The sequence below is a fragment of the Cynocephalus volans genome, chromosome 4 (assembly GCF_027409185.1).
Source record: "Cynocephalus volans isolate mCynVol1 chromosome 4, mCynVol1.pri, whole genome shotgun sequence".
NCBI lineage: Eukaryota > Metazoa > Chordata > Mammalia > Dermoptera > Cynocephalidae > Cynocephalus > Cynocephalus volans.
The window spans coordinates 165,683,830-165,825,818 of record NC_084463.1 but is presented as its reverse complement, the minus strand read 5'-3'; the positions used below and the strand labels follow the sequence as shown (position 1 = coordinate 165,825,818).

Here is a 141,989-nt window from a genome sequence, read left to right as displayed (position 1 = left end):
GAACCCCATCACTGTCCTTAGAACACTGACCTCACAGCTTCTGGACACTATCCCCATCCTAAATCAGCACAGGACCAGGTGCCTGACAACTAGGAACGGCCCTATAGTCTAGAGCCTGCTAAAATTTTTCAGACTGTCCAGTCCTGTGTTCCTTCCTGTGCTTCCATAGCAGAACAGTGTTCATCAGAAAACGATGACTTTTTATGCTGCCCGGATTTCTGAACCCGGAGGCACCGTACATTACAGGCTCATTCAAACGAATGTTCCGTCGCAGTATATTTGAGACTGCCGCTGTCCTTGATTAATGAAACTATGGATTTTTAAGTGGATTAAAGCAAATGACACCAAGAATTATAATACCTTCTAAAAAGATGAAGTAAAACATGAAATAAAGAGTGTTTTAATTATTCCAGTCCCAGTTTTGTCTAATATCAGCTGTGTTACTTTGGTCTGGTCTCCAGCGCCACAGTTTCTTCTGGAAATGAGAGAGTCAGCGTGGTCACCTGAAAGTCTCCTGTGCCCATCCCTGGTGCACACAGAGTCCCAGTTAGTCACCTCAGCACGTGTGCCCCCTCCCAGCCTGCTGGGTCCCACTTGCCTCCCCCTTCACACCCAACTGCACACGCAGGGACAGCACGTGGGGCCTGAGAAAATGGTGTCCTTTCCGTGCACGGGTCAGACCTGTGCTCGGGAGTCCCACCGCCAGCATCTCACACGCTCTGCGCCAGCCGCGGCCGTGGCCCCCTCTCCTTTCCGCTCTCCACCATGCGACCCCAGCCCAAGCTGTCCTGGTGATTAACTGCTCGATTTCCACTCAGCCTTCTCCTTTCTCTCTTTTTTTAAATTCCTTCTTCCATTCGCTCCTTTCCTCCCCATTTGCATCTGTTACCAGGCACAGGTCCAATTGCCTGCACCTTTTCAAAAACAAACCACTCAAAAATCAAACGTCAGTGGGGGGAGGTCAGCTCTTATCCAGGAATCCCGGCGACCTGAGGAGAGATGTCAGGCTCACCCATCGCTCTGGTAAACCTGACGGAGAATGGCCAGACTGAAGCCATCTCCAAGACTTAGATTTACTGTGGGGTTTTTAAAGAGGGGGCTGAGGGAGTGGAACATTGAAAATGAAAAGCAGAAGGGAGGGGGACATGCAAGGGGCCAGCTGCAAATTCTCCCCAAGGCTCCTTCTGGTGTCTGCCCTGTCCTTGCTGCTATCTCAGGCCCTGCTGGAGGGTGGGATCAGCAGTTTTACTGTGTTCCTTGTTTCCCAGGGTCTGCAAGTCTGTAGCTTCAGGCTGGCTGGAAAACAGCTTTACATTCATGTAAATGATGTCATCTTGCCCCATAACCAAGGTTCAAAATATCAAATAACCATAGGAAAAGAGGGAACTCAGAGAAATGAGTGCCAAGAAAAAAACTGTGTGCTTTTAAAATCTTTTAGAGTCCAGGCAGTTTTAGGTCCCAACATTGCTTCAGTCCTGCTCACTCAACAAGTCAACATTCCCTTCGTTTCTATGGAACAGGACAGACAACTCATCTCACTGCTCTTTGAGCTGGAACAAGGTGATGAAAGGGTTAATTTGGAGTGGAACTATTTGACATGATGGAGGACACAGCTTTTGGCACCTGGCTGCAGTGGTAGAGGTTAGGTCCCCCCAGAGCCACTTACAGACACGGGTTGCAGAACCACGTACACACTGTGTGATGGTTTCTGTTTGTTCTTACGGGTTCTGTGCTCCTGATTCGAGAGCGTGCTCTGAAGGCATGGGGCTTGTCTTCCTCATTACTGTGCCTCTGACAGAGCAGCACAGAACAGAGATTCCACCCACATCTGTTGAATGAATGATGTAGTTTCTAAAGAGAGAGAAAATATGAGGGTACTTCAAAAAGTTTGTGGAAAAACAGAATCTTTCCAGGAACTTTTTGAAGACCCCTCAAAACCTGGGCAAAGGCTCGCCCTGTCCCTGGAACTGACAGAGAGGATGGCTCCACTTCGGTCCTTTGGGGGCCCTCCCTGATGTCCCCATAACCCCATACATCAGAGCCAGTGATGGGCTGTGGAGCCCAAGGAGCTTTCTTACTAGTGATCGATCCAGAGTGAGGTCCAGTGACACCCAGGAGAGCAGGGTAAGCCTCAGGAAGAGCTCTCCCACGCCCTGGTACAGCTCCTTCTGCTCAGGTTGCATCTCCACACTCCTCCTTCCCTGGGGCCTTAAGGCCCTACGGAGCCAAAGCTCCCCTCCACCTGGCCCCAGCCCTGCACACTAGCTGCAGCCCGGCCTGTCCCCATGAACTTTGCCGCTGCCCCACTGACCGGTGTGGACCGCAGTCTCTGCGTGTGACCTGGCTGCGAACTGAAGACTTGCTTTGTTCCTGCCTTTCCTCTTCAGACAACAATATACACGACACCTGCTCTTCCCCTGCCCTGTGAACACTCTTGCCTGGCCCAGGCCACCCAGACTCACGACCAGGGCTTTGCTTCCTCTGGGTCCTCCTGGTCAGTTTATCTGTCTGGATGGGAGATGAGTCTCCCACTCAGTCCCAAAGGAGGGATGTCCTGGACAGAGCTGGGAGTCCTGACCTGTGAGAGTTAGAGGAGCTTCTCCCAGGTCACTGAATTTCTCCCATCGCAGGATCTTGCAGTGCCAGGGGCAGGGGCATCCCCAAGTTCCTCAGGACATGCACCTGTGACACTCTGTCATGTGTGACAAGGCACTCCACAAACACCGTGTTTCACTTGAAAGCCTTTCCTCTCAAGGTCATTGGGAAGTCACAGAGAGAATGCTTTGTCATCCATGTACTGCTGTCCCCCACCATTCACAAGGATCTCTGGCTGTCTGTCTCACAGCATCTCAGGGGGGCTTTTGTCTGCCCTCTGTCTCCCTCGCTGTTACTGTGTGGAGTCTTCCCACGGCACCAGAGCCTGGCGCTACTCCCGGGAAGAGGCGACACAAAGCCGGCAAGTGCCTCGGCAGCTGTGAGCTTCCACGCCCTCCCCACGTCCTGCGCCTTCTCCTCATGCAGACCTACTCTGAGGTTCCATCTGTCATCACCTCCTTTGGGGAGGAAGAACGTCCCTCACATTTCTTACCCTGTCAGACTGCTGGTGACATGTTCCCTCGGATTTTGTTTCTCTCCTTTCACTTCCCTTTATTTCTGAAAGACATTGTCCCTGGATAAAGAATTCTGGGTCAACGTTATTTTTTCTTTGAGCACTCTAAAGATGGTTTTCCTTTATATTCTGGGATTCTGAGTTTCTGATTCAAAGACAGCTGTCATATGAAACATTTTTTTTTTCTTGAATTTAATGTGGCTTTTTCTCTGGATATTTCCAAATTCTTTCTTTTCTCTTGATGTTTGGTAATTTTACTATAATATTACTAAGTTTTCTTTTTAAAAATGTATCCTGGTTGTGGTTTCCTGAGCTCCTTAGGTCTGTGCTGTGGACTGGTTGAATTGTGTCCATATATTAGAAGCTTAATTCCCGCTGTAACTGTTGAGGGTGGGAAATCCCATTATGGTAACTAAAAGGTGGGTTTTGAAGAGGTGATTAGATTGTAGGACCGTGCAGTAGTGAATGGATTTATAATGCTGGTCAGGGGCGTGGTTCTGAGGGCTTTAAAAGAAGAGCACATGGGCCGGCCACGTGGTGCACATGGGAGAACACAGCGCTTGGGAGTGCAGCTGCGCTCCTGCCGCGGGTTCAGATCCTATATAGGAATGGCCGGTGCGCTCACTGGCTGAGCGCGGTGCCGGCAACACCAAGCCAAGGGTTGCGATCCCCTTACTGCTCACAAAAAGACACACACAAAAAAATAATAAAAAATAAAAAAAGAAGAGCACATGAGAGGTTAGTCTCCACTGCCATTTTCTGCTACGTGAGACACCTGCATTGCTGTAAAGCCACCACCAGGAAGACCCTCACCATGTGTTCCCCGGAATGTGGACTTCCCAGCTTCTGAAACTGTAAGCAATAAATTTCACTTTCTTACAGGTAACCCAGTTCCATGTATTTTGTTATAAGTAACAGAAATGGACCAATGCGGTCTGCAAGTTAAGATTCCTCAATTTAAGAAAAAAAAAATTGGCCATTATTTAAAAAATATTTTATGCCCTATTTTCCCTCTGCCCTCCTATGGGTCTCTAATTATATATATGTTAGATTATTTTTTCTCTCAGATCACTTAGACCTTCTTCTGTTTAAAAATAATTTTTCTCTCTGTTCTTTATATTGGATAATTTTGACTCATCTGTCCCCTTTTGGCCATCTCCAACCTGCTTTTATGTAGAGTGACTTTATTTTAGATATGACAATGTTTATTTCAAGGGTTTCCTTCTTTATAGTATCTACCTCTCTGCTGGGATCCTCCATGTGTTCACTCATTGGGACTATTTCTTTTTGTAGTTGTTGATGGGCAACTTTAACCAAGCTGCTTCGGCACCCTTGTCTGCTAATCCTGACATCTAAGTGACGCTGGGTTTGGCTTCTGCTGCGAACTTTTTCTTGCCTGTACACCCCACACTCCTGTGTCTTCAGATGTCTAGTGATTTTGGATGGTCCGGGCACTGCGTGTGACAAGTGGGAAGCTCTGTGTTCTGTTTCTGCCATTTGAAGAAAGTGCTTGTTGTTATTGTCATATGGGCAGTCAAATTACTAATTTATTTGACCATGTGGAGTCTGGGTTTCTTGCTGTACTTGAAGAGACCTAGTTTAATTTTGCCCTTACTCTTAGGGATAACCTCCTAGTCCGGGGCTAAGTCATGGCATTTTGGGGGTTTCTGTGTAAAGCTCAATGTGCTCACCCAACTCTAACATGGAGGACTCTCCTGTGGTGGGCACATCCTGAAATAGCTCTTCCATTTTCCCAGCTTTCCAGCTGTTGCTTTTTACTGGGCTCCCCGGAGTATGACTTCAACAAGTACATTCAGGAGCCATCCAAGGACTGAGGTGAGTTAATGTACACGTCTCGAGAACCCTCTGTGTCTCTCTGCTTCTGGGCTCCATCCCCCAACTCCAGCCCTTCTGTCAGCCTGCAAGGCCATCCTAGGACACCTCAAGCCAAGAGAGGCCATGGAATCGCATACAAGTTGGTACACAATAGTTTGGAAGTATATTTGCATTAAACAAATTTTTTATTCATTTATAAAATAAATCACTTTATTTTTAAAAGTTATCTATGAAAATTCCTTGATGTCTTCCATAGTTCCATGTTCTGTGTGCTTAAGTCTATGGTTTCTCCCTGGATGCTATGCCCACATGAAATATATTTTGCAGAACATACAGAAATACCCCCAAACTTCTGGATGATTAATGATCTACATTTTTGCTTTTACTTCTGAACTTTTATTATTTGGTAGATAAAGTTTCTATTGTAGTTAATAATTGAGTTATTAATTTTTGCCAGTTACAAGTCTAAGCACATTACATTCATTAACTTACTGAACCTTTGCAGTGCTCCTGTGAGGAAGGAGATACGACTATCCCATTTTAAAGGTGAAGAGAGTGAAGCTACTTCAAGAAACTATTGAAAGACGCGAGCCTCTCATGGCCGCACGTGTAGTATATGCCAGCCCTGTCCTCCATGCAGGGCACACAGTGGTGGGTAACACATGCCAGGAGCCTATTTCACATAGTTCTTATTCTAGAGGAGAGTAGCAGAATGCCAACAAGTAATCAAGAAAATATTGTTTTATAGTGATTAGTGATATGTAGAAAGTTAAAATAGGCTCATATAAAGCAGCTGTGTATCTTTAATTTACATCTAGTCTCCTAGGACATCTCTCTGAAGAGGTGACATTTTAGACAAGGTATAAATATGAAGACAAGTCCAGCTACATGAAGGTAAGAGGCAAGAATATATTCCAAGCAAAAACAAGAAACTAGCATCTGCGAAAGACCTCACCTCAGATTAGTTACCGTGTCTAGGCCCAGGGAAACTGTAGGAGATGTTTCAGGAAGACAAGAGGATCAGTACTGGATTGTTAACCAAGGGTGAGCTGACTAGATGAGTTCTATGTGAAACGGGAAGCACACCCACCTGGCTAACAATTACCGATCACCTGTCACCCATCAGGCGCTGTGGGCAGCAGAAGCAGTGACGACTAAAACAAGCAAAGGCCCTCCTTTCATGGGCCTTACATTCCTGTGCAGAGAGAGACAAATTCACAAAAATACACGAATGCATTAGAGCAAATGAGTAAACACTCTGGATACAAAGTTATCAAGGTTTGGGCAATATGGTGGGAGACATTATTTCACACAGAGTGATAAGAAAGCCCTTGCCGAGGTGACATTGGAAAGAGACCAGAAGGAAGTGAATTAAAGTGGCTCTGGCATCTGGAGGAAGAGTGTCCCTGACAGAGGAGACACGTGCAGATGTCCTGAGGCAGGATAAAGCTCCAGGTGAGCACAGGATTCAAGGACGCTGCAGAGGCTGGAGACGTCAGGGACCACAGCAGGTCTTCCCAGCTACAGGAGCTGCAGGTGATCTTCACTTGCTAATTCTAATAGGGTGAAGGTTGGGAGTGAGAAGAGACAAGGTTAGAGGTGTCATTAGGGGAAAATGACGTAGGGCCTTGAGGTGTTCTCTCTGAATGATACTGGATGTTTCCAGCTGATGTGACATGACTGGGCTCACTTTTGGTTTTATAGAGTCACTCTGTGTGATGTGTTGAGAAAAGACAGTTGGGCATTAACAGTGGAAAAGAGGATGTTGGTTAAGAGCCATTTATAATGATCCTGGTTAGAGCTGACGACTCAGACCAGTTTGGGAGTGGTAAGAACAGACTAGGTCCAGACGTGTTTCTGAGAGAAGAGTTTGTGGTATTTGCTGATAGGGTGGCTACAGGTCATGAGAGAAAGCAAAGCATCAAGGATTACTCCAGTGATTTGGTCTGATGCACCTGAAAGACTGCACAGTGATTCAGGGAAGGCTGAAGGTGGAGGTGGCTTGGCAGGACTGGGAATCTGGTTTTGGACATTTGAGATGCCTGCCAGACATCCAGGTGGGCATGCAAATTAGGCAATTGGCTACACAGGTCTGGAGTTCAGGGAACCATGTCTAAATTATTTTTCCAAGACAGACTTTGGCTGCTGTGTTTACCAACATGTTGTAGGGTAGAAATAACGACTGCCTGTTAGAAATTAGCATTTTACTCCAATTATAGCAGCTCATACTGACATGCTCAGGATTGTGGAACCCGCTGTCCCTCCAGCCAAAGATGAAGGCTGGATAGCACAGAGGCTGCTTTGGAGTCAAATACATCATTCTTATCCCCAAACCCAAAACAATCCTGCTTGGCCACTGTTATGCCTTAAGCTGATTCACTGGCCAGAGGTAGTGAAGATTTAAGTGGGATGCAGCAGTCATGAGATTTCTTCTTTCCTATAGAGAACTGGGTATCTTCATGGCCTGCAAACACTTCCAGGAGGCTGATCCTAGAACTCTGGTCTCTAAGCCTTGCTCTGCTTCTCAGTCCCAAAGCAGCCATCAAGGGCCCTTCACACTCTGCAGGTGGGCACCATTGGTCCTGCTGTGGCAGGCGTGTGACTCTCTTGGGTCCATGGGGACAACGTGCCTAGAAATCCTCAGGCAACAGCCCAACCCTGGCCAGGGGCAGGGACCCCAGAGAACTTGCAGGTGGCCCCTAGGCCTGCTCCCTTTGTCCTGGGTGTGGTGGAAGAGTGAGACTCTGCTGGCCGGCATGTGGGAGCCTGATGGGAGCAGTTGGATGTGTTCTCAGAAGCTCTCAGGTGCAGTGTCATCTTTGGATTATTTTGATTGCAGGTCAAACATGAAGGACGGGGAGACCTTGTTGGCCCAGGAGCGACTGGACATCATTGTCAAGTGTGAGCAGGTACAGGTCAGGCTGATTCCTAGAGTCATGTGAGTCCTGGCCTCTTCTGCTGTGCCTGTGGTCAGAGGGTCTTGGGCTCCCTCAGGGTACAGGGGAAGGACAGGCCACCCACAATCCTGTGCCCCCAATCTGTCACCACAGCCCCCTCACTCTGGGACCCCTCTGGGTTGCAGGACCACCGAGCCAGGGCACAAGGGAAAACTTGGGTTAAAGAGTTATCCATGGGGGCCAGTCCCATGGCTCGCTCGGGAGTGCAGCGACGCTCCCACCGCGGGTTCGGGTTCGGATCCTATATAGGAATGGCCGGTGCACTCATTGGCTGAGTGCCGGTCACGAAAAAGACAAAAAAAATAAAAATAAAAATAAAAAAGAGTTATCCATCTGTTATGGAAAGAACTTGGCAAGGAAAACTTCAGACACTCGGAAGGTTGGAGAGCCAGAAAGTTTATTATGTTAGCGGGACCCAGGTGAACTCACATTCCTAAATCCTGGAACCCTGAACGCAGGGAGAGTTATGGTTTTACACTTTTCTTGAACAGGCAGGCAAGCTTTTCATTGGCCCTGCCTGTCTCCAGGCAGGGTCACACAAACTGGGGGTCTAATCAAGCAGATGTACAGAAGTCGGAAGTGTGGTTAGGGGAACTTTGTAAATTTAGCAGGCAGCTTCTCCAAAACAGGCAGGCTGCAGGGTTACAGAGGCTGAAGATGCAAACAATGGATTACCCACTAAATCAACTCTCAGGGGCTTTCTGCACATAAGCACATTCCAGCTGCAAGGTTACATAAACAAAGGGCCTTAGTTAAAATCACTTTTTAGACACCAACATTGCCCCCTTTTATGCACTCTCTAAATTTTCGAGGGAGCATAACCTTCAGAATTTTCATCCCTTATTGGCATGTAAGCATATTCTGAGGGCAACAGGACCATCTGTAGTTTGACTGATTACAAGAGGTCTGAAACAAACTTAACAATGCAATTTAAGACACATGGGGCAAACAAGAGAACTAGGAATATTATTATTATTGGTCCAGTAAATGGCATAAGCCAGGATAACCATTTCCAGATGCCTGTCCAAGAAAACCAAGACCTTTTAAATTTTCTCTTTTCTTGGTTATATGTTCTTTTAGTTGCTGAACCATGTTTTTTTTGTTTTGTTTTGTTTTTACTATTTTTGAGTTGTTGGCATAGAAGCAGCACTCTTCTTTGAGAAATAAGCAGACTCCCCCCTTTTCTGCAATAAGTCAGTCTAGTCCTTGCCTGTTTTTGGAGGACCACTTTTGTCAGGGAGTTTACCTGGTCTTGTAATGCTGCCAGCGAGGTGGCTACGTGTTTTATGTCATAGGAGAAATTTTTGGACAGTTTATTATAGGAAGTTGTGGAGTGGGCTATCCCTCCAACTCCTGCACCTACTCTGGAGAAGGGGCTCCAGGCATACCAACAAGAAAAAGAAAAGGTTAGTTTAAAAGACACATTTCCACCATGAAATGCCTAAGAAACACCCTGTTAACAGAAGGTGAAGGAGTGCCAAGCCAAATTTTTCTATACTATTCCAGTCCTTTGGGGTGACTGCTGTTAGAAATACAGTAAGTGCCAAAGCAAGCAGTATAATGAAAACTAATGGCAAGGGGTGACAAATACTTATCATGTCCCGCAATGGCAAAATCCTCAGGCTTTGGCTGTGCATGGGTCAGCCAGCCTCCGGAGTGACTGAGGCAGGGCTCATCGATCCTCAGGCTTCAGCCGTGTGTGGACTGGTCAGCTTCTGGTGTGACTAGTGCAGGGCAGTGACGATTAGTGGTGAATGTTTCTGGAACTGAACACTGAGCGGGTTGGAGGGATCAGCCTTCACAGACCATGAGGTGGTGTCCTCTGAGGAGGCTGCCTGCTTTACCCATGTGTGATGGATTCAGGGAGTTAGTTCTACAACTTTAACTGCAGTGGGGGTAGTTAGTACAATTACATATGGCCCCACCCAGGTTGGCTATAATGGAGTATTTTTCCAGTCCTTTATCCACACTGAGTTTCCAGGCTGAAACTGATGGGCCCAACTTCCTAAAGGCATATGTGTTCATTCTAAAACTGTTTTAGTTATCTGTTAGAAGGTTTTGTCCATTGACTGCAAATATTGTGACATTTCTATCTTTCCCAGCTGGTGGGAGTTCTCCTGCAATTTAGCTATAAGTGGGGGTGGCCTTTCATACATAATCTTAAAAGGGGAATATTTTCTCGATCCTGTCATATATCACACATGTAACAAGGCTAAGGGAAGCATATCTCTCCAGGGGAGCCCTGTACTCTGACAGAGCTTAGCCAATGTGGTTTTTAGGGTCCAGTTCATGTGCTCCACTTTCCCTGAATTTTGTGGCCTGTATGCTGTATGAAGTTTCCATTTTATCCCCAGCATTCTGGCCAGTGCTTGGACAATTTCTACAACAAAAGCCGGTTCACTGTTAGTCCCTATGGTTAAAGTTTGCCCGGTCTTTCCTAGTCTGAGTCCAGCCCTGCAAAGCCAATGAGGTTCTGGACCTCTTGTCTCTCCAGTTCAGGTTTGTATTTTCTTCTTCCACAGTGTGTCTTGTCTTGTGTTGTGGTTTGGGATTTTCCCCCCATTTTGGGGCACTTGTTTTTCCAATGGCCCAAATGTTTGCAGAGTGCACAATGATTAGGCAGACAGTGTGCCCGTCCTCTTTGACAGGGGCCCTTCTTTTTTTTTTTTTTTTTTTTTTTTGGTGCAGTGCTCTGATCTTGGTTGAGTGCTACTGCCAGAGTGTTGCTTTTTGTTTCACACATTTATCTGCCTCCTTTTGGGACTCTTGGTCTCAGTTGATGAATACCTTGTTGGCCACCTCTAGGAGCTGCGTGCCAAAGCCTTCCAGATTCTGAAGTTTTCAGTGGATGTTGGTACAGGACTCGGCCACAAAGACTGCACTGACCACATGTTGATTCTCGGCCGTTTGGGGATCAAATGGTGTGTAGATTCAGAAGGCCTCACATAACCTCTCATAGAACTCTGTGGGCGGCCTGTCCGGCTTTTGGGTTATGGTGGTTGTTTTGGACATAAAGGTAGGTTTCCCAGCCCCCACTCTTAGCCCTTGAAGCAGTGCTTCCTGGTATTGGCGGAGTTGGTCTCTCCCCTCCTCTTCATTGAAGTCCCAATTTGAGGTGGCATTTGGTGCCGCGTCTCTTGCCCAAGCCTTGGGATCTATCACAGCTCCATGTGCTTGTTGCTGCAACCATTGCCCGGCCCCAGTTAGAATGCATCACCTTCTGTACTAATGAGAATGAAGCGTAGCTGGTGGCTGTCTTCCCAGGTGGGCTGGTGAGTGAGGAAGATCAATTCCAGTAGGTCGATGAATGCCTGAGCCTTCTCTGAATATGCAGGGGTGTGGTGCTTCCAGTTTAAAAGATCTGTGGTTGTGAAGGGTTGGTAGTAAAAGAGGGGGTGACCTGGCTGCACAGTGACCTCTGGGTTGATTTGCTGGGGGCCATGAGCTCCCCACAGAGGCATCTGAAGGGCCATGACCTGTTGGGCTGAGCAGAGTTGCCTCCCACTAGTTCAGTACTTTCTGGACTTTCCAGTGGTGATGCCGGTGGGGCCAATGGGACTGAAGCTAGGGGGCTATCTGGCAGGTGAAGCCCCAAGATTTGAGCCCCTGCAGGGTCAGCATATGGTAGTGGCAGGAGCTCTTCCTCTGGGGGTCCTTGATATATAGCCCTCTTTGTTTTTCTCGTTTGTCCTCTGACATTTGCATTGTTCGTGCAACAAGGACCTTACTTTTTCCCTTATGAACACAGAACCGGACCCAGGGTGGCAAAGTTACGGATATAGTTAACCAGGAATCAAGGTACGGGAATTGGTTGAGATGGCATGGCTCTCCAGGAGTGATGTCCTAAACTGCCCAGAACTTTGGGAGGCTTGGCGTCCCCTCTGAGGGCCATCCCACACCAAAACTGGGCCATCCTACTTCACACAGGGTTTGGAGCTTTTCAGGGGTTATTTTGACTCCATATTCCTGAGTATCCCTTCGAAAAGTTTTTTAACATACATTCAAGGACAGTAGGCTTACAATTGCTTGCTTCCATGTTTAACTTTAGCCTCTCTTACTTATTTTAAATGTTTGTGTCAACTTAGCAAATGACAAAGTTTTCAGGCAAAAAGAAGCAGTAGCTTAAAAGAGGTGTACTAGTACGTTATTTGGATCCCTCTCCTGATGGTAAAGTGTACACTGAGTTTTAAATATTAAACACTACTAACCATTAAGCCATTAAAGATTAGGCACTATCGGACATTAGAGGGTATTCAAATATCAATAATCAGACAGGTACAAAAGCTTTGTTTATGTATGTTTCTCTTCCTGGATCCCTCTCTGGAGCGGAGGTACAAGACAAACAAGGGAAGGGATCCCTCCTTCTCCCGGAGGAGGAGGAAGACCACACAGGTGTCTGCCTAGTCACGCCCCTCGTGGAGACTGTTGGGCTCGTCTTGGCTAAAGGTGTACCCGTATAAACCCTGGGCCTGGTTCAGTCTGTCTTCAGACTGGAATCACTGTTGTGCCGTATGACGTAGCCATGAAACCACAGATTAGGACCCACTTGGACACCACGTTTATCACTTGGTGTCACAAATATTCCACATTCATTCACACACTCACACAGAAGTTAAGATACCTTTTTCCTTTCCCTTTACTGACCTCATCTCTTACTCCTCAGACGCATAGACCTCAAGCACCAGTCCTAAGTTACTCAGCTCAGTTGGACATCTCAGTTGGCCCTTCTTAGGAAACCCTCAGGAGGTGATCAGGCTCCCCTTTCCACCCGAAGGTGAGCCTATTGGCCAGAGATGGGCCTATACTAAACTAAACTAGAGGACTGGGCGGGGGCAGCCTACCTGATCTTCTGAAGGCTGAGAGGCCTGGCTGGTCCTTCTCTCCATTGAGTCCAGTCTGACATGCACTCCCAAGAATCGGCGAGGTCCCAATGGAACCAAAGCCCTGAACAAATAGCTGGGCGGCGCCTCCCTCAGTACTCCAGGGCCCCGCCAACTCAGCAGGCAGCCCTGACCAGACCAGTGACACAAAGGGCCAGTCTGGAGTTTCCTGCCATCTCGTTTCATCTCCCAGCCAACACACCAAAATGTTTCGAAAAGAACTTGGCAAGGAAAACTCCAGACACCTGGAATGTTGGAGAGCCAGAAAGTTTATTACACTAGTGGGACCCAGGTGAACTCACATTCCAAAATTCTGGGACCCTGAATGCAGGGAGAGCTATAGTTTTATACTTTTCTTGAGCAGGCAGACAAGCTTTTCATTGGCCCTGCCTGTCTCCAGGCAGGGTCACACAAACTGGGGGTCTAATCAAGCAGCTGTACAGAAGCAGGAAGTATGGTTAGGGGAACTTTGTAAATTTAGCAGGCAGCTTCTCCAAAACAGGTAGGCCGCAGGGTTACAGAGGCTGAAGATGCAAACAACTAATTAACCACTAAACCAACTCTCAGGGGCCTTCTGTAAATAAGCACATTCCAGCTTTTCTAAAAAGTCACTTTTTAGACCCCAACACATCTACAAAGTTACTAACCACCTCCAGTTTCTGCAGTGAGTTCTGTCACCCCCAGTCTCATCTCAGGGTGAGATTCCATTTTGGGGAATGCCTGTATGAGGCAGGACATGTCTTCCAGACTCGAGCCACCCTCCTTCCCAGGCTCAGGACTTGTGAGCACCTCCCTTACAAGTCGAGCCCCTGGTTAGCATTACACCAGAGCTGTGGGACCTCTGGGCAATGGGTGGGGATGGAGCTAGAGCTGGGCCAGGCCCTTGGGCACTCAGCAGTGTGGTCTCCAAGTATGCACAGGGTACAGGGCAGCCTGTGGCTCGGGTCTGTCCCCAAAGAAGCCTGTCCCGGCTGCTTGCAGAGTGGGGCCACAGGGCAAGGAAGCATGTGGCCCACCCTGTGGGCAGCTGTCCAGCAGGCCTCCCAGGGCTCAGGGTGCTCAGCTGAACAGCACCACAAAGAGTACAAGGGTCAGCAAGAGGCCAGGCCCCAACCTGGGGACCTCAGGGGAAGCCATAGGGGGAAGTTGAGGCCGCAGCTAAAGGCCACCTGACCCCTTGCCTGGTACTGGGAGGGGATCTGGGGCCTGGTGGGGAGGAACCCAGCATGGAGTCTGTCCCCACAGTGATCACAGGATGGAGAGGGGAGGACGCTGGGGCAGGTGACCAGATGGCACAAGACACTCAGGGATGTATGTGGGTGGAGCAGGCCTTGGCGGGGGTGAAGGGGCAAGGGGAGCACAACCTAGATGTGGCAGGGCCAAGGCAGTAGCTCCCCTGGGACCCCTGAGCCTCGGGGGACTTCAGTCAGTCCCAAGGCCTTTGTAGTGCCCTCCAGTGACTCTGTTCCTGACTCGCTTAGTCAACACCACAGGTGCAAGGCGGATGGGAGATGCTGAGTTGGGGCAGGACAGTGTGAGATGGAGCCATGTGCCTGTGTTGTGTCCACTGTAGTGAGAAAGAGGAGGCTGGGGGCTGATGGCCCTGAGTGTAGCTGTGACTGGGGATGCAGCCATGGGCGATCCTGGAGCCTGCAGGACTCTTGGTCACTGCTCACCACCACTGGCATCTCCCCAGTGGTGTTCAGCAGCCTGGTTAGAAACTTGACATGGGGGTCTGCTCCGGGGTTCTGACAGGACAGGGATAGAAAAAGGGCCAGCGTGGCTGAGGAAACGGCACAGGATCTGGGATGGGGTGATGTCGGATGAAGAGGCGGTCTTGGCAGCCGGGGTGCAGGGAGAGGCAGGTGGATGGTCAGGGGACAGGGTACCAGGTGGGACAGCTCCCAGGTACACCCTTGCTGCACCGGGAAGTTCTCAGGACAGGCCCCTGAACCCCATCTGGGTGAGGACTCACTTTCTGGGGGGCTACTGTCAGGTCCCAGCCCACCCACCTTGGGCAGCACCACCCCCTCAGGACTGGACTTTCTAGCTCCCACAGACGGCACTGCCTGGAGCCCAGGAGAAGAAGCTGGGTTGTGCAGCCCGAGCCCCCCATGGACCCCAAGCAGCCCTGCCCAGCCCTGCTCTCCCTCTTCTCCTGTGTCCTACGCCTTCCTGGGTGTCAGCCAGCAGGAAGGCCCCATCTGCCCCTCCCCTGTGGTCTCCCGGGCTAAGACTTGTGGGGACAGGAAGGTGGCTGGCCCTTCCCTGGGGACTGCTCAGGGAGGGGGACAGCTGCTGGCCTGGCACAGCCCTCAATTCTGCCTCTGCTGCCTTCCAGTGACATGGAGCTGCCCCATGTTAGTGCCCTGGAGGCAAATAAGAGCTTGTCCCTGCTGTGAGGAGGCTGGTAAGTAGATGAGGGACTTGGCAGGTAGTCTGTGATGCAGACAGGACTGGTCTGTGAGCAGAGGTGGTGATCCTTGGGAGCCACACACAGTCACCAGGAGAAGCTAAGAGTCCTGCAGGAGCTGACCCAGAGTTTGAGACCAAACTCACAGGCCCCAGAACCACGCCTGCAGCTCAGGGTGGCTGGCCGCTGGCTGTCAGGACCCACCTGAGCCTGGGGGTCTATGGCCTGAGAATGTATGTCCCAGGGTCATGAGGCCAGGCCTCTGGTACTGTCTGGTCAGAGGGTCTCAGCCCTGGGTCTAAGCCTTTTCTGGCTCCTCCCAGTTCAGTCACATCAGGGCCCCCAAGCATGACAGCAATGGAGCCTCCGAGGGCTGCTCTAGAAAGGCCAGCAGCTCAGCTATGTCCATCGTCTCTCATTTTCAGCAGAAGTGTCAGTCCAGATGATGCAATGAGTGGTCAAGATGCTTAAGAACTGGGGGAAGCACAGAAACAGCAGGAAGGTCGAGTGCAGAGCCGAGGGTCTCCATGACCACGGTCTGCAGTCAGTGTGGATGGAGCCATACCTGTCACCTGGTGCTGCCTGCCTCTCAGGTGGTGGGACGCACGTGGTTCTGACCCCGAAGGGCAATAGGCCTGTGTCCCAAGCTCTCCTGCCTGACCCTGCAAGGGCCACCTGATGCCAGGGCTTGGACCACCCTGAGGTCAGGGGTAGGCAGGCCTCCTGGTGGCCACAAAGGAAGAACTAAGTGCAGACCCCAGTTCACAACCCTGAGCCCTTGTCCACTCTTGGTTCATGGGAGATGAGGTCCAATTCCAGGGAGACCTGGCCTCTCCCGAGGAACCACAGAGACCAAGTAAGGCCACTGGAGCGGAAGGTGGGGGTCCCACGGGAGAAGGGGAATCTGGAAGGATTGAGTCCCAGGAATAAGGAGGGGTGATGCAGGGACAGGGGTTAGGAAGTGAGCCACTTCACTACAGCCTGAGCAGTGCAGGAGGTGGCTACTGTGGTGAGGCTGGGCGCCAGGCCTGAGTGGCTGGGAGAACCCCTGCCTTTAGCAGACCCCTGGAGGGGGAGGAGGGGAGAGGGCGAAGCCTAGAAAGGGTGCATTTCACTATCAGCATTTGTAGGATAAGATCTTCCAGCATCGGCATGAAACCAACGAAATCCTCCATTCTCCCTTTTCTAGGCAGCAGGATTTAGTCCACGTCCCTCTGGCCTATTCCATGTACACACAGCGAATGTTCCTGCGCACAGGCCAGATTCCCACATTCGCCAGATTGGAAGTCCTGTGGGGAGTGGTTACTTCTTTAAAATTCAGTGTTTGTGACCACCCAGGACACACCAGTTAGGAGGCAAGCTCACTACAGTCAACAGGGGACCAAGTGAGGAGAGGAGGATCTCTAGCCTAAAACAGACAGAGCAGGTGGGAGTGCAGGCTCCTGCTCTACCTGCACCCGACCACCAGTTTTCAGAACAAGGCACATGCTTTCCTCGGGTTGCCCCAAATCCCCATGAGACTGGCAGTATAGCAGGATGCTTCTCTCAGGAGATACAGTTTACAAGTTACCTAAGTGTCTAATGGGCATTGCTGCTGTCATAAAAACAGGTTTGGATCCTGAAAATGCTGTATTATTCAGCAGAAACATGGCAGGAATAGAAATTCTCATTCACCTGACCCCACAAGCCAGCAGCAGATTGGGAGGTGATTCTCGAGGTGGCTGTTCCCAGCACTGCCCCACTTGCCAGACCATTCCTTCCAGGGAAAACAGCAGAAAGGGCTCCTGGGGCTGCCCACAGTGGGGTCTGAACCCAGCCATCCTCCAGTTCCGGCAGCTGTGGGTCATCCCAGGACCCTGTGTGAGTGGTGGTCAGCACCCCCTAGCCAGCTCTGGGGGGTCCCAGACCATAGATGCTGCCCTGAGCCAGGCACAGCAGCCTCCCAGCAGGAATCAAGGGAGGGGGGCCCATGCCGGTCGTTGATCAGTCATTTCTGATCGCATGAGCTTGGACATGGCATCAGTCTTTTCTTGTAAACCAAGATGTGCTCAACTGTCTCAGGACTCTCACCCAATGTTAGGGGAGGGGCATAGAGACCGCACCCCAAATCACCTGGCAGGTGTGGCAGGTCTCTCAGGTGACCTCAGCCCTTCCAGGTGACATTATTCTTCCCAAGTGACCTCAGCCCTCTCAGGTGATGTCTTTCATGGTGGACTTTGGCTCTTGCAGGAGGTGGGCTTCAGCCAGGGCAAGAGCCATGTCACCACTGTCCTGCTTGTGTTTCTCAGTGAGAAAGACGCCTTCTGGGCAATGGCCCAACTGATGACTAATGAGTACCACACCATGCATGGTAGGTGGACTGCTGCCCATAAGCCTCACACAGCCAAGCCAGACAATGGGCACATGGCCTGTGATGGCAACTTACAGCCACAAATGGTTATGAGACACCAGGATAGTTCCCTGTGGAGGGTCCTGCAGCAGGCAAGGGCTGGCTAGGGACCCCCATACCCTGATTTTTTTTTATCAGAGAAGGGCCCGACAGCCTCCCTGTGGCCACTCTTGGTGTCCTGTGCCCATAGCCTTCTGGCACCATCCTTATCTGGGCCACTCTTACCTCCTTGCTGGTCATTTTCACGTCTGGCTGCCCTCCCAGCCATCCACCAGGCTTTACACCAGCTGGCTTCCCGAGTGTTCCACAGGTGAGGTAAGACGCGCAGGGGCAGCCCAGGCCTGGGACCCTTCTGCCCACAGTGCCTGGCCCCCCAGCCCAGGGGTCTGGCCTCCACCGGTGGATCCAGCTCATCCCCACCCTGCAGGAGGCACAGCAGGTCCCTGCCTGCCAGACAAGCCAGGCCCTGCATGAGAGGGGGCTTCCCATGGCAGAGGCCAGGGCTTGGGGCCAGCATTGTGGGCAGACTCGGCCAGGACCCATCCTGGGAGAGCCCAGGGAAGCCCCGAGTCCTACAGAAGCCCCTTTTTCTGGGATCCACACCCCTACTGAGGTGAGTTTGCCCCATGAGGAGCGGCAGAACCTGTGGGACGTAGCCTCCTGGCGGTCTCCTCACTACAGATAGAGGCCCTGTGGGCCAAGCTAAGGCCACCGGCCCCCAGCTTGGTCAGGCTGGGTACCCCCATACGTGCTGCTCTATGGACCCACTTCGAGCTCACCCTGAGGCTCTGGGATGTGTGCGGTCGGAGGGTGAGCATCTGCTCATGGCTGTGGCCCACACCACTGGAAAGGTGCACAGATGTCAGTTCACATGTGCCTGGGGGTCAGGCAGGACAGACCCTGGCCAGCCAAGGGCAGCGCTCACACTGAACACACACACAGCCCACTGCTCTGGCCCCGAGGGAGCCAGTCATGGAGGGGGGCAGCCAGGCCAGGCACAGTGGCCTGGGTCAGTGTGGGTCCCCCCAGGGCCCGCCCCTGACACAACACAGATAAAAGGCAGGAGGGGGTGGGCGCTTGCCTGGCCGGGCCTCCCTCCTTCCTGGCTTCCTGTACACAGCAGCAACCCAGGTATTGCTCAGGGAGGTCCCCACAGATGCCCAGAGAAAGGTGACCCAGGTAGGAGCAGGGTGTAGGCACTGACCCCTTCCCAGGGCCCCTCCTGACCTGATTCCAACCCCTGTACCTAGAGCTGCTCCTGAAGCTGCCCCAGGATGACACGCTTGAGTTGCTCCATGACACGCTGTCCCTGGACTGGGCCCAGAGGATGACATGGTGCACAGGCACCTTCAGGCCTCCATGAGACCTTCGAAGGCTAAACTGCCACCTACCCCACCAGGCTGGCTCCAGCAGGAGGTCCCCTCCTGATTTACCCTCTGGGGCAGTAAACAATGGAGACTGCCTGGGCCACTGCCAGCTTTGCTCTCTGGGCTTCCCTCCTCCTTTTCTGCTCTAAAAAGCTTCTGAAGGCAAGGCTAGGCTGGGCCCAGACAGCTGCTGACCACAGATGCCTCAGAGATGGGGAGGGGGATGCGGGCCATCTGCTGTGGAGCCCCTCCCCGCACCCTCCAGTTCTTGCCCTCGAAGCCCCCCTGGAAGGCTCAGGAGACATCTGACCCATCTGCTTGAGCCGAAACACCCTCCTGGGAGCAGCAGGGGCCCCTCCCTCCTCAGCACCCACACAAGGGCATTAGGGCAACAAGCTGGCAGAGAGTGGGGAGATGCAGCATCCCAGACCCAGAGAGGATGCGGGGAGAGCGAGGGCTGGGCCTGCAAGCCCCTAGCAGCATCTCAGTTCAGCTGAGGGTAGAAAGGGTCCAGTCCTGGTGTGGAGTGGACAGCTCCGGAGGGCAGAGGGGGCCCAGTGCCCAGGGGCGTCACACCCACTGTAGAGAGAGGCCCCCATGTTAAGTGGCAAGTGGGATGGTGACAGTTAAGGCCCCTCCCACTGAGTCAGGGCTGAAGCCTAGCTGCACATGCTCTTCTCTCTGGGGTCAGCAGTCTGCAGGGGTCTCCTCAGTGCAGACCAGGGGCACCATGCAGGGACAGTAGGACTCCAGGTTTGTGGGGCCCATCCCCCAGGAGGGCCACATGGGCTTGGGTGATAAGTGGACCCAGTCTGCTTTCCTTCCAGTAACACCCGAGGAGTTCCTCAAGAAGGCCCTGGGCTTAGAGTGAGGGTCCCAGCACTCAGGCCTCTGTTGGCCTCCCTCAGCATGGAGACTCTTCCCAAGGACAATGGGCTGGCCCTCCCTGGCCCACCAACCCAGGTCCAACAGCCCATAGGGGCAACCCCCTGAAAACAGGAGCATGGTCTTGAACTGCCCCAGGCCAGCGGCATGAGCAGGTCTCAGCAGAGCCCGGGACTGCAGGCCTCTCTCTGGGGGCTCCAAGGGGCTCAGGGTCTGGCCAGCCTATCCCTGGCCCAAGACAGACCATGGGTATTCTAGAAGCTCCCTCAGTGGAGTTCCCTGTAAACCTCCCCACGGACCTGGACATCGGGGGCCGTGTTTCCCCCACTGATGCTTTGAGCAGGAATGCTGGGCCCTGCCCCTTCGACATCTGTCCTGACCACCCCCGGGACCACAGGACAGCCTGGCCTTGCAGTACCACTGGGCCCTGCCTAGCCCACAGAGGACTCAGAGACAAGGCCAAGGACACACCCTCTGCACAGAGGGCCCCAAATCTGAGCCCCCTCAGGGGGCAATGACGGACACAGCACTTAGTAGCTGGGGCATTATATGGCAAGCTGTCCTGCAACCCCAGATAGCTCCTTAACTGCCTAAAATCAGTTCAGATGGGGACGCTGGACATTTGGAAGCCACTGAAGGGTAGGGTGGGCAAGGTGTCCCCCCAGCCCTGGACAGCCAGCAGCATGCCCTACATCCTCATGCCGGCTGGTTTACCTGGTGAATAGAGCCCTCCTTACAGGGCATAGGCCCATACCTTGTGGAGGCTGTGGCTCCAGCTGTGGGGGGCTGCAGCTCCAGCTGTGGGGGCTGTGGTTCCAGCTGCTGTGTGCCTGTCTGTTGCTACAAGCCTGTGTGCTGCTGTGTGCCAGTCTGTTCCTGCTCTGGCTGTGGCAAGCCAAGCCCTCCTGCTCCCAGTCCAGCTGCTGCAAGCCCCACTGCTCCCACTCCAGCTGCTGCATCCCGGTGTGCTCCCAGTGCAGCCGCTGCAAGCCCCACTGCTCGCAGTCCAGCTGCTGCATCCCCGTGTGCTCCCAGTCCAGCTACTGTGTCCCCATGTGCTGCCAGTGCATGATCTGAGGCTCTGGACCCAGGCCATCAGGTGTCTCCTGCAGTTTCCCTGAATCAGCTCCTTCCACACGTCCTCCCTGAGGATCTACATTTTCCTACTTTTCATCCATGCACTATCTCCTTCCATGGCTCAGCTCTCTGTCTGCACCCTGTCTTTTTCCTCCTCACTCAGGAGAAGCGTGTTTCCTGGATGCTGGAGAAGCATGTTTCCACGGACAGCGTGTCATGGAGAAACTTGAGCATGTCATCCTGAGGCAGCTTAGAAGCAGGTGCCCAGCTGAATGCCACGGTGGCCCTGACTTGGCTGTGGATCACCTCCTGCCTCTCCCTGGGCTGAATGAGATGCAAGGGCTGACCCCACAAGGCCAGGCTGATGTTTCTGAGTGATCAGTCGAGGACTGCTTGAACCAGCTTCTCAACTGTTGGAACCTTGGGTCCTCTTGCGTCACTCTGTAGTCCCCTATGACTCACCTCGCCAAGAGGCTTTCTTCTTTCCTGTTGCCTCCAACTTCATCTGTTTTATTTAGAAAAAGCAAAATAACAAATAAATTTCCTTTTAATAAAGCCTCCCATCTCTGTAAACCAATTGCATATTTTGGTGCAAATCTTTCTTTGCAGCCCCTTCCCTGTATGGTAACTAACCCGTAGTCCCCCACATGTGTACTTGGGATCTGTCAGCTCAGCTGGGAAATCCCTGCCAGAATGCCCGGCACACCCACAGAGAACCACGCCATTTACTTCTGTCTTCCCAGTGGCCACCATGTGTCTTCACTCTTTCTGCTTGCAGGATGAGAGGGCTCAGCCCAGGGAGGAGTCGGCACTTGGTGCCCACCACAGGAGGTCCTGCGCACTGACAACCAACCAGGCAGGGCTCCCCTCTTCCCATTCTCCTCCCAGGTCCTTGCAAGGATGGAACCCTTGGAAGAATCCCAAAGCAGGCCAAGGTCAGAGGAGGGGAGGAGTAAAATGCCAGACCCCCACCTCCCTCCCCACCGAGCCACTCACCCTCCTTTGATTCAATACAAAATCAGTGTTTTATATTCACTGTATATCCAATACAAAATTGGAATTATAAGCTGAACAGGCTTTTAATAAATAAATGTAACCAGAAAGCTACAGAACTACATGTGGCGTCATTCATGGATTGGTGTGCCAGCGAGAAAGGGAAGATTAAGGTGGTGCACGTAGGGGACCCTGAGCAAAGCAAAACTGTCCCATGATGATGTGCTGCCAAGCGGAGACTACCCTCTGAACAGGGCAAGTAGGCGACGTTCTAGAAATTGCACCATTTCTGGGGAGGAGAAGACAAAAGTTATCTGAGGACATTCTCCAGCCAAATAAACACTAAATGAAAAGAAAGAAAATTACAATATGCAGCAAACACTGGAGACCAATGAATTCCAATAAAACATGTAGCAAAATCTCAATAACTGTTGGTAAAGCAGTAAGAAAAATGTTAATTTTGAAGAGTTCCTGAGACAAAAGAGATACAATGCAAGAAAAAAATAAAATAATCTAGAAATAACAATTTAGAGTATTTCAACTACATCTAGGAGAGAGAATAAGAGTGTGCCAAAGGTGTCATCTTACTAAGGAACGTGGATATTGTTTGTTACCTGATACTTTTTCGGTCAGAAATTCAAATGTGGGACTCAGGAGAGGGCAGCAGCAGCAGCGGGGGAAGCCCAAGTTCACTGTGGCCAAGTGTTGTGTGCTCCTGCACCCCACGTAAAACCAGACAAAGCAACTAGAGAGCAAAAGCAAAACTTCACAGTTGAAACTTGCAACAAAACCAGGTGAACCCCAAAAGTACAAACAAATGGGGACAAAGGTCCAAGAGCCACTGTCCTCCATGGTATCAGTCTGTGCAGGAGAAAGCTAAGAGAGGCAAAGGGATATCCGACAGACCTGGAAACAGGAGAACCTCAAGATGGCCACAGGTACTCACTGGACAAGCACAGCAGGCATTCTGGACTCAGCACTGCAGCAGGGAGGCTGTCCTCACTCCAGTGGTGAGGGGGTGCAAGGGCCCTTGTCAAGTCCCTGCAGGCAATAAAGAAACACAAGCAAGACATGCCAGAGAACAGATGAACAGGTCAGCCTACTGTTTCCGAACAAGCTAATACACAACAGAAATAAATGGTACGAGACATATGGCAGCAACAGAAATAGAAAAACTACTAGAAGAAGTGACAGCACTAAAGCGAAAATGACAGACGGAAGAAAAAGTCATTTCAGAAATAAAAGTCTAAAATGGAAACAGCACAAGACCAAACAAGCACAAGTTTTAAAAGCCAGAAAGAAATGAAGAGATAAAAAGGATTCAAGAGAAAATGACAAAACTTGAAAATAGGCAAAGAGGATCCAACATAACACCTAGTAGGAGTCTTTCTTAGAGAAGAAACCTAGAAGAGCTGTGTATGACAGTCAAACTATTACAGGAAGAAAACAGAATAAGAAAAAGTCATTAACTGGGCCGAGCCCGTGGCGCACTCGGGAGAGTGTGGCGCTGGGAGCACGGCGACACTCCGGTCGCAGGTTCGGATCCTATATAGGACTGGCTGGTGCACTCACTGGCTGAGTGCCGGTCACGAAAAAGACAAAAAAAAAAAAAAAAAAGAAAGAAAGAAAGAAAAAAGAAAAAGTCAACTAAAAAAAATAAAATAAAATAAAATATACAGATCAGATGATGCAATAGAAAATACAAACTAACATAGTAGATTTAAACCCAAATATTTCAGTAATTATATAATAAACAAAATGCTCTAATTTAAATATAAAGATGGCCAGACTAGATTTTTTAAAAAGTCCAAGTACATGCAAATTCAAAAGCTGCATTTAAAATATAAGAATACGAAAAGATTAAAAACAAAAGGATGGAAAAAGATACAATGTGCACAGAAAGCTATACTAATCATAGGCACAACAGAAAGGCAGGCCACAAAACTACAAAGAAACAAAGAGTATCACTTCAATACACCAGGAAGTGCTAACCATGTAAAATTTGTATGTACACAATAAAATAGCCTCAAAATATATAAAGCAACATTTGACAAACTACAGGGTGAAAAAGACAAAACCAAGATCATAGTGGAAGATTTTAACATTCCTGTCTCAGTAATTTACACACAAACAGACTAAAATTATCAGGGCAGATTTGGAGTATTTGAGCCTCACAATTAACAAACTGATCCAAAATGACTGACAAAGAGGATTGCACCACCAACTACAGAATACTTATTCTCTTGGGCCGAGCCCGTGGCGCACTTGGTAGAGTGCTGCGCTGGGAGCGCAGCAACGCTCCCGCCGCGGGTTCGGATCCTATATAAGAATGACTGGTGCACTCACTGGCTGAGTGCCGGTCACGAAAAAAAAAAAAAAAAAAAAGAATACTTATTCTCTTAAAGAACTCAAAGAACATTTACAGAAATTAACGAAGGCTGGCCATGAAGTGACTCAACAGAGGGCTGACGCCACACAGGGCATGCAGTATCTCTGCAACAGAAATAAGCCAGACACTAAGAAAAGTAACTGGAACAAACAAGTTAAAAAACAAAAGAGCTTTGACCGATATAGCATCTTACTATGACCAGCAGCTTCATAAGAATGAGGTAAAAGTGGATGAAAATAAGCAAATTACACAAGATATGTCTCTTCAAACTGTTAACGGTGGCTACTTCCTTCATATTGCACAAGGTGAGAAGGATAAAGGCAAGATTTTTACTTTTTTCTTTACATATGGTTTTTAACCTTTTATACTGAGAACATAGCCTACCTTTGTAGTTTTTCATACTACAAAATTAACATACGCATCTATAAAACATCCACATATATATACTTATGCATCACATATGTGCTGAGAATTGCGTAGATTGTAACTCTGTTAATGAATCCTACAGACATTGTTTTTATCAAACTTTTTCTCCGTTGCCATCATCTCCAATCCCATTATCTCCCACCCATAGGTGCCCATCCTTGTTCGTATCTTTCCAACCATCTTCCATAAGTTTATTTACATATGTGCATAGAGACACAACAAATATGTATTTACCAGTGTATTTAACAGTGTGACTGTTATAAATCTTGCTCTGTTTCTCATTTTTTTAAGCAAATCTGGTGTTTTTGAGATTTATTTGCATTGCTACATGAAAATACAGTGCACTACTTCTGGCCACTGAAGAATGTTCTACTAGATTCAGACCCCACACTTCCCATATCGAGTGCCCTGTTGGGGGCTCCGTGCTACCGCACAAGACCCCATGATGGATAGTCTTGTTCCTCAGCGTCTGTATGAGAGTTTCTCTGGGGTATGTACCCGGGGGCAGAATGCATATGTCAAAGGTAAGCACATACTAACGTCACTAGGTACTGACAGATTGCTCTGCAGACTGAAAGGGTTTCCACTCTCTTCAACAATAAAGTAGTTTGTTTTCATTTGCTTTACTCGGGCTAAGAACAAGGTTGGAGATCCTTTCATGTTCTCATTAGCCATTTGTGAGTGGCCTATTGTTATTCTTTGACCATTTTTCCACTGGGATTCCTGTCCTTTTTTGTGGATTTGCAGGAGTTCCTAGTACAGCCTAGACATGAACCTCTTAGTGGTTATAAACATAGCAAATACATCCTCCCAGTTTATCAATCATCTCTTAATGGTTTTATGTGGTGACCACCAGACATAAATCTGTAGCTACGATGTGGTTAAACCCAGCATTTCCCTAATTATTGTTTTTACTCTGGGGATATTTAGAAATTCCTTTCCTGACTCCAGGATAATAAACACAACCTCTACATTATCTTCTACTCGTTACATTTTTTCTTTCATTTTTACAAATACTTCTAGATCTTAAATCCATCTGGATTTCAGAGGGTGGAAGGTAAGCATCTAATTATAATTTTCTGCATAGAGTGGGCCTATTCCCTATCTGATTTATTAAAAACTAAAGTTCCCAATACATAGGTCTTTTCTGGGCTCCTATTCTGTGTCTTATTCTATTTATTTGTATGCTGCTAGTGGTGTTTTAATAGCTGAGACTTTATTATGCCTTAATATCTAGCAGAGACCCCCTTCTGCGTATTATTCGTAATTATCTCAGTTATTCACAAACTTCACACATAAATTTCATATCATGGGAAAAACTCCAAAATCAAGTTCATCTGGAACTGGAATTAAATCCATTGAATATATGCATTAATATGAGGAAAATTCTTTTTATGACATTAAGACTTTCCATCCGTGAACATGGTATATTTCTCCATTTATCCAGTTCTTCCAGGTTCTTTTTTTTTACAAACAATTTTTACATTTCCTCCATAGAAGTCTCAGGCACTCTTTACAGATTAATTCTTAGATGCACAAGATTTTGTTGATATTTTAAATGATACATTATTTTCCATTAGATTTTCTACGTTATTTACAGTGAAGAGAAACGCTCTATTTTTGTTGGTTGATCTGGCAAACTTAAGAACATTAATTTTATTTTGTTACCTATTGATTCTGTGAGGCATTTAATATAAATTATCATACTCTCTGCAAGAATATAATGATTTTCTCTCTTCCCCCATCCTGTGTTCAACAGTGGTCAGCCCTGTCTTGTTCTCAATCTTAAAGAGAATATTTCTAAAACTTCTTCACTGAGTGTCATTTCTGCTGCAAGCTTTTGTTAGCCTTCCCCTAGTACAGAAAGTCTTCTATTTCCTCCTTGTCCTAGTCTTCTAAGAGCCATCATCACAGACATGTGCTGAACTTTGTCTTTTCGGCTCCTGTTGAAGGGACTAGATAACTTTTGTCCTTTAATTCATTAATGTGGTGGGTTTACTGATGGATTTTCTGATGTTGAACCAGTTTTGCATTCTTGGGATAAACCTTCCTTGATTTTTATATATGATTTTTAATACTCTGCAAGTTTTGGTAAGCTAATATCTGAGTTAGAATTTTTTTTCATCTTATTTTCATAGGAGAAATTGGTTTATTCTGTTTTCCTCATATTAGCCTTATCTAGTTTTGCTATTAAGGCTACATAAAACAAGCTAAGCAGCTTTCATTCTTTTTTTATTATCTGGAATTAGGAATAACTTGTATACAGTAGGAGTTATGTGTTTCTTGAAATAACTCACCTGTAAAACCACATGGGTCTGGTATTTTGAAAGGCAGGAAGAATTTCAATGAACATTTCAATTCCTTTAATAGTTGTTAGTTATTCAATTTTTCTATTTCTTCTTGTATCACATCTAAAATTTTGTGTTTTCCAGAAATATCCAGTTCTCAGTGTTCATGGGTCAAGAGACTTGTCTCTAGGACATATTTTTTAAATCTTGCAAATAACTAACAAAAAGACAACACCATCAAAAACAGGCCAATGATTTAGATAGATACTTCACATACATAAATACAGGAATGACCAATAAGCACATAAAAAATGCTCATTATCATTAGTCATCAGAGAAATTAAAACCATAAGATCTCACTAGACACCTATTAGAATTACTAAAATTAAAAACAATCATAATACCAAATGTCATCAAGGATATGGAGCAATTAGAACTCTCATGTACTTTGAGTGGGTATGTCAAATGGCACAACCCACTGGAACACTGGAAATTATAATCTGGCCATTCCACTCACAGATATTTACCCAAGAGAAATGAAAACAAATGTTCAGAAAGTCAGATGTTCATAGTGATTTTATTCATAAGAAAAGAAATGAAAACCACCTGAATGTCCGTCAAGAGGTAAATGAAGAAATGCACTGCGGGACAGTCACACAATGGAATGCTATTCAGTAATACAAAGTAACAGATTACATGCACCAACACGAATTCATCTCAAAATGACTATGCTGAGTGAAATGGTCGACACACAAAAGAATTCATACTATATGGTTTCATTTATATAAATTATAGGAAATTCAAGGTAATCTATAATGACAGAAAGCCAACCAACAGAGCCAGTGGCAGAGGGAGCAAAGAATTGCAAAGAGGCATAAGCAAACTGTGAGGGCTGGTGAAAATCACCCGTGCCTTGTTGACACTGCTGGCTTCACAGAGACATACATTTGCTGAAACTCATCCGACTGTACACTTCAAATAGGCACAGTTTATTGTATGTAAATGATATCTAAGTAAAGCTGATAAAAGATAAATGTTAAGATGCATAAGGATACAGTGAAAAAATTGGATGATCAGAACTGCAGAAACAAAAACAAATGCAGTGACAGACGCAAGGGTAAATTTAAATGAACATTGACTAAAACAACAATAATAATGTCTTGTGGGGTTTAACAATAGACAGACATACAGATAGATGTGAATGAATAATAATTTTTAATACATTACAGTGAAATCACATTTGAAGGGTAAATGGAGATAAAGAGTTCTATGAATTGTATAATACAGTGCAATGATATTGGTAATATTTTGACTTATTAAGAATTTTATGAATGCATGATATCAACAATAAGGTAACAGAAGCAGCCTTAATAGTTTCCAAATGAATAGATGGAAAAAATGAAATGATCAAAAATATTTAATCCAAATAAAGCAGCAAAAGGTAAGAAAAAAAACATAGACATAGAACAAACTGAACGTCTATAAGCATAAAATAAGATGGACATTTAAACCTAAGCACATCAGTAATAACGTTCATAAATGTTATTTTTAGTATGTTATTTAAAAAACACAGATTGTCAGATGGTAATAAAATCCAAGTACATGCATCTTACAAGAGATCCACTTAAACCTTAAAAACATAGAAAAGTTCAAGGTAAAAGCATTAAAAAATATATGCCATGCAAATATTAACCAAAAGAAAGCTGGTACAGCCATGTTAATAACAAAGTAGATGTCAAGGCAAAAAGTATTGCTAGAGATTAAGAGGGTCACTTCATCCTGATTTAAAAAACTCCAAAAGATAGCACTTCTAAAGTTGTATGCTACTAATAACACGGCCTCAAACATATGAAGCAAAAGTTGACAGAACTACTAGGAAAAATATGCAAATCCACAATCAGAGAGAGGGACTGGGAAACACCCCCTTCAGCAGGTGACAGAGCAAGCACCCAGAGAGTCAGTGAGGGGAAGAAAACTCCATAACATGTCTGCTAACTTGGCCCATCAGCAGATCGGGAGAGCCACATGCATCCGCTGGAGAAAACTTTTTTTTCAAGTACCCATGGTAGGATACTTGAACATCGACAAACTTGGCCATTCACCAGGCCAAAAAGCAAGTGTCAATACATTCCAACAGGTGCAACTGGGCACGCAGCCATACATCTGATCTCCCTGGGACAAAAAGGAAGGTCTCAGTAAATTTCCAAGGACTGCAATCGTGCAGAATATATCTGACCTCCCTGCAATTATGCCTGAAATCACTAAAAATTTTGTACCTGGAAAGTATTCTCACACTTTTAGAAATTAAGAAACACACTGGTAAATAATCCATGGGTCAAAAATAATGAAAGGAAATGAGAAAATGTTTTTAACTAAAGCATACTCAAAACACTACATATGAAAACCAGACATGGAGTATGAGGTATGCATAAAACAAATGTACTTCACAGGGCCTGGTTTTCCAAAGCCTTGCAGTTTCAAATATTGACCTTGCAAAGGACAGCAAAATTTCCCCAGGCTATATAGTGTCTGTTGTAAGATAAAAAATTGTAACACAGCAAGGTTGCTGGCTCAAAGACAGACACATCACTAACTGATATGTAAAGATACTGGCAAATTGCTGTAAGAAGAGAACATTTGCTAAAATCAAGCTTTTGTTAGTGGATCGACTTAACTGCATTATAGAATGTCACCTTGCTTTTCTTACTGAATGTTACCAGCGTCTATGGTTATGTAGAGAATTCTTAAAACAAATATACCTCACAGGGCCTGGTTTTCCAAAGTCTTGCAGTTTCAAATACTGACCTTGCAAGGACAGGAATATTTCCCCAGGCTATTGAGTCTCTGTTGCAAGATAAGAATTGTGGCACAGCAAGGTTGCTGGCTCAAAGACAGATTAGTTACTGATTGATATCTAAGTTGCTGGAAAACTGCTGGAAGGAAAAGGAATGTTTGCTAAGATCAAGCTTTTGTTGATAGGACCACTTAATTGCCTTACTGGAATGTCACCTGGCTTGTTTCACTCAAAGTTACCAGCCTATATTGTTAAACTATAACTCCACCTATGTTCTCTTCCTGTAACTTCCTGGCCTGGAAAATAAATGCAGGAAGAGAACCCCAATTCGGGGTTAATTTACCAAGGAAGGGATGCCTCTCACTGGAGGGTTCTGGGAAAGTTAACCACTTTGGGGCTTCTCACTGCTCAGAAGAGATGGGCTTTGAGTAATCCTTTGTGGCTCTGTCACCCAGAGGAAGTGGGGTGACAAATCCATGGGGGGCAAAGCAACATTGTTAAACTATGCTTTTAAAAAAAACCCACCTATGTTCTCTTCCTGTAACTTCCTGGTCTGGAGAATAAATGTGGGAAGAGAACCCCAATTTGTGGTTAATTTTGCAAATGGAAGGAATGCCTCGATCTTGAAGGTTCTGGGAGATTAACCCCTTTTGGGGGTTTATCACTGTTCAGAAAAGATGGGCTTTGAGTAATCTTTGGTGGCTCCATCACCCAGGGGAAAAGGGGTGACAAATCCATGGGAGGCAAAGCAACAAATGGTGACCCTGATGTGATAAATTCTGGGTCCACAGATCGGAGACCAACCTGCTAAGCCTTGGAAAGGAAAAGAAAGAGTACGTCCACCACTCATCCTGACAAAAGGAAGGTCCTGACAAAAGGGAGGTCCTGACAAAAGGGAGGTCCCAACAAAAGGGGTGAAAGAGGACGTCTGCCACTCATCCCGACTAAGGGCAGGCCCCGACAAAAGTGGTGGGGGAGAAAAAAGACGCCCAGAAAAAGGAAGAGGACGTCTACTCATCCCATCAAGAGGGAAATCCCGGTAAGGGGGACTCACCCCAGCAAAGGGGATCACAGAGGTGGCTTTCAATTAAGTGACTGCATGTCTGCTGCAGTGTCTAGCTAGAGCTTCGCCTGGAAGTTTTGCTTTCTTACTCTCAATTTTTCTATCTATTCTTGCGATTATGGGTAGTTTACTGTCTAAGAGGGAAGTTCAACATAGTTCAGTCCTTCTATGTCTCCTTAAGGAAGTAGATTATAAAGTAATTAACTGTCATCTAACTAAATTATTACTGATTATAGTGGTTTGGAAATTTTGTCAAATTGCTTTAAAAATTATTCAGAACCTTAACAAAAGGAAAAAACATGTTTATGGCATTAAAGAAGATGAAAACAATCCTCGCCTCCTCCTCCTCCTCCTCTCCCCCACCTCCATCTTTGGAGGCAAACAATTCATTTGTTCCCTTGCTGGAGTCCTGTCTTAAAGAAGGACGTAACATGGGAATTGATGCTCATCATGTCTTTCCTGTTGTAAGAACTGGGACTCAGTTGAGACATGAAAACCTCCCATTCTCTTTGTTTGAAAGATTTAAAAAGAGCATAACAGAAAATTGCTTACATAGTACTTTTACTAAGGAATACTTAGAATCAATTGCTAATGGGTATAATATGACCACTTAGGATTGGAAAACACTTGGAAAAACTGTTTTAACTCCTGCTCAATATACTGTATGGCTACAAGAATATCAGAAGCCTTACATGTTATTTCACTCAAAAATTTATGAAATGAGGCGTAAATTAGCATGGACATGTAACTTGATCAAACAACTAGAGTGGTCATAAAGGTTTGGAACAAAATTCCTGAAACAAAATCTAAACTTCAACCTCTTGCTTCCCCTGATGCATTTTGGATACAAAGATTAGATAACACTCAGCCACTGTTGACATTATCTGTTGAACAAAAATTAATTACAGATTTGGGGTCTGATCTTACCATAATTGCTAAAAACGACTGGACTCCATTATGGAAAATAACTTCTTCACCAGTTACACTTACTGGATTAGGTGGGTTCAAAATCCCTTATCAAAGTAAAAATCCTTTGTTGTGTACTGGCCCCAAGGGACAAACTGCCTCCTTTATGCCTTATGTTCCAGATCTACCTCAAACTCTATGGGGCCGAGACTTCCCTGCTCAATGGGATGTTTATATTGGGACATCTCCTTCAAAATTTATCATAATGGCCATGGCCACAGTCCCACCAGTCAAATTACAATGGACCCCTGGTCCTCTGGCTTGGGTGGAGCAGTGGCCTCTTAAAGGGGAGAAATTAAATCAAGCTACTGTACTTGTTAAACAACAGTCACAAATGGGACATTTAGAGCCACTGCATAGTCCTTGGAATACTCCCACTAAATCTTTTGCTACTCTTAGACAGGGAACCATTGAGCCTTAATACAGATTTTATTAATCATCTTCAAGATGCTATTACTAGACAAATTGACAATGCTCATAACAATCCAGAACTGCTATCACAGGTTTATTTACATTTAATCAAACAAGTTAATAATGCTGGTTTACAAATAGCTCCAGACAGAATTCAAAAAGAGGAGCCTTGGAAATACCTTGGTTTTTTAATCACTCAGAGAAGTATATGGCCACAAAATACACCTTTGCATATTCAGGAGCCTTTTACTCTAAATGACTTACAAAAATTACTTGGCCACATTAACTGGCTCTGCCCTTCTATGGGTGTTCCAACTTATCAATTACAACATTTGTTTAATACTCTAAAGGGAGACCCTCCCCTCATTACTTATCTGAAGAAGCAAAATTAGAATTAAAACAGATTGAATCCTTTTTACATTCCAGACAATTAACACATATTGTTAAATCTCAAGTCATTCATTTCATTATTTTAAACACCCCACATAGTCCCACAGGTTTGCTTTGCCAATTTCTTCCTCAAATAGGCTTTATTAAATGGATTTTCTTAGCCCATCAACAGAAAAGGAAATTATATACTAAATTATAACAATGTATTCATTTACTCACTAGGGGAAGACACCGTTGTCAAGTACTTACTGGGTATGATCCTGATATTATTAATCCTGGTCTTTCTAAAACTGATTTTTATGCTGCCCTTGAACAATCAGAGTCTTTACTGATAACTATGGCTAATTTTGTTGGTAAGATACAATTCTCATTACCCCATGATAAAATTTTACGAGGACTCCAAATACTACCCATACAATTAAAATCCTATTTATCCTCTATTCCCCTCCCTCAAGCACTAACTGTGTTTATCAATGGTTCTGACAGATCAGGAAGGGGATCTATAACATGGGAGGAACAGGGAATCTGGAAACATTTTGTTACTATCCACCATAAGTTCACTCAAAGGGCTGAACTGGCAGCTGCCATTGCAGCTTTACAACATTTTTACAATCATCCACTTAATTTAGTAGCTGACTCTGCCTACATAGTTGGAGTCTTACAGGTAATTCAAGATGCATCTATCCATCTATCCACCTATCCACATTTACAAAAACTTATTCAAAAAAAGGCATCATCCTTGCTGTGTAACTCACATGCATTCTCATTCTGGTCTTCCTGGCCCTTTATAAATTGAAAATAATATGGCTGATCACTTGGTTATGTATAATAATGTTTTACAGAAAGCTGTTGATTCTCATCAGTTTTTTCATCAGGGTGCACGAGCTTTGGCTCACATGCATCAGATCTCTTACAGGCAATCTCAAGATATTGTTCGTTCTTGTTCCAATTGTCAGAGATTTCTAAATCTAATTTCCCTGGAGGAGTTAATCCTCCAAGAATAAAAGGTAATTAAATTTGGTGAATGAAAATCACTCATTATTCCATTTTCGGATGTCTTAAATATTTACATGTTACCATTGATGCCACTGCCCAAACAAGAGAAACCGCTAAACATGTTAAAAAACATTGTCTTTCTGCCTTTGCTGCCATCGGGATTCCAAACCAAATTAAAACAGATAATGGACCAGCATACACTTCCAAAGTCTTTCAAGTATTCTGTGACAACTGGAACATTAAATATGTCACAGGAATCCCATTTAACCCCACTGGCCAGGCAATTGTCGAAAGAGCTAATGGCCTTCTTAAATCTCAAATAAGTAAACAAAGGAGGGGTAATATAGATATAGGACTGGCTCCTCATGAACAGGTCTTTAAAGCTCTGTTTATGCTAAATTTTTAAAACTGTAATTCCCAAAACAAAATGACACTTTCTATCTCCTAAAAAGAGACCTAGACCCTTGGTTTTATTCCACCATCTGCCAATGGACACACAATTGTTGGGACCTGTCGAATTGTTAACATGGGGGAGAGGGCATGCATCTATGGACTGCTATGGATTCCTGCTAAGGCAGTTAAACCTTATGTGAAACCCCAAACCAGATGAGGAATTGAATCTGATCCCCAAATCTCAAAACGTTGCTATCACAACTCAATCCATCTCACTGGGGATGGTACACATCAGACCACCAGTGATGATGGTGCCAACAACCACTTCCACTCTGACCTACATCAGACCACCAGTAATAAAAATAATGACAACAAGCTCCAAATTAACCCAGGGTAAATTTAAAAACTTCAACAGTCAAATAGCTTTCAATAGCTTAGCCCTTAAGCTCAGTAACTCATTTGAGAAACAAAAAATAACCTAAAATCTACCTGTTTAACTAGATGGTCTCAAATTTTCTGGCATTCACTTGGTTATCTTAAACAGACTTCTAAATTCTCTTCTAGACTCATCTATGTATTTCTTCACAAAATCCTATGGTGGAATTCTATGCTATTTTCTTAAAAGGAAGAAAATCTTCTCTGCATCTTCTTGAAAAGGCTTGCATACTTTGCTTTACAATGTAAATTTGTTATCTTGCTTTAAGGCAGGGTGAGGCCTCACCAATAAGCCTTTTTAAAAAAACATAATCTAAACCTGATTGTCCTTTTTACTAGTGAGCCTTTTTTACATCTTGAACAAAACCTATAAGATCCTTGTTTGTTCTTGTTGTTTATGTCTGCATATATGCGTGTGTAAGCTGTATGTTATGTCTATATGTTCATGTCTGTATGTGTAATTGTGTTGTTTGCAAGGTACCAAGTTGGCTTCTAATTAATGTGCACTCATGAAATAAGTATACTTTTCAAGTTCATGTGACTTAAATTTTCTAAAGTTTTGATGAATATATTTTCAAAACCTTTTACCTAAATTTGTCTCCAGGTCAATATGTCTCCTTGTTATCTCAGCTCTGCCTCCTGACCATGCTGGGAGAAACAATATCTTTTAGACATTATCTTTGTGAATACTGCTCTCTGCCTCTCTGGATTCCACATGGCTCTAAATGCCACGTGGAAACCTGGGACCCAAAATGGCTAGTGAAAGGAGACCTATGCCCAATATTGCATAGGCCCTAGTAACATTAACTGATAAGGGTACAGATCTAATACACCAAGTATTTGGCTGGGAAACCATATATATGTGTTTGGTAAAAATAGCTAAAACTCAAACTGGGCTTTGTATAATTTACTCTAATAAATGGACACCTATTTACTAACCTGAATGTATAAAAATGTTCTTATCAGCACACATCATTGCCTGGGTTTATTAATCAAACAGGATTACTAAAGGTCTTTTTACTTGACTGCTCTTAAAATAAAATTTTAAAAGGTTTTCTTTGTCCCTTAGATAACTGGCTTAAAAAAACTTATTTCATGATAATTTCTTTTACTCTCTGCCTTTGAAAACCCTTTGTCACTTTGGTTTTATTTTAATAATAATTTGTGATTTTATTCAACTAAGTGTTTTAAGCCTTTTGTTATTTAACAAAGCTAAATTCTGAAAGCCCATCCTTTTGGCTTAAACTAACTTTGAGGAGTTCCAAGGACCCTGGAACTTCTCAAAGGATATATAAAAAATGTATCAAAACTAATTGGCTTATTTAATAAATTAGACTATAGAATAGATCACATGTTAGGTCACAAATCAAGTCTCAACAAATTCAAAAAAATTGGAATTATCCCATGTATTTTTTCAGACCACAATGGGTTAAAATTAGAAATCAATAACAAATGAAATTCTGGAAACTATACAAACACATGGAAATTAAACAGCATTCTACTTAATGACATATGGGTCCAACAAGAAATCAAAGAGGAAATCAAAAAATTTATTGAAACTAATGAAAACAATAAGACATCATACCAAAACCTGTGGGATACTGCAAAAGCAGTACTAAGGGGGAAATTTATTGCATTAAATGCTTACTTCAGAAGAATGGAAAGATGGCAAGTGAACAACCTAATACTTCACCTTAAAGAACTAGAAAAACAAGAACAATCCAAACCCAAAGTTAGCAGACAGAAAGAAATCATTAAGATCAGAGCAGAACTGAATGAAATTGAAACCCAAAAAACAATACAAAAGATCAACGAATCAAAAAGTTGGTTTTTTGAAAAGATAAATAAAATTGACAAACCATTAGCATGGCTAACAAAAAAAAGAAGAGAGAAGATCCAAATAACAAAAATTAGAAATGAAAAAGGTGATATTACAACTGATACACATGAAATACAAGGAATCATTCGACACTACTATAAACAATTATATGCCCACAAATTTGAAAATCTGGAGGAAATGGATAAACTTCTGGACACACACAAGCTACCAAAACTAAGCCAAGAAGATGTAGAAAATCTGAACAGACCAATAACAATAAAAGAGATTGAAGCTGTTATCAGAATGCTCCCAACAAAGAAAAGCCCAGGACCAGATGGATTCACAGCAGAATTTTACCAAATATTCAAAGAGGAATTGACACCAATTCTCTACAAACTAGTCCAAAAGATTTAAACAGAGGCAATTCTCCCAAACTCATTCTATGAAGCAAACATCACCCTGATACCAAAACCAGGTAAAGATACAACTAAAAAAGAAAACTACAGGCCGACATCCTTGATGAATATAGACGCAAAAATCCTCAATAAAATACTAGCTAACAGAATACAGCAACACATATGCAAAATAATACACCATGATCAAGTGGGATTTATCCCAGGGATGCAAGGTTGGTTCAACATACGCAAATCAATAAATGTGATACACCATATCAATAAAATCAAACATGAGGACCATATGATCATCTCTATAGATGCTGAAAAAGCATTTGATAAAATTCAACACTCATTAATGATAAAGACTCTCTACAAGTTAGGTATAGATGGAAAGTATCTCAACATAATTAAAGCCATATATGATAAACCCACTGCCAATATCACCTTGAATGGGGAAAAGCTGAAAGCTTTTCCTTTAAGAACAGGAACTAGACAAGGGTGCCCACTCTCACCACTCCTATTCATCATAGTGTTGGAAGTAATAGCCTGAGCAATCAGAGAAGAGAAGGGAATAAAGGGCATCCAGATTGGAAAAGACAAAGTCAAACTGTCCCTGTTTGCAGATGACGTGATCCTATATATTGAACCTCTACAAAAAACGCTTGGAGTTGATAAATGATTTCAGCAAAGTAGCAGGAAACAAAATTGACATACAAAAATTAGTAGCATTTCTATTCTCCAATAGTGAACATGAAGAAAGAGGAATCAAGAAAGCTTGCCCATTTACAATAGCCACCAAAAAAATAAAATACTTAGGAATTTCGTTAACCAAGGATGTGAAAAATCTCTACAATGAGAACTACAAACCATTGCTGAGAGAAATTAGAGAGGACACAAGAAGATGGAAAGATATCCCATGCTCTTGGATTGGAAGAATCAACATTGTGAAAATGTCCATACTACCCAAAGTGATATACAAATTCAATGCAATCCCCATCAAAATTCCAAAGACAAAAATGTCTTTGGAAATGGAATAACAAAAGACCATGCATAGCCGAAGCAATTCTGACCAAAAAATAAAAATAAAAATAAAGCTGGAGGCATAACACTACCTGACTTTAAACTATACTACAAAGCTATAATAATCAACATGGAATGGTACTGGCATAAAAACATAGACACTGATCAATGGAGTAGAATAGAGAATCCAGAAATCAACCCACACACCAACAGCCATCTGATCTTTGACAAAGGCACCAAGCCTATACACTGGGGAAGAGACTGCCTCTTCAGCAAATGGTGCTGGGAGAACTGGATATCCATATGCAGGAGAATGAAACTAGACCCATACCTTTCACCATATACTAAAATCAACTCAAAATGGATTAAAGAATTAAATATACTCCCTGAAACAATAAAACTTCTTAAAGAAAACATAGAAGAAACACTTCAGGAAGTAGGGCTGGGCACAGAGTTCATGAATACGACCCCAAAAGCACAGGCAACCAAAGAAAAAATAAACAAATGGGATTATATCAAACTAAAAAGCTTCTGCACAGCAAAAGAAACAATTAACAGAATTAAAAGACAACCAACAGAGTGGGAGAAAATATTTGCAAAATATACATGTGACAAAGGATTAATATCCAGAATATACAAGGAACTTTACAACTTTACAACAAAAATTGGGTTACAACAAGTAACCCAATTAAAAAATGGGCAAAAGAGCTAAATAGGCATTTCAGAAAGGAAGATATACAAATGGCCAACAGGCACATGAAAAAATGCTCAACATCACTCAGCATTCGGGAAACACAAATCGAAACCACACTGAGATACCATCTTACCCCAGTGAGGATGGCTAATATCCAAAAGACTCTGAACGATAAATGCTGGCGAGGTTGTGGACAAAAAGAAACTCTCATACATTGTTGGTGGGACTGCAAAATGGTGCAGCCTCTATGGAAAATGGTATGGAGGTTCCTCAAACAATTGCAGATAGATCTACCATATGACCCAGCTATCCCACTGCTGGGAATATACCCAGAGGAATGGAAATCATCAAGTCGAAGGTATACCTGTTCCCCAATGTTCATCGCAGCACCCTTTACAATAGCTATGAGCTGGAACCAGCCCAAATGTCCATCATCAGAAGAGTGGATACAAAAAAATGTGGTATATCTGTACAATGGAATACTACTCTGCTATAAAAAGGAATGAAATACTGCCATTTGCAACAACATGGATGGACCTAGAGAGAATTATATTAAGTGAAACAAGTAAGGCACAGAAAGAGAAATATCACATGTTCTCACTCATTTGTGGGAGCTAAAAATAAATAAATAAACACACAAACAACCTGGGTGGGGGAGGGAAGAAGACACAACAATTACAATTCTTTGAAGTTGATATGACAAGCAAACAGAGATTGTTGGGAGGGAGGGGGGAAAGGGAGGAGGAAGGGAGGTTTCGGTAATGGGCCACAATAATCAACCACATTGTATATTGACAAAATGAAATAAAATTAAAAATAAAATAAAATAAATTAGACTATATGGGAAAGCATTGTCAGGACTGAAGGTCTTATGGATATGTGTTCAAAATCTTGTAAGGTTCTTAAATATCTGTCTTGATATAAATGCTACTGGTCATAATCTTGGTTTATAACTTTTAAAATGTTAATATCTTCAAATATTTCATGAAAAAAGTCTGCTAGGTACAGTTTCCTGACAAACTTTGAGTTCATAGCTTTAAACTAAAGTTCCAGAATTCTAATAAAGAAACTGATGGGTTTGTGAAATTGTTCACAAAGGTCAAAACAACAAAAGTTAATTAGTGAACTAATTAAATTATGGATTTTTACAATTTCCTTATTTTAAAACATTGCTGGTTCTCTTAATGTTTTGTTTTCCAAATGTAAAAAACTCTCTCTCTTAAGCTATCTATAACAACAGTTTGGTAAAATATCATTTAAAACAGAGATAAAAGTAGTTGTTTTCTCCCTATTAAATCCCCCCCCCCAAATTTAATAACTTTAAGTATCCTTATGATTATTATGGCACTGTGGTTATTTTTATAAATTCAATGAAAATTAACTCTCTCTCTTTATAACAGGATATAATTTAGAACTTTGGATATAAGCTAGCATGTCTCACTTCTAAGTTGCTGACTCCTCTTTTATGTTGCCTTAATTTCGCCTAACTGCTGCTTAATCCTGCTGTTCATCTTTCCCCCTGATGTGAGACAGATCACCATCTGGGGATGAGCCTTCCCAGCAGCGTGGGATTTATACAAAGAAAAGTAAAACCTTTTCAGTCAAGATATTAATCATCAATGCTTTTTATGAGGAATGCCTTGATCATAAAGGGAGAAATAACGTCTTCTCTACAAAAGCAGTTCTCTAAATTTTCCTGGCCTTAAAAAGGGTGTTTGTTACTTGGATGAGACATCCTGTTCCTCAACAAAAGACTTGTAATTGATCAAAAATTTTACAAAAGACTAGATGCTTTAAAAACAGTAATGTCTTGGACAGGTGAACATTAACAAACTCTCTGGAGGCAGAATCAACTATTATATGAAGCAGAATCCCTTTCTAGAGTTTCAACAATTGCCATGCTAAACAATACCAACTTTGCTTTAAATGCTTTTGTCTTAACTGTGAAAACCTAATTTATAGCTTTTGCTTTTTCCTTTAAGTATGCATAAAACAAATGTACTTCACAGGGCCTGGTTTTCCAAAGCCTTGCAGTTTCAGATAGTGACTTTGCAAAAAACTGGAAATTTTCCCCAGGCTATACAGTCTCTGTTGTAAGACAGAAAATTGTAACATAGCAAGGTTGCTGGTTCAAAGACAGACAAGTTACTAATTGATATGTAAAGATCTTGGGAAATTGCTGTAAGAAGAGAATGTTTGCTAAAATCAAGCTTTTGTTAGTGGATCGACTTAATTGCATTATAGAATGTCACATTGCTTTTCTTACTGAATGTTACTAGCTTCTATTGTTAAACTTGTTAAACTGTACTTAAAAAAAAAACCCTACCTATCTTCTCTTCCTGTAACTTCCTGGTCTGGAGAATAAATGTGGGAAGAAAACCCCAATTTCTGGTTAATTTCCCAGATGGAAGGAATGCCTCTATCTTGAGGGTTCTGGGAGATTAATCCTTTTTTGGGGTTTCTAACTGCTCAGAAGAGATGGGCTTTGAGTAATCCTTTGTGGCTCTGTCACCCAGGGGAAAAGGGGTGACAAATCCATGGGAGGCAAAGGAACAGTGGAGGAACTATTAGAGATTTACATGTGTAGATGAGAAGACTGAACACAAAGGGACTAATCATCATCTAAAGGAGGTGTAAAAAACCAGAAAAATAAACAGCCAAACCAGAAAAAAGGAAATAATAAGAGCAGAATTAATGAAGTAAAAACAAAACACAAGAGATGGAAACAAGTCATACTGCTTCTTCAAAAGGGCTGATAAAATTGACAAGCCTCTCGCAAGACCAATAGAGAGAGGAGGAAAAGAAGACATGTCCAGCTGATATCAGAAATGAAGAAAGACATGGCAGTGGTTCTTAGAGACGTTCAGAAGATGATCAGAAGACACTGTGAACAACTTCACGCCTCCAAATTAGAAAATTTAATACAATACACAAACTCTCCAAAAATACATGTACTTAACAAAACAGACTTGGAAATAATTAGAAAACCTGAATACCTGTATAACCATCAAAGAAATTCAATCTGTAATAACACATCTCCCACTTTGCTGACAAGCTCAACCAAACACGCAACGAAGGAATAATTTGAGTTTTGCAGAAACAATCCAAAAAATGGAAAAATGCATATAACCACTAGCTCATTTTTGAGATTAACTAAATTATAACACACAGACCAGGACAATTTGAGAAAGAACAACTGTAGACCAAACCACTTCTACATATAGATGCAAATATCCCAAACACAACATCCGCCAATCAAATGCATCCTACATTAGCAAGGATTTGCGGCGGAGGCATGGACTTACACCAGGAACACAAGACGCCCTTCATACCCCAGTATCAGTCAAAATAACTCACCATGTCACAACATGTAAGAGATGATGTCAATGGATTCAGGGAAAAGCCGTTTAATAAAACTTAGCATCCAATCATCATTGAAAAAATCTTAAGCGAATTATCAACAGAAGGAAACCTCTAGAACCTGATCAAAGGTTTCCTCCAAAACCCTACAGGAAGCATCATACTTAATGTGATGCAATGAAAACTGTCCCTTAGATGAGAAACAGTTAATGGAGACTCCCCAGCACCGGCTCTGTTCAGTATTGTACTCAATATTGTACCAAAGGTTGTAGCCGGGGCAAGGAGCCAGCAACTAGATACATTTTAAAATAGAAGGACTGAAATTTCAAGAAATTTAGCTGCTAATTTCTTGTTATCTTGTGGGGCTGACTTTGCTTCCCAGCTTCAGGACTGGGCTGGTGACCCGGCCAAGCCAACCAGGGACCTCGAAGGAGGTTTCCTGGGACCGTCAGAATCACTCCCCTTCTTCCTCTGAGATCCCGAGCATCAGAGCCATGTCAATCAGGGGAAGCTGGTAGCTGCCTTACCACTGCAGGGAGAATGCATGCCTGCGGACGGCGACAGAGAAGTAAGAAAGAGACACAAACCACTGACAATACAACTTGAGCTCCTGGATCCAGCCGTTCCTGACACCGTGTACTCACCTGGAACTTGCAGTCAGGTGAGCCGATGCTTCCCCCTTTGCTTAAGCCAGTTGGAACTGTCTATCTGGAAACTGAATCCCAAACCCCCTCCTAATACAGTGTAGAGACGACGTGAGCCAGATCCCCTGAATCCGTCAGTCAGTAGTCAGTGCTGATCCACCAGGAACCAAACCAGCGCTCCACTTTCACCAAAGACTCCCAAACACCCACATTGTTACTGTGTTCTCTTGCCCCACCCACCCATGACCTCCTCCCAGGGAGGGCCCTGCATTTTTCATGACCCTCCAGGAGGAGAGGCCACTGAGCCCCGCACTCCTACTCACGTGGGGTACATCCACTCAGCCTGCACAGAGGACAGACTGGACCAGCCCAGCCACCTGTCACCCAGCCATCTGAGACCTGCCAGCCTGCACATCCTCTGTCTGCACTCAGACCCTCAGCTTACTTGACCCCTTGGCACCCCATCAGGCGACAGGCCTCTCTTCCTTGAAGCCCGTTTGCTGCCCTCCTGATACAAGAGGTGCTCAGTTACCCTGGGCTTGGGTTTCAGGACAGGCCTCTGGGTTTCCAGCCACTCCCTGAGGTCTCAGACCCCCTCCTTGGGGCTCTCCCCTGGAGGAAAGTTACTGTTGCCAGTTAGACCTATTTTTAGCACCAACATGGGGAAAATGAGAACACAAGGGGCTGGCTGATGCAAATCCAGTGGCTGGATGCGCTCAATAGAGAACGCAGAATATTCTTGAATATGCCTAATGCATGTGAGAAAGTCTGACCAATGAACATTCTCCAGGAAGAGACCCACTGAGCATGTACAAGACTACATGTAACTGGGAGCCACCCCCTTAACTGAATATTCACTAGATAGAAAAGCTATAAAAGCCAAATCTCAGCCAAAGGCAGGGTTGGAGGACTCCTGGAGGCAGCCCGCACTTCCCTGGCTGAGGCGTATATACTTTATCTTGTACCAAACTTACTTTTAGCAAATGACTGCTCACTCTCTTGAGCCAGCCTGCCCTCTGTACTGAGCTTTAAATGTGTTTTTCTTGCTTTTGTGTTAGACTTCATATCTGTACTGAACTTCTGTGTTACACTTAGTGTGGGCCCTGCTCAGTCTCCACAGTATGCCACACTCTCTGTGGAACCTGTATTTCTTATCTATTTTATTAAACCTGTTCTCACTATCTACTGTGACTCTGCCCTTGAATTCTTTACTGTGGTCGAGTCAAGAACCTTGTAAGAGGATGGGGTGGTTTGAGACCGACTATCGGGCCCCGTGGACCCTACCTCTGACATCACTCCTGGACCCCTCCCCACCTTTTTGACTCATTCCTGCTGGCTGCTCCTTCAAGGCTGCAGGTCCCTCCTCACCTGCCCACCTGCCTCACCAAAGCGCCCAGGGTTAGTCCTGATGCCCCATCCCCTCTGCCTCCCTGCCACCTGGACCTCCTCCAAGCCCAGGTTGTGGATGCCCCATGCCCACGAGGCTTCTGCCCTGTCCTGTCTGGGAGGCTTTCTGAATTGAATACACCCAAACCTGCAGGCCACCAGTGGGCTCCCTGCACCCTCCCACAGGGACACATGGCTTTGCCCTCTAGCTGCACAGATCCTGGGGCTGCTGCTGACCACGCACTTTCGTCACGCACTGCCAGTGCTGCCCCCAGCCCCAGGGCCACCTGCTGCACATCAACTGGGCCCTTCACCTGCCCTCTCAATTCTGCTTTCGCCCCAGACAGTCTTGTCTTTTGCAGCACAGCAGCCAGAGGACATCATGAAAACCTGCACCGGGCCCATCCCTCCTCTGCTGAGACCTCTTCTGTGGCTGCAGCTGACACAAGTAGGGGCCATGTCTCAGCAGCAACCACGGGCTGTGCTGTGTGTTAGCTCCTGTGGCTGCTGTGACCAACTGCCACAGCTGCAGTGGCCTACACCCTGCGTACTCATCCTCATACGGTTCTGAAGGCCGGAGTGCCAAGGTGGCCTCACGGGGTCGACACTGAGACATCAGCAGGATGGCTCCTCTGGAGGCTCCTGAGGACATCTGACCCCTGCCTTGTCCAGCTCCAGAGGCCACCCATTGTCCTGGGCTGTGGCCCTTCCTTACCCTCCAGATCCAGCAGCACTGCGTCTCTCAAACCCTCTGTATCCTCATCTCCAACAGCCAGAAAAGGGTTTCTGCACTTCCGGATTCTTGTGCTGAAGAGGAACCAGCCGCATAATCGAGGGACCTCTCCTTTAATCCCATTTGCAAAGTCCCTTTTGCCACGTAAGGTGCCATGTCAACAGGTTCCAGAGAACAGGACACGGACATCTTTGGGGGCTGTTATTCTCCCCTCCACCAGACGCCACTCACCCCCACCCAAGCTTCTGGCACTGTCCTGCCTGTCCCTGGGCACAGCCTTGCTGGTGTCCTCACTGCTCCCTGCACAGTCCCCCTCTGCCCTGCTCTCTCTTCTACGAGATGCTTTTTCCCCAGAAGCCACATCTTGAAGTCCCCACCCCCTGTACCGAAAATGTGACTGCAACTGGATTTAGGGTCTTTACAGAGACAATTAAGTTAAAACGGGTGAATTAGTCTGTTTATGTTGCTCATAACAAAATACCTGAAACTGGGTGATATATAAAGAAAATGAAATTTATCGCTTACAGTTTCTGAGGCTGGGAAATCCAAAGTCCATCTGGTGGTGGCAACAGTGACCCAGAAGCCTCACATTGCAAGATGGTGGAAGCAGAAAGAGAGCAGAGAGAGAAGACTCCTCTTCTTTTAAAGCCCTCAGAACCACACCCCTGACCACCATTTTTACTCCATTCACTACTACATGGTCCTACAATCCAATCACCTCTTTAAGGCTCCACTCTTCAATTACCAGAATAGGACTTCCCACCCTCTTAACAGTCACAATAGGGGCTAAGTTTCTAATACATAAAACTTGGAGACACAATTTAAGCTTCATTGAGTTTTGGGGGGACATAATTCAATCCACTACAATGGGTCATTCAGGTGGGCCCTAATCCAACAGGACTGGTGTCCTTATAAAAGGAGATTAGGACACAGACGTGGAGAGTGACAACCATTTGAGGACACAGGGAGATGACGCTGTCTCCTAGCCAAGGAGAGAGGCTTCAAGGAACCATCCCTGTGGTACCGTCTCCGAGATGTCCAGCCTTCAGGACTGTGAGAAAATCAACTTGTGCTGTTTGAGCCACTCAGTCTGGGGTCCTTTGTAATGGCAGCCCAGGCAAACTCACACACTCTTTCAGGTCTCGGCTCAAAGGTCAGCTTCTCAGGACAGCCACACACACTGCCCTGCGCCCTCCCTACTTCCTCTCTGCTCCATATTGGGCCTATCACATCTGAGACTTCACACACTTTGCATGTCTGTTGATCATGTGTGTACATGTCACCTTGCAAGGGCAGAGACTGGCCTGCTATGTTGATGGCTGTTTCCTAGGAGTCTAGGATTGTGCCCACCACACAACAGGCTCTCAAAACACATGTGATGAATTGGGGTACAAAAAACTGCTGAACTTTAGAAGGAAGCAAGAATGTCCAAAAGGCCGGTGTCCAGGCCGGCCCGTGGCTCACTCGGTAGAGTGCGGTGCTGATAACACCAAGGCCACGGGTTCGGATCCTATATAGGGATGGCCGGTTTGCTCACTGGCTGAGCGTGGTGCTGACAAAAGGCCGGTGTCCAAGAGAAGAGGCTATGTTCACATAAAAGCTTCTAACAAAGCTGTGGTCAGCACAGTGACCCCCAGGACACTGGAGGAGAGAGGACCCTCTCCCCAACTACCTAGCAGGCTGGCAAGTTGAAGAGAGGTACCCACCCACCTTTCTCCACTCAGATGCTCGAAGCCTTGGCCACAGTTTAGGCTAAGTTAGAGGTTCTGGGGACATGAGTTTCCCGGAAAACTTGCTCTCAGGTCTGGAGATTCACTGCCTTCTAAATTTCAGGGATACAGGCCAAGGATATTTGTCTGTTTTATATTAAAAACTTCTAAATTATGAAATACATATAAAGAGACTATAAATGAGGCATAGCCACAAATAAAATCAAACCAACACCAGAGTAGCTACCCCCCAGCTTCAGAAGTAGAACATTACCAAGGTCTGATGTCGCTCAGTCTGCTTCCCACCCCAAGATCCCTCTCTATATCCTGAATTCTTCATTTATCATCCTCTTGCTCCTCTCTACACCAGGCAATCCTGTGCTTTAACACAGGAGGGGGCACTAAAAACTACCTGAAAGCTAACTCACCTCTGTGACCCTGAAGGAACCACATGTGCTCAAATGCAAGACCACCCCGTTGCTGACCAGGAAAGCCAGCACCCCAGTGCTGTGCAGCTGTGGCTCAGGCTCAGCAGAGTGGACTCTGGGACAGGTCAACAGTGGCCTCCGACTCCTCCAGACTTTGACTTGTCAGAGGAATCACATGGGGCTCTATCTTCTTCCTGAGAACTAGGTCATGGAGCAGGGGTGCCTTCAAATGGAGGCATCTCCATTTTTTAGTCAGGAATCTTGCTAAGGACCTTTTGGTGAGCTTTACAGGATAATGTCACTAGACAAAACCTGCTGGAGGATACCAAGTACAGAATGACTTTTCAGCAGAGGGAGCACAGAGGCCTTAGAGAGAGTGTGATGAATGAGCTGTTGTGACACAATACAGAGCTTTCTGGGACAAAACCTCCACCTCCCCTGACAGTGAACCTGTTATAGCGAACAGGATGGAAGCCATGTTGGGACCAAAAACTGCATGAGCTGTAGGCAAATTTTAAAAAGACAGAGGTATTTTCCTTGGCATGCATTTCTCTGAGTTCCCTCTATTTCCATGGTTATTGATATTTTTAACGGCGGTTATGGGGCAAGATGACATTATTTACATGAATGTAAAGCTGTTTTCCAGCCAGCCTGAAGCTACAGACTTGCAGACCCTGGGAACAAGGAACACAGTAAAACTGCTGATCCCACCCTCCAGCAGGGCCTGAGATAGCAGCAAGGACAGGGCAGACACCAGAAGGAGCCTTGGGGAGAATTTGCAGCTGGCCCCTTGCATGTCCCCCTTCCCTCCTGCTTTTCATTCCCCATGTTCTGTTCCCTCAGCCCCCTCTTTAAAATCCCCTCAGTAAATCTGAGTCTTGGAGATGGCTTTGGTCTGGCCATTCTCCTTCAGGTTTACCAGGAGATGAGTTAGCCTAACTCTCTCCTCAGGTCACCAGCATTCCTGAATAAGAGCTGACTTCCATTTTCACCAACATTTGACTTTTGAGTGTTTTTAAAAGGGGGTAGGCAGCCAAAACTGTGTGCCTGGTAGCAAACCCAGGAGCATACAAGTATCAGGATTGTCTGGGGGAGCAGCTTTGGAGGAGGGAAGAGGGTCTCAACAACACACTGCTGGTTTCCTCCCCAGGCATGGCACACATATGGTAGACCAGATGGCCCCGGGTTAAAACCTGAGGGTCAGGAGAATAAACAGCAGGGTTAGGGTGGGGGACACATACGCCCCACTGCTCACTTTTCCACATGGCAGGAGCTCTGGTGTGCCCAATCCCAACACACTGACCCGGGGGCTCCCTGCAGACAAGGCAGCAAACGAGCCCTGAGCACTTTCAGCTCAGCATGCTCTTCTTTCTCCCCGGTCTGTCTGGCCACAGTAAACCATATTCTCCACTTCTCCATATGCCAAGGGTTCACAAGGCAGGTCCCAAAAGATTGAGGTCCCCCAGGGAGCAGCAGGGGCCCTTCCCTCCTGAGCACCCACACAAGGGCATCAGAACAGACCTGCAGCCAGAGAGTGAAGTGAATCAGTGTCCCAGACCCAGAGAGGATTTCGAGAGAGGGCGTGGGCTGAGGGTGGGAAGGGTGCAGTCCTGGCATGGAGTGGATGGCCCCCAAGGGCAGAACGGGCCCAGTGCTGGGGGGAGGTGTCACACCCACTGTAGAGAGAGGTCCCCCATGTTAGATGGCAAGTGGATCAGGTGACACGTAAGTCCTCTCCCATCTGTTCTGGGTCAGAACTAAAGCTCAGGCCCAGTAGCCCTAGTGTGAGGGTGTGAGGCAGGGAATCCCCAGGGAGGCCAAACCCTGTGGGCATGTACCTGGGGCAGCGTGAGGTGCCCACCAACTCCCAAGTGTCAGGCTGACAACATCCTTTGCTTTGAGATCAGCAGTCTGCAGGGGTGTCCTCAGTGTATACCAGGGGGATTATGCAAGGACCATGAGGACTCCAGGTACCCAGATCCATGGGCAGACCCTGCTGGGATCAGACATACTCAGAAGAAAAGCTGACCATGTCTGCTTTCCTTCCAGCAACACCAGGAGTTCCCCAGGAAGGTCCTAGGCCTGGAGTTAGGGTCCCCAGCACCCAGGCCTCTGCTGGCCTCCCTCAGCATGGAGACCCTCCCCAAGGACAATGGCTGGCTTAGTAAAGTCAGAGTGGACGCAGCAACTCATTTAGCCAGTTGGGGGCTGCTGGCCAAGGAGAAGACTAAGACAGTGCAAGTGTGTATGTACTTGCGTGTGTTCATGTGCATGCATGCTTGTGTGTGTGCACACGTGTGCTTGTGTGTCTCCCGTGTGTTTGCAATTTTCCATATTTAGAAAACTAAAACACAAAACATTTAAAAGCTAAATAAAATCTCTGGACTTTCCTTTTTAAAATTGTGTGTGCACACACCAAAAGCAAACATTGGAAAAATGTAATATTCAGAATGATCCCACTCATAATAGCATCAAAAAACATGTTTTTATTTTTGTTAAAACAAATTTAAGTAAAGATATGTAAGATCTTTATGGAGAAAATTATAAGACTTTATCGAAAGACACTGAAGACCTAAAAAATATAAAGATGTAATGTGTTCATGGATTGGAAGACTCAGAATGATAAAGATGTCAGTTCTCACCACATTACTCCAGTGGATATAGAGCAAATCTAATCAAAACTCCTATGGTTTGCAGGGTGATTCTAAAGTTTATGTTTAACAACAAAGAGCCAAAAATACCCAAGAAAGCTGCAGAAACATAATAAAGCCACTTGCCCTAAGAAATATCTAGAATTACAACAAAGCTATAGAGATTGGGATGGATTTTGGCTCAGGAATAGAAAAACTGACCAGGAAAACATGTATATAAACTCTATCATGCAGCTGCTGCTCAGGTCTGTAGAAAAGGGCAGAATGAACAGTCCAGACAGCTTGATGTTCACATAGAGAAAAATGACATTGGCATTTTCCCTCCACCCTCCCCCACCTCACACCACAAACAAACATCAACTCCAGGTGAATTATACTCACATAGGAAACAAAAAGTATGTAATCTGTAGAGAAAAATGAAGGATAATATCATTATCTTGTGAAAGGATTTATTAAACTAAATAGAATACAAACCATAACAGAAACGATCAATAAATTCAATGTATCACAGCTGAGAACTTGTGTTCATCAGCAGGCACCGTAACGAACAGGAAGCCCAAACCGGACCAGGATATATACACTGCATCTGACAGAAGCTTCATTTCCAGAATATACAAGGAAATCTTGCAAATTGATAAGTGCAAGACAAATGCCAAGAAAACAAACAAAAAGAGTTAACTAAAGGGAAGACCCAAATGCCCAGTAAACATACAGAAAGATCAATCTCTTGAGTTACCAGAGAAATATGAATTCAAACCAGAAGAAACTTTCACATCCACCAGCTTCTCAGACAGTCGCTGTCTGACACATCTGGTGCTGACAAGGACGTGTGGCCAAGGGCACAGGCACTGCTGTGGCAGGAGCTCCGTCCAGGACCACGACTAGCCCATGTGCCTGCAAAGGTGCTGGACACTGCACACAGGTGCCCAGCCACGTGGCTGTGATGGCACAAGACAGGAACCACCTAGGTGCCCCCAGACACGGACCAGGCGTTGATGCCATGGTGTCCTTGTGTAACCGGATACAGTGCAGCAGGAGAAATAAAAGATGACAGCAGCACGCAATGCCAAGAGTCCGGGGAGCAAGATGCAGAAAAGCAGCAAATCCCATAAGAACGCACATGGCACGATCCCACTCGGGAAAGCTCAAAGCCACGCAAAACTCTGTGACATACCATCTAGGGACATAAACACATAGAAGTAAAGCAATGAAGTAAAGGAAGTCGTGACAAATGCACAAGTCAGGGCAAGGAGGGAAGGGGACAAGAGGGGAAAGGGTGGATGGCTGGGATGGCCGTGTCACCAATCTCTAAAACAGTATATATGAATTCTGCATATGTGAACCACATGCACACGTGCACTGCATACATTCAACATCCCTGAAAACACACTTCTAAACATTAAGTTGATAAAGCAGCTCACACCATCCCTGTGTAAGGCCCCTGATGGCCGCCTGTGTACACGGAAGGGGAAGGAAGCAAGTGTGTGATAGGACCACCCGCCCACTCGGCCTGGCCACTTCGGGACAAGCTCATCCAGATCTCCCTGGCTGTCTCCTGGGGCTCCTTCTTTCAGCCCCACTAAATGTCACCTCTCCAAGAGGCCCTCCTTCACCTCCCTGGCTCCAACAGCCCATCCCTCCTGGGCCCAGTCAGTCCTAGTCTGTCTCCTCATTTCCTTGCCAGCAGGTAAGGAAGAAGATCTCAGAAACATCTCACTGACAGAATGTGAGTCCGCTGAAGGCTCAGGGCTGTTTTCTCCACACTGTGCCCCCGAAACCAAGAACGTTGCCTGGCACACAGGGGAGGCTGGGTAAGTGTTCCCAGCAGGAAGAAGAAGAAGGTGGTCAGAGTGGGAGATCAGGCCAGCCAGGCACACCCAGTGGGAAGGACAGATGGGGACAGGGGACCGTCCTAGAGGACAGCGCCTGGCCCCCAGCAACATCCCCTCCCTGGGCCTGGCCTGGGAGGAGCTAGTGGCGATAGCATGGTGAAGAAAGTGGAGTGCTATGATTGTCTTGCTGTGACCATCTGGTCCCACATCCTCCCTGCCACCACCATATGTCAGCACAGGTAAGGGAGTCACTGCTGAGGGGTGGGAGACAAGCCTATAGCGCTGGGGCCTGCCAAGGGCCAGTGATGGCCTTTTCACCAGCCTTGTTCTGTGAACAGCAGCACTGGGGAACCAGCCCTGGCCAAGAGCCAGGAAGAATGGCAAGTGAAGAAGCTGGGCCCAAGACTCAGGGGAGTGGCAGAGGTAGAGTCCCTGCCTGCAGCATCTGCTAGCCTGAGCCAGAGGCCCAGCCCGGGGCAGAGAGAAGCAAGCAAAAAGCTTGGGGACCACAAATTCAATCCCCTTCCCCACTCCCAGGCTGCCCTGACCTAGATGCTGGGAGCCAGATGACAGAACTGGTGGCAGAGACGCCACCTCAAGGGCTTGGCCAACTGGAGCCTAGGATGCCTTCTGGGGCCGGATCCGCAGCCCAAGCTGACAGCAGAGGGGAGAGCAGGAAAGGGGCTGGGCAGGAGACCATGGCAGTCAGATGGCCAGGAAGGCCAAAGGGGGGACACCTGCAGATGGCGGCAGGTGGGTGAGGAAGCTCAGTAAAGTGGAAAGAGCAGAGGCTTGGCACTCAGCAGTACCTAGATGTACACCTCAGCTCTGTCCTGCCCCATGGAAGAGCCATGAAGGCTCGTTTATCACCCCTGCAGTCCTAATTTCCTCCTCTGCATACTGCACAAAGTGCCACCTGCTGCACACTGTCATTCAGCAGGCCAGATGAGATGAGTCATTCACTCAGCCTTTCCCCAACACCCCAAGCGTCACTGAACAGGGGCTCGGTACTCTGAGCACCAGCTCCATGCCTAGTGCGAACTCAGACACATAGGTCTGCCCCTGCCACCGGGTGTCCTCCTGATCCTTCCTCAACTGGGACCAGAATCACCTCCAGCTCAGGGCTCAGCAGTCATCTGTGGTGGTCTTGGGTCACAGGCAATGTTCTCAGAGGAACAGAACCAGTCTACCCTCCACCAGCACAACACAGCAAAGACCTCACTCACTGCCATCCTTCCCACCTCCCCCGCCCCCGTGGCCAGCTGCTGTCTTTACCTAGGGGCTGACAGCCTTGTCTGGTGAGTCCTCAAAAGAGCCACGGCTCCCCAGGCCACCTCTGCAATGATGGATCCATGACATCTTCTTACAGAGGCAGGGCCAGCAGCCACCCCGCTGAGCTATAGAAAACAAGAAATCGGGGAGGGGAAAAGAGCAGGGTCAGCTCAGATTCAGGGTGCCCTGGGGCCCCGTGCCCACCCCAGGCCCCATGAGCCTGGCTCCGCTGCACCTGTTCCCAAGACTACCCCAGGCTCCTTGCCAGTCCTGAGGCAGTGACCCCCACCCAGCCCCTTCTAGGTGGCCTCCTGCTTGACAGCTCCCAGTGGGGGGACAGGGATACACAGCCCTGAAGAAGGTGTGCCCTGCCCCAGCCTGCAGGGGCCCCCAGCCCTCTGGCAATTTGGAGCCCCAAACTCTCTGGCTCTCCAACCTTCCTGCAAGCTTACGCCCAATTGGCTTCTGTGCATACAGGATCCCCGCAGCTCCACCCACATGCATGCATGCATCTACCACAGGGCATGACCAGGTGCTGCACCACCAGGCGCTGTACTAGTAGGAGCTGAGACCATAGAGCTCAGGCCACCTGCCACAGCTCTGTCTCTAGCTCTGTCTTCCTGAGCCATACCTGACAAGCAGCAGAGCTGGGGTCAGGCTGCCTGGGGTTGAATCTGCCCCAGCCATTTATTACCTATGCAGTCTGACACAAACCACTGGACCACTCTGGACCTTGGTTTCCTCATCTGTACAATGAGAGGACAAAATGGCCTACCCTTCAGCGTTGCTGTGAGAGCTACATGTATACACATTCAGTGCTCAGAACAGGAATGACAACAGTAAGTACTCAATACATAATTTACCATACTGGCATCATCCTCAGCATGACTCCAGCTATTCCTGACACGAGGACAGTGGGGACACCTCCAGCCTGGACACTGCCAGGACTGCCGCCCATGGGCTCGTCTGTCCTCTGCAGCATTGTCCCTGTGCATGTGATTCCCCGTGGGGACGTCCACATCCTACAACCTATCACTCATGGAGCCATACTTCACAGCAACTACGCAACTCGCCGCACAGAAGCCTGAAATGAGAAGGTGGGTGTGAGAGCAAAGTGAGCTTCTCAGAGGGTGAGAGGCAGGCCCGGGTCCCAGGGTCAGGAGGGCGAGGTCAGCATGGCCGTGTCCCATCTGAGCAGTGCCCAGCCTGGGTGCAGCTCTGGGCGTGCCTGTACTATCCAGCCCTGACCAGGCCAGGGCAGCACCAGGACACCATCTAGTGCAACAGGCCCACGCACTTCGGTCCCAGAACCCCACATACTGCTCAGGATTATCGAGGACCCCAAAGAACTTTAGTTTATGTGGATGACATCTACCAATATCTCCACCACTCAAAATTAAAACAGAATCTTTGTAAAAATATTAATACATTCTGAAATAATAATAAATCCATTGCTGTTAACATAAATAACATGTTTCTATAAAAAATAACATTGTTTTCCAAAACATGCAGCTCAGTGGACAATGGTACTGCCTGCACTCATGCTGGTCCCCAGGCAGGCTCTAGGGATGGCCAGATTCTGCCCTTCCTCTGGTGCGAGATGCCGCAGCACACTGCTCTGGGGCATATGCAGAAATCCAGGCCCGCACAGGGATGCAGTTGACACAAGGAAGACCTCGGGAACCCATGAAAGGAACTCAGGGACCACACTTTCCGTGGGTCTCTCAGGCCTCACATTCCAGGTGCCTGCCCAAAGTCGCCACTGGGTCTCCCTCTGCATTCTTGATGCCATCAAAAAGCACAAGACACAGGAGAACACGAGAAAAAGCAAATCACTGTCAAGTAACAAGACAATCAACAGAGCAAGATTAACATATCAGAACTATCAGGGACTTCAGAATAACTATGACTGATACGTGAAAGGATCCAGTGCAAAAAATACACAAAATGCACAGTGGGGAACTTCAGCAGAAAAATGAAAACTACCAGAAAGAGGAAAATGGAAATGCACAGCTAAAGGCACTGTCTGTGAACCAGGAAACAGGCTCTCACAAGACCCGAAGCTGCTGGCACCTTTATCTGAGACTCCCTAGCCTGCAGAAGTGTCACAAATTACTTTCTCTTGTTCAGGAGCCACCCAGGCTCCTGCCCCACCCCACTGCTTCCTCCTGGCAGATTTCCCTGCTCTCATCCCTTCCCACCTTCTCTAGGCCATCTCCCATCCTGCTCCCCAGCACCTCCCAGGTCTTCTCTCCCTCACCTTTCTGCATCTGAGTGCCTCCCTCCTTCTTTGGGTGTCAGGGGAAGAAGAGGGTGAGGACAGGCCTCCCAGGACTAGGATGCAGGCATAGCACCATGCTCTAACCAACTGTGCTAACCAGCCAGCCCATGTGGTCAAGATTTGTGTTTTCTTCCCACCTGGAATATAAGTCCCCTACTCCCTGCCTCAAGCTTCCCCGCATCTTTAACTTCCACACCTGCATCGTTTACCGTGTTCTCACTGCCTTGGGTGTCCCGTTTAATCATTCATCAAAACCTGCTGGGTGCCCACCTTGTTCTAGATGCTGGGCTGGGCACTCAGGACACAAGGGTAACCAAGGCAGAAATGCCTATGCCGCAGGGAGACATAGGTGTGTGTGGGAGACAAACACAAGAGTACAAGGGCATTCCAAGCAGAAGGCTCAGCATCAACACACACGCAGGTGAGAAAAGGCATGGCGTGTGCAGGAAAGAAGGACTTTGGCACTACTGGGGCACGTGAAGCAAGGACTGGAAGATGCGGCTGGAACTAGATCCGGGCTTTCACCCTGGGGGTATGGTAAGTTCGAATCCCAGTCTCTGCCTCACAGACTGTAAAGACAGAATGAAAAACCAGCAGGTAAGTGGCAATGACAAAACAGGAAGCACTGGGAAGGAAACGAGAGGAACCTGAGACAGGAAATACTGGGAGAGAGCGGTCAGGAAGCTGAGCGAGTGACAGGGAGCTGAGACCTGCCAGAGGATCACCAGCTGCCATCCAGGCCAGGAGCTAAGAGAAGGGCAGGCAAGCCTGCAGACCAGGAAGGAAGGGGCGCCAGCTGTGGCTGCGATGGCGCCTGGCACGAGAAGGGGGCGAAGGAGCGGGCCATGCCCATCCAGTCCAGCAGCCTGGCCCACGGAACATCCCGCCATGACCGCGAAGTTCCATGCCTGCGCCGTCCAACACAGCAGCCACCGGCCACGCGCGGCCACTGAGAGCTCGAGATGCGGCTACCAGGACCGAGGAACGGAGAGCTTCAGATTTCAGTAGCCACAGCTGGTAGTGACCAGCGTACCAGACACCGCAGATAGAGCTTCAGGACGGGGAGGACTGAGACGCGAGTCCAGCAACAAGAGGAGGCCCCTGGAGGCTCTCCGCGGGGGGCGGCACAGACCAGGCTCTCCTGGAAGCTCCCGGGGGGCCTTCCCCGGTCCCCAGTACCCAGGAAGCGGCTTTGCACGACTTGGACCACGGGAGGAAAAGGCGGAAGAGAGCGCCCAAAGTCGGGGTCCCCAGGACCAGGGTGGCGGGGGACGGTCCCGGCACCCCGAGAGAGGGCGCTGGGGAGCTCCCCGGGTCAGCGCGGTCCTCCAGGCGTGGGAACCGGGGCGCACGGGCCAGCACCAGCCCCGGGACCTGGAGCGCTCCGGGCACCCGCCGCGAGTGGGCCTGGAAACGCCCGAACGGCTGGGCTGTGGACCCTGGCGCCTGACGCCCGTGGGTCCACACCGCGTCCTGTACAGCCCCGGCACCTCCGGCTCACCACGCCCCGCACAGGCCGGGCCCTCCCGCTCACCACGCCCCGCACAGGCCGGGCCCCTCCCGCTCACCACGCCCCGCACAGCCCCGGGCCCTCCCGCTCACCACGCCCCGCACAGCCCCGGCCCCTCCCGCTCACCACGCCCCGCACAGGCCGGGCCCCTCCCGCTCACCACGCCCCGCACAGCCCCGGCCCCTCCCGCTCACCACGCCCCGCACAGGCCGGGCCCTCCCGCTCACCACGCCCCGCACAGCCCCGGGCCCTCCCGCTCACCACGCCCCGCACAGGCCGGGCCCTCCCGCTCGCCACGCCCCGCAGCCCCATCGGTCCGTCACCGCCACCACCTCCCTCCCGGCCCGTTTCACCGACGCCGCCGCCTCACCTGGGCCCGGCTAGTAACGGTCGCGCTGTGGAGACTTACGGCTAGTGGGCGGCACGGGGGCGGCCAACGGCCCCAACCGTTACGTCACCGCCCCTCAGGCCTCCGCAGCCGCCAACGGCCGCCGAACCCCGCACGCACCGGCGTCATCCGGGACTCCACGCCGCAGCGCGGCCCGCGCGGCCGGAAACGACCAGGACGGCGGCCGGCTGGGCCAAAAGACCCTGCGGCGGTCCCGGGAGACGCGGGATGCTCCGAGCGGGCGGAGCCGGCTGTCCAGTGCTTCCGGAGCGGGCTCCGCCTCCTCCCCGACCCGCTCCTCCGAGCCCGGACCCCACGTGGAGTCTGAGTGGTTGGGCCGTAGTCGAGCCCGGGCTGCTGGGGCGCCGGCCGCAGCCCATCGGCGACCGGAGCCGAGGTCACCCCGGCGGGCTCCGTGCGGGGACGTGCGCGGGCTGGGAGCTGCCTGGCCGCTTGGGGACTCGGGGCGTTCCCGGCGTCCTACCTCGACGACCGCCTTGGAGAAGGTCACGCACCAGACCCCGCAGCTGGCTCCTGAAATGGACTGTGCCCCAAATTTGGGAAAGAGTTTTCGGTTTATGTCTTCTTTCCTGTACTTGGGTAGGGGACCAGTGTCCTGCAATGAATGATGACTTTGTCCGCCGAACACCTAACTGGGCTCGGAGGCACCGTGCATTATTACACTCATTAAAACGAATGTGCAGTCACTGTATTTACACTGTCCTTGATTCATAAAACTATGGATTTCTAAATGGATTAAAACCAATGACACCAAAAATCATAATACCTTCTAAAAAGATGAAATTAAACATGAAATAAAGGGTGTTTTGGTTATTCCAGTGTCAGTTTTGTCTAACATTAGTGATGTTGCTTTGGTCAGGTCATCTCAGTTTTCTGAACTCCGGTGACTCATTTATCCAGCAGAGTATATAAAATATCAACCGAAATGTGTTCATATATGTACACAACCCAGTGATAAGAAGGTTTAAATGAACCAGAGAGTAAATATGTCTCCACTGTTGTGGACTTTCCTTTGGAAATGATGAACGTGGGTCCATCGACAAGGATTGTGTGTTGCTGCTGAAACAGAAAACCTTACAATCAACATTAAACGTTTTCACGACTGAAAACCATCCACCTGTGACTTTATTTAACCAAGTGAAAAATTTGGGGGATGCCGGAACCAGCCCCTGAACAACACTGGTGATCAGTGCCATGACATCACTCTGTCCTGGAGCCGAGGCAGGTGCCGGGCCCTCTCCTAGAAACACAAGCGCCCCGTGCAGCTCCTGCCTCAGTCACAGCAGGACATGGCTGCTCCAGAGTCCCTGAGGCGACACCTGCACACCTTGCTGCAGGTTCAGCCCATAACTGGAATATATTTGACTTGCGTGTCAATTGACATTTTTCTTCAAAGAATCTAAAGGTAGTGAGGTGATCTGCCCGTTTATACGGCTGTTTGTCCTTGCAGCCTGGGCCCAGCATTTCAAGAAGCTAGAACATACTTACAAAAATGTAGAACAGAAACCTGAACATAAACAGTATGCGAAAACTATACTCAAAAGTCTAACTTCCAAATACAGTTTGGAAATATATTTTTGAACATTTTGATTAAAAAGTGAGAAAGTACAAGCTCGTGGATTGCACATAAATAAAGCAAATCTTCTTTTACCACCTCTTACGTGTGGAACATAAAAAAGTCAAACTCACTGACTCACAGAGTAAAGTGGTGGTGACCAGGGGCTGGGGGCTGCGGAGAGGGGTCTGGGGAGTTGTTGGTCAAAGGATGCAAAACTTCAGTTCCACAGGAAGAGGGAGTTAAAGAGATCTATCGTACGACGTGGGGACGATAGTGAACAACTGCATTGTATGCTTGGAAATTGCTAAGAGTAGATCTTCAGTGTTCTCACTACAAAAAATGATACACATGTGAAGTAATGTATATTTTAACTAGCTTAATTTAGCCAGTCCATAATGTCTACATATATCAAAATATCATGCTGTATACCAGAAATATATATTTTTAATTGTCGATAAAAATATCCATATAATTTTATTTGTTGATAAAAATATCTACATAATTTAAACTTTATAGTTATCAAAAAATTAAGACATAAAATTAATAAAATATAAAATAAACATAAGAAAATTAACTATAAATTCAATAGAAATTATTCTGACATTGAGATGCAATTTGCAGCAAAATCTTGAAATCACACCAATAGAATTCATTAAGAAAAGAAGATACATTTTACATAGAAGTAATGAAGGGTCATGAATTATTTGATTATCCAATTAATGCATAATACCGAATCCTATAAATATTTTGGAAAATTTTAATTTTCTGCTGATTTAACATGAAATACTGACACAGCTATAGATGACATCAAACACGTAACAAGCCACTATAACAAGAATGTCAGTCACTATCAGGTTGATAAATATAATTAGTTAAAAGAGAATGTAAGATCAGACACTTTGCGAAAAAGAAACGTTGATGCTCTGAAGTTTTGCAGTATGCGTGTGAAAACTTTTGATTGGGATTGTCCCAGATTTGACAAAAACATAAAAATTGACATGATGATTCCATGAGGCATTTTCTAAGCCACAATAAACAAATTTCCAGCAGCCATGATAGAGAAAAAAACTAAAACATCTGTCTCTTTTTATAAAAAACAAAATTATAAATTTACTGTCACATGAAGAAGTGATCAGAGAGTATGGCCAAAAAACATAGTGATAAACCAGCTATGGGGGCTAAGTCCAGACAATTAATTCAATAAAATAATATAATTTTCCAGATTTGATCATGGTTATGGTATTTGTCAACTTCTTTAAATCTCTAATTTATTGTGATTCCTTTTCTCACTCTAATTACTAACTACGACACGCATATCCTTCCTGAAATTGGGCCTTCCAAATCAGAGGAAGCATACAGATCTTAAAATTTAAGGAGTTTATGCTTGAAGTGAGACCAGATTCTATGTAAGCAAGAGCTGCAAGTAGGCGCTCAAAGCCATGGACAACATGGTGCTCCCTGGCGGCGAACGGAGCAAAATCCGAGCGCCCTGGGGCCAGGTGGCCGGGTCCTTGGGAACGGGGGCAAGATTTGCTTCTTCCTCCTAAGACATTGGAAACAGACTCCTGGCGTCCTGTAGGATAAACTGTTAGGGACAAATCAAACAGGTAAGATCGTAACAGTCTGTATCTTGTTCTCTTAACAAATACCAGGCCCAGACATTTTACAAGCAAGTTCTACAAAACATTCCAGAAATGTAATGCCCGCGGTACATGAACTGATCCGCAGACGAAGAAAATATGGCAAGTTCTGGGCTTCAATGACAGCACCCGGCAGGGGTTCGGCCAGGTTGCAAACACGGGATGGAGGCGTGAAAAATAAATATGTCCCCACCCGGATGACGGAAGGCATTGGACATGGACATGGATGGCAGGCTTTTCTCAAGCTGGGGCTCCAGGGTTTATTCCTTTTTTACCTTCCTCTCTACTTTTCCATATTTTTTGAGGCGTGGTGGTTTCCCCTCCCCACTCCTCCCAGTTTCTTCCTGGGGATGGTGTGTGATGAGCTGTTTCCCCACTCCCCACCCCCACAGCAGGACTGGACACTAAGGCACCTGGGTTTACATTTGATCTTTATTTCTTGCCATTTGTATCCTCTGGGGCAAGTTGCTTCAAACCCTGAGCCTCAGTTTCCTGTGATGATCAGCTCTGCCGTCGCGGACAGTGCATGCAATCTGCCCAGCTCCTCCAGGGACAGAGACAAGTGCTCAGTAACCAGTTCTCAACTAATATTCTCCTGACTGGGGGCCAGAAAGAAGGCTTGGAGGTAACATTTCCTGGCATGTTGTCGGTGTCAATAGGGTGGATTCTGGGATAGAGGCCTGGCAGTGTTTTGCAAAGCTGAGGTTGTAAGAACCCAAATGCCCCAAGGGATCACACCCTGATCCAATCAGCCTTCCCTAAAAGCCCTATATATATGTGTGTGTGCTGCCTAATAAACGAACTCTTTCCAGTGGATGGTCAACTGCTGTCCACTTGTCCTTTCATTTGGTGCCGAAACCCGGGACAGAGCTTCTCTTGAGTGGTGACACTTTTCGGATCGCAGCGGCAACATCTTCCAAGTCGCCCCTCAGGGCTCCCTTGAGCTGTAACACTTTTCGAATCGCAGCGGCAGCACTTTCCAAGTCACCCCTCGGGAACTCCGTCCCGCCAGGACCGGCCTCCCTTCCACCGCTCACCATTGACGGTCCACCCTCGTCCATTCTTTTCGACGCTGGCTCCTTCCACTCACCACCGGCTCATCATTAGGTAAGCCCCGTTTCCTAAAGGGCACCAGCCCTTTTTCAGGCTACCACAGGGAGTCTAGATCGTCCGGTGGCCCCTAACGCCCATACCCCACCCCACCACGTTCTTCACGACCACCACAAATTCCCAAACTATAACAGGTTCCAAAGCCCCGGTAAACTTTTACTTTCATTTTTGGAGGTTAAAAGCCCCATTCTGTTCTCTCCTTCACCCTCCTGTCCACCACTCTCTTCTCTCCACCTCCCGGGTCCGGGACCCGACCAGAAAATCCTGGCGCTAGGTTCCTTCAGGTACTGGGCTTTTGCCCTAGAGAAGTGGAGGTCTGAGTGACGACCCACAACTCCCTTCTCTCCTCCTGGTTCGTACCTGAACCTGCCGGGACTGACGTGACCTACTGGGGACGCCCTCTACGATCCCGCCTTTCCCAACCGGCCGAAGGATCTGTCCTATCACTAAATCTCTGTCCGATTTCTGTCTAAATTCCCATTAAGAGACCAGAATGGGCGCTTCCTCCTCCTCCCTAGGGGACTCTCCACTTCGATGCCTTCTGAAAAACCTCACCAACCCCAAACTCCTCACCAAATTCTGTACACAAGATTGGCCTTATTATCCTTTAGATAACCAAAACACATGGCCCCCTGAGGGCACACTAGATCCTAACGTAGTACGAGACCTCTTTAACTACTGCCAGCGCCTAAAAAAATGGAAGGAGATCCCCTACATCGAGGCTTTTCGCCTTTTGGCTCAGAACCCCACCCTCTGCTCCTCCTGTGCTCCCTCTCAAGTCCTGTTAGCCTGTAAACCCTCTTCACAGTCACCCCTCGATTCTTCCACCTTCGACCCTGCTGATGAACCCCCACCCTACGGATCTCCTCCTCCCCCAGTGCCTCCGGCGTCCGCTCCTCCTCCCCCGTCATCCACGTCACCTTCTGCACCTCCTGTGCCATCCACTCCTCCGTCTTTACCCTCACCTACTCCTGACCCACTAAGCCCCCCTTTCACCCGTTCCCGAGGACCTCCTCCCGCTGCTTTAACAATTGCCCCACTACGTGAGGTAGCTGGGGCTGAAGGAGTAGTTAGGGTCCATTGTTCCCTTTTCCCTAGCTGACCTTACAGAATTAGAAAAAAGACTAGGCTCTTTCTCTACCGACCCTACCACCTACATTAAAGAATTCCAGTGGATCCTGCAGGCCTACAGCCTCACACATCATGACATCTTCATGCTCCTAGCCAATACCCTCCTCCCTGAGGAACGCCGCAGGGTCTGGGATACAGCCCAAACCCATGCCACTGACACCCATCGTACCAATCCGAATCACCCGCCAGGCCCCCAAGCAGTCCCAGAACAGGAACCTAATTGGGATTATAACACAGCCCAGGGAATCCAGGCTCGAGACCGTTTTGCCTCTTGTTTAATAATTGGCCTCAAAAAATCGGCTCGCAAGGTCGTCAATTTCCAAAAAATTCAAGAAATTGTCCAAAAAAAGGAGGAAACTCCCTCCGAGTTCCTCAATAGATTAACTCAGGCCTTTCAACAATACACTAACTTAGACCCCAACTCAGAAGATGGCCAGCATGTCCTTATGACCTATTTCCTGGCCCAATCCTACCCCGACATTAAAACTAAACTTAAAAAATTAGAGCAGGGTCCTGCAACCCCTCAGACCGAAATCCTGTCAGTGGCCTTCAAGGTTTTTCATAATCGGGAGGAGGAAAAGGAATGTCGAAAACAAAAGGCCGACCACGCCAACTTCCAGATGTTAGCCCGGCTTATCAAACCCCCTGGGCGCCCTCCCACAGCCTCCACCTCTAAGCCACCTGGAGCCTGCTTTAAATGTGGAAAGGAAGGGCATTGGGCCAAGGCTTGCCCCACCCCCAGGCCACCCACCACTCCTTGTCCAAAATGCAAAAAGAAGGGACATTGGGGATCTGATTGCCCCCTTGCCCGAGGGGGTGAGGGACCAACTGCCCCACAGTCCCCCGAACCGTGGACACCACCTATGGTGGGCCTCGCTGAGGAGGACTGATGGAGCCTTGGGCCCTTCCCGACTGAGGACTGACGGAGCCTTGGGCCCTTCCCGACCATCTCTATAACAAAGCAAGTGCCCAGGGTATCCATGGTTGTGGACGGCCACCCAATATCTTTCCCCCTGGACACTGGAGCCACCTTTTCGGTCTTAAGGGAATATAAAGGCCCCACCACCTCCAGCAGCTCTCCTATAGTCGAGGTAGGAGGTAAACAAATCTTTCCCCCAAAAACCCCTCTTTTAACCTGCTGCCTTCAAGGCACTCAATCCATTTTCTCCCATTCCTTTCTAGTCATGCCACAATGCCCCGTCCCCTTGTTGGGTCGGGACATTCTATCACGGCTTCAAGTCTCCATTACTTTGCCCCTGTCCTCTTCCTCTTCCCCTGTTTCCTTCCTCCTAGCACTAGTTCAAGCCCAAGATCCTACTAATCCCACCCCTCCAAGGAAGTCCTTACCCATCTTAACGCACCCTGTTAACCCCACAGTTTGGGACACTGCCAGCCCCGCTCTGGCCCAGTGTTCCCCTGTACACATAAAACTAAAAGACCCTTCCAAATATATTTGTCAGGCTCAGTATTCATTAACCACAACAGCCCTCCTCGGGTTAAGCCCCATCATTCAGGACCTATTAAAAAAGGGGTATCTCCATCCCACTCGCTCCCCTTTCAATACTCCCATACTCGCTGTACTCATTTCTCGGTTCTGGACGTAAAAGATGCCTTCTTTTCCATACCCCTGGAAACCGATACTCAAGACATTTTTGCCTTCACATGGACTGACCCCCACTCCCGTCACTACAGGCCCTTCTAACAGCCCCTGCACTTCATCTCCCTGATCTTACTAAACCCTTTTTCCTCTACGTTCATGAAAATATGGGACAAGCTCTGGGCGTTCTAGGACAGAATTATGGCCCCTCCTTTGCCCCCGTAGCATACCTATCAAAACAATTGGACCCCACTGTACAAGGCTGGGCACCCTGTTTAAGAGCCCTAGCAGCAGGGCAGTTACTGCATAAGGAGGCATCCAAATTAACATTTGGGGCACCTCTCACCATTCTCTCACCACATCACCTAAAAGACCTCCTTACCTATAAGGCTCTCCAATCCCTCCCACCTTCCAGAATCCTAACCCTCCTATCCTTGTTTCTGGAAAATCCTGCCCTATCCTTCACTACCTGCCCACCCCTAAATCCGGGCACCCTACTGCCTATACCAGATTCCCCCAACAGCCCTTTGCACAGTCGCGTAGAAAGCCTTCGAAATTTTATACCTTACCGCTCTTCCATCACTGAGGGACCCCTATCTCACGCTGATCTCACATGGTTCACGGATGGGTCCTCATTCAAGGAAGGAAACACTCATTACGCAGGGTATGCCATAGTCTCCCTTGATTCAGTTATAGAAGCCCAACCTTTACCCAAGGGTACTACCAACCAGCAGGCTGAACTTATCGCTGCCACGCGAGCCTGCGTTCTAGCTGAAGGAAGAACTCTTAACTTATACACGGCCTCCAAATATGTCTTTCATATACTTCTCTCTCATGCCGCCATATGGAAAGAACGCGGTCTGCTTAACACCAGGGTAACACAATCACCAACTCAGCTTTAATCTCCACATTAATTGAGGCATCCCATTTACCTTGTAAATTAGGACTCATTCATTGCAGATCCCACCAGAGGGACGATTCCCCAATCACTCTCGGGAATTGTAAGGCTGACCTCACCGCACGCACTGCGGCACGGCACCCACAGACACAAAACCAACTTCCCATTCTTCCATACAGCTCCCAAGGTTCACAGACACCCTCCCAGCCTCAACCGCCTAATGATGATAAGTCCTCTCTCTTTCACTTGCTCCATGACCTGTTTCACTCTAGCCCCCAAACTTTATCCCAGTTTTTACAAAGCCCTCTTACAAAAAATTTCCTCCTCATGCACAATCTGCCAGCGTACCAATCCTAACACCCCTCTCAAACCTGGGTCATACCCCTCCCACCAGGCCAGAGGTCTCACACCCGCGGCTGACTGGCAAGTTGATTTTATGCACATGCCTTCTGTCCAGCGCCTCAAATACCTCTTGGTGTTTGTTGATACCTTTTCAGGATGGGTAGAGGCATTCCCATCATCCAATAAAAAGGCCTCCACTGTAGCCCAGGCTCTCCTTTCCCAAGTCATCCCACGATTTGGGATGCCCACTTCCATTCAATCTGACAATGGACCTGAATTTACCGCCGCCTAGGTAATATAGAAACTCTCCCAGTCACTCTCTCTCCCCTGGCACTTACATTGCCCTTACCGACCTCAGGCATCCGGAAAGGTAGAGAGAACCAACAGAACCTTAAAGGACATACTAACTAAATTGTCTCTGGAATTACACCTTGATTGGGTCTGTCTTCTACCTCTCACTCTACTCAAGACCAGGGCTCTCCCAAAAAGGCCCTCCAATCTTTCCCCTTTTGAAGTCATGTACGGTAGGCCCCTCCTACCCCCGGGGATCACAGCAACTGAAGGACCCATACCACCCACCATGGCCTTACCCTTGCTCTCCCACCTTCGCACCAAATTATGGAAGTACCAGGACTGGCTACTTCCAGATCCGTCACTTTCCAAAAATAACCTTTCACTCAGCCCAGGCCAATTAGTATTCTACACTTCCCCGGAACCCAAAACCCCGCTAATCCCTAAGTGGGAAGGCCCATGTCCTGTCATCCTTTGCACTCCAACTGCTGCTAAACTTGCCCTGCCAGGTAATCATGTTAACCACACCATCGCCCCACCAGGCTGTTTCTTCCGGTGCAATGGAACCCTCTCTACCTCCATCCTGCCTAATCTTACTGCCCCATGCCTTCTTGTCACCATCGTCCCTCAACTCACTCTGTACACCAGTTCAGAACTGTTCCATCTTCTTCATCCCCCCTCAAGGCAAAAAAGGGCTGCCTTCCTCCCAATCATGGTCGGTATTCCCCTAACAACATCAGCGGTCGGAGCCGGCCTGTCGGGAGGAGCCTTAGGATGGGCGGTCAAAGACATCAATGCTAAACTTGAAGGGACTCTGACTTCCACTGCCGAATCTCTTTCCTCTCTACAGACAGATCACCTCTTTCTCTCAGGTCACCCTCCAAAACCGCAGAGCACTAGACCTCCTCACTGCAGAAAAAGGAGGTACTTGCATCTTCCTTAGGGAAGAATGCTGTTATTATATCAATGAATCCGGCCTAGTAGAAACAAACATCATCAAACTCACCGACTTAGCTTCCAGCCTATGAACCACATCCAGTTCTAACCCCTTTTCTTCTTTTATCTTAAACCCTATCCTAACTTGGATTTGGCCCATTTTGGGACCTCTAATCATGATCCTCATAACCTGCCTTTTCTTGCCCTGCATCATTAGGTTTCTTCAAACCCAAGTGGGAAAAATCTCTAATCAGGCCTTTAACCAGCTTTTGCTTAGAAACTACCAGCTTCTAGGTACCGATGAACCCCCCGCCTCATCTCGTGAGCGCCTCAGCCAGATGCTGAAGAGACACCACCTTACAGAGGAAACGCATTCCTACACGCCCTTGCCACTGACGCCTGGCTGCTCCCTCCAGTCTCCAACTACGAACAATGGAACCGGTGCATATTCGACTTGTGGCTTTGAAATTACTTGTTTCTCCACCCTCCTTTGGGGTTTCATAATGGGTATTTATGTACCTTCCTCCCTTTGCCACCCCCCACAACGCCCCAGCTCAGCAGGAAGTAGCTCGATGACGTCAATGTCCCCTTTCCTAAAACAAGAAAAAGGGAGGAATGTAAGAACCCAAATGCCCCAAGGGATCACACTGAGGAATGTAAGAACCCAAATGCCCCCAAGGGATCACACCCTGATCCAATCAGCCTTCCCTAAAAGCCCTATATATATGTGTGTGCTGCCTAATAAACGAGCTCTCTCCGGTGGATCGTCAACTGGTGTCAACTCGTCCTTTCAGAGGTGGGTGTGTGTGTGTGTCACATTTTAATCCCCTCATGGGATGATGGCCCCCCTGAATGTGCCCACTCAGCTTCCTGCACTGGCTCTGTCCTGGGGCTGTCTGATGCCTAGTGTGGCTTAAAGGACAGAGTCCTCCATCAGAGAGCAGTGCTAGTCCCCATGGAGCACAGTCCAGCTGCCCTTCTGTTTGGAGGAGGCAGAAGGCCAAGCCATCTTCCCAGAGCTCCAGGGGCTGCAGCTTCACCGAGAACTTCATGCACTTTGTAACCCGCAGATAACAGAGGCTGGCACAATCCAATCTTGGCGTGCCTGAAGGTTCAACTCCTGGGCTCACCTGTCCCCACCTGGAGGGGGAGGAGTCGGCTTCATGTGCACATGTTTGAGGGCAGGAGGGAGTGGCCTGGCCTTGTGTTTGCAGAGTGCATTGTACAAATGCCCGGTGTGCGGAAGATGACGCTGCAGCCCCACTAAGCAGTAGTATAAAAAGCAAACAAAACAAAATAACTTAAAGAAAAAAGCCTCCTTCAATTATTAGAGGCAGATTCAAGATTTGAACCTAGAGCCCTCTCACTAACTCAATCTGGGAAGCCCTTCTCACATCGAGACAGGAAGATAATAGTTACCCTCATTTTTCAAATGAGGAAGCTGAGGCATAGAGAGGTCACCTGCTCAAGATCACACAGCTGTCTAACAGTGGAGCCAGAGTCCAAAGGCAGGCGGTATTGCCAGCATCTCAGCTCACAACCACCATGCCCTAGCCTCCTTAAAATGAATTTGCTCAATGCCTGGGAAGAAGAGGGGTCAACTGCTCAGCGCCATCTAGGGCAGTGGTCCCCTGTCTGGCTGGTATTTGAGCCACTTGTGTGCTTGTGATGAACACAGATGCTGGGACCCCCCCAGGCCCATATTCTGAAATGGGTAGGGGTGGGGCACCAGCATCTGAAAAATGTGGCTCTAACGTCAGCCTGGGTGGGCACGCAGCTTGGATGCCCTCTAGGCTCTTCAGGAGGCAGTCTGTCTCTGTTTGAGCAGTTCTCAGTAGCAGCAGACAAGGAGCCCGTGTGCAGAGACCGCAGCTTTGCCTCCCCACCCACCCTGTGCTGTGGGCACAGGGCTCACCACCTCTCACTCTCTGGCTTCTCCAGGTGTAAGACAAGCCCAGCACCATCTTCCTGGCTTCTCTGTTCACCTGCTCGGGGCAGGTGGCCAAGCTGGGCTTTCTCCTTTTGGTGAGTGGAAGGGACTCTTCCCCACATCCAGTGGAAGAACAGCCCAACAAAGGGCTGACGGCGGGAGGGGAGGGGTGATGGCTGAATCCCATGGTGGGTACCCAAAGCTGTGATGCTGCACTGAGCATCAGATCAGACACTTCTTGGGCATCCCTTCCGCACACCAGAAAGAGCCCTATAGATCAGTCAGGCCAACTCAGGAGACAGAAACTACACAGCAATTCATGTGAACAGGGAAAGTTCAATGTGAAGACATTAACTGTATGTACTAGGGGGATCATGTTTAAAGAGTTTTACAGAACACCCTGGGGTTGAGGGAGAGTGCCCCAGATAAGAAACTACTTGAAATGAGGTCCCCTCCCCAAGGATGGGATTCAGACCTCCTCACTGTAGAAGGCATGGCAAAGTCCTCTGATTGCCTGAGCCACAGTCTGTGCATGGTCCTGGGGCAAGCAGGAAACATCCTTCTGAAGGCTGCCGGCTGGATGCTCATAGGGAGTCAGGCACTGGGACTCATCTTGTGTCAGAAAGGCCAGGCTGGGACTGTGACCTGGCTGAGGGTTGGCACACTTTGAGCAGAGTGCTCCTGGATGTTCCCAGACCGCATCTGTGGTGGCCATGCAGTAGGAGCAAGAAAGATACAAATCAGGAGCATGGGAACTGGACAGAGAAGCCCCTTCTGTGAGGAGCTGCCCGAAATCGCCATTACAAGATGGCGCTGATTTCCGGTGGAGGGCAGGGCTGCTCGGTAACACGCCTGGGCCGATTAGGCAGCCACCAATAAGGTAGCAAGCTTATGCTCTCCCTCTCAAGATGCATTAAAGCTGATCTGCAGAAGGATCCTTTGTGTGCCGCGTCGTTCTTGCTGGCGAGACGGTAGCGCGGGACATTTGGTGCCGAAACCCGGGAACTTGTGTCATCGTCAGCACCTTCGGAGACCCCCTGGAGACAGGGAGGATTCAGAACTGCAGGAGGGTAAGTTCGGAGAGGTATGCCTGTTCTTGGTCTGGGGTTAATCCGGTTGGTTTAAAAGGTTTTGAAATTGCCCGTTGGTGTGGTCAGACTGACGTAGATAAGCAGCTGCACCAGAGACCTGTGTGAGCCTCTCGTACATAAGGGAGCGGCGTGTCTCACAGCACCTCCTAAAGCAGGGCGCGTTATGGGTTCCACTCAGTCCATGGTTACCGCGTTAGAGGCCGTGCTGAGACAACGTGATATAAAGGTAGGGGGCCGTGTGCTCAAAAATTTTGTAAAAGAGGTAGATCGTGTAGCGCCGTGGTTTGCTTGTTCCGGCTCCTTGACTTTGAGCTCTTGGAACAAACTAGGCAGAGACCTTGAAAAATTGCTTAGAAGATGAGGGCTGTAAACCGGTAGTGATAGTAGGGCAAAATACATTAGAGGAGGTCCAAGACAGCATGTCAGAAACTGAACGGAGTGAGAGGATGGGTACCCGCAGGAGGAGAGACGTCTCCCATAAGAAAAAGGGCCCTCCCGGTAAGTCTACGGACGAGGGAGAGATTCTAAAACAACAAAGTGACACTCCCGGCACATCTGCCGGTAAAGGAGGGATTTCAAAACCCAGACAAAAGTTGGAAGGGAAAGAAGGAGGCCTCTACCCTATGCAAGAGCTGGGGGCCTTAAAACAAGAATTAGAAGATTTAAATCTGGATGAGTCCGACTCCGATCCCCTCAGCCCTAGTGAGGAATCCGATTTGGAGGAGGAAGCTGCCAGGTACGAGGAGGAGAGATATCATCCCGACAGGCGGCGGAGACCACTCGGGGAGTGGAAATGCCGGCCGCCCCCAGTGGCCCCCGCACGGCCTGCGCCTTCGGCGCCTCCTCCTTACGTGCAGTCTTCTAATCCCTTCTCATTCCTCTCTGATAAAGTAAGGAGAAAAGTACAGACTGCCGCCACGTTAAATAATTTGTCCTCCGCAGTAACACAGGCCCTAGATGTACAAACTGAGATAAACGCTCAACTGAGGGGAGGATTAATGGTGGTTAACCAGCGGGTGGATCTTGTGCAGGAACAAATAGACGTTTTATGGCAAATTGCTCAATTGGGGTGTCAATGGAAATATTCAGGGTTATGTGTCACCAGTATCCAATATGAAAAGTATACCAAAGCTGCAAATTTGTCTAAACAATTATCCCAGCATCTTTCAACAGGTTGGACGAGAGAATTTGACAACCTGATAAACCAGCTGCGCATGGCCATTGTGTCCGTGAATTCAACAAGAGTGGATGTCTCCTTCGCAGCCGGACTGTCCTCATGGATTAAAACGGCCGTGTCCCACTTCAAGGAGTGGGCAGGAGTGATTGGGGTTGGCATGTTCTTATGTGGGGGAACTGTGCTCCTACTATGGTTGGTCTGCAGATTAAAAGCCCAGACCCAGAGAGACAGGGTAGTCATCGCCCAGGCATTTCTAGCCCTGGAACAGGGGGCCAACCCTGACGTTTGGCTGTCCATGCTTAAGGATTAGCCTGCTCTGACTCCCCTTCCCCCTTCCTGTTGGCTGGCCTCCCTGAAGCTTGTTCAGAGGAGTTCGCCCTTGCTCAAACAGGTCTATGTGTAACAACAGGCTCCAGTGTGTCCAGAGACGGGCAACTTCCCCCAGACTTGAACCAACCTAAGACATGGTGCCCGGTGGCGATAGGGTCAACCTATGACGGGTAAGGTCAAAGTCTGTGGAGGGACGACCTAGGACAGGAACGCTGGCTAATTTGTCCGCGACCGCCGAGCTTGTACCAGCCGCTTTAAATGATAAAAAAGGGGGAGATGTGAGGAGCTGCCCGAAATCGCCATTACAAGATGGCGCTGATTTCCGGTGGAGGGCAGGGCTGCTCGGTAACACGCCTGGGCCGATTAGGCAGCCACCAATAAGGTAGCAAGCTTATGCTCTCCCTCTCAAGATGCATTAAAGCTGATCTGCAGAAGGATCCTTTGTGTGCCGCGTCGTTCTTGCTCGCGAGACGGTAGCGCGGGACACCCTTCCTCCTGCAGTGTCCCTCAGCACCCCCGGCTGACCAACTCAACACTGTGCACCCTGCAGATAGGAAATGTTTCCAGGGCCTACCCCACGATTGCAGAGCAGGTAGTGAAGATTGGATCTGGAGTTGAGAGGCAATGAGTTCATAACAGACCCACCTTATATGTTCCACTTCAACTTTTATTTAGCAAGAATAAGTGTAGACTAAACACAGGGACCTGGAAGACATCGAGCTAAGTGCCAAACACAGGTTGTCTAGGCAGTATTGCAGCCAAGCCTCCCACCACAAACTGTCACCAAAGGGCTATTAAAAGTGACCAGGTCGTCCATCTGTCCAAGGTCCTCTACATAGAGAATATCAGTTATTTCTGCTGGTGAGAAGGCAGTGATGTAAACTCTCAGGACTGCTGTCAGGACCAGGGGAAAGGAGAGAGCCCTGATGTTTCCCTGACACTTGCCAAGCGCCAGGCTCTTTCCATTTTACAGCTGAGGAAACTGAGGCTCCTGGAGGGTGGAGCTGAGATGCCAGCCCCGTAGACCTGTCTCCACCTGCTCTCCGTGCCCTGCCACCTCCTTGCAAGGACCTTCTCCCTGGGATGGTCCTTAGAAGATTCCTGGCAGCAGGCGGTAAGGCACAGCAGCAGTGTACCGCTCCCAGTCCCTGCCATACTTGCTGGCACAGCGGTGCTCGTCGCGGAGGCAGCGGTGAGTCAGCAGAATGGCCATATAGATGATGTAGAAGTAGGGCAGCAGGTGGCCCCCGCCACAGGCCAGACAGTAGGCCAGGCTGCCCATCAGGTCACCTGTGTAGTTGAAGTGGCGGGCCATGCCCCAGAAGCCTGATACCAGCAGCTTGCTGTGGTGCCTCTGCCCATCGGACGATGTGTATGAGCACTCGATGGCCTTGGGCTTCCTGCCCCAGATGAGGCAGCGCCCATCTGTGCGGCGGAACAGGTCCTTCTGATGGTTGGCCATCCGGAAGATGTAGTAGCCCAGCAGGCCCAGCAGCAGGACACCCATGGCGTGCGGGGTGGAGAGCTGCACGGGGTGGTAGACCAAGTACAGACCCTGATGGGGCAAGAAGGAACAGGTCAGGCAGTGGCTTCTGGGGGCCTGGCGGCTGAGGGCCAGACTGCAGCTCTGCCTCTGACACAGGCTATGCCTCAGTTTCCTCTTCTGAAAATAAAGGCACCTACCTTGGAGGGTGGTTGTGGGCATCAAATGAGGAAACGCACAAAAACATCTATCTATCTGCCTGATTACCTATCTCTGTATATACACAAATACACACATATCCATACGTATCCATATGTATCGCACTCAGTACAGATGTTAGATATACGACATAATACATGAAATAGAATTTGACTACAATATTGTGATGGTCAATTTCACATGTCAGCTTGGCTAGACCATTGTACCTAGATATTTGGCTAAACACTAGTCTAGTTGTTGTGAAGGTATTTTTTAGATGAGATTAACACATAAATCAGTAGACGGAGTAAAGCAGATAATGCCCTATGATGTGGGTGGGCCTCATCCAATCAGTTTAAGGCTTTAAGAGAATAAAGACCAACCTCCCCCAGAGGACAGGGAACCCTGCAGCAGACAGAGATGGCCTCCCGACCTGAGATGCAACCTCAACTCCTCCCTGGGCTCTCAGCCTGCTCTGAAGATTTTGGACCTGCCAGGCCCCAAATTACATGAACCAAAAAATCTCTCTCTCTCACACACACACCTCCTACTGATTCTGCTTCTCTGGAGAACCCTACTACAAATACAGTACGAGCAAAATGTATACACATGCTTACACACACAGAGGCAAAAACAAGGCCTGGGACATAGTATGAGCTGCGTAAGTGGGATACTGTGACAGTTCTACAGAGTTGGGGAACCAGGGAGCCCACGGGGCCCCTGAGGATTTGAGGTTAGTGCACATGTGGGCTGGCGCCCACTCCTTGCCACTCCATGCTCTCCCTGTTGTGAGGGTCCTGGCCTCACCCAGGGGCGGTCCAATCACTGTCGTCATCCTCCATACAACCAGCTGGACAACATCCTTCTGTTGGTTCTCTCCGTTCCTGCACAGCCTCTTAAGCCCTTGGGTGAGTGTGTCCATCCCTGGGCACTCCACTCACGAAATGGACAGGAGGCTGGTCAGGGTTTCTAAGCGGCCACCACATGGGAGCACAGTGTGCCACCCAGATCAAAGCAGGCTGCTCTCCTGTGAGCTGATGATAAGGCCTCTGGCTGTCGCCCCTGCCTCACAGAACCCGATGGCAGTCCCGCTGTGGTGCCTGCACATCCTGGGAGGCAGGAATGAAGCAGCACCGCCACAGCAGGTCACCATGCTGGCCCCTTTACTGGCCAGTTCCATGGCTCCATCTAACCTTGGCTGAGCCACTGTCAGCCCTGACTCTGCAGAGACGTTCGGGGCCATGCTTAAAGTGGTAGCCCCACCACGGTGTAAACCCAAGTCCCTCCTACAGCCCAAGCTAACTAATACACTGAACCTTCCCTGCTTCCTAGAAATAGGGGTGCGATCTGGTGATCCCCAAGGACAAACACAGTTACAAGGAGCAAAGCTCAGCATGTGGCACTACGTCCGCTCAGAGGGCAGGCCCGGTTGCCTCTTTTGGAGGGCCCTGCCCACCTCCTCACCTGCAGCGTGTACAGGTATGGCAGCCAGACACAGTCACCCCAGCCCAGGTACCACCCAAAGTGGTCGTGGCAGATGTCAATGGTTTTCAGGTACCAAGCTTCATTCCAGAAGAAGTCCAGCACATACATGGCCTGCAAGACAGAAGCGCTGTTTACCCACCACTTCTGTCATGGCACACAGATGGGGCCCCAGAATACCATGCCCCATGCAGACACAGCAAGCAGCACTTGGGTTGCTGCTGAACCACTCCCTCACTATGCACCCCAGCTGTTCCTGTGCCTCCCGCCGCGCCTGGCACATGGGGGCTGGAGGGGTGGCAGGTAAGAGTCTTTGTCCTCAGAGTCTGCAGTTCAGCAGAGGACAAGGAAGGCCCACAAACGATTAGAACGCAGGGCTCCCAGCAACATCCCGGAGGTGACGCGCAGGGCCGTGAAGCTCAGAGCAGAGGGATGGCTCAGGGTGGAAGGGCTGGGGAATGGCCCCCAAGGGAGGTGGCTCCAGGCACCACGGCCACACCAGCATGGTAGCCCTTCACCCATGGGATGAGCGTCCCAGTGGCTGACCCTGCAGCACTGTGACACACGTAATGTGCTGGCATGGCCGGATGACCGCTGGGAACTCCCTGGGGATCGAGGAGACCGAGGTCTACGTCCACAGATGGACAAAAGACAAAAATGAGTCACTGCTCCTCATTCCCCACCCAAGGGGGTCACCTGAGACCTGCGGGAGCCATGTGGGGAAAATGTTTGCTGGGAAAATAGAATAGTGTGGTCAGGGCTCTCGCCTCGGGTCCAGTTGGGTGTGGTTCAGCCTCCTTTGTAAGCAAACTGTGTGTGTGTGTGTGTGTGTGTGTGTGTGTGTGTAGTTAGTGCGCATGTGTGCCAATGTATCTTTTTAGTTTTGCTGCTATTCGTGTGTTCTTCAGAGAGGGAAAGAAAGAGAGAGACAGACAGAGAGAGAGACACAGAGTTTGGTGAAGCAGGTTAGTGGCCGTCAGCCTCAGGCGTCCACCTGGTGCAGCCATGCTTTCCAATTTACGGTTCCAAGGACCTTTTTGGCCAGTTACCTACCTCATAGACCTGTGTGAAGGGGTCTGGTGACCCAGCCTAGCATATGAAGGGTTTGGGACCCAGTCTGTGAACGGGCTTGAGGGGTCTGGGGGCTCCAGACCCAGCCCTGGCTTGACAGTTGGCCCAGTCGGTGTGGGATTACCGGCAGGTAAAAGAGCCTGATAACTGATATGGTCACCTAGCTTTACAATTGGTGTCACGAACAGGATTAAGACCTAGACAACTGGTGCTATGAACAGCATTCCAGACATTAGCCTAGCTCTATAACGCTTCTGAGAACGTAAGTTGTGAACGGGGCCAGGACCTCGAGCTGGAGCCCCTGAGAGATGTCAGAACCGTGTTGCCCGGACCGCTACCATGCCTAAGATGGTAACAGGCAGGCCCTGGGCCAAGTGCTTCTGAGCCATGTTGTGGCAGGATTCCCTTTTGGAGAGAGAGAGGCACCTTGGCATAGAACCCAGAATCTGGCCACAACACCCAAGGGCAGTCTCTGCTCCTTGTGCCTCAGATATGCTGGGCAACTGGTCTGGAGGAGCTGAAACCACCAGCATTTTCATGGTACAGGGTTGGCCCCTCCCTGTCCCGTCTCCTGCCCCCTGGATGCAGAAGGGGGCCGCACAGTGAGGCAGCCTGCAGACCATGTGCTGGCTCCTCCAAAGGAGAAGGCCCTTCTTCATTGTCCAGCTGAGACTGTGGTGTCGCGGGGTCTGGAACAGCACCTGCATGGGCCATCTGCACAGCTGGAGCTCACAGAAGGGGTTCACGCATCCCCCTCCAGACCCGCTCCTCCTGTCCCCTCCACCCCAGCATCCCTGTCAACCTCCTGCCCAAGCCATGGCCACAGCATCCTGACTGGCTTCCCTTCCTGCCTTGGGGCCCTTGCAGCCTGCTCTCCCCTCAGCAGCCCAGGCGACCTCCTGACACACGTCATCTGCACCACCCCGCCCCCCAGATCAGCACACAGTTCCAAGGTCTTGCTGCTTTTAAGATAAAGATGAAAACCTCCATGAGGTCTGCAGAGCCCCAAAAGATGTGGTCCTTTTCCATCTCCAGCTTCACCTGGCTCTGAGCTCCTAGACTCTCTGCTCAGGACATGAGACATTCTGTCGTTTTCCAGACTCGCAATCCTCTCCCATGACAGGGACTTTGCATGGGTCACTCTTCACGCCTGGAGCACCCCATCTGGCCTTCCCCACTTTACCTTGTTAACTCTTACTCACCCCCAGATCCCACCAGAGGGTGATCCCCCAGGGAGACCTCTCAGGACCCAGCTGGGCATGCAATGATGGCTTCTGTCACTGTGGGCTTGTTGGCCACTGGGAGGGGGCTAACTCTCTTTTAAAAAGAGTGGATTAAGGCTGCTGGAAAAGCATCTGGGTTTTGGATCTTCCCGGAGCCTGGCAAGCGCCAGAGCCTCCATCCTCTTGGCTAAAGCCAGGGTACCTGCAGGATGTTGACCAGGACCATGGAGTTGGTCACTTGGCCGTAGAGCTCCTGCTGCTTGGCTGCAAAGGACAGGTTGATGAGGGTCCAGGCGACGATCCCGGGGCGTCCATTGAAGAACAGCTTGAAGTCAAACCACTTCCCAATTCGGGGGTTAAACTCAATGCCCATCATGTAGTTGTAAAAGAAATTGCCGGTGAATTTGCTTTAAAATACGAACAAAAGATACATTAGTTGATGAGCTCACTTCACAGGCCAGGGCCTACCTTGCTGTCATGGATACGGGTGCTTGGTCCAGACCTAGGGTGCTGATGGGTTACATGAGACAGGCCGGGTGAAGGCCTGCTGTGAGATGAGACCCACACGACAGAGGACCTGTGGTCCTGATGTCCCTCCAGCACCCTCGTCCCCACACACTTTGCGTTCAGCTATGGCTCAGCTAAGATATCTTCCGACAGAAGCACTTATGGTGCCCACCCTGTACCATGGAAGGGGGAAGACGGTACCCTTCAGCCTCCTTCAGGTGTCTTTCATGCACAGGTGAGCCACAAAACAGGCTTGACTGGACTCAGATTTCATTCTGCAGCCCACACATGCACTTTGGAGTAGATTTCAGCAAGGCCAAGGGAAATTACAAACTGTACCAAAGCAGAGAATGAAAACAGCACTGTGCTCAGAGCCAGGGGCCAGGCTCCAGGGCCAGTCCTGTCACTTGCTGGGCAGTTTCTTAACCATCCACTGCTATGGTTACCTCCCCCACCCCCCCACCCCGCAGGGCAAGAGAATCAGCCAAGATAATCCATGTGGAGACCCTTGCTAGGTATAACTTGATGTATACACACAGGAATTTCTATGTTAACTAGAAAACCATATTTTCATGTCCCATTTCCTCAGTCAGGCTAAGTAGAAAGAAGCAAAATATACAAAGTCTACAACAGTGGATGTGATTATAAAGCAGTGAAAATGACCTCTGTGAGCCACAGAAGAAGGCCACCCTCATTATTTGACAACACACAAGCTACACAGTAGCATCATACAAAAAGAATTCCCAAGAGGCTGGGAGTAACAATTGAAATGAAGCACACTTTGTGTTTCTTTGGGTCCCTCAGACTAAACTGTAAGCCCAACTGCCCACAACTGTCTACAAAAGGAGTCCACCAAACAGCTGTTGATGAATGAATGGATGGATGGACAAGTGGATGGATGAGTGGGTGTGTGGATAGGAGGATGAGTGGATAAATGGTTGGATAGGTGAACGGGTTCACAGTGAGATGGACAGATGAATAGCTGAGTGGGAGAGATGGATGGTTGGATGAATGGGTAGGTGGGTGGGTGGGTGGATAGACAGATGAATGAATGGAGAGTTGAATGGATAGATGAATGGATGGATGGATGGACAGTGAGATGGATGGATGGTGACATGGTAAGATGGTGAGATGGATGGATGGATAGATGGGTGAGTGGATGGATGGGTGGTGGCTGACTGGCTGGCTGACTACTTCCAGTGTGGCCTAAGGCTTCCATGAGAATGTGTGCCAGCAGCAGGGCTCCCCCGAGAAACTGTTATGTTAAAGCAGCTGAGATAATAGACTCTTTACTAAGACTGTTTCAGGCCACACTAAATCAGAAGTTGTCTTTCCAGCTTCCCTGCTCCCATGACAGCCCTATGGGCAATGACTTGGCTACTAAAGACTGACTTGACCACCTTCAGTACATTCCAACCTAAGGCAGGAGAAACCCCAGTTCCATTCACTTCCTCCATTAAGGATTCTCCACCCTCAGGCTTTACAACCTCCTATCCCAAGGCAGCTGAAAAAGGCAAGTGGGGTGGGGGAGCATCCACTTCCTGTTTCAGACTTGCCCAGCTACCAAAGAACGTACCAGTCCTTGGCATTGGTGGGGAAAAGGTAGCCCTTGACCATTGCGAATGTGGAAACAGCATAGCCGAGCATGTTGGCGCACCACAGCAGCGGTATCCAGTTGTCAAAGATGATGGTGGGAGAGAACCAGGACAGGAGGTGAGCGTTTGCAAACCAGAGAAGGTGTGTGAGGAGCCAGGCTTGCAGGCCATTGATCTCATACTTGTTCACAACCCCTGCAGAGGGAAGACTGAAAAGTGAAAGCATATCCCCAGGCCGCATCAAGAAGCCTGGCCTGGCCACAACCCACCTGCACAGGCCCTACTTGCTTCGTGGGCCTCTGCTGCCACAGACCCTTGTCCAGGGCACCTGGGCGCCCTCCCAGAAGAAGCTGGTCAGCTTCTGCTGCTCCCAGGCTCTGAGGTCAAAGGCTGCTACCACCCCCGCACCGACAGCTGGGGCACTAACCGCTCCTGCCCAGTCCTTGGGAGAGGGATAGGAGGCCAGCTCCACGCATGACCACAGACAGCTTGTGGGGGTGGGGAGGACGAGTGGCAGCAGGGGAGCAGTGGGGGTGCCCCACAGTGTTCTGGGATTCTAATCTACACTCCCATGCACGGCGGGAAGCCGGGCTGCTCATGGGGTCTCAGTGACAGTGAGGAACAAATGGATGAGGTGGCCACATGGCCTTGGGAACAGAAGCCCCTCTCTGCAGCAGCACTGGCAGGAGCACGGTGGCCCTGCAGGGAGCTGCTCCATATGGATATGGGGCTGCTGGGAGGAAGCCAAGGGCCAGTCTGTTGCCTGTTTGCTGAAGATGATTTCTAGCCTGTGTCTGGGACAGCCCAGGTGGCCCCCAATCATTCTGAGGCTGGTGCTATGAGGACTTTCCAAACAAAAGTCATTCTTATGTTGTTAGAAGGCTCCGGGATGGAAGCATCATGGGGGAGGGTGGGCCTCATGGAGTGAAGAGACAGTGGGTGGCCAGGGGAGGGTTACCTGCAGGGGTCACGGCCCCCTCTTGTACTCCTCCTACGTAGGCTGGCAGAAATTTATGGCAGAGGTCAGGAAGCAATGCATACAAAAGCACCTGAAATGGAATTTCAGGACACATTACCCATGGCCTGGAGGGCAGGACCGTGTGTGTTTTCACAGCTGGTTTTCCTGACAGACGACAGAGGTGAAAGCCAGACTTCCTCCCGTCTCACTCATTGCTTTTTTATTCCAGAAGAATTTATACCTCCTGGGACCCCGGCTGTGGGCTTTGAAGGGATTCCTGAGCAAGAAACCCATTCACTATTGGGAGCGCCAAAGCACTCTCCCCCGTGGCCTTATGCACCACTACCTAATTCCAGAACCTTTTCATCACCCCAAACGGAGCCCTGTTCACATTAGCGATGACTCCAAATTCCCCCTCCCTGCAGCCCCTGACAACCACTGATCTGCTTTCTGTCTCCATGGATTTGCCTACTCTGGGCATTTCACATGAAGGGAATCAAACAATATGTGGCCTTTTGGGACGACTTCTTTCACTTAGCACAATAGTTTCAAGGTTCAGCCACATTGTAGCACGTGTCAGAACTGCTTTCCTTTTTACTGTCTAACAACATCCCTTTGAGGGACAGACCACACGCCGCTTGTCCACTCATCTGCTGACAGACACTCGTGTGCTTCCACCTTTGCGCTTTTGGGAATCATGCTGCCCCTGTTACTTTTTACCCTAAGGGACAAAGAGATGTGAAATGAGAGGGATTCTGAGGCCCAAAAGCTTGAACCCTGGGGAGCAACAGCAGAAAATGGTCTGAGTCTTCCTCCTGCAAAGGAGAACGCTGGCCTGCCTTCTTGCACATAATCTCCCGGGAAACCTTATCTGGGCTCAGACAATGAGCAGCACTGCTGTGTCTGCCAGGGTCCTTGTGAAAACTACACTTTCCTGGTGAGCTGCTGGACTGGGAGGCCAGTGGGGCCACAAGGGAGCCCAGGGCATCCTTGACCAAGGCTTCACCTGCCAGAAAACACAGGCCTTGGCTTTTCTGAGCGGTGCCTCTTACAACCGAGAGTGTCCCCTTGGGGGCTGGGATGCTCCTTCCTGTGGGCTAATAGAACACATAATTCCTACTGTGGAGGGAGCTTCCATGCCAGCTCATGTCCTCCCATGGGGTCTTGCTTCTTAAACTCAGCATGTCCCTGAAGGACTGGGCACATTCCTGAGCTGAAGGAATGTCAGACACTGTGATGCCAACAGGTGCTTCCTGCCCTCAGTACCTCTCATTCCAAGAAACACCCCGCTGGGTCCTCGGAAGGTGAATGTCAATCTGAGTGAGGATCCCATGGCCCAGACAATGGCAGGGACCATCCCAGCAGGAGGGTGCACTCCCCACCTGCTGTGCTCCAATCACCCAGGAGGGGACTGACCTGAAAGGTGACCCACAGGGTGTAGATCTGGGCTGATTTCTTGGTCACAGGTGGGGTCCTGGCCCAGATGTCCGACAGTCGAGCTCGTCCAGTGGCAAGGTCCAGTGCGGGGGCGGTCAGCGAGCAGCTGTACTGGTCACAGGCCATGATGAAGTAGTAGACGATGAAAGGAGCAAAGAGCAGCAGGAAGACAACACTCGCCAAGGAGAACCAGTCCACCTCCCTGCCAGCAGATGTGGGCGTCACACCGGCCCTGGCCCCCCACAGCACCCATGGTGGCCTCATGTGCAGGGCCGTTGTTCAAACCAGCCTGCACCTCCCAAGAGAAGCTCCCAGAGCTGAGCCCTCCTCCACGCCAGCAAAGCCACCTGCCATCCATGCTATACCGTGATCAGCCAGCAGATGAGTGGATCTGCTGCACCCATGGAAAGCCTGGGCTCCGCAGCATGAACGCAGGAAGGGCTCACACGACCAAGGCCAGCACTTTCCCACTGCCAGACCAGTGAGGCCACCTCCCAACACCAAATTCCCATCACCCCGTGGTGTGACGGGAACCCTGATGACAATGTGGTACACTAAGGGCAACAGGGTTGGGGGGATACCAGCTGTCATCTAACTCCATATCTTTCTACATTGTTCAATGACGGTGCTTTCTGGTTTCTTTTTCTTTTTTAAATTCCTTGTGTTAGAAAGTGGAAAACTGTTCACCTTTCATTAGTCTTGACAGTAAAAAAATTTTTAATAGGTCATTCTTTGGGTCCACAAAATCCCAAAGGCTGGAAACCTCTAAGAGCCCACCTTATTTTCTAACTGGGAGAATGAGTAAGAGGTCCTTACCAGGCACGGCCCCACTGCCCTCGGGACTCAGCCTTGCCATTGGTGGTGCTGCCCAGACTCTTGGTTTTGGGAGCGCTGCTCTGGGATTTTGTAGCCATCAGGCCCTGAGGGAAGAAGACACCTTGCTCAGAATGGAAAAACTACAAGTTCCTTTTTGAACTGGTCCCTTCACAATTTCTAGATGCTTCTGTGCCAAAAGTCCTGCTTGATCCCTCTTGATCCCTCTGAACAAAGTCCTGCAGGGGATACAAAGATGATGAAGACACTCAGGGACCTGACTTTTCAGGACCAAAAGCAGACAAAGACCCACACGGTATATGTTCAAGGCTGTTAAAATCAAGTGAGAGGGACAAGATTGGTGTTCAGGGCTTCTAAATCAGAAGAAGCCCCATGGCGGGGGTAGGAAAGAGGAGTGTTAAGCAATCTGGGCTCAAAGTTTGGCTCTCTGGGGACTTGCTAGACTCAGTGACCTTTCTGAGTGTCTTGTGGCATGAAAGTCTATGCACGTGAGGATTTGTGGTGGTGGTTGTTAAAGATGGATAAAGAAGGTTTACTATCCCTCCCCTGGAGAAAAAGAGGAGCCAGGGAAATTGTGGGGCTGTCTGGCAGCCTGCTCAGACCCCTGGACTGGTTTCCGAGTCCCACAGACACAAGCCAAAGGGACTCTGCTCCTGAGGGTTTGCAGTGACTCAGCCCAAGGCAGCTTTCTGGTGTCTTGGAGGTATAGCAATCTGGGAATACAGTAGAGACCCAGGACCATGGCAAGAGGGGTGGCGGTGGCTGGCACCGGGAGTGCCCAGGAGACCCAGTGGATCCCCTTTGAGGCTGTGAGTCTTCGGCAGGACCAGATCCCATTGCTAACATATCCCCACCTGCACAATTCAAGGTGTGTGACCTTGAGCTGTCACTGACATCTGCTAAGCCTCAGTTCCCTCATGTGCAAAGTGACCACACCACCCACTTTGTTGAGTGAGGAAGGGCATGAGATAATGCGGGCGAAGTGCTCAGAGCTACACCAGACCCCCTGGAACACTGACCTGAGAGACAGGTGGCTGTCACTCACACTGTCCTCAGCACCAGCCAGGGCTCAGCTGGGCCCATCCAGGTGAGATTCAGACTGGCAGACAAGGCTTCAAAGTCAAGAGGCCTCAGAGGCCCGCAGTGCCAAGCTGCAGAGTATTCTGGTCATCCCTGAACTGAGGGGTTTAACACGAGAGTGTCTTTCTCATCTCTCATGGTTTTGGTGGGTCAGGAATTTGAGGAGAGATGGGCTGGGTAGCTGAGGGTGTGGAGGAGTCTCTGGCAGTGCAGTTGGCTGTGTGCTGGGTGGGCAGTGGGCGGGGGTTGCTGGGTGTGCTCTTCATATGGTCTTACAGTGTGGGTGACTTGGGCTTATTCCAGCATGGTGGCCACCAAGCAATCAGTATTTGCAAGGAGGGCACCAGGGAGGGTTCCAGCAAACCAGGCAGAAGCTGTGCTGCTGTTTCTGACCTGGCCCCAGAAGGTGCGTGGCACCATCCCACCAGATCTTATGGGTCACAAGGTCACCATCTCTCAAGGAAAGGGGGATTGGACTCCACCTCTTGATGGGACATGGCAAAGTATTAGAAAAATGTGAGCCCTTGCTGGGACCATCATTGGACAATACAACCTGTCGTAGCCACTGTTTATTTTGTATCTAGCAAGTGCCAAGTACCCATGATCTCACTGAATTCTCAACCACCCTGAAGAGTTAGCATCATTACATCTGTTTTATACATGAGGAGGCTGAAGACAAGGAAGGTGGGGCAAGGTGTTCACTGCTAACAGAGCCCTACTGGGCCTGTGGGGGCTCCGCCTTCGGCAACACACCTGGGAGGCTGCGAGCACAACTTGGAATATTGATGATAAAGACAACGGCTGACTTTTTTGAGTGCTGCGCTGAGTACTATTCTATGGACCTTACATATGGGAAGACATTTAGTTGGAAGATTGTGGAAACAGCAGTGTGTCCATTTTGGAAATTTGTTAGTCTCAGGAGTGGTACAGGCTGAAAAATAGAGACATGCCCCAAATTGGATTTCAAGATAAAAAAGAATAGTACAAATGAGAATCAGTGGGGGCTGCTGTGAGGACAGTTCTAGAGGCCAGGTAGACCTACAGGTTGACCCAGCATGTATTTGTAGGAATTTATCCTGGGAAATATTCAGAGGGCTGTGTAAACATGCAGATACAAGAGCTTCCATTGTAGTTTGCTGCATAATGGAAACAACTAAATGACTAATACAAAGAAAATCAGATAAATAATGACACTTGGCAACTGTGAAAGTAAGCTCATTCTACGTGTGCCAACAAGGATAAAGTTCCTCACATGCCGTGGCAAAGGGCAAGGTGCAATGTAGTACATCATAAAAAACTATTAAAAAGGCCACACACCAAAACCTCAGATAGTGTTGGAAATACAGGTATTTCTTTTTTCTTTATTTTTGCCTACTTTTTCTAATTTTTCTAGTAAACATGTACTTGGATAACAAAATAACAAAAAGCCTTTTTAAAACAGCTTTTAGAGTCATAAGAGCTACAATTGTGGAAACATTTGTGGCTCTGATCAGGGTCAGGGAGGTCATCTGCCCCCTCCCCACTAATACCTAAGGCATGGTGAGGCTGGCCTTCAGGGTGATTCTTAGGTGGCTTTTCTACCACCCCCCCAAAGGCTGTGTGACTGCCTTCACTTGCATACATGAGGTGGGAAGCCTCACTTGCTAAGTACAGGGGCTGCTCCCTGTGTCGTGTGGCCCCTTCAGGCTCTTGGCACTGGAGAGCTCTGGCTGACTCTACTTTGGGGGACCTGGCTAACCTTGAGAAGGCTGGGGTCCCTGGCAGGAAGTGGCAGTTTCTGAGCCCTCCAGAAATAGGCACGAGCCCTAGGTGGAAGGAAATGCCCAGAGATCCTGACCCCTGATTCTAAAGGGTAAATTTGGGTTTTGACTAACGGTACAGGTTTTCCGCTTTTCAAAAGTCACAGAACACACTCTTAACAGAAGTTTAAAAGTCAAACGTGAAAAAAAAGCACCCCTTTCTCCTTCCACCGATCCTTCCCGGGAGTAATGAGACTTTGATGTGTATTGTCTGGGGTTGTTTCTCAGGTTATTTATTACGCAAAACACAACCACTGTTCCTCCTTCTCTTTCTTTCCAAAAATTGGTTCGTATCCAAATTCTTTTGTAACTTAGCTTCTCTTTTGTCATATCTTGTAAATCTGCCATGTGTTTTTAGCAGCAGTTGCATATGAGGGTTCTATTAGAAGTATTCCAAGGATTAACAGTGCATGATGGTTTCTGAGCTTTTGCCTTGCAAATCATTCTGGTGTGTCAGCGGAAAGGTGTCTGCAGGTGGAATAACTAACCGTCCTCCTCAGGTCTGCCCCTGCCGCCAGCCTGGGATCCTTCCAGAACCATGCAGCTGCCCAAGACATGACCTTGACCTCTCTGTCCCCCAAGCATCCCAGATCCCTCACTCCAGCCATCCCTATATTTCCTGGGAGAATAAATAGGACTATTCAAAATTCTATCAAAAAGGTATTCGCCAAATTGTGCTTCAAAAGAGCAGGTCACTACCTGCTCCCCAGAGTATATAAAAACATCCCTTGTACTCCCATGTGCAGTCCCTAGATGTCAGGTCTTAAAGCTGGGCCGTGCAACCCCAATGCGGCAGGCTGTGACCTGGCTCTGTGTCTCTCAACTTAAGCTGCTGTAGGAACAGCTCAGGCAGTCCTAAGAGAACACCCAGCCCAAAGCCCAGTGTGGTGGCTGCCAGGTGCTGCTGAGGGCAGACCAAGGGGCTGCTGCTGCCCGCCTCCTTCCTCAGCTCTGGGCAGAAAGTCCCAGTGGTGAAGTGCAAACTTTTAGGGAAAAGAAACCAGGAGGTCAGTGTGCAATTCTTAGTCTCTGGTCGACCTTTACCGTTAGCTTGGGGGCCTGGGAGGGTGAGAACGTGGGAAAGGCGTTCTGCCCCCCACCCAGCCCCTAAATCCAGGCTTTGCATTTGCAGACAGAGTCGCTCCTCACCAAACCCAAGCAACAGGGCAGGTGGCTATGGGTTAGAACCCGGCTCTGCTCTCTTCTAAGCACAAGACTCTCCCCAGGTGACTCCATGTAAAACGGGGGTGGGGGGATTGATGCCCACACGTGCTGTTCTGGGAGTGAAGCGCCCAGAGCAGCGCCTGCCACACAGGGACCCCGCATTTACAGAACAAGTCTCCATGCTGCTTTCCTCATTTCCAGCTTTTTTCTCTCCTTTACCTCTTGTCAGAAATCCTACCAGCGTTGGGGTTGGCCCGTGGCTCACTCGGGAGAGTGCGGTGCTGGTGACACCAAAGGCCACAGGTTCAGATCCCTATGTAGGGATGGCCGGTTAGCTCACTGGGTGAGCGTGGTTCTGACAACGCCAAGTCAAGGGTTAAGATCCCCTTACTAGTCATCTTTTAAAAAAAAAGAAAGAAAGAAAAAGAAATTCTACCAGCGCAATTCCCACCCTTAAAAAGAAGTTGTAATAAAACGACAAAGCGTCTCAGAAAGAGGCACTAGGTCATTGTTCTGAGCGCTGGGCAGGAGGAAAGGCCGGGAAAGGAGAGCGGCCGTGCGGCCTTTGTGGCCTCCTGGCTCTTGCTGCCGGGCATCGACCCCCCACCCCGACCCATCCCTGGAAAGCAATTCGGCATCTGCTACCTGCTCCGCCACTTCCTCACACCGACGACCAACCCGCTGGGACGCAGCACCCAGCCGGGAGCCCACCGGCCCGCCCGGGAGGCACTCACCAACCGCGCGGGAGAAGGCACCTCCGCAGGGCCCTGTCGCGGGCCGGCGTCTCCCCTCCGCCTCTGGCCCTCCTCACCCGAGCACCGGCGCTCCTCATCTGTGCCTCTCCCTGCCTTACCTGAGCGCGCAGGCGCCTTCTGCCCACCGGAGCCGCAGCCCCCCCTCACCTGCGCACGCAGCTCCCTCCTTACACATTCCCCCCTCCTCAGCTGCGCACGCGCCCCCCTCCTCCTCACCAGCGCACGCAGCCCCCCACTCACCTGCGCACGCGTCCCCCTCCTCACACATCCCCCCCTCCTCAGCTGCGCACACTTCCCCCCATCACTTGCGCACGCGTCCCCCTCCTCCTCACCTGCGCACGCAGCCCCCCCTCACCTGCGCACACATCCCCCTCCTCACACATCCCCCCTCCTCAGCTGCGCACACGTCCCCCCATCACTTGTGCACGCGTCCCCCTCCTCACCTGCGCACACGTCCCCCTCCTCCTCACCTGCGCATGCGTCCCCCTCACCTGCGCACACGTCCCCCTCACCGGCGCGCCCCCTCCGCATCAGTCCAGAGTCCCGCTCCTGCCCGGTCGCAAAACCGCCTCCGCCTGGGCCCACCCGAAGCCCCGCCCCCGGCCTGACGTGTGGCGATGGACAACCAATCGGAGGCGTTCCCTGCGCGGCCGGCGGCCCCAAGCCCCGCGATTGGCCAAGGCTTCTGACCTGACTCCGGGCCCACCTCGCACGCCACTGGAGGCGGCGGGTAGCGAGACTGACGGCCCAGGGCCCGTCCCCGCCCCGCCCCGCCCCGCCCCGCCCCGTCCTCTGACCCCGGCGGCTGCGGACCAGCAGCCCCGGAAGCTGTGGGGGCTGGCGGGGACCCGGCTGCGGCTTTGGCTGGGCGAAAGGCTGGGGGACGCGCGGGACCGGACGGGGGAGGCCACGTGGGCCGCGCTGAGACCGCGCCGGGCTCATCCATTCAGCAACTGGGAGGAGTGGGCCTCCCGGAGCCTCAGTTTCCTCCTCTACAAGTGAGGCTTCAAGGCGCGCGACACGCTTGGATTGAGCGCCTGCTGTGTTCGGGTGCTGTTGTAGGTGCTGGGTGCACGGCAGTGAGCAGAACAGACCACATCCTGCTGTGAGGACTCGAACACAGAAAGGATCTTTGTCCGTCTTAAGTGTCCCCCCATTGCCCCGATAATGTCCTTGAGTCCTTTTTTAAGCCCCAGGGTCCACTTAGGGAACCATACCATACGTTTAGGCTGTGCATTGTTTTTGACAGAATAAGGTACTATATAGATATTATGTCTTCGGTGCTCATATCAGTAGGCGACACAATGTCGCTTGTCCCTTGATGACAAGTTCGATTGTGGGCTTCTGGTCGTTTCTGCCGGAGACCTCTATTTTTCTTTAGTGATTTATGAATAATTGATGGAACAATACTTTGAAACTGTAAATATGCTGTTCCCAAACAACCTTTAACTCAGTGATTTAGAATTTAATGAAGACTCCTGCCTGAATCACTTACTTCTTCGTGCAAAGTGTTGATTTTATAATAATTTCATCATTCCTTCAACTTTACTATTTTTTTTTTGTTTTAAGATGACTGGTAAGGGGATCTTAACCCTTGACTTGGTGATGTCAGCACGAAGCTCTCCCAAGTGAGCTAACCGGCCAACCCTATAAGGGATCTGAACCCTTGGCCTTGGTGTTATCAGCACCACACTCTCCCGAGTGAGCGATGGGCAGGCCCAACATTTGCTATTAAATTGTTATTCATGAGCAGGCATTGTCCTGTAATTAATTTCCCTCTTTTATTATTAATTTATTTATATCTGAAATGGATTTTTTTTCTCACTGAGTTATGATCCTGAACTGTATTGTCCCACATTTGGCGAGTGGGAGCCCCTTCCAGCTGGTTCCCTTTTTTTCCACACTGGCTCCCATTATTCTTTGAAAGTAACTTCCTTATTTTCTGGGACAACCAGATGTTGCAGGCTCCTCTCCTCTGCTACAGACCTGGAATCAGCCAGAGATATTTGAGCAGAGACCTGAAGGAACGAAAGGAGCCGACCCTGTGGATTTGGGGGGATGGAAACTATCCCAAGTGGATGACTTGAAGTTTCAATGAATTCACACATATAACACTCCTGTGCTTTTCTGGTTTCCAGGTTGTCTGTCATGAACAAGCATTAGTTCATGAACAGGAAAAAAAGTGATTAAAAACGTGAAAACAAGTAGATGTGTGGCCGATAGCACAGCAAATCAGAGGAAAAAACGAACCGTGCAAGCAACGATGGTGAACAGTTACGCATATGGATAAAAAATGGATTTCTACCCCTGGTGGATTAAAGAGGAAATGTGTGTATTGGGGGGGGGGGACAAAAACAAAACATCTGACAAACTGCTGGGAGTGGACTGGTGCGGGTGCCCTGGAGAAGAGACTTGGCAATATTTAGGAAAGTGGATCATGTGCATACCCGACTAAGCAAAGCTGCTGGAGAAACTGGCAACGTGGCTACAAAGGAGACACCCACAGGAATGGAAATAGCGGCAACGTGTGTGCGCGTACGTGTGTTTTGGCATAAACCTTGCTTAACAACCGAAATGCCCATCCGTTATCGAATGGCTAAACTGTGCTTTATATCTACCATGGACTACTGTCATGCAGAAAGACGATGAAAAGATTGCATATAACATTGCAGAGGGAAGAAATCAAGTTGCAGAAGCACGTGAAAGTGCAGGCTGTGTCCAGCTTCAGCAAGGCAAAGCAGCGCTGCGGCTTCCCGAAGCTCACCGAATGCAGGCAGTGCAGGAATGAAGAGGGGCACGAGACGGGCACGCGAGGGATTCAGGGTGGCGTGGGCCAAGGGAGGAGGGGGATTCGCGCTGTAAGCGGTTCCCAAGGCGCTCAGCCGCGGTGACAATTTGCCGTTTTCTTTAGCGGGCTGGCAGGTGCACGGTGGGAGTGTTCTTTGTCGTACTCTTTGTACCTTTGGTATATTTGGAACCTTTCCTACTGTATTAAAGTAAAGCTGGCTAGGCTGGTTGTGGGGAGGAGTGTGGCGGGGTCGGCCAGCGTGCGCAGCGGAGAGGGGCGGGGACTTCCCCGGGGCTCTGCAGGCCTTCTGTGCGCAGGCGCGGCCGTGAGCTCGGCCGGCGAGGGGCGATTTGTGGGCGGGCCGCCCCGCGGGAGGGGCGGGTCTGACCCTGCGCCTTCGCCGGGTGGGCGGGGCGAGAGGCAGGCGACCCGGAAGGGCCGGCGCCTGGCTGCCAATCTCGCTTGCAGGACTGCAGGACCCAACGCTGTCCGGCCGGCCTCCCGCCCGGAACACGGCAGCCAGTATGGGCCGGAAGGTGACCGTGGCCACCTGCGCGCTCAACCAGTGGGCTCTGGACTTCGAGGGCAATTTGCAAAGGATTTTAAAGAGTGAGTCTGGGGGCGGCTAAGGACCCGGCAGGGGGTGGTGTGGCCAACGTCCACTCTGGCTGGCTGTGGCTTGCCCGTGGCACACATACAGCTTTGCCCTGGAGACACTCGCAGCCGTGGGCGTGGGGACAGATAAGGTGATGAATAATGACCACGCCCATGGTAAGTGCTCAGATCCTCCTGGGAATTGGGCATGGAGGGTATTTACAGTGGCAGGGACATGTGGTATATAAGAAACTAGTAAGAAAATCTGGCCATGGAGGAGGAAGCGGAGTGGGGAGGGCTGGGGATGTACCTGGCTTCAGATATCTCTGGGGTCCCCAGCATGGCTGGGCCTGAGCTGCCGATCCTGGGAGGCATTTGAGTAAGACCAACCATTGGCAAGACCTTCCTGGTGGGTGGGGAGAAGGCCTCCCAAAGAGGGAAGTAGAACAAGGGGTCAGCCTGCGAGCTCAGAGAATGGAGTGTGGTTATCAAGATGTCACCTTTAAGAGTGAACTGTCAAACTATTCGTACCTACGCCTAAACTGGGGCTGTCCTGGGCAAACCTGCAGGTGTGGTCACCCCACCATGTTGTCTCATCCTGGGCTGCTTACTGCAAGAGGGTTTGCCAGGAGCCATAAAAACACAATGTTTCAAGAGATGGCATCTTATCAGCCATGTGCCTTGGACCATCATTCTTTTTTTCTTTTAAATATCAATTTCTTTCATCTCATCAGCTCAGAGCAAATCTAGATGGGGTAAAGAGAGGCATCTCTGGTGGCCAGAGCTGAATCTCCACTCGGCTGGCCTCTCCTCCCTCTTCTGCGTGCTGAAAGCTACTGCCAAACCAGTTAGTTGATGGTGTCTGACGCTGGTACCACTGCAGTGTTGTCTCCTTAAAGTCCTGCCTTTTCCCAACAGACGGCCTTGGTCATCTACTTGTTAATAAACTAGCCGGGTGTGACTTTCTCCTCCTCCTTCTCCATGGTGCTAAGGGTCAACTCTGCAGGCCCTCCCTGTTTCCTGTTTCCTGCAGGTGTAAGCAGGTGTATGCTGTCCTCTACTGCCAGCTATCAACAGGAGGACTGGCTGCACTGGGGTCAGGGAGATCAAAGAGGATTTTTATTTGTTGTTTTGTTTTTTATCATACCTACTGCAGCAGGGTGTTTTATCTGCCTTTGAACATGTCATAGGTGCAGAAATTGCCTGTCTCTCTTTCTCTCTCTGTACATGTAGGTATTGAAATTGCCAAAAACAGAGGAGCAAGATACAGGCTTGGACCGGAGCTGGAAATATGGTGAGGACAGACACACCAGCAGCTGGGTGGGCAGGTAGCAGTGTCTGCATCAGCTTTTCCCAGCAAAAGGGCAAGGACGGAGGGAGCAGAATTGAGAGCTGCAGATCCACCAAGCCCATTTATGAGGCCATTAGCAGCCTGTGAGGGGACCCAGTTAGTGCCTTGAACACCCAAGCAGGAGTGGGCCCAGGGAGGCCAGACGATTCTAGATTCCTGTGTTGAGTAATCAGAGGAACTGAGTTTGACCAGGCTAGGGCTGATCTCAAAGCTGGGCTGCTTCTGTTCTATCACTACCCTCTTGCTATGGTCAATATTTGTGTCCCCCCCAAATGCATATGCTGAATCCAAACCCCTCAAGGTGATGGTATTAAGAGGTTGGGCCTTTGGGAGGTGATTAGGTCATGAGGGCTGTGCCCTTGCAAATGAGGCCTGAGGGAGATAATTTGCTCCTTCTGCCATGTGAGGCCACAGAGATGGTAGCATCCATGAGGAGCAGACCCTCAGCAGATACCAAACCTGCCAGCACCTTGATTTTGGACTTCCCAGCCTCCAAAACTGTGAACAATACACTTCTGTTGCATATAAATTACCGAGCCCCAATGGACTAAGACACCTTCCCAGGTTTTCATTTTAATATTTGGTCATGAAAAGGTTTCATTCAGTGATCTCAGCATCCTTCCATAAGCAAGCGTAAGCAATCACTTCATTACGCTTTTTTGCAATGACTGGGAAAATGCATACCTTGACTCTCTTCTTGACTAAGAAACAGTCAGTGAGTCACCACATTGTAAGTCTCTTACAGGCTATGGCTCTTTCCTAATTTTGGATGTTGGCTGCCTTCTGTCCTTCTTTAGTTTCTCATTTGTCTTTGAGACCAGTTGTGGAATCTGGAAGTCCCTGGAACTCTATGTCCAGTGCCTTGGTTGGTTCTTATTTCTCAAAGCAAGCAGAAACTGTCTCCTCTCAGGTGTTTCTGTGTTAGTCCTGAGGCATCTTTCTCTCTGTCTTTCCAAGTTCATTTTCTTCATTGGGTTGATTTCTCTCCTGAGAATCCCAATGTCTAATAGAGCTCTTTTCCCATAACATGCAAGAGCATTTACACCTCTCACTTACTATGTTCTTTAAAAAGTTCCTCACCTGGGCCGAGACCATGGCGCACTCGGGAGAGTGCGGCGCTGGGAGCACGGCGACACTCCCGCCGTGGGTTCGGATCCTATATAGGAATGGCTGGTGCACTCACTGGCTGAGTGCCGGTCACGAAAAAGACAAAAAAAAAAAAGTTCCTCACCTAACTGCTGGGGGATCTAGGAGTCCAGGTAGCCTGGGATCACGAGGCTTCTGCTCCTGAGCTCTTGGCTTGATCTTTACCCCCTGTCTCTTTCCTGGATGGGTTGCAACAGATAGCCCAGTCCTTCCGGCATAATTGTTGCCCAGACACTTAGAGTGCAGGTCGTCTTCATCTCTCTCTTTGTCCTATTTTCTCCCCTCTGTAGGAGTTAAGTCCATCTTCCCCCTTCTGTCCTCTAAATCTGTACCTGTCATTTTAAAAAGGGGAGAGTTTTTAACTAAAGGACCCCAGGATGGTATATTTGTATCCGGTAGGAACGAGGGCCTTACTGAGCAGGGCTCCACACAGCTTACAGCATGCTGAGAGGGCTCATTTAATATTTGTAACAGTTTGCAAGGAGGAAAGTGAGGCAGGAGAGGAGCTAGTTCATGTCACTGTGCACACACACTCTTCTTGTTTATACTCGGGGCCCAGCTCCCACCCCAGAGAGGGCCCTTGGAATGAGAAGGAGGGGCCGGTGCCCCTAGGGTGGGCTGACAGAAATGTATTCTGGCACAGTTTTGGAGGCCGTAAGTTCAAAATCAAGATTTTGGTAGGACCATACTCTCTCCGGAGGCTGTAGAGGAGGAACCTTCCTCGCCTCTTTCGGCTCTGGGGGCTCTTGTTCCTTGGCCTGTGGCCCCATCACCCCCATCTCTGCCTCTGTCCTCACATGGCCTTCCCCACTTCTCCATGGCTTCTCCTCTTCTGTCTCCTGTAAAGACACTTGTCATTTAGGGCCCACCTGGAAAATCCAGGACGATCTCCTCTTGAGATCCTTAACTTAATTACATCTGCAAAGACTCTTTTTCTAAAATAAGGTGATATTCTCAGGTTCCTGAGGTTAGGACATAGACACTCTTTTTTGGGGGCCATCATTCAGTGCACTATAAGAATCTATAGTAAGAAACTCAAGGGTAGCCATGTGGGGGGCATTTTGAATGGTTAATAATGATCTTTCTTGCCTGAAGAATGGTTTTCTGTGGGTCCAGCTTTGTTCTTTTGGGTCCTTTTCTTAAGATCAGTGTGATTTTGGCCACATTAAAGGTTAAAAAGAAATCCACGGGCAGGTACTTCTTGATATGACAGTTTCTCATGGTAACTTAAAACTAAGAGAAAGGGACAGGGCCCAGTGTTTTTGAATTTCCAGTGGAATGCATCGCTTGCTGTAGCACTGCTTCTGACTCTGGCTGCACAATGGAATCACCTGGGAGTCTGAAAAATAACCATTCCCAGGCCCCACCCCAGGCACACTATGACTCGATGGACCCACGGGCCCCTGCCCCTCCCTGCTCCCTGGGTTCACCTGCCACTCTTTGTCTCTGCAGTGGCTACGGATGTTGGGATCATTATTATGAGTCGGACACCCTCTTGCACTCGCTGCAAGTCCTGGCTGCCCTCCTGGAGTCTCCAGTCACTCAGGACATCATCTGCGATGTGGGGATGTAAGTGCCACTGTGAACATGTGGAGGGCTAAGCCTGGGAAAAGGCAAGTTCACGGATGTGACACATCCATGACACCCCACAACCATGGGTGTGGAATGTGCACGCAAGACCTTATGTGGAAGAGCAGGTTTTGTTCCTGTCCCAGCCCCACAGTTGCCTAATCCACCCCACTGAGGCAGCTCCTGGGAGCAGTTTTGTAAGCTCTCCCTGGAGCTCTCACGGACACACTGTGCGTACACGGGCACATGGAGGGCCTCCCATCACATGTGGCGAGCTCATGCACTTCGAGGCGAGTCTCGGGGGTGTTCTGCGTGGCGTAGGTTCCCTAGGGTGGATCCACATGGCAGGACTCTGGCGTGTGCTGCTCTTGTGCTCATCTGTCTGACTCCGCGTAGCCCTTAGCTGTGTGCCAGCCTGGCGTAGTCTGTTGTGGGCGCCTTTGCTGCTTTCTCCTGGTGCTGGCCTCTCATGTGTTCTCCCACTGCTTCATGCTCCACCTTGCTGTGGCATTTGTGTGAGAGTGTCTCTTCTATGCAGCATACAGATGGGATTTTTAATCCAATCTGTTTGCATTGGTGACAATCATTGATATTGGAGACTATTAGTTTCCTACTGCTGCTGTGACAGATGACCACAAACACAAAAGCAACTCAAACTTTTTGTCTGGTGGTTCTGGAGCTCAGAAGTCTGGGATGGCTCAGCGGCAAGTCTGGTTCCTCCCAGAAGCTCTCGGGGGGAATCTGTGTCCCTGCCTCTCCAGCATCTAAAGCTGCCTGTGTCCCTCAGCTCGTGGGCCCACTGCCACCCCGCCTCCACTGTCACACGTATTTCCCTGACCCTCGCTCTTATAAGGACCCTGTGATTATATTGGGCTGTCCCGGGTTGTCTAGGATCATCTCCCACTTAACTTAATCACACCTGCAATGCTGCCCTTGCCACAAAACATAACATGGTCACAGGTTCCAGGAATCAGGCATGGACGTCTTTGAGGGGCTACAGTTCAGCCGACCACGTGGACTTATTTTGGTCACTCTGTTATGGTGCCTAGTGGTTAGGCTTTCATTTTTTCGTCTTTTCTTTATTTGTTTTTTTTTTGCTCAGACTTTCCTCTGCTAGCTTGGAATTTATAATCCTATTTTTATTTTTCTAGTATTTACCTTAAAAATGGTAATAATCATATTTGAAGATACCGGTTGAACACCCAAATCTGAAATGCTCCATTGAGCATCTCCTTTGAGCATCATGTCAGCACTCAAAACATTCTAGATTTTGGAGCATTTTGGATTTTTGGATTTGAGATGCTCAACTTATATCTGGATCTATTAGCTGCATTGAACAAAACAATGATTAAACCATAACGTCATTGATGTCCAGCATCTTGACTTCTCTCTACAAGTTATCCTCCAGAAGAAGGTGCCACGTCGTGTTCCAGCCTCTGTGGCTGGAGGTGTGCTATCCGTAGCTCTGATCAACACGGGGATAGCTTTTAAAAGCAAAATACAGAGAAATCTTAGGATGGTGGGTAATTTAAAAAAACCCACTGTCTTATTTATTTTCTTTTATTACTCATGGAGTTGAGCATTTTTTCTGTTTATTGGTCATTTGTAACACTGTTTAGTTACCTGTTCTTTTGCCTACAATTCTTTGTTTTTGATTTATTTTGAAGAGTTCTTTATATATGAAAGCTACCAACCCGATCCCACACAGGATAAAAATACTTTTCCTTGTGTGCTGTTTGCTATTTAATTTTATGTGTCAAGCTCTCACATTTTCATGTAGTGGAAGCTTCCATCCGATCTTTTACTTTTGTTTCCTTCTGTATTTGTTTGATGGCTTACTCCAGTCAGAGATCAGATATTCACTGAAGGTCTCTGGTGTACTTAAAACATTTATTTATCTCACACTCTGCACACATTTGATACGAAAGAGAACACGTTCGTGTCCATCCTGTAGTGTGTTTTGGTGGCTCATGTGAGGACTAGAAGCTGTGATGCTGGGAGTCACACGTGGTGGCCGTCCGTGAGTTGTGGCCAGGAATGTGGGGTGGGTGGGGATGCCCCTGGCTGCATCCTGCTCTGTGATCCTCACTTTTGGGTGGAAGAATGAAGGCCAGTGTTATGGAGCCAGTGGCACAGCTGGAGTCTGAACGGCAGCAACCTGGCTTCAGGGCCCAGGCTGTTAGCCATTCGTTTTCTCTCCTCCCAAGTTGTTGCTGTGTAATCATGCCCCGGGCCCCCGGGCTCACATCCACTTGCTTTATGCACTTTTACCTGATGTCCGTCCTCTCCGTGCTCCTCTAAGGACTGTCTTTCCTGTGCCTGCCGTGCTCTGCCCTCAGCCACTTGTGGGTTAGCTCTGGGCCAGGCTCAGGGGCCACGGCTGGCTGAATACCCCTGGCCGAGCCGCCTGACCTCTCCAGTTCTGGCCCCCTCATCTGCAGAGCGGGAACACACTACGTGGTCAGAGAGGTGACGAAGCTCGATGCCTAGTCCTGAGCAGTGAACAGATCTGTTCCGCTGCCTGCCCTGGAGCCTGTGCTCTGGAGGGATGGACCAGGAGCAGGCGTGTTCAGGGTGGGGAGGTACCCGGAAGGTGAATTTGGTGGGCTCAGTGGCTAGAGCTCAGGGCAGGAGAGCAGGAGGTGGAGAGGCAGCAGGAGCTGAGGAGGCAGCAGAGGTGGGTGCAAAGGAGGGAGACAGCCACTGGAAGGTCTGAGAACATTGCAGGAGGACAGGGAGGAGCCCTGAGGGTGGAATGACCTTGAACTTAATTTAGAAGAATCACTTCCAGTTTTAGAGTCTGTGCCACCTGGGTGGCAGCAGCATTTTGGCTCGTTTTTAAGTTGATTTGAGAAACATACAGAAAAGTCTATGATTCTCTTAAATGATCCAAGGAAGGTTCATATTAAAACAGAACATTTGATTCTGGAGCCAGAGCCACTTCCCCACTCACTATGTGTTTCCCTAACGGGGCAGACACATGTGACTTCCCTTTCTTCTGCAGGCCTGTGATGCACCGAAACGTCCGCTACAACTGCAGAGTGATATTTCTCAACAGGTAGGTGGCCTCCCAGGAGAGGGGACCTGTGCTGGTGCCCTGGGAGCTATGTGCTGAGTGCTTCTGGAAGTGTCCGGCCCTTAGTGAGGGCTGGTGCCCTGAGCAGGTGATTTGAATGACTTTGCCTCTCTGGGTTTCAGCCACCACCGATGTGGGCACCTTCCGGTTCTGGAAGGAGAGGCCCATCGGGTGGGGCCTGGGTCTCTCACCCTTGTTGCCTGGGAGCCAGTCTGGATGAGGCAGTTCTCCTTGCGGATCCCAGTCACCAGTGCCAGCAACGTGCACCTGCTGGGTCTTAGCATCTCTGTCCTCGCCAACTGTCAGGGATGGGTGTAGCCAGGGGGACCAACCTTGTAGACAGCAAGCTGGAGCCCAGAGAGAGAAATTGTTGCTCAGGCTCCCATTTTCGAGCCAGCTGTATGTGGTGTTACCTTGTTCTGTGGACCAGTGAGCACGGGCCATGGTATTCTTGGGAGCTTGGTGTGAGCAGTCCTGTCCTCTGCCTGCAGGAGGATCCTGCTCATCAGACCCAAGATGGCCTTGGCGAACGAAGCCAACTACCGTGAGCTGCGCTGGTTCACCCCGTGGTCAAGGAGTCGGTGAGTTTCGGGAGCAGGATCTATGGCTGCTTATTGGGTATCTGTTAAGCCTCTTTGCTGTGCATAGCTTCAGTCCCAGATCATGGGAGGAGAGTCCCAAGAACGCTGGATGAGGTCCTTGTTCCCTGGTGTCTTCATTTAGATATGGCTGTTTTCATGCTGCTGATTAAGTTACGGCCAAGTTCATCACAGATCACGTAAAACTCTCAATCACTGTTTCCCAATTTCAGCCCAGGTGACATTGGGGATGGACCACTCTTTGTTATGGGGACTGTCCTGTGCATTGTAAGGTGTTTAGCAGCATCTCTGGTCTCCCAGCAGATGCTCACAGTTGCAACAAACGGAAATGTCCCCAGACATTACTAAATGTCCCCTGCAGGGCAAAATCATCCCCAGTTGAGTCTCTCTGCTCAATGTTCCTATTACAGTTATTCCTATTTGTTTGCTGTTATTGCTATTGTTAAGTGGAATCTTTATCATTGTTTTATTTATTTATTTATCTTTTTTTTATGACTGGTAAGGGGATCTTAAGCCCTCACTTGGTGTTATCAGCACCACGCTCTCCCAAGTGAGCCATGGGCCGGCCCTTTTATCATTGTTTTTTAAGTGGTTAATATTTCTATATAGGAAAATTTTTTACCTTTGTGCATCATTTTTGTAATTGACCACCTTGCAAGATTCTCTTAATATGTCTAGTGGCTATTCTGTTGATTTTCTTAGTTTTTCTTTCAAGTAGAAATGATATAATGTGCAACCTTTCTAATATTTACACCTCTCAGTTTGTTTTCTTAACTTTCAGTGGCCAGCATTTCTAGAACGATGTTCTAGATAATTTCTAGAACAAACATCTTTAATAATGGGCATTTTTGTCTTTTTTCCCACTTTACTTGGAAAGCTCTTCATGTTTAGGCATTTAGTTTCAGATTTGCTTATGTAGAGAGATATTTTTACTTTGGGTTTTTAAAATTGACTGAGAATGGATGTCGAATTTATCAAGTGTCTTTTTGGTGTATGTTGAGATCATTACAGAGTAAATCTTTGTGTGTCTTGATTAAATTCCAAATGTGTGTGATATGTTAAACTTTGTTTCAACTTGCTAATATTTATTCAGGCTTTTTCTCTCTTTCCCAGATTTAGATTCCAATGTTATGCTAGTATTGTTTTTTAATGTTATGAAGTTTTACTTCTTTTTCTGTGCTCTGAGCACAATATTATAGGAGTGAGGTAATTTCAAATAATTATATGGTTAAAATTCTCTTTAAAATTTAGGAATGATGTTTCAAATAGTGTATATTTTAAAATTTTTATTGAGGTATAAATAACGTAATAAAATACTCAGATTTTAGGTATTTTGCATTTGACAGTTGTGAGTAGTCCCCACCTAAAGAAGCTGACATTTGTGACCCACCTGCCCGGTCCAGTTCACCTCCTCCCCTAGGAGAATTTAGTCCTTACTTAGATTGTTTGCAAATGGGATTGTACAGTGTACCTTGTTTTGTAATTGGTTCTTTTTTTTTTTTTTTTTTTTTTTTGCTTAACATAATGCTTTTAAGATTCATCAAATAGTTTGTTCTTTTATATGATAATATGACTTTAAAAGTCATAAATACTAGAAGCTTGATGACAAAACAAAAAACAGACCAAAAAAATTTCATCTGTGCTCCGCTCCCATCTCAAGTCCCAGGGTGGTCCATTTTCTCCTTTCTCCCAGCTTTGCCTCCATATTTTAAAATAAGGTGTTTATATTGCCATTTCTTTTTTGCTTTTTACACTGTGATAAAAAACACACAACATGAAATTTACCATCTTAACCATTTTTAAGTGTACAGTGCAGTAGTGTTAACTGTACACACATCGTCGTGCCACAGATCTCTTGAATGTTTCCATCTTGTAAAACACGCGGCACCCGCTGAACAGAAACCCCCCACCCGCTCCCAGCCCTGGCACCCACCTCTCTGCTTCCTGTCTGCAGGCTTGCCTACTCCAGGGTCCTCGTGGGATTGGAATCACAGTATGTGTCCTTTTGGGATTGGTTTATTTCACTCAGCATGATGTCCTCAAGGTCCACCTTGCTGCTGCATGTGTCAGAATTTCCTCCTTCTTAAGGCTGTGTCACATCCGTGTACAGAGGGACCTCCATTGGCCTATCTGCTCACCTGTGGGTGGATGTCAAGTGTTTCTGCCCTTTGGCTGTTGTGGACATGGGCATGTTCTCCATGTCACACGGTGGAAGGACAGGGCTTGGTGCATCCACACCCCTCCCCTTTTCTTTCTCCCCGCCTCATTTTCCTGATATTTCTCTGTTTTTGGTTAAACCAACACTCAGCGTTGACACGATTTGCAGTGTGGAAGTTCATGCCCAAGCCGAGGATTGTGCTGTGGCCAGGGTCTGTCTACCTCTCCTGTGCCCTGGGCCACCCCTGCCCCATCCTGCTCTTCGCTCCCTCCGTGTTCCCTGGGATTCCTTGCTGCCCCCAGGACCTAGTGTCTTCCTCCAACTGGCCACTCATTCGCTGGAAGGCAGCTTCCAGGAGCTTCCTAAACAACGATTCATAGAGGGTGAGTTTTTAGGATCCTGCCTGCAGAAGTCTTTCTTCAGCTCTCATGTGTGATGAATAGTTTTGCAGGATAAAAAAAAACTAGGTTAAAAATATTTTTTTCTCATAATTTTGAGCGCAATGTTAGAAGGACGCCTTTTGGCTTCTGTTGGTGATGAGAAGTCAGATGCTGCTGGGATTCCGCGTCTTCCTTAGGTAATGTTTTCTTTCTCTCTGGGCACTGGGAGATACTTCCTTTTATCTTTGCCCTGTCAATATGGGCCTTGTCGTGGCCCTTTTTGATTCCAGTGTTGGGCCCGCTGTATACCCTGGTAACCTGGAGACTCATGCCCCTTTAGCTTTGGGAAAAACATTTTTGCATCCTTTCTTGCATGGTTTTCTCCCCTATTTTATCTGTTTTCTATTTCTGGAACATTGGACTTCCTGAATTGATCTCTGATATACTTTTTTTTTTTCATTTTCTGGAAGATTCTATTACCTTATATTCACCTCTAATGAAATTTAAATTTAGCTATCTTAATACCCGAGCACTTTCTTATTTTCTAATATTTTCTTTCTTTTTTTTTGTTTTTAAAGAAGGTGACCAGGAAGGGGATCTTAACCCTTGACTTGGTGTTGTCAGCACCACGCTCACCCAAGTGAGCCAACCGGCCATCCCTATATAGGGATCTGAACCTGTGGCCTTGGTGTTATCAGCACCACACTCTCCCAAGTGAGCCATGGGCCAGCTGTTAATATTTTCTTTTTTTAAAGCTTTTTTTTGTACCCCGTTTTTAATCTCTGAGGGTATTACGTAATTTTTTCACTATATTGTCTAAATGTTTTCTGAATTATTTTACATTTCCCTTGTTCCTTTGGGTCTCTGTCTTTCATGATGGGGCTTTCTTCAGGTCTCTGGCACCCTCGGCTCTTAGTGCGGATTCAGGAGTAAAGCTCTGAGAAGTGGGCTGGAAGCCTGCATCTACAGGGGAGCGTGGCCCTCCTGGCGTCTGTCAGCCAGTCAGCCATTGAGCCAAGCTTTTCGCCATGGAGGGGGGGAGGTCTTTTTTTGGGTGTCTTTTCTCTGGGGCTTTTTAATTCCTCCAGCAGAACTATCCTTTGATCTCCTGGGCTTCACATCCCTGCTCAGCTACGTGGACTTCCTTGTAACACCCACCCCATCTTCAGTCTTGAGACCACCCCCCTTTCCTGCCCTGCCCTTCCCTGGCTTGGTGTTCTGGGACCCGGTGTCTCTCTAGTGCAAACTTCTGGCCTCTGGTGGGATGATGTGCAGGACTGGGGAGATGGTCTGGGTGTCACCTGCTTCCAGGTCTGTCTCACCCCTGCCTTCTAGAACCTGTGCTGCCAAACATAGGCTGCTCAGTCTCTCTGCAGGGTGGGCAAGCTCGCTTCTCACCTGCAGGCACCGAGGTTGTAGTTTAATCCTCTGTGCCTACAGAGGTGGCAGTGACGCCTGTTGTTACCCCAGCAACTCTCTTCCCATCTTTCAGGTAGCATCACTGACGTTCTTGTCTGCTATCAACTCTTGGGCTGCTTTGCCTTTTCTGGGAATATGGCAGTTCAAGTACCAGTATGACCCTCAAAACTGAAACCATTAAGATGCTGGATAATGTATCTGATAATGTATCAGATACCCATAATGTATCTGGGTTTGTATCTCATTTTCAAATGTGCACCACTGAGCTGGCGTGGAGTTTCGGAATAAATTGAGCCGAAAACCAAAGTGAGTAAGTGCAGAGCCCTGAGGGTTTTTTGAAACCCAGAGACCTTGGGCTTTAGTGTTGGTAACATTATGGAAGTGTGGGGGCAGAGATGATGCCCAGAGACCACCCAACCTGTGGGATCCCATAGGAGACACCCCCATGAGGCCGGGTCTTCAGAGGGCTCCATCCACACTGAAAGAATGACACACAAAGAGGGAGGGTGGAAAACATGCCTGCTCCACCCTTGCTTGGTGGAGGGCAGAAATGTTTCTAGAAATTTGTAGCCACAGGTGTTGGAATTCTTGTTACCCATGTAGCCTAAAAAGACTCAGGAGAAGAAATTAATTTAGTGTCGGGCCCAAGGCTTGTTCAGGAACTGTCCCGCCTCCAGTCAAGAGACCTTCAGAAATTGCAGCATGCACAGGTCATGAGCAGCTGCAAGCCCAGGTCTTCTCTGGAGGAATCCAGCTTCAGTCCAGGCCTCACAGATCCCTAGACATGACCTCCGAAGGAACATGAGAAACTCGCAGCCAAAAGCTCAGAACACACAAGGAAATAAGGCACAATGAGTAAGAAACAGCACAAAAATGCTGACAGTAGACACAAACCTGCAGAGGCCAACGCAGACTGTGAAATGAGTATTCCTGATACACTGAAGGAAGTAAAAGAGAAAGCCGCCATCTGGGTTTTGAAAAAGAGCCAAATAATGGAAAAAATAATAATGTGATTTTAAAAATATGCAGGTTAAACATAGTTGAATAGAGAATTAAGGAACTGAAAAGTAGATGTGCCCCCCCCACAAAAATTAAGAATTCAATCCTTAGAAAAAATTGGATGAAAATTTAAAAGAGAAATTAAAATACACAGGGCAGAGTGAAAGTGTGTAGCAAGGGTCAAATCTTCGTTTCAGAAGGTGGTGATGGAGAGGATGGGGAACATTTGAAGGGAGATCAAAAAGTTTAAGGCATATTTAACAGATAGTACTTGGATACAATAACTGCAGAGGATCTCAATAGCATAAAGGAAATAGGAATTCACATCTAGAAACCTCCTTGTGAAACTGTAGAACACTACAGACAAAGAGAAGTTCTCAAAAGTAGCCAGAGGAAAAAAAGACCGATCACCTGCAAAGACTGAGCAACTGAGCAAACACTGCTTTGTAGCAGCAAAAACAAAAGCCAGGAGTCAGTGGCTGGACAAAACGCTCGGAGGAATGACTGGCAACCTGCAGTGTCAGAGTCAGCAGAAGTGTCTTCTAAGATTAAAGACAAAATAAAGATGTTTTTACAGAAACCAAAACAGAGTTTATTATGCAGTCACTAAAAGAAAAGAGACAGAAGAACATAGAAGGTCACTTCAAAAAATTCATGGCAAGATTCGTATTATCTTTTAATTCAACTTTTCCATGAACATTTTGAAGTACCCTTGTTTAATTGCCAAAGTAGGAGGTAGAAAAAAAGGAATAAAAGGGGAAAAATAAAATAATGCCAAATGAAGCATAAAAGGAAGTCAGTTTTTAAAAAGTCCAGCAGAAACAGTGGGAATCGGTCAGCGTATAACAAGATGGTAGAAATAGGCCATTCTGTGCTATAAAGCAAAGAACCTTATTCCAGGGTGACTGACTAATAGAGTAATGTGTCGGGTGCACGGCAACCCAAAGGCACATGCCAAGCTTTTCTCCCCGTGCTATCTCCTGGCCAAGCTCAGGTTTATATAGGCGGTTCTCAAGCAAGCTTAGTGTAACTTGCTCCAGATGTTGATGCAGGTGGCCAGGCAGGCTCATTACCACAGTGGTACTTAATCATCCTTCTGTACAGGTTGTGCCTCTCCGTTGTTCTGTCCACCGTTTCCCTAGTTACTCTGTGACTTTGTGGGCAAAGCTCTCATAAAGACATCACAGGTGGTCAGGGCTCAAGGTGGAGTCAGTTGTACTTACAGTCACATAGCATATATTAGATATGTCAAAAACTAGTTGTTTGAAAAAACTAGTAAAAGACAAAAATGACAGCATAGGTAAGGAAAAAAGCATATATAACAATAATAGGGATGGAAAAGGATAGACTGACAAAGGACACAGAGATTAAATAGATAAAAAGAGGATATAAGCTGCTATATTACAGTAAATAGGAAAATCCAAATGAAATGAATACTTTCCTTAAAAAATGCAGCTAGTGAAAGTGAATGAAGAAGGAAGAACTCAGGAAGGCCCATAACCCTATATACATTGAATTAATAGTCACAAATCATCCCCCAAGAAAATACCAGACCCAGGACATGTTTAATATTCAAGAAATTGCTAGTTCTGAATTTATACTAACTCGTTTAGAGGATAGAAAAAGGACTATTCCTGCTATAGGTTGAAAGTCCCTCAAAAGTTTGTCTGTTGGAAACTTGACCTCCATTGTGACAGTGTTAAGAGGGTGGGAAATCCAGTTATGGTCTTTGAAAGGTGGGGCCTTGAAGAGGCGATTGTGTCGTGAGGGATGTGCCCTCATGAATGGATTGATCCACTAATAGGTTATCAGGGAGTGGTTCTGAGGGCTTTCTAAGGGAGCAAGGGAGCAGGTGAACTCTGGCTTGTGCCATTCTCACCATGTGACACCCTCTGTTGCCATGGGACTCTGTACAGAGTCCCCACCAAGAAGAAGGTCCTCACCAGATGCACCTCTGGACCTTGGACTTCCGAGCCTCCAAAACTGTAAAAAATAAATTTCATTTCTTTAAAAAGTACCCAGTTTCAGGTATTGTGTTATAAGCGACAGAAAACAGGCTAACAGAATGTATTTTTTGAGACTGTCATAATGTTGAGAGCAAAACTGGGCAAAGGCAGTGCACTTGGGAAAACAGCTGGGTGCCACCAGCGGAGGGGAGAGGGGCTCCCACCGCCTGCTCCTTTTCTACATCCACTTCCTTCCACATGGGCTGGAATCATGTAGCTGGGGAGGATAGACGGCCCCACCTCAATCGGGATGAATCTCAAAAAGGCAATGTTGACCAAACGGGACAAGTCACAGAAGACACATGATGTGACTGAACTGCACCAAGTGCAGAAATGGGCAGACCTGTCAGTAGAAGGTTTGTGGGCTCACGTGTCTGGATAAATGTACAAACTCGTGCAAAATTCACTGCGGGGAGTCCTACTGGGTGGTGTGTTCCCTGGGCTTATGTTAATGTTATCCTTTAATTACATACGCATGCTTTGTATTCTTTTGCATAATACAGAATTTCACAGTAAAATGAATTTTAAGAGGAAGTCTGTGGCTACCCCGATTTTAACTACCGTTTTGTAGGTGCCAGCTTTTTCTGCTCAGATGCCTACAGGATTTCTCTATTACGCTTGAAATTCAGTAACTTCAACGATGACTTGATTCTCTGTGATATGCTAGAAATCTTTCTGACCTTGTGTCATGTCCTTTTGTTTCAGGAAAGTTGACCTCTTTTCTGCTTTCAGAGGGTTTTGCTCTTCGCGTCTGCCGTGTTCTTCGGTGGTCACCAGCGTGCCACGTCTCTCCTCGGGCCCTCCACACCGTCACCTCTGTGACTGTCGCTGTCTCTTCATTTATTTGCATTTTCTGTTGTGCTTTTATTCCTCTAAATCTGTCCTCTGTGGTGGTCTTCACGAGGACCTTTTCTGTTCTTTGTTTTTCTTACCTGCATTTTTTTTTGTTTTTTGAATTCTTCTCAGTTTGTAAACTTTCTTTTGTCTCCTGTTGTTCATTCATGCTTTTGTTGAGATCTTTTATTGGCTTATGTTATCTCCAATTTCTTGAGCATACAAATACCTAATTCCTTTTCCTTTTTTTTCCTTTTTTTTCCCCTATATAAAGATGACTGGGAAGGAGATCTTAACCTTTGACTTGGTGTTGTCAGCACCACACTCTCCCGAGTGAGCCACAGGCCAGCCCTCCTTTTACTTTTTTTCCCTCCTTTTATCTTGTAAATGCCTCAGTTTCCTGCTGGAGGCCCTTGGCCTGGTCCCCGCGTCGTTGTTTCTGTGGCCAGGGAGGTGGAAGATGCTGAGCTGGAGCCGCTAGCTGAGTATGTTCTGGTTTAGTTAGAAAAAGTGGAGGTTTCTACCCTCTGGGAGCTGTGCTAAAATGGTGACAATAAAATGGCCATGTTACCACGTCCCAGCTTCAGAAGAGAGCACATCGCAGGTCGAAGGTGCTATTTCAGGTCTTCTTAGGAAAACAGAACCAAGACCTGGTTCCAGCCCACAGAAAACTTGAGATGACTCATTTTCATTGTGTTCTTAGATGGACCCCACATCTAAGCACCCCTTGATTATCACGGCAGGATGGAGGCATGGGGGCTCCTGTAGCTCCCAGCAGCAGAGAAGACTTGAAGTTAGCATGGCCAAATGTGGTTTCTTGGCAGAAATACACTGCTAGGATCTTTCCAGAGGATGTCTGCTGGGGAGGACATCCAGAGAGCACATCAGCAGTGCAGAGCGGGGCATGTTCTAAGTAGCAGTGGAGGGCTGGAGGCAGCGGGAGGCAGGCTTTGAGTGACTTCCACTCAGTGTTTCGGCTCTAATGAAGCCATCCGCATGCGTGTGCTGGCCTTGGAGCAGAAGGAAGAGAGAGGGCGCTGGCTGCGGGCTGCGTCCTGCTGGCCTCTCGTGGGTCAGGCACTGAGTGGATCTCTGAATGAATTGAGGGGGAAGGTGAGGGGGAAGGAGGAGATATTTGGACGGCTCCTACCTTTATGGTGCAGCAGCATCACCATCAGCAGACCTACCGACGTGAACTGAGTGCTCACTGTGGGATGGTGGGGCAGCTCGGAGGTTCTCAAGGTATCTCCTTGTCCCCGTTCCCTACGTTAGGGAGGGAGAGAAGGCCTCCGCTGCCCAATTTCTCATCTTTTAGCATTTTCTTAACTAAAAGAAAGCTACTAAAAGCATGCCCAGAAGGCTCTTGTGAATTCCAAGAAAGCAAAAGAGACATAAGTTAATTAAATGTCTAAATAGTGCATCTGGTAACAGCCTATTTGAGGTCAAATGTGTGAACCATTTATTTTAAAAATTCTACCTTTTAGCGCAGCACTTGGGACACCTTGTATAAAGTTGTGTATTCAACCCTTCTGTCCGTCTTACAAGTGTGGAACGTTACTTATCATTTCAGAGATGAGATACATTTGTAGCTGTGTGTCGGGTTAGTGCCACATGATGTTTTGGTTGGTAACTGTGATCGGAATCCCACCCGGATTTCTCCATGGGGAAATGGGAACCATTTGCTAGCCACGACATGTGTCTCCGAAAAGCCATCGTGAGGGTGGGGAGCTGAGGCAGACGGTGGGGGCGAGCACAGGGCACCGCAGCGTCTCCGCGAGCCACGGGCGACTCATCCGCTCGCCTCGTAGGTCTCCTTTGATCTGAAAACCGTAGTTGACAGCAGGGCGTGAATTCTTCGCAGCTTCTTTGCTGATTCCTTAGTTTGAAGCTCTCAGTTTGGCTCTTGCTTAACTTTAGATGCCATTCCTGATTTATTTGGGGGATGGGCCTTCTCAGACTGTGGTGGTGGTTTTTTTTTTTCCCCCAGGAAAACAGAGGAGTATTTTCTCCCTCGGGTGTTACAGGACCTGACAAAGCAGGTGAGTCCCTGGGTGCAGAGCTCATCTTTCAGTCAGACATCACTATCCTAGGCTGACGGTGGACGTGTGGGGCAGGAACTCTTGGATCCGAGTAACAGAAGGCACCATGGCAAGCATAGGTGAGAAAAATGAAGGCCGGAGGTTTCTGTTCCGAGCATGGGGGTCTCGGGCTCTGCTCCCTCCCACACCGCCTTCTCCTCCTGTCACACCAGCTTTCTCCTCCTTGCTTCTCCCACAGAGCAGAAAATGGCCTTCTCCACCCCCAGGGCTTACCTTTCCCACATTTAGGGATTATCTAGCCTAGAGCAAAACGTCCTAGTCTCAATTTTAAGTTCTCAGGGAAGGGACTCTGGTGGCCCTGTCCTGGCCACCATCCTGTGGTTGGGGGGCAGTTGAATAATGCTGGGTTCCACGGCTATCACCATGTGGTCACAGGACACAGGGAGATTGAGCAGTGACCAAGCTGGGTTGGCAGCCCCCGTGGTGTCCACCCCTTGGCTGCTCAGAATGCAGGCGCTCTCTTCCTCCGCATGGAAAACCTAAAGACGCCTCTGTGGTGCCATCCGTGTTCCCACACGCGGCCACACGGGCAGTCACCTATTCCGAATGTGCGAGAACCCAGAGTCAGGTCTGGCCCTCCTAAGCCTGCATACCCATGGTCCTGGGGTGCAGGAAGAGAGGACAGTGGTGCAAAAGCTCCCTTTGGCCTTTTTGTGTTGCGTTTGGGCCTCTGCTGAGAGGCCGGCCCTCTTCCTGGTCACCCCGTCTAACCCACTGCCCCCTGCCCCTTCCCCTGCCGTGTCTTCACACACACGTGGATCTCTGTGGCACATTATGAGAGAGCGTCCACTCATGTGCGACTTTGCGTCCTTCTCTCTTGCTAGGATGGAGGCCTCTGAGCACAGCAGTTTAGTTTTTATTTTTTTCCAGTAGATCTCCAGGGACTGCCTCTGGGCACTGTGAACATCAGCAAAATGAATGAATGAATGAACGAACTTGGAAGCAGACTGAGCTCCTATGTTGGTCATCCGTCTGTGGGGAGAATGTCCCTTGTCCAGCTTTGTCAGAGCCACCCCTGAGGCATTCCCGTGGCAGGGCCCGTGTGGGGAAGCGGGGAGGGGTCTTGCTGCCGCATCCTCAGGGGCAGTTTCCTGCTGGGGATGGGAATGCCCAGAAGCTGAGTTTGGGTCTTTTCCTAATGGCGTAACTCACGGAAGACTCCACTTGTCATCTTGTCCATTCTGTGAAAACCCAACATAAGAATGATCTTGTCTGATCACGTCTGCTGAGCCCCCGCTGGCCAGGCCTGAGGCTCTGGCCCGGCAGCCTTATCTGGGGCTCGTCTGTCCTCTTCCTACTGGAGCTGCTGGGGCTGAGATGGGGCGGGACGGCAGGAGCCAGCCCTGCTCCATCCACTTCCTCTGCGTGCTGGCGCTTGGGAGCACTGAGGGGGTGTCTTTGGGGGCCCTGACTCCTCTGGCTCCTGCCTCACCTTCCATCCTGGTGGCTGAGTGTGTGGGTCTGCTGGGGCTGCCATTTCGGAGCACCACAGACCGGTGGCTTAAACAGCAGGCACTGTCTCACATTCTGGAGGCTGGAAGTCTGAGATCCATGTGCTGCAGGGTGTTCCTGGTGAGGCCTCCCTCCTTGGCTGGAAGACAGTGTCCCCTGTGTCCCCACGCGGTTGTCCCTGTGTGTGTCTGTATCCTGATCTCCTCTTATAAGGACACCAGTCAGATTGGATTAGGGCCACCTAGCCACCTCATTGTACCTTAATGAACCTCTTTAAAGGCCCTACCTTCAATTAAGGTCGTATTCTGAGGCACTGGGGGTTAGGTCTTCCACACAATTTGGGGAGGGGTACCCACCTCAGTTCTTAACACCAAGTTCTCTGTACCCTTACTTCCTGCCCTCAAGGCAGCTCTAGAAGGCGTGGCAGAGAAAGGGCTACTTCTGTTTAGCATGGGACAGGCTGCAGACGTTTCCAGCGCTTCTTTGTATGGCCCTATCTGATCCTCGCAGCGGCTGTGTTGTTTCTCATTTAACGGGCACAGAGGGGCTAAGTAACCTGCCCAAAATTGCACAGCTCGTGAGCGGAGAGGCCTGGGTCCAGCTGCAGAACCCAGACCCTGTACCGAGGCTCATTCTCGAGCTCTGTCCCAAGCCTGCTCTCGGCAGGGGAGTTGTGGCTGGGGACTGTTCTGTCTTGGTGCCTTCCTGGGCCTGAGCACTGCTAACTCGCTGCCAGATGCACATCTCTGTTGCCAAGGCCCCGTTCGGTTCCCCTTAGTGGGGGATGAGTCCCAAGCTTGACACACCTGGGAGGGGTCCTCCCTGCCTCTCCTCACTAGCACTCTGTCTTGCTCCAACACCTCTCTCTGAGAGTCTCCTGCTTTCAGACATGCCTGTTACCAGTGTCTCCATATGATGTGATTCTCTTACCATGAACCCAAAGCAATATAAAATCCAGGCGAGGAGATATGTCCTAAGGACGTAATGATTATAGTACGATTTATCCTAGGACATGCTGAGTCTCTCTCGTAGAGTGCCTTGGCAGGGACACACCTGGCCCTCAGGGATGGGCGCCATCCAGGAGCTATGGGGTCTCCCTCCCCCAACTCTCACCAGGCGCCAGCCCCCTCTTCCTCTTGGCTGGAGCGGGTCTTTCTGGCTGACAGTGGCTGCTGTGGTCTCTTGGGCTTAGGTCGCCTTTATCCAGGAGCCAGATCAGGTTGCCTGTGCCAGTTCTGAATCCCTGAAAGAGGCACTGGAAGGGCTATTTGGGCTGGTGCCTTCCTCGTTGGCAAGCAGGGATGGCCAGGGCAACACTGGGAGAGGGGACTCTCAGCCAAGAGGGATCACCCCCGGAGGGACCTGGAAGCTTCTCTGGCTGGGAACTGCAACAATGTACACGTGTTAACACCGTCATGACTAAGAGTGCAGGATGTGCGCGGGTGTGTGCATGAAGCAGACGGTTCAGTAGCCACCTCGTGCTGGAGATGTGCTCCATCCGCATTCTTCTCTGTCCCTGCTGACCCTGTCATAGCCTAAAAGACATTCCGCTGGTGACCCACTAAACTGATGTGGGGGTGCAGCCTGCAGTTGGATGATTCCGCGTCGTCTAGTTGATTGTGGGTCAGGGCATACACGTCGACCCGGGCGAATGGAGAGCAAGGTTCAGGGACGGTTTCAAGACCCAGGACACACAGCCCAGTAGCTGCTATGACACGGACCACTCAAGCCCGTGGGTGAATCACTGGGCTTATTCCTGATGCTTAGTTTACCCCCTTGTCACCCCAAGTGCTGGTCTCCTCGTGGCCAGATGGAGTCAGGATTCCAGCCCTGCCCACAGCCAGGTTCTTGAGGTGCCCAGGAGCACAGGGGTCCACCATTGGCCAGTGCTCTGGTCCTGGGGTGTGGGCTTTCCCGCAGCCACAGCACACGGTGACTCTGATGGTGGCAGGAGGCAGAGGAGAGGAAAGGGCCGGGTTGGTTCCTCAGTCCCTGCCTGTGTTGGTTCCTCAGTCCCTGCCTGTGTTGGTGAGTGCACTGGGGAGTCCTCCTGCCTCTGAGAGGATCTCTTTGCTGAGCCAAGGACGGCTGTGACTGTCTTTGCCCCAAGAGACGGCCAAGCTGGGTGGCCAGTGGCACTCACTAGACTGTTGGTGTGTGTTTTAAACAGGCCATTCTACCCAGTACATCCTACCCCATCAGCACCTGCTCATGTTAGTGCCTCAGTGGACCCACGTGGCCTCTGCAGGGGGAAGCCCTGTCCCTGCCCAGAAGCCCCCACCTCTTTTGGTTTGTGAACCTGGCTCTTGGAAACAGACGTGCCTGCATTCTACTCTGGCTGTACCACTCAGGAGTGGGGTGGCTTTTTGTCACCCTCAGTTAGGTCATTTCTGCAGTAGGGATGAGAAGACTACCTGGTATCCTGTCCAGAGTCCAGGTGGTGTAGACCAAGTGCTGAGCGCTGTGTGTGGCATAGAGTAACCCTCATATGTGAGAGCTGCTTTTAGTATAATGAGGATGAAGATGGAGATTGGTGCCCACGGGAACTTTAAGACTCAGTTTGTCACAAGGTCTTCGTGACACAAGTAAGCTCTGTGGCTCATGAGTGTTGTGAGCAGAGGCCCTTGGGGGGTCAGCAGAGTAGATGCTGGCAGGATGGGCTGGGAATACCCCAGGTTGAGGAAGGGCGCAAGCCACGGCTTGGCGACTTCATGGAGGTCTCATGAGGATGTTTGGGGTCCTAGGCCAGAATGTACCCAGACAGGGACAGCCAGCGAGTCTGGTGTACTCTTGTCTTCTGACTGCAGGAAACCGTGCCCTTCGGAGACGCAGTGCTGGCCACCCAGGACACCTGCATCGGGAGCGAGATCTGTGAGGAGCTCTGGACACCCCACAGGTTGGTGGGCTGCTCATGCTGTCCGGTCCCCATCCTCCCATAGGCCAGCCAGGAGGACCTGGGGTTTGCAGATGTCCTGGAGCCATGGCCATGGGCTGTGGAGCTGCTGAGGGACAGCTGGAGGGGCTCCTGGGGTGCAGGGAAGGAGTCCAGCCACTGTCCTCTCTGCCTGCAGCCCCCACGTCGACATGGGCCTGGATGGAGTGGAGATCATCACCAATGCCTCGGGCAGTCACCACGTGCTGCGCAAAGCCCACGCCAGGGTAGACCTAGTGACCATGGCCACCACCAAGGTAGTGCTGGGTGGGCCGGGTCAGAAGCATGCGCCCCAGGTGGGCGCCTTACCTCATGTCCTCAGTGCCAGGCCAGGGCTTGGCTCATGCTGAAGGGCACTCGGAACTTGTGATTACATCCCTTGTGAACATGTGTATGCTGGTAGTGCCTGGGCTTCTTGGGCCCAATGACACTGACCCTCCCAGCCACCTGGGACGCAGCTCCTGTTGCCACCTCCACTGACCTCCTGAGACCCAGAGTGCGCCACTGGCCACTGGAGTCATGGTGGGTGTAGGGAGCTCTGTCACACGGTGTCCTCATTCCAACCAGTGTGACGTGGTCACAGCCACATTGTTTAGCCATTCGTGGGCGGGTTTGGGTTCAGCTGAACTGGGTTTGAATCTCACCTCTGTCACCTAGAGCTTTGACTTCTCTGAACCTTGTTCTGTCTGGCAGAGATGACAGTGCCGCCCCGTAGGGTCGCTGTGAAGTGAAAATGGATGTTTTATGTAATGCCCGGGACATGGGGAGGCCAAGCACGCCACAGCTGGGGGTGCTGTATTTCCCCACACGTGTGTCTCCTTGATGGGGCGGGGGAGGAAGTGTGGAGCCCTCATGAGCCGGCCTGGCCAGGTCACCTGTGTTCATGCCAGTGGCAGGTGAAGGCGATGGCCCGGCTGACAGCCCCCTGCTGGCCCTGCCTTTCCAGAACGGTGGGATTTACATGCTGGCCAACCAGAAGGGCTGTGACGGGGACCGCCTCTACTATGACGGCTGCGCCATGATCGCCATGAATGGAAGCATTTTTGCTCAGGGGTCCCAGTTTTCTCTGGACGACGTGGTAATGAGCGAATGCCATCGTGGGGCAGCGCTGTTCCACCCTCCCTTGTCAGCTGTCCAGTTCAGAGGTCACCTCTGTCACTATCCCCCCAACCAGATGCCCCAGAGGTGTCCCGTCTGCTTTGGTCGCCTCCTCTTTACCTCTCTGGTGCAGGAGATGTCCCCGTCCTCCAGTTATAGGGATGGCTGGACACAATGCCTGGCACCCGGCACTGAACAGATGAGAGCGGGGTTCGTGCTCTCACTGGGGCCACAAATTCCTTTGAGACATACCGATGAAAGCTACGCACTCTCTGCCTCTAAAGATGCATATTAACATAGGCACAGTTTCTCCAGGTAGTTTGTCTCCTCTTGGAGGTTAATTTCCTTCACAGAGAAGAGACTGATGAAAAGTACTTAGAAAGAGCTGTGTCACTCGTTTTTCTTTTGTTGAAACAAAAAGGAACAAAGGGCTGTTAACACCTCTTTTCTGCTCTGTGTTGCACATGGCTAGGTTCAGTGACACAGGCAGTGGTGCAGGCTGGGGACCTGGCATGGGTTGCGGGGCTCTGGCTCCGCCTTTCTCTCTGTTGGCTTCCTTCCTGGGTCACCTCTTCTCATGGTCACAGGACAGCTGCATCAGCTCCAGCTGTCCCATCTTCACGTAGCCATGTTCAGAGGCAGGAAAGGGCCCCCTGCTCTCTGTGTGTCTTTTTGTGAGAGAGAAGCTTCCCCAGAAGCCCCCAGCAGACACTTACTGACAGGGTTGTGTCTCATGCTGTGATTAATGGGTCACTGGAAAGTGTCTGAGTGCAGTGGAGGTCTGGTGGCGACAACAAGGGGGTGGGGCTTTGGGTCAGCAGCAGCACGGTCCAGCCCTGTCCCTGGGCTCCTAGGAAGCCACAGGTCCCCAGCCCCTGCTGGAGAAAGTGTGACTCGTTCCCCTGCAGCACCTGGGACAGTGGTCAGATTACACATAGGGGTAGAAGAAACAGGAAGCCATGATTTCTCCTTGCAATTCCCATATCCAGGAAGTCCTGACTGCCACGTTGGATTTGGAGGACATCAGGAGCTACAGGGCGGAGATTTCATCTCGAAACCTGGCGGTGAGTGCTGTAGTAGACACAGGAAGTGGCCGAGGCCATGGGGGAAGATTCAGGAATGTGGAGGAGGGGCTGAGGGTGCAGGCCTGGACCCTGGGATTCCAGAAGCACAGAGTGAGGTGGAGACAGGCCTGGACCGGAGAGCCATGAGTGTGAGCAAGCTCCTTCGTCCAGCTGGCAGTCCTGCTCTTGGTGACTTGGAACTCTGCACTTCTGTGAGAGTTCATTGCCAGTGGAATGTCAAACCAGGAGTCATCAGGAGACAGCAGTCATACAAACACAGTGGAAGTGTAGAGCTCAAGATGGAGTGGACCCTCCTGTTTGTTTTTTTAATAACAGCTTTATTGAGATATGATTCCCATATCACACAATTTACCCATTTGAGCATGATTTAGTGTTTTTTAGTATATTCATGGAGTTATGCAACTACCACCATGGTCCTTCATTAGAACATTTTCTCCACGCCAAAAAGAAAGCCTGTACCCAGTAAACAGCCACTCCTGGCTCACCTGCCCAGACCCTGGCAACCACTGATCCACTCTCTGTCTCCATGGATTGGCCTGTTATGGAGGTTTCACAGAAATGGAATCACATAGTGTATGGTCTTTTGTGTCTGTCTTCCTTCATTTAATGTAATGTTTTTAAGGTTCGTCTGAACTGTAGCACAGATCAGTGCTTCATTCCCTGTATTGTCAGACAGAGCCCACTGGGCAGGCAGACTCATTTTGCTTACCTGTTGGACCTTTGGAATGTTTGCACTTTTTTTCTGTTATGAATTATGCTCCTATGAACATGCATGTCCACATTTTTCATTTCTCTTGGGCTTGTGTACCCAGGAATGGTGTCACCTCTCTCCCCCTGGATGATGGAGACGCAAAAAGGATTACTCAAAGCCCATTTCTTCTGAGCAGTAAGAAGCCCTGAAGGGGTTAATTTTCCGGGAACCCTCAAGAGAGAGGCATTCCTCCTTGGAAAAATAACACCGGACTGGGGTCTTCTCCCAGTATTTATTCTCCAGGCCAGAAAGTTACAGAGAAGGTACATAGGTGAAGTTATGGCTAAGTATAGTTTAACAATAGAAGCTGGTAACATCAGTGAAATAACAAAGTGACATTCCATAATGCAACTTGCAAAAGGTTAAGTAGATCCACCAACAAAAGCTTGTTCTTAGCAAATCCTGTCTTTTCCTCCAGCAGTTTCCTCAGTATTTTTACATAACAATAAAGTAACTTTAGGTTAACCTGCACCAAGGACATCTGTCCTTGAGCCCGCAATTTTGCTGTGTTACAGTTCTTTATCTACATCAAAGACTTTAGCTGGGGGAAAGTTTCCTGTCTTTTGCAAGCTTAACGTTTCTGTATGTAATTTTAAAAGTTAAGTTATACCTGAAACTACAGGGCTTTGGAAGCTAGGCCCTGTGAAATACATTTGCTTTGTAAATGTTAGTACACTCCACAGAGTGAGATCGCTGGGGCACATGGTAACTCTGTTTAGCCTTTTGAGGAGTGGCTGGACTGTTTTCCAAAGTGGCTGCCCTATTGTGCACTCCCGCTGGCAGCGCGAGCCTGCACTTGTTGCCATCTGCATTTGGTCCTCGCCATGCTGGTGAGATGGAGGGCTCTTGCTGCCCTTCGACGTGCACTTCACGGCAGATGATGGAGTCCTGCTCTTCTGTCGGCCTCAGGAACCTGTGAGGGTTTCCCTAACACGGGGATGTCATTTTCTTGTGAATCTCCACCAACAGGCCAGCAGGGTGAGCCCCTACCCTCGAGTGAAGGTGAACTTTGCCCTGTCGTGCCACGAGGACTTGCTGGAGCCAATCTCAGAGCCTGTCAAGTGGAAATACCACAGTCCTGAGGAGGAGATAAGGTGGGCAGCTCCTGACCCCAGGGGGGATGTCATGCATGTGGCCAGACCCTCCACCAGCTGCTGCTGCAGTCGCACTGGGGTGGGGGCTCATGTAGTGTGTTTTCAGAACCTGCCTGGAGTAGATGGCGAGGAGGAGGCTAAGCCTTACTGGGGTTGGGAGTGTAGACGCTAGAGCCAGATCACCTGGATTTAACTCCCAGAGGAGCTGCTTCTGCATGCTATGATGTTGGGCAAAAAGGCACTGTCTTTTCTGTTTCTCAGTGTCCCATTTGAAAATGGGGACAGTGATAATATTACCTCCCAGGGTTGTTTTTACAATTAAAATGCATTAATCCCATGAAGTACTTAAAACAGAGACTGGGGCATCGTGAGAGCCCAGCACCTACTGGCACTATCTCCGGATGGCTCCACCTCGGGGACCTGCCCCAGGTGACCCGAGCAGGTGCACCGTGAGCAAGGCCTGCCCTTTCTTGACTTGATACCCTGGTTGCTCTGCAGCCTTGGACCTGCCTGCTGGCTTTGGGACTTTCTAAGACGAAGCCAACAGGTAAGATTTCCAGTTTCTACCCAGTGAACTTTGCTCTTTCTGCTGTTTGGTTTGTGTTGAATTCTGGGGCAGGCCAGTGATTTCTTTTTTTTTGACCGGTAAGGGGATTGCAACCCTTGGCACAGTGTTGCCTGCACTACGCTCAGCCAGTGAGTACACCGGCCATCCCTATATAGGATCCGAACCCACGGCCTTGGTGCTACCAGCACCACACTCTCTGGAGTGAGCCACGGGGCCAGCACTAGTGATTTCTTTTTTAATGCAAGCAGCAGACAGCGCTCCATCACTCTGCCTCAGTGGGCAGCCTGGTCTACACTGGCAAGGGCATGTAGGCACAGCCCAGTCTGCTCTGCCTTTGGAGTACCAGTAGAACTCTGTCTGGTGGCCTTTGGAGTCACGCACCACGCCGCCTCTTATTGGCTTTGTGCTCCTGTGCGTCTGTAGTTCACTGGTGGAGAGTCAGCCTTAGATGCGCCCCAAGTGAAGGGTCACTGCCCTCTGGGAACCCCATTCTGGCACAGGCGGGGCATCCTCCCACACACAGTGAAAGCACTGATGCCCGCGAGCTTTCCTGCAGGCTGACAACCGGGCACGTCTCTTCTTTGAGGCTCTGCTCACACCTGTGTTTGGTCGGCCCTTTCCAGGCGGGGTTTTTCCTGCCCCTAAGTGGCGGAGTGGACAGCGCAGCCACCGCCTGCCTCGTCTACTCCATGTGCCACCAGGTCTGCGAGGCCGTGAAGAGCGGAAGTAGGTGGCATCTGTGGGCCCGAGGGAGGCTCCTATGGTTAGCCCTGGGTGGGGAGTGAGGAAGGGGCAGAGGAGAGACCAGGTCACGACATCCTGGGTGAAGGAGGCTCTGTGGTGGCCGTGCCCGGACGTCATGATGTCACATCCAGGTCCCTGAGCCTGGGGCAGCAGGGACAGTAAAGGCCTTTCCTCGGGCTTCCAGATGATGCAGCTGGGTCCAAGGGCTGTCCACTGCAGGACCTGGTAGAAAGACCCCAGCTTTGGCGTCACACAAACCCGGGTTCAGGTCCTCTCCCCGTGTGCTGTGACATCGCGCATGGCCTTAGTGTATGCAACAGAAAGATGGGGACAATGGTGCTCATCTGAGGGGTTGTGGGGTTATGCCCTGCAGGCATCTCACATGCGGCCAGCGTCTTCTACCCATCTGTCCCGGTGGTTTTCAGATCAGGAGGTGTTGGCTGATGTTCGGACGATCGTGAACCAGGTCAGCTACACCCCCCAGGACCCTCGAGACCTGTGCGGACGCATACTGACCACCTGCTACATGGCCAGTGAGAACTCCTCCCAGGAGACATGTGGCAGGGCTGGAGAGCTGGCGCGGCAGATTGGAAGGTAGTGCTGGTCCCTGGTGGTGGGCACGGTCAAGCGGCTGTGCCAAGGATCAGAGCCACTGCAAACCCCACCTGTGACCATGTTTGTTTACCTGTGCATCCAGGAGCTGAGCAGGTTTCTACTTTCTCTTGGTTTGAGCCAGATTTTAGGGAAACTGTGTATCATTTCTCCACACCCACCAAGTCCTGGGCTATCTGTGATTTCCCCCCTTCCTCCCTCCTTCCTGGCCCCAGGTGCAGGCTGCAGGTTGATACGCTCGCCAGGTGGGAGCACGTGGAGCCAGCCCAGCAGGTCTCGGGAGTGGGCTAGCCATGTCCCTCATGGCCCCTTGTGTCCCTGCCTCCCACCACTGGCTGCCTCTTCCACCAGGCAGTTCTCCACTTGAGGAAGGTGGAGAGAGGGCACCTGTCCAAAGAGGGGAGACTGGGTTCCATTCAGAATGTTCCATTTATAATCCTTCTTAGGAAAAATGAGCAGCTGCCTCTCTGTGTGCTGAGCTCAGCTAAAAGCTGCCCTCCCCACCCCTAGCCACTCAGCTCCTGGCTTTGTACCCAAAGGAGTTGAAAGCAGGAGACCTGGGCAGATGCTCGTACAGGAATGTCCACGCAGCACATCACATAGCCAAGAGGAAGAAACAACCCCAGTGTCCATGGACAGATGAAGGGATAACAAAGTATGGTCCGTCCGTGCAATGGAATATCATTCAGCCTTAAAAAGGAAGGGAATTCTGACACAGGACAACACAGATGAACCTTGAGGACATTGTGCTGAGTGAAAGAAGCCAGTCACAAAAGGCTACATATTGTATGGTTCCATTTCTATGCAATGTCCAGAACAGGCAAATCCTCAGAGAAAGAAAGGATTGGTGGTTGTTGGAACTGTAGGAGGAGGGAATAGGGAATGACTGCTAATGGCAATGGGGTTTCCTTTGGGATGATGAAAAGTTCTGGAAGTAGATTGTGGTGATATCGGCACAATACAGTGAGAGCACTCAACTCCACTGAATTGTGCACGTGACAAGGGCTGCAGTGGGACGTTTCTGTCATGTGTGTTCTACCACACACGCATGCAAACCTGCACTCGCTGCCCCCCACACTGACCCTTTCTCCCTCCAGCCACCACATCAGCCTCCACATCGATCCGGCCGTGAGGGCCGTGGTGGGCATCTTCAGCCTGGTGACGGGGAAGAGCCCACTGTTTGCAGCTCATGGAGGAAGCAGCAGGGAGAACCTGGCGCTGCAGAATGTGCAGGTGTCTCCCCGCCCGGGCCGTCGTCCCCATGGGGAGGGCAGGGCAGGGAGCCTGGGGACGGCCGGTGCTGGGGCCAGCAGCCTGTGTGCCTCGTGGGAGACGTTGATCATGCAGCCTCGTGGACAGGCTGGGGGTTCACGTGTGTGAGAGTGTGTGCAAGAGTGTGGGGGAGCTAGAGGTGTGTGTGGGTGTGCTTGTGGGAGTGGGAGAGTAACTGTGCATGCATGTGGGTATGCGCAAGTGTGTGCGATGCATGGGCGAACATGTGCATTTCCTTTGGGGCAGCCCAGACCCCGCTCCCCTGGGGCTGCTGCTGCTGAGCTGGACACTGGTTGGTTGGTGGAGGGAGCAGATGGGTGCTGGGGCCACAGCCACTTGGGTCGATCCTGTCTCTCTGTTCCCTTTCTGCTGTGCATGGGTGGCCTTCCCCCGTGCTCCAGGAATGCCTGAGGCAGAGGGAGTGAGACGAGGTGGCTGAGCAATGCCCCAGCCGACAGTGCATGTCAGTGCTGTCCCCAGCTTTCTCCCCACCCTCTGGGCTCCGGTTCCTTCCATCTTCGATGACAGAACCCGCTGCTGAGCTTCCATGAGGGTGTGGATGTGGGGCCGACTCCCAGAGGAATGCCTGCAGGCTTTGGGACTCTAATTTTCCCCAACACTGGAGAGCTCCTAAATTATTTTAATTTTTCAAGAGGTTGCTGGGGAAACCCTTCTCCTGAGCTGGGTTGGCAGCTTGATGCTGGCACATGCCAACCCCATGCTGCCTGTGCAGGGTAACCTTTGCTTCCTGTCCTGTTGTCCAGGCTCGGATCCGGATGGTCCTGGCCTACCTCTTTGCCCAGCTGAGCCTCTGGTCTCGGGGTGCTCGTGGTGGTCTTCTTGTGCTCGGATCTGCCAACGTGGATGAGAGGTACATGTGGCCTTCATTGGGGGGGGTGTCCTGAGTCTCTGAGGGTGACCTGCTGTAGGAGGTGGGGTTTCTGTGGCATCTGGCTGACTCTTAGGACACCTATAAGATACACGGCCACCATCCCATGCTTCTCCTGGCAAGCTGAGTACCCAGGCGGCATCATTTCTCCAAAATGTCACAGGACTCGAGCATGCAGGTTGGATCTACATTGTGCTCCCACCAGCTTTGTCTGGTTGTGCTCATGCTGTGCCTTCCAACCCCACCTTCACGTCTGGGCTCAGGTCTGTGCTCACTTCTGGGCTTATCTCTTTCTCTGAGGCCATCCACTGTGCCTTAGGTCACTTCTTTGCATCTAGGTTTCACCTCCAAACCAGGTAGTTCATTTTCAGTGTGGACTGAAAATGCTCCCTTTCTTATATTGCTCCCTTGTTAAAAACACTCAGACTCCCATTGTTTTCCAGATAAAATTCAAGCTGACCTTCAGTGGTGGAGGCTAGTAGACTTCTGTTCCAGCCTTGGTTTCCCCATTTCCCATAGGTGAGCCTCCACTTCCATCCAGCTGCTCTCTTTGCTGTTCTTAGCTCCTCCTCATTAGTTGAGGAATTTCAAAAACTTTATCTGTCATTTATTTACCTCTTAGTCTATGCATTAGTGTATCCATCCATTACTCGACCTGCCCATCCATTCGTACATCCATCTCTCCACCCCTTGTCCATCCATCCATCTGTCCATTCATCCACCCATCTGTCCATTTATTCGTCCACCCATTCACATATACATCCATCTCTCCATTCATCCATCCATTTATACATCTGTCCACATTTATTTCCTTCCTTCCTTCCTTCCTACCTTCCTTCCTACCTTCCTTCCCTCCCTCCCTCCCTCCCATCCTTTTATCCATAGTAGGAGTGTCATAATCTTCCTACATCCTTGCATGTCTGCACACATGTTCTCTTTTAAATCTTATTTTTGACTTTTGAATCCTATTTTACTTCTCTGATTACAACAACTTGAAATTAATACCCTATACCTGGGAAAAGTCCTCCCCCTCCCCATGCATATTTTGTTCATTTTCATAGCTTTTCTGTTGCCTCCAGTGTGTTTCTAGGGGAGCGATGTTTCAGGAGGGTGTGGTGGTGGTGTATATTCTGAGCCCTGACATAGCTGAGATACCGATGTTTTGTTTTGCTTTTGTGGTGGAACAAGAATTTGACCTGTTATATAAAATTATGTTATTGTAATATTTTCCCCTTACAATTCTTGACCACTGTTTTCTGCTATTTAAAATGTTAACAAAAAAGCCATATTTTTCTCAGGGTTGTGGTTGGGTTCTGGGAGCTTAAAGGTTTCTAGATGTCTATTTAGAAAACAAGGAACCCACGATATTCGTGTTTTTCCACCACGTGTGCTGCTAAGCCTGTCTCATAGATAGGTGGAAGTCTCTCTGCAGTTGAAGTACTTTTCTTCTATGATGTTTAGTTGTGCTTTTCCAGTCTGGTGTGTTTCATGTCCAGGTCAGGTCGATTTCCATCTGCTGCCTCCCTTTCTTCCACTCTCTTCTCAGTGGTTGTAACCCTTTCTTTTGCATTCTGGGGTAGAACCTCAGGTTTATAATTTTTTATAAAAGCGTTGATTTAAAAAAAAAGTTTTCTTGTCTAATTCTGTTCTTCAATTCCTTCTAATTCTAATTTTAATTCCGTTGCTTTCCTGTTTGCTTAATCATAGAGTAATTGTCAGACACTTGTCATGTACCAGGCATTCTTGGTGTTGTGAGCAAAACAGAAAAATAACCCCTATTTTGTTCTAGTGGAAGAGACCAGATAACAAAACTAATAACATATCTCATATGAAACGTCTGCAGAGAAAACTAAAGTGAGGAAAGAGAGAGTTGGAGTTTGCAGCTGTAGGTGGGGTGGCTGGGGAAGGCCGAGTTGAAAAGCATTGTTTTACAAAGGCCTGCAGAGGTGAGGGAGGGAAAGGGTAGTTCAGAGAACAGCTGTGCAGAAGCCCCAAGGCGAGACCGTTCAAGACTGAGGACCAGTCACTGTCTCCCTGAAAAGCCTGGTCTTGTCTGAGTGAGGCACTGAAAAATCTGCTGGAGCGGTTTGAAGGGAGAGTGGAGTGTGAGGCCTGGAGACAGCTTTCCAGAAGTTTCACTTTAAAGGGGAGGGAGGCACAGACTGGTATCTGAAGGGAGCACTGGGGACAAGAGAACGTGTTTTCTTGTTTTAACATGCTGACATGAAAAGGCCAGTAGAGAGGAAACAAATTTTCCAGTGCAGAGTGGGGACGTTGTTGGAGAGGAGGTGAGAGCAGGTGGCTGGGCATCGGCACAGCAGGGAGCCTGTCTGGCATGGCCGAGGCAGCAGGAGCCCTGCAGGGTGGACGGGCAAGGTGCAGGGAGGGCTATGACTGGGAAGTAGGAAGCAGAGTCACCTGTGAGAGAGGTGGTCAGGAGGCAAGCGGAGGACATTTGGTGGTAGTGGACAGAATGTTCACCCTGGACGTGGGAACGTGGTGGATCAGGGAACGGCAGGCAGCCCATGGCCCATGACAATCAGAAGCCCCCGGAGGTGGGGTCCTGCATTTCTCTCCAGCCATGTGCAGCTGCAGGTGTTCGTGCCGAGTAAGGGGGACAGAGAGAGGAGCCAGGAGTTGAGGACATGCCCAGGAGAGATTGTAAGGGACGACCACGAGGGGCAGCGGCAGGTCATGGCAAGTAGAGGGGGTGTTGGGGATGAGTTTTCACCCCCAGGCTTGGTGGTTCTCCCAGGTGCCTCACAGGACTCAGCATACAGTCCTGCTCACAGCTTAGCCTTGTTACTGCGTAAGGACACAGCAAAATCAATCAAGGGCAAAGGCCCACGGGGCAAAGTCCAAGGCAACCAGGCGCGAGCTCGCAGAGCCCTGTCCAGGCTGCTAGTTGGGACCTTTCGGGGAGTGCGGTGGAGAAGGGCTCTCAGGGTAGGGCCTTGGGAAGTCGCTGGAGGGTTTGTAAACAATGCAACAAGGTCTCATCAATGCCCAGTAAAGTGTTCTGATTGCTGAGGCCGGCCTGGTGGTGACAGTGGCAAGGCCTTCCAGCTCATGCAGACCGGAATAGGGCCTGGCCAGGGTGTGGATGGGGTGTGGTGAGGAGTGGTTGGATTCTGGCATATTCTGCATTAGCGGGAGAATGGACAGGATTTGCAGAAGAACTGGATGTGGGGTGAGGAAGCCCAGGGTGACCCTGAATTTTGGGACTGGGACAACCGAAAGGATGGACTCACCCGTGCCTACATGTGGGGGATGGCGGGAAGGGGGTGAGAGGTGAGGAATCCAGTTGTGTCAGGAATGTTGAGTTTGCGATGCTCTCTAGACGTGCAGGTGGAGGTGTGCGGTGGGGATGTGTAGGAGCCCAGAGTCCAGGGTGGGGTCCAGACAGGACAGCATGCCTAGGACTGCCCAGCATGGTGAAGATGGCATTAAAAGCCGTGGGACCACCTGAGACCATAGGACTGAACGTGGACAGAGAAGGGAACCGTAGGGGTCTAAGGACTGTGCCCTGAGACTCCACAACACCATGAAGCTGGGAGGTGAGGGGGTCCCAGGCATGAGGCTGACACGAAGGAGCCAGGGAAGTGGGTGGGAACCGAGGGAAGGTGATACCCAGCACCGGGGGCGGGGCGGTTTCGGGGGGGGGGGGGGGGGGAGGGGGCAGGGAGTCATGTTCACTGGGCCAGCGGGACTTATTGATCAGATGTGGGAGGCTGGGGTTGGCTGTGGGCTTTTGCAAACTGAAGATTGGCAGGGACTTGACAAGGACAGTTTTATTGCAGTGGCTAGAGCAGAGACCTGGCGGGGGAAGGTTCAGGATTGAACGGGAAGGAGCGGCGTTAGAGAGCAGGGCCAGCCCTGGGCGTGTCATGGGGCGAGGTCAGGGACGCAAGGCTAAGGGGAGGATGTGGTGAGCCCTTAGGGCATCACTCACGCTGATGGAGGTGTCCCAGCATCGAGGGAAAGATCTATGGTGAGCCTGGGAGAGGGGACGTCGCCGGGGCTTAGTTGGTTCATTTGCTGAAATTTATGAAAATGCCCGTTCTATGACTTCTTCAACAAAGTTGTCCTCAGAGTCCTGTGAACCTACCAAATCAGTCTTGATTTCAGTCAGGAAAAGACTGTCTTAACTTTTAACATATACGTGTGCCAACCCCCATCGCCATGGCAACCTCCTCCCTTCTGGATTTTCTGCTGAGACACGTCCAGGGCACTGCACCTGCAGGACTTGTCCCCACAGCTCTCTGAGTTTTCCCTGTGACATCCCCAGGGTCTTGCGCCTCTGACGATCATCTGGGATGGAAGGGGCAGAGTAGAGTGGTGAGGTGAGAACTGTCACCTGTCCTGCCAGCGGTGGCCCACAATCCCAGCACATGCTGAAGGACCTGTTTCTGCTCTCTGCTCTCCCTTTACCAGGACAGGGAGCCACAGAGCACCCCGCCTCTGGTGGACTGGAAGAGGCAGGAGGGGTGAGGAAGCGTTGAAGCGTGAGCTCAGGGAGCATGGAGAGATGCGCCTGCGAGATGCGCAGGGCCAGCCCAAAAGTCTCCATTGAGGGGCTGCAGGCAGTGGCATGGCGTGACCAGGCATTGCTGTGGCAGTGGCTGGGCTGGCCTGGGGTGGAGGAGATAGGCAGAAATCCGGTGGTCCAGCCAGGGAGCGCAGTGGCCTGCCCCAGAAGTGTTGGCGGGTGCAGGGGGGAAGAGGATGAAGAGGTGTGCGAGTGTCCTGTGGCTGCTGGACAAATGACCATGGAGCTGGTGGCCGCAACAACACGAGTCTTTTGTCATCCTACACTTCTGCAGGACAGATGTCCAACATGGATCTCACTGGGCTAAAGTTAAGGTGTGGGCAGGGCTGGTTCCTTCTGAAGGCTCCTGGGGAGACTGGATCCCACCTGGTCCGGCTCCTGGGGCTGCCACAATCTTCCTGCGCCTTCACCCCAGCTGCGCGGCCTCTCCATGCCTTTGCTCCGCAGCGTGGCTCATTCTGACTTTCGTCTTTTGCCCCCTCTTTCACTTAAGGACTCTTGTGGCCACATTTAGGGCTCACACTGTAATCTACGATCATCTCACCATCACAGGTCCTCAACTTAATCCATCTGCAAAGTCTTTTTTTCTGTGCCAGGTGATGTATTTCTAGGTTCTGGGTATTAGGACGTGGGCATCTCATGAGGGGGAGCGTTCTTCTACTGAACATGGGGATCAGAGTTAACAGGCAAGGGGAAGGGGCCTGGCTGCCACCTGGCTGAGCGTCTATGTGGCTGAGGTCCCTCTTGCCTGCTCAGGACCTCTGTCCTTCGGCTCCACTCAGCTGGCCCCAGCTCCCATGTTTCAGACAGGCTCCTCCAACCTGGGTGCTAGTGACCCCAAAATCTGTCTCCCTTGGGGTACCCAACACACCTGCTCAGTCATTTGCAGCCCCTGCCCCCTTGCAGTCTGTTCCAGCCATGCCAGACTTTTCCAAGACTCTAGAATTTGCCAGGCTTCTGGCTTATGGGCCCCCAGCAGAAGTGAGCTCTCAGACAACCAGAGTTGGCAGAATCTGCAGCCCACAGGTATGCCCTGTGAGAACCTCATGCACCCTCTGTCCCACAGTCTCCTGGGCTACCTGACCAAGTACGACTGCTCCAGTGCTGACATCAACCCCATCGGTGGGATCAGCAAGACGGACCTGCGAGCCTTCGTCTGCTTCTGCCTTGAGCGGTTCCAGCTCCCCGCCCTGCAGAGGTGAGTGCACGTCCACCCAGCCATGGCTGCAGCTCCTGAGCCACTGGGTACCTCTCCTAGCACAGCCCGGGGCCATCCTCGCCCCTGCTCAGCCACCTGCCATGGCTCCCTATCGCCTGATGAGAATGGTCCTGCCCTTCAGCCGAGCACTTGAGGTCCCATGGCCAGGTGCCCCCTTCTTTCCATAGGTGCTCCCACGGTCCCCGGGCTTTGGCCAGATCTCACAGCTGCAGCCTCCCTCCTGCTCAGGCCCCCTTCTCTGGCCATCATAAGGCTGGGGGGTCTGACACAGCACTTAGCAGAGTGCCTGGTGCTTCAACAGTGTCTGTGGAGCAAGTCAATACCCGGAGCTTTTTGAGGCCTTTGCTTGCATCATCCTGTATACCAGGAATGTTTTTTCTTCTCTTTGTTTGTCCTCACTGGGGATATTGTGCCCCCAGGGGACATTGGACAATGTCTGGAGACATTTTTAGTTATCACAATGGGGTATGCTACTGGCATCTAATGGGTCGAGGCCAGGGATGCTCCCAAACGTCCTACAACACTCAGACAGCCCCACCACAGAGAGTTATCTAGCCCTGTGCTGTTGGTGCCATGGTGCAGAGACCCCAGGCTGTATCTCCCTGTCATCAGCCTTTGTCCTCAGGTCATGAAGCCACAGCAACATCCACATGCCCCAGCCTAGTGTGTTCTCTCCCTTTAGCAGCTATAGGGACTGACCTCTGTGTGTCTTGGCTGCAGCATCTTGTCAGCGCCAGCCACTGCAGAGCTGGAACCGTTGGCCAATGGACAGGTGTCCCAGACTGATGAGGTAATGGTGGTGGCATGTCACGGGGCCTTTCCCTTCTCCCTCTGTTTTGGTGCTGGGTTTCTTTCTGCCTCCTTTCTGCCCTGAGGAACAGTGCTCCATCATCGGGTTCCTGGTTTGGGAGCTCAGCATCGTGGCATCGCTGGCCTCTGACACTGCGATTCAGCTTTCTCCTGGTCAGGGCCAGGGAGGAGGGTGAAGATTGTGTGGGGAGGCAGAGTGTGGATGGTGAGCTGAGCAAAGCAGGCCCCTTGCAGGCAGGAGGGTAGTCTCTTCGTGGGCGTTAGGGTGACCTCAGAGAAGGATGGGTCTCAACTACTCCACTCCATGCTGGCCTTTAATGATGGAGGCCTGGGCTGTGGTCTGCAGCTTCAGTGGATGCTGGAGGAAGTGGCTGTGGACTTTCTACTGTGAGATTGATGGTCTTTCAGCCTCCTTTGGTCATAGAGATTCACTTTTATGTTTTCTTCTAAGAGTTTTATGCTTGTAGCGTTTACCTTTAGGTCTATGATCTGGTTGAGCTGATTTTTGTGTGTGGTGTGAGGAAGGGGTCCAACTTCATTCTTGAGCCTGTGGATGCCCACGTGTTCCCGTACCATGTGTTGAAAAGACTATTCTTTCTCCCACTGAATTGTCTTGGCACCTTTGTTGAAAATCAATTGACTGTAAATGTATGGGTTTATTTCTGGAATGTCTATTCTTTTTCATTGATTTATATGTTTATCCTTATGCCAGTACTGTGCTATTCTGATTACTGTAACTTTGTGGTAAGTTTCCAAATTTGTAGTCTCAAGAACTATGAGTCTTCTAACTTTGTCCTTCTTTTTCAAGATTGTTTTGGCTACTCTGGGTCCCTTGAATTTCTATATGAATTTTGAGATCACCTCATCAATTTCTGCAAAAAGGAAATAAAAAACCAGCTTGAATTTTGATAGGGATTGCATTAATCTCATAGATCAATTTGGGAGATATTGCCATCTAAATAATATTAAGTCTTCTGAATCATGAGCATGGAATGTCTTCTCACTTATTTGTCTTTAATGTCTCTCAACAATGTTTTCTAGTTTTTAGAGTATAAGTTTGCACTTCTATTGTTAAATTTATTTCAAAGTATTTTATTCTTTTTGATACTGTTGTGAATGGAACTTATTTCTTAATTTCATTTTTGGATTGTTCATTGATAGTGTGTAGAGATATAATTGATTTTTGTATATTGATCTTGTACCCTGGAACCCTTTGAATTCATTTATTAATTCTAATAGCTTTTTAATGAATTCCTTAAGATTTTCTATTTATGAGATAATGCCATCTGCAAATAGAGATAATTTTACTTCTTTTCCAATCTGGATGCCTTTTATTTCATTTTCTTGCCTAATCTCCCTGGCTAGAATCTCCAGTCCGTTTTAAATAGAAGTGGTGAGAGTGGATATGCTTGTCTTGTTCCTGATCTTCAGGGGAAAGCTTACAGTCTTTCCATATTAAGTATGATGCTAGCTGTGGACTTTTCATAAAAGCCTTTTATCATGTTGACAAAGTTTTCTTCTCTTCCTAGTTTTTGAGTGTTTTTTTGTTTGTTTGTTTTGTTTTTATCATAAAAGAGTATTGGATCTTGTCAAAAGCTCTTTCTACAATTTTCAGGTGTTAAACCAACCCTGCATTCCTGGGATAAACACTTATTGTTCATTGTGTATAATCCTTTTTTATTTGTTGCTGGACTTGGTTTGCTAGTATTCTGTTGAGGATTTTTATTTCTATTCACAGGGATATTGGTCTATGCTTTTCTTTTTTTGTGATGTCTTTGGTTTGGTATCAGGGAAATACTGGCCTCATGGAAAGAGTTAGGAAGTATTCTCTCTTCTTTTTTTTGGAAGAGTTTATTAAGAATTGGTGTTTATTTTTCTGTACATTTTTGGTAAAATTCACAGGAAGCCATGTGAAAAGTGTGTTCATTATTCATCCAATCTCTTGTCAGAGGTCTGTTCACATTTCTCCCTAAGTAAGTTTGGGTAGTTTGTGTCTGTATTAGGGTTCTCCAGAGATATAGAACCAATTGGAGATAGATGTACATGTACACACATTCCGACACATGCGTGCACGCACACATGTGTATATATGATGGTACTTCAAAAAGTTCATCGGAAAATAGAATTGAAAGATAATACGAATACGTGTGTGTGTGTGTGTGTGTGTGTGTGTGTATGAATGTCATGTGTGTGCATGTGTACATATACGAAAGAGGGAATTTATTAGCATAATAGGATCACAGAATTATGAAGGCTGAGAAGTCCCACAAAAAGCCATCTGCAAGGTGGAGACCCTGGGAAGCCAGTAGTCGGGCTCCATCCAAGTCCAAAAGCCTCAAAACCAGAGGAACCAATGGTGTCACTCTCACAGTTTGAGGCCAAAGGACTGAGAACCTGGGAGGGCTGCTGGTGCAGGTCCCAGAGTCCAAAGGCTGGAGAGCCTGGAGTTGTGATGTCCAGGTCAGAATAAGAAGGGTGTCCCAGCTCCAGAAGAGAGAGAGAATTTGCCTCTCCTCTGACTTTTTGTCCTGTCTGGGTCCTCAGCTGATTGGGTGGTGCCTGCGCACATTGGGTAAGGGCAGATCCTCCTTACTCAGTGTGCTGATTCAAATGCCAATCTCTTCTGAGAACACCCTCACAGACAGACTCAGAAATAATGCTGTACCAGCTATCTGAGTACCCCTTAATCCAGTCAAGTTGACACCTAAAATTTGCCATCACAGTGTCTTTCTAAGAATATGTCCTTCTCATCTAAGTTGTCTAATTTGTTGCCACCCAGTTGTTCATAATATTCCTTTATCATCCTTTTCTTCTTTGATTCACTGGTTATTTAGGAGTATGCTGGTTTTTTCCATGTTTTTGTGAATATCTGAAATTTCTTTCTGTATTGAATTTGTAGTTTTATTCCAGTGTGGTTACAGAGCATACTTTGTATGATTTCAATGTTTTAAAGTTTATTATGGCTTCTTTATGGCCTAGCATATGATCTGTCCTGTGCACTTGAAAGAATGTATATTCTGCTATTGCTGGGTGGAATGTACTATAGAAATCTGCCTGGTCTTGTTGGTTTATAGCAGTGTTCAAGTCTTCTGCTTCCTTGTTGATTTTTTTGTCTAATGTTCTATCATTATTGAAAGTGGGGTGTTGAAGTCTCCAACTATTATTGTTTAATTAAATTAATTAAAATGTTACTCTAGAAAATATTCACTTCATGCCAAAGAGACTGGTAAAGCACCTTCTTGTGCCAGAACCTGCTAGGTGCTAGGGACTCCATGGTGAACCAGATAGATGTGGCGACTGCTCTTAAAATGCTTAGAGTCCCGTAGAGAGGACAGACAAGAAAGAAGTAACCTGATGGCCTGGGTGGCTATGAGTACCACAAACAAAATCAACCAGGGAGATGGAATGGAGAGATGTGACATATGGTGGTGTGTCTCTCAGGTGGGGGTCAGGACAGGCCCCCAAGGAGGTGACATTGGAGCTGAGGCAAGACCAGGGTGGCTAAAGCTGAGTGGGTGATGGGGAGTAGGAGGCAGGGTCCATGTCACAAAGGCTGTCCAGACCCTGGTTGAAGGCAAGGGCCCAACTGCGGTGAATGACAGCATGCTAGTGTTCACTGTCTGTCCTTTGATGATAGCTGTGGGCGTGATAGGAGTTGAGAGGGAATTGGTGTGGATACTGAAAAGTAGGAAAGGTGTCTGTCGTGTGCAAGCCTCAGGGTGAAGTTGACTGTTTGGAGACGGGCTTGGACATTTGTGGCCTGGAACAGTGATTCCAGTGGCATCTCATGGCCTCTACCATAGCTCAGACTTCTGTGAGCCTGTTCCCTCTTCTCTGAGTCCTCCATGCCTGAGAGAAGTGGACTCAGAGGGCAGGGGACAGGGTCCATCTTCCTGGTGCACAGTGCCTTACACTTGCCATTAGATTTAGGGCCCACCCTTCACCCGGGGTCATCTCGTCTCAAGATCCTTATTCCAGATAAGGTCACAGGAACTGAAGATTAGGACAGGAACACACCTTTGGTGAGTGACAGTTCACCCCCCTGTGGTCCTCAAGACCAAATGTCTGGCCCTTTGTCATTTTTTCTGAATGCCACTTTCTTATTGGCCGATCAGTGTTGGGAAGTCAGGTCCAGCAAATTCTCCCCTCCCCTGGGTTTCTGATGGCTTCTCCAGAAGAAGCCTTAGCTGCTCCTGTAGCTCTGCTTTCCCTCGCTCCACGGGGTGGATTTTGTCTTCTGCAGGAAGATATGGGGATGACATACGCGGAGCTCTCCGTCTACGGGAGGCTCAGGAAGATCGCCAAGACGGGGCCCTACAGCATGTTCTGCAGACTCCTGAACATGTGGAGAGACATCTGCACCCCAAGACAGGTAAAGCCATGAGAATGTTTCACAGAGGAAGGTCAGGGAGGTGAAGTCACTCTTGCAGTGGTCGATTTGACTTCTTTGAGCCAATAAGTGCAGCGTGACCCCAAATAATACAGCCATCACACAGTCATCCTTTCCAGTTCTCACACTCACCAGCTCAGGCTTCTGTCTGCCCTGCATTTGTCTGAGTAGGGCTCAGACGACATGAAGCAAGCCCTTCCCCTTTTATTGCGGGCAGAGTGTCAACTTCGAGGGCAGAATGTTATTGCTTTTCTGCTGGCTTTGAATGTTGCTAGGGCTGAAGCCCACAGGTATGGTGGTCCCACAGGACCACCCAGAAGCCTCATGAAATACGTCTTTGTGGGATCACCTCAGATCTCCTGAAGCCATAGTCTGTGTGAGCCTCCTGGCCCTGGGCCTGTCCAGCCTTGCTCACTGGAAGCCCTGTGCCTTGTGTGCCCACCAGGTGGCTGAAAAAGTGAAGCAGTTTTTCTCCAAGTATTCCATGAACAGACACAAGATGACTACGCTCACACCGGCATACCACGCTGAGAACTACAGCCCTGACGACAACAGGTTTGATCTGCGACCGTTCCTGTACAACACCCGCTGGCCTTGGCAGTTTCGGTGCATAGAAAATCAGGTATATTGAACAAAAGTGGTTTTTCTCTATAGAAGAAACAGAAGCTTATTTCTATTGAGGACTGGAAAGCTTTTTTATATGCACAATGGATTTTTTACTGTCCTTATTTCTGCACAGGGACTAGTATGTTTAAGGTTTTTTATTTTCAATTTTTTTAAGTTGACAAAAATTGTGTATATTTATGGTGAACAAGGTGGTGTTTTGAAAAATGTGTACACTGTGGAATGGCAAAGTCAAGTTATTTAATATATATGCATCATCTTACACTTTTGTGTGTGGTGAGCACATTTAAAATCACTCTCTTAGCAGTTTTCATTGTAATTAACTAAAGTCACCATGTTGTACAATGGATCGCCCAAACTTACTCCTCCTGTCTAACTGAAATTGTGTGTCCTTTGACCAACATCTCCCAATCCCCCCACCCTCCAGCCTCTGTGACCCCCATACTACTCTAGTCCTAGGAGTTCAGCGGGTTTAGATCCCGCATTGAGTGAGATCATGTGGTACGTGTCTTTCTGTGCCTGACTTATTTCACGTAACCTAATGTCCTCCCGGTGCATCCACGTTGTCACTAATGACTGGATTTTCTTCTCCTTTTTTAAGGCTGAATAGTATTCCACTGTGTATAATACCACATTTTCTTTATCCATTCATCTGTTGATGGACACCTAGGTTGATTCTGTCTTTTTGGCTGTTGTGAATAGAGCTGCACTGAACATGGGAGTGTGGACACCTCTTTGACATATAGATTTTGTTTCTTTTCAATATATACCCAGTAATGGGATTGTTGAATCATATGACAGATAGTTCTACTTTTAATTTTTTGAAGAACCTCTGTGCTGTTTTCTAGAATGGCTGTACTAATTTACAAGTAGCTTTACATTTAATCAGAGTTTGCTTTTGGCCATGCTATAGTCACAAGCATTGAGAAACTGTATCCTAAAGTGAGTAGCTGCAGCACCCAGATGGCTTCACAGCTTCTAAACCACCATTTTCCTTTCTTTTTTAAATTAATTAATAATAGGATGAAGGAAGGAGTAATATAATCAATGAAAAAGCAATTAAGCTCTGTCCTTCCTTCCCTTTTTCGAGGCCAGGAGCGGGAACCCCAACAGCGAGTGAGTTAAGACGTGGCCCCTCCCCTAGAGCAGCTGATAGTCTGATGAGAGGAGGAAGACGGCCGATCAGTCAACACAGGGACACATTTACAAGTGATAAATTGTGAAAAGTATTGTGTTGAGCTAGAGAACGCTAGGGGCCAAAGGGACCTACTTCACAGCTGCTGGTCAGCAGGGGCGTCTCTGGGCAGGTGATGTGTACACTGAGTCTGGCACTGAAGTGACACCATGTGTCACTGGCAGAGCTTCTCCATCGGGAGTGATTGGTTCCCCAGGGGACATTAAGCAATGTCTGGAGATGTTTTTGATTATCATGACTGGGGAGGTGCTACTGGCATCTGGTGGTGGCATCCAGGGATGCTACCAAACATCCTGCAATGCACAGGACGGGCTCGCCCCCAACAAGAGAATGATCTGGTCACACGGGTCAGTAGTGCCGAGGCTGAGGAATGCTAACATTTGGGGCCGGATAATTCTTCGGGCCTCTCGGTTGCAAGGAACAGATGCTGTGTCTGGTAGATTTCAGTGGATAGGAAGTTACCCAAGAGCAACTGAGAGGATGGACAGAAGGGCAGTGGAAGGCAAAGGCCATGCTCTGCGCCCTGCCACAGTGGACACTAGCCTGTCTTCCCTACACCCCAGCGGCACGTGGAGTCAACAGGCACGGACTGGCCAAGCCTCAGACAACAGGTCTCGTTCAGCCGCCCGGGGCAGGGGGAACTGCTCCTGGCTCTGGCTTCTTTCATGGGAGGCAGGACTTGGCTCCCGCCAAGACACACGCAGTGGTAGACTCCCCCAGATCAGAAGAGGGGCTCGGATGCCGGACAGCCAAAAGAACAACAGGTGTGGCCACGTTAGACACGCACACGAAGACAAAAGCTCCTGAATGTCTTCGCCGCAGTGACCTCTGTGGATGTCCCGAGATACATCCTTCCAGACGTTTCCAGCACACGCTCTGTAGCGCATCCACATCGTGGTATCGTGCAGACGTTCGACTGCAGGACTCGCGACCCTCCGCTGGTGCGGGTCACATAGTTAGACAGCACAACTGTTCACGTTGGCGTGTGTTTTCATGGTGCTTCTCTTTCTAGGTGCTGCAGCTCGAGAGGAAAAAGCAGCAGGAGCTGCATGATGTGGACTGATGGGCAGTCCCACCTGGATGCCTCCTCTCCACGGGGACCCAGTGTCACCTCAGCATGGCTGGCGGCCAAGGGCAGGAGCCCCAGCACCCCCACCTGAGTGGCCCGGGGTCAAGCTTTGTTTTACATTTCGAGGGAAAGGGATCTTTCATTCTCGTTCCTTAAAAGGAGGCTAATAAAGCGAATGTGCCATGGCCGTCCCCTGGAGCGTGTGCTTTCCTGGCCCGGCCCGTGCTTCAGCAGGGGGTCTGATGGGAAGCCGGCTGGCTTAGAGGAGCCTCGACCCCGCTGGATCACACTGTGCAGCAGGAACCATGATGGCTTCAGGCAGGGAGGGGTGTCATGAGCAGAAAAGGGAGGGGAAAAGACCTCCCCACCCCCCACATTCACCTTCCTGTCCTGGGTTCTGGAACATTCCAGGAGACGGTGTGTGCAGAGCTTCCTTGCTGGGAGTCTGGGAACCAACTATCCTTATGCCCGTCCTGTGGGAAACAGCCTCGCCTGGGTGGGGGGCTGGGGCTGGGGCCTGTGAGTCTCTGTTCTCTGCTGGGAGGGAACCCAGGGCTGCCACCTCCACCCCACATCCCAGACCTCTGCTAACTCTGTGCACTGTCTTGTTCATGGTCTCTGTACCCCTTTCCTGGTGGGCTTTGTCCCAGTTTCTGGGCACCTGACTGTTTATGGAATGGGGGTGGGGAGAGCCTCTTCCACGCTCTCCAAAGCTCCCTTAGTTCCAGGAAGCCGGTCTCCAGGGCGGCACCTCCCAGCCCACAAGGTGAAGCTAAACCCAGGGCAGGGATGGGTCTGCAGACCTGGGCAGGGGGTGCGGTTGGTTTAGGGTCTGTGCTGTCACTGCCTGTCCACACTCCCTCTGCCCCTGCCCACTCCTCGCCTGGCCCCTCGGCCCATGAGGCAGCTGCTCTGAGCCCCAACCCGCGGCCAAGACGGAATGTGGGGCCTGGGCTCAGATGCAGGACAAAGCCGAGGGAGAGTTTTCCACAGAGGGACAGAGGCCCTGGGTGGGGACGCTGATGCTCTGCCCTTCGCCTGCCCTGCAGTATGTGTGGCCTGTGCCTGGCCTGTCCTCCTCCGTCTGTGCACGTGTCTCTTCCCACTGCCCCTCTGTCTTTCATCCCGGATGTAGGTTTCCTTTCAAGTGGATGTGCCCAGGGCCAGGGTGGCCGTCCTCATCTCTGCCCCTCCTGCTGTGTTGCCACTGGGGAAGATGTCCCCTCCCTGGTAGCCGGCTGTGGGACATCCTTGCCAGTCTCCTCCATCTGTCCTGGTCTCGTTCTTTCTGGGTTGGTAGCAGGATCTAGTGGGTGATGCAGAAAGTAGGGCACTCTCCGCAGGGTGCTGCCGTCACTGCCTCAAGGAGGCTGCTCTCCACATCTCACTACTGGATATCCCATCTGTGCGGATGGGTCAGGAGGCACAGAGTTAGCAGGGCAGTCCTGGGGCCTGGCTTCCTGGGGCTTGGCAGAACTAGGGGATGCTGGCAGATGCTAGGAATAATGAGCAGAAAGTCGGGATCTGATGGGTTGGTTGGCTGGCATGGCTGAAGGACAGGCACAGAAACTCCAGGTGTCTGTGGCCAGCCCGTGTGGCCAGAGGAGAGAGCTGGCCCTGCCTGCAGCGCTTGCCGAAGCCCGGCCACAAGCCCCACCCTGCAGGACCCAGCCGGCCTAGTCTCTGTTCACGTTCCTGGGGATCCCCTGGGAGTGTTTACAGACTGCACGGACCTGGGCTTCCTGTGTGCAAGTTACCAAAAGCCCACCCAAGAAAAGCTCTTGGTAAAGAAAACGCTTTTACTGTTTGATATACCGAGCAGTCCAGGGGTAGACAGCTTCAGCCGCGGCTGGGCTCAGGGTGCTCGTGTGTCATTAGCGTTTGGCCTCTGTCCTCCCCAACCTGCTCCTTGCTCGCTCTCTGTTGGCTTCCTTCATGCTCCCACCTGGCACTGTGGCTCCAGTACCGACGACTCCCAGGTTCAAGTCCGGCAGAAAGTTAGTGCCGATCTCTTCCCTTGTTCTCCAGCAAAAGCCCTGGAATCGCTCACGTTGTCACGTGCCCATCTCTGAACCAACTAGCTATAGCCTTGGGTCCCCCCCAAAAAGACAGAATCGGGGGCTGAGTTCCCCAAGTAAGAAGCACCCACTGCGTGCACCCCTCAGATATGCCCTGCTCTGGACGCCGGCTCCTTCCTTCTCTGCCTCTGGCCGTCTGAGGCTGCGTTTCCTGGGGATACGTCTGGGCCCTGGGCCATTGCAGAGCTTTCCTTCAAGTTGCTGAGGTGACAGCGAGCCCAGATCTAATACTAACAAGCATCCCCTGTAGGCAAGGGCCTAAAGGAAGGAAGTGACATGGCCCCTCCTTCCCCGGAGGCAGCCAGTCCGACACGGTGTCCATCTGCGTGTCTGATCTTGGAGTCCGGGACCCACAGGACGTCATCCCACAGAAGGCCCGTTTTTTTGTGAGGTGGCCCAACATACGGACAGCCTTTGATACAATGAGGCAAAGCCATGTATGTCCTCGTTATTTCTGTTACATTCAGTTCCATTCTGTTTAATGGGGTTTTGCAGAACTCAAAGTCCGTGAAGGTGTTTTGTCTAAAACAAAGGAGCAGTTTGCTCTGGAAGGTGAATTCCGTCCTCGTCCTCCTCAGGAGAATCAGAAATAAAGGACAGAAAGCAGCAATAGAAGCTACTTTTTGAGCCAGTATGGCCAGGACACACCTGCACGTGGGTATTGTCCCCCCTCCGGGTGTCTTGGGCACGTCTGCAGCCAGTGCCCCCGAGCACTTGCTCCCGGCCCAGCCTCTGGGAGCTCAGGAGCGCCGAGCTGTGCCGTTCAGCAGTTTGCGGAGGCAGCGGGAGGTGTGGGCGAGTCCTGCGGGCAGATGGCTGGGCCCCTCCAGAGAGGCCTCGTCACCCCCTGGAGAGTCCTGGGGCAGCACGGGCACCTTGCCGACTCCCCGGTAGGGGGCAGCCACTGAGGTGGTGACCTCGTGTCTGCAGTCCCCGCCAGCACTGGGATCCATGGCCATGTGTCCCCCACCCTCTCAGGGAGCACTCGGCAGGAGACCTGAGGATCTGTTTAGGCCTGGGATGGGGTTTGGAGGCTACTGGCCTCCGCCCCCACCCCACATGCGTTGGAAACTGGATGGGGAGTCTCTGTCCCCCAAAGGATAATTAGATGAGGCTGGATGCTCAGGACAGTCTCATCCAGGAGTCAGGGGTAGGGCCACGTGCAGGAGCCGATCAAGTTCGGGGGCCCCGAGACCCTGGCCCCCAGCACTCCAGTTGCAGGGCAGGGTCCCTCTACTTATAGAGTAGTGTCCCCCAGTTGTAAGATAGTGTCCCCAGTTATGGGGTAGTGTCCCCCAGTTATATGGTCATGTCCCCCAGTTGTAGGGTCATGTCCTCCAGTTATAGGGTCACATCCACCAGTTGTAGGGTCGTGTCCTCCAGTTACAAGGTAGTGTTCCCCAATTAGAAAACATTGTCACTCTCTGACAGGGTAGTGCCCCTGAGTTACAGGATAGTGTCACTCCACAGTTATACTGTCCCCTTGTTTTAGTCCGTTTTGTGTTGCTATAACAGAAATACCTGAGACTGGGTAATTTATAAAAAACAGAGGTTTATGTGGCTTACAATTCTGGGACAGCTGCATCTGGCGTGGGCTCAGGCTGCTTCTACTCATGGCGGAAAGAGGCAGGCAGCCGGTGGGTGCAAGCAGGTCACATGGTGAGAGGAAGCAAGAGAGAGAGAAGGTGCCAGGGTCTTTTTAAGCAACGAGCTCTTGCAGGAACTAATAGAGCGAGAACTCACTCATTAATCCCCTCTCCCCCAGGGAGGGCACTAATCCATTCATGAGGGATCCGCCCCCATGACTCACTCAGTTTCCAGCACTGCCACATTGGAGATCAATTTTCCACGAGTTTTGGAGGGGACAACACATCCAAACTCCATCACTCCCGTTATGGGATAGTGTCCCCCCAGTTTCAGGGTAGTATCCTCAATTACAGGTAGTATCGTCCGATTATAGGGTAGTATCTCCAGTTGTAAGATAGTGTCCCTCGAGTTATAGGGTAGTGACGCCAGCCGAAGTGTAGTAACCCTTCAGTTTTAGGATCGTTACCATATCTTGACAATGGAAGCTGTCAGTTCCTCTTTTGCCACATCCAGGCTGTTGAGGGATCTGGGCTCTTTCCTAAGACCCCACCACCTGCTTCCTAGAGAGAAAGACGTCTCCTTGTCGCCACCACACAGCTTGTTCAGAGTCTCGGGTACCCTCTCACGACCGTCCTGGGGACACTGCTGAGGACTAAGTTGCACCAGAGGAACAGGTAGCAGATGCCGAATTGCTTTCCAGGGATGGGTCGGGGTGGGGGGTCGATGCCCGGCAGCAAGAGCCAGGAGGCCACAAAGGCCGCATGGCCGCTCTCCCTTCCCGTCCTTTCCTCCTGCCCAGCGCTCAGAACAATGACCTAGTGCCTCTTTCTGAGACGCTTTGTCGTTTTATTACAACTTCTTTTTAAGGATGGGAATTGCGCTGGTAGGATTTGTTTCTTTTTTTTTTTTAAAGATGTCTAGTAAGGGGATCTTAACCCTTGACTTGGTTTTGTCAGCACCACGCTCTCCCTAGTGAGCTAACCGGCCATCCCTGTATAGGATCCGAACCCGTGGCCTGTGGTATTACCAGCACCACACTCTCCCGAGTGAGCCACGGGCCAGCCCTGAAACATTCATTTCTTTGAGCTTGAATGCTCTCCCCTGTAAAATGAAAACTAACTCCTCTACCTTATTTGGAAAAGAAGACCAAGGACCTGCGTGACATTAAGCAGGTGTTTCTTGAGCACCTAGTCCCGTGCGGTATACTTGGAAGATACCATGGTAGACACACTGGGAGCAGCTCCTGCCTCCGAAGGGCTTGCGTTGTACTGGGGGAAGAAGGAAGCAGGCAACTGGGCTATGCACGAGCATTTCCGTAAGTGAGAACTGACAATGTGCTAGCGGGTCAACACAGCCCAAATGCAGAGCAGAAGAGAAGGCGCTCAGCAGTGACTGCAAAGCTGAGGACTGCAGGATGACGGAGAGACAGCAAAGGGAAGGGTAGGGAGCGGGGAGGTGCCACAGGCAGGAGGACAGCGTGGGAGGAGGCCAGAGGCTGGAGAGAGCAGACGGGATGGCCGGGCACGGAGAGCTGCAGACGACAGCAAGAAACCAGGGAAGAGGGGAAGGGTCGTGCGTGCTCCAGGGAGGCACAGGGATTTATTTTGTTTAGTTTTATTTCATTTTATTGAGATATAATTCACATACAAATTCACCATTTTTAATTGTGCAATTTAGTGGTTTAAAATATGTTCACAAGAATTTGCAACTATCGTCACTAACTTCAGAACATTTTCACACCCCCAAAAGAAACCTGGTCCTTGTTAGCAGTCAGTCCCCACCCCCCATCAGCCCCTGGCAACTTTTAATCTGCGTTCTGTCTCCATGGATTTGCCCATATTGGACATTTCACGTAAATGGAGTCATATGATAAATAGCCTCTTGTGTGTGGCTTGTTTTACTGGACATGTTTTCAAGGTTCATGCGTGTTATAGCACGTGTCAGTGCTTCATTTTTTACAGCTGAATAGTATTCCATTGTGTGAACATATTAGTGTCCTGGGGCTGCTGTAACTAAGTACCACAAACTGGGTAGTTGAAAACAACAAATGTGTTGTCTCCTGGTTCCAGGGCTATCGAAGTCTGAAATCAAGGTGTCAGCAGGGCCGAGCTCTCTGAAACAGTGGAGACCTTCCTTGCCTCTTCCTAGTGTCTGGGGTTTGTCAGGGATCTGTGCCTTTGCCATCACATGACCTTCTGCTCCCTGTATGTCTGTGTCTCATGGGCCGTCTTCTTATGAGGGCGCCAGTCAGATTAGGAGCTCACCCGACTCCAGTATGAGCTCATCTTAACTAATTCTGCAATGACCCTATTTCCAAATGAGGTCACATTCTGAGGTACTGGGGGTTAGGACTTCAGCACATCTTTTTGGGGAGGACACAGTTCAACCCATGACAGTGGACACAGTACATTTTGATTTATGCTGGGATTTCCTGTAAGGGTAATAAGAGGCCAGTAAGGTGAGCATCTCTTTAGTGCTTACTGGATGTGGAGCCCAGGACTGTGCCTGCCTTGCTGGATTCATGACTGTTCTGCAGGGCGGGAGGCAGAAGCTGTTACTTATAACAAGGGAAACTACAGCTGAGAGGTTAGCCAAGGTCACACAGATGTTACATGGTGGAGACTGTCCAAGATTTTCCAAAAGTTCTAGAGCTAGTAAGTGGCAGAGCCCAAACAGGAACCCAGGTTTTCTGCTTCTGAATCCCTTGATCTTTCCGATATCGCAAGTCTGGCTCCTGCAGCACAAGGCTGCCGTTTTCCTCAGTGACTGCGGTTGCTGCAAAGCCTCTGGGGCTGTCCCTCTGGCCACACGTTTCATTCTCCTCTGTGAGGATTTAGAGGATAAAGCGATGCACATGTCCACTGACTCGGGGTTACCTACGACTGCACCCACTTCCCCCTGAACTTCCTCACCTGTAAAACTAAGACGATACTGGTGGCTGTGAGATTACATGAAATGCTGTAAGGCTCTGGGGGACATCAGAGATGAGCAAAGGCGCCCCCCTTTACAAGGCTAGCTGTGAAGAAAGGCAAGAAAACACAAGCGTACACGCGTACACGAGCCGTGGGCCAGAATGAAACAATTCTTACAAAGAGGAAGAAAAACACACCCCGTAGAGGCTGGGTGTGAAAGAAAGACACCTGGCAGTGCCATCAGAGAAGGCCTTGTGCGGGAGGGGGCATCAGAGGGGGCAGCGCGCCCACAGGCAGGTGCTGGAGGGGGCTGTTCAGGAACCGGGGGTAACGCAGGCAAAGTGCGTTGTTTTGGAAAGTGCATGGCATGTGATGGAAACTGAGGACCCACCTGGCTGGACAGAGCTCAGGGTGCATGAGAAGCGTAGAGAAGGCTTCCAGGTTGCAGAAGGTTCCGGGTTCTGCCACCACCAGACTGTCTCCTGCGGGTCGTGGCGAGATACATGGTGGAGACCCTGACTAGACAGGGAAGTCGGAGTGTGGCCAGTGCCCTGCGAGGTGGACATGAAAGGGAAGAGTCCACAGGAGACACTTCAGGTGGGCCACATTATGAGAAAGGAAGAGAAGGCAGTCCAAGGGGACTTTGACTTTCAGAGCTGAGTGACAGCAAGAGTGAGATCGTTAAGCGAGACACCAAAAGCAGAAGAAACATCCCAAGCGAGGTCGGGGAGTTCCACTTTGGCCCTGTTGAGTGTGAGGGACATGCCAGTCATCTCGGGCCACGGTAACAAGGCACCGCAGCCTCGGGGGTTCAAACAACAGGCATTTACTGTCTCACAGTCCTGAAGGCTGGAGGTCCAAGATCCAGGTGTTACAGGGCCGGTTCCCTCAGAGACCTCTCTCTCCTTGGCTCGTAGATGGCGTCTGCTCCCTGTGTCCTCATGGGGTCTTGCTTCTGCGTGTATTTGTGTCCTGATCTCCTCGTAGGGCCCACCCTAACGATATCATGTCAAGTCTGTAAAAACCCTGTCTCCAAATAAGGTCACACTCTGAGACGCTGAGGGTCAGGACTTCAACTTACGAATTTTGGGGGATATAACCCAGCTCATAACCAAGGGTTTACTGGGCATGAAAGTGGAGATAGCTTTTAGGTAACCAGCAAGTGGAATGGATAGTTTAGGAAAGATCGAGGTTGAGCATATCATTTTAGGAGGCAGAACTGAAGACATGTAAGTAGGTGATTTCTCCCAGAGGCAGTCTAGAGGAGTGTGGTGAGGGTCACGCCAGAATCTTGCCTGTTTTCTGTATCCACAAGGAAAAATAAAGTACCTTAAAGTGTGTAAAGCTACACGACTATGCCAGTTGTGGGGTTGAGGCAACTCCTAACTAAAGCCAAAATGTCTCGTTATTTTAATTACACTAAGTTTTCCATTTGTATTGTCAGGGCTAGGGCTCGGACCCTTCAAACCCATTATACAGACGGGGTCACCAGACCCCTCACATTCCAGGCTGGGTCATCAGACCCTCACACGCAGGTCCTCGCTAAGTAATTGGGAAAGACCCCAGGAGCCGTTGGCAGACGACATGAGCTCAGTCCTCAGCAGCAGCAGCAGTAGCAGCTTCCCTGTGGTCCCCCCGGGGGCATTCGGGGGCCGGGGGACACTGTGGATCAGAGCTGTTCGTACTTTATACTTAAGCCCATAACCCAGGACACCTGGGTGCACATGTGCAATTACATTAGACGATAACCAAGCACCTGAGCACACGTGCATATTTACATCAAATGGTCAGCAAGATTCTGAACACCTGAGGGGCCCTGACCAT

General features: G+C 49.3%; 3 protein-coding genes across 14 annotated transcripts; 1 reads left to right on the top strand and 2 right to left on the bottom strand.

Annotated features, from left to right (window-relative positions):
• Positions 1-6,406: 6,406 nt before the first annotated feature.
• LOC134374852 (uncharacterized) lies at positions 6,407-56,732 on the bottom strand. Of its 8 annotated transcripts, XR_010023361.1 has the most exons (7): positions 56,601-56,732; positions 53,264-53,484; positions 52,404-52,525; positions 22,853-22,947; positions 22,521-22,651; positions 22,022-22,195; positions 21,644-21,821 (listed from the first exon to the last, which is right to left on the bottom strand). XR_010023361.1 is itself a non-coding variant. In XM_063092903.1 (4 exons), the coding sequence occupies exons 2-4, from the start codon at positions 53,393-53,395 to the stop codon at positions 50,083-50,085; spliced, it is 645 nt and encodes a 214-aa protein (XP_062948973.1). In that variant the 5' UTR covers positions 53,396-53,484; positions 56,562-56,732; the 3' UTR covers positions 50,003-50,082. The 8 variants fall into 8 exon arrangements, 2 of the variants coding, with proteins under 2 accessions (XP_062948973.1, XP_062948972.1); XR_010023365.1 differs by lacking the exons at positions 21,644-21,821; positions 22,022-22,195; positions 22,521-22,651; positions 22,853-22,947 and adding exons at positions 6,407-6,501; positions 21,376-21,418; XR_010023364.1 differs by lacking the exons at positions 21,644-21,821; positions 22,022-22,195; positions 22,521-22,651; positions 22,853-22,947 and adding exons at positions 13,051-16,484; positions 21,376-21,418.
• A 14,559-nt stretch (positions 56,733-71,291) lies between these two features.
• Positions 71,292-86,787, bottom strand: DHCR7 (7-dehydrocholesterol reductase). 5 transcript variants are annotated; one of them, XM_063092883.1, is made up of 8 exons: positions 86,709-86,787; positions 81,402-81,505; positions 80,565-80,787; positions 79,149-79,239; positions 78,172-78,385; positions 76,291-76,495; positions 73,777-73,908; positions 71,292-72,186 (listed from the first exon to the last, which is right to left on the bottom strand). In XM_063092883.1, exons 2-8 carry the CDS (start codon positions 81,497-81,499, stop codon positions 71,722-71,724), a joined length of 1,428 nt encoding a protein of 475 aa, XP_062948953.1. In that variant the 5' UTR covers positions 81,500-81,505; positions 86,709-86,787; the 3' UTR covers positions 71,292-71,721. The 5 variants fall into 5 exon arrangements, with proteins under 5 accessions (XP_062948953.1, XP_062948956.1, XP_062948955.1 ...); XM_063092886.1 differs by having other exon boundaries at positions 86,730-86,766; XM_063092885.1 differs by having other exon boundaries at positions 86,688-86,737.
• Positions 86,788-89,340: 2,553 nt separating this feature from the next.
• Positions 89,341-133,773, top strand: NADSYN1 (NAD synthetase 1). The gene is made up of 21 exons (XM_063092878.1): positions 89,341-89,614; positions 90,833-90,893; positions 93,549-93,665; positions 96,670-96,723; positions 97,233-97,322; positions 107,124-107,175; positions 111,495-111,583; positions 111,759-111,876; positions 112,566-112,697; positions 113,707-113,781; positions 115,523-115,647; positions 116,146-116,194; positions 116,839-116,941; positions 117,385-117,553; positions 118,669-118,804; positions 119,608-119,714; positions 125,348-125,479; positions 126,221-126,290; positions 130,554-130,682; positions 131,146-131,322; positions 133,532-133,773. Exons 1-21 carry the CDS (start codon positions 89,530-89,532, stop codon positions 133,580-133,582), a joined length of 2,121 nt encoding a protein of 706 aa, XP_062948948.1. The 5' UTR covers positions 89,341-89,529; the 3' UTR covers positions 133,583-133,773.
• The last annotated feature ends 8,216 nt before the right edge of the window (positions 133,774-141,989 follow it).

Bases quoted from the DNA above. Each gene is read 5' to 3' on its own strand.
- LOC134374852 (XM_063092903.1), bottom strand. From the start codon at position 53,395: ATGCACAGGGACAATGCTGCAGAGGACAGACGAGCCCATGGGCGGCAG. The intron at 52,526-53,263 runs GTAAATTATGTA...TGTTTTCTATAG, and splicing joins CTGAGGATGATGCCAGTATG to CTCAGCGGGGTGGCTGCTGG. The intron at 50,474-52,403 runs GTAAAGACAGCA...TTATGTCCCTAG, and splicing joins ACAAGGCTGTCAGCCCCTAG to ATGGTATGTCACAGAGTTTT.
- DHCR7 (XM_063092883.1), bottom strand. From the start codon at position 81,499: ATGGCTACAAAATCCCAGAGCAGCGCTCCCAAAACCAAGAGTCTGGGC. The intron at 73,909-76,290 runs GTACCCTGGCTT...TCTGTCTTGCAG, and splicing joins TCCTGGTCAACATCCTGCAG to GCCATGTATGTGCTGGACTT. The intron at 72,187-73,776 runs GTGAGGAGGTGG...TTGCCCCATCAG, and splicing joins CATACCTGTACACGCTGCAG to GGTCTGTACTTGGTCTACCA.
- NADSYN1 (XM_063092878.1), top strand. From the start codon at position 89,530: ATGGGCCGGAAGGTGACCGTGGCCACCTGCGCGCTCAACCAGTGGGCT. The intron at 93,666-96,669 runs GTAAGTGCCACT...TTTCTTCTGCAG, and splicing joins ATCATCTGCGATGTGGGGAT to GCCTGTGATGCACCGAAACG. The intron at 117,554-118,668 runs GTAGTGCTGGTC...TTCTCCCTCCAG, and splicing joins CTGGCGCGGCAGATTGGAAG to CCACCACATCAGCCTCCACA.